The sequence below is a fragment of the Bombina bombina genome, chromosome 4 (assembly GCF_027579735.1).
Source record: "Bombina bombina isolate aBomBom1 chromosome 4, aBomBom1.pri, whole genome shotgun sequence".
NCBI lineage: Eukaryota > Metazoa > Chordata > Amphibia > Anura > Bombinatoridae > Bombina > Bombina bombina.
In genome coordinates this window covers 820,742,715-820,872,732 of record NC_069502.1, presented here as the reverse complement: position 1 = coordinate 820,872,732, position 130,018 = coordinate 820,742,715, and the positions used below count along the sequence as shown (strand labels likewise).

Sequence of the window (130,018 nt, the reverse complement as noted above, 5' to 3'; positions counted from 1 at the left end):
TACTAGGATAGGATTATTGAACAAAAGTATCAACGTTGGGACCCCGCCTCTTTTACTGGACGTGAAGCTGATGCATACAGCTTCCGCTGCACTGCATGCTGGGAGTATGTTCGTGGTTTCCTGCTTCCGTTTAATTCCTGCTGAAGATCACGCTGGTAGGAACGCTGGCAATTGTCCCCTTTGACTTACTTATAGTAATTCCCCGTGTTTGTTTCCTGGGATGTGCTGACTCTCAGCTGCCTAATAACCAAGTCAGTAATTTAGCTATAGACTGATGGGTGTCATATGTGTGCAATGTTGTTTTAGTATAACTGTATTAGTGTGTGACTGTGTTTATACTGTGTGTGTGATAAATGTGTAGCTTTCTACATGATATGTAGCATATAAGGTCTATAAACTATGTATTTTGTTCTTTATATTAGATTGCGGGGAAGTGCAATGCATATTAGGTAGAGGGAATATTATATACAGGTGGCCCTCGTTTTACAACGGTTCAATTTACACCGTTTCAGAATAACAACCTTTTTTTCCAGTCATGTGACTGCTATTGAAAAGCATTGAGAAGCAGTGCATTTATTAAAATAGCCAGTAGGTGGTGCTGTACGCTTGTGTTGCAGCAAAGCCAAGCAAGCTGAAATTAATCAGTTTAACCAGACCTGAGCTATTGAGCATATTTCAAAGGAACAAATATAAATCAGTCCAGCTTGGAATGCATAGAAAGAACTGTTTGCAGAAAAATGCAAGTGAAGTCTGTGTTGTGTGATTATTTTATTAGGTTTATAATGCTGTTTAGCAAATGTTTTTGTTCATTTAACTTAGTTTAATTATATATTCTGTGTTGTGTGATTATTTTATTAGGTTTATAATGCTGTTTAGCATTTAAAGTCTTAATGTCAAAGCTTTAAAAATAATGTATTAGGTGTTATGACAATTTTGAGAGGGGCCTGGAACCTAACTCCCTCACTTCCCATTGACTTACATTATAAACTGGGTTTCAATTTACAACGGTTTCGATTTACAACCATTCCTTCTGGAACCTAACCCCCGCGTAAACTGAGGGCTACCTGTATGTATATTAGGTACTGGGGAAGGGGGTTTGTGTGCGCTTGTGCAGAGGGAACCTCTCTATAGTATATATCTGTATATAAGGTACATGGAGTAGCAGTTTGTGATGCATAGTCAAAGGGCTATTATTATGTAAAATTACATAACGAGTCTAATGCTATTTCACCCCCACACATAGGTGGAACATCTCTACTAAGGTTTTGTAGAAGTTGGCTCTGTTTGAGTGAGAGGGAACCTGTGATAATATGTACTGTATATCTATAAGTTACTGGGGAGGGGTGTGTGTGAGAGGCAGAGGGAACATCTCCATAATATATATCTGTATAGAAGATATAGTGAGGGGTCTGTGTATATGTTAGGTAAAGGGAACTTTATATATATATATATTGTTACGGTACCAACTGTGTACCAAGGGTTAATACCAGATGAATAATGTCCTGCATAGGGAATCAGCAATTCACAACCCAGCCAGTTTCAGGTTTAAAACAGAATGACAACTTTATTTGAAGGCAGCACACAGATTTATACAGGTTTTTGACCCCCCCTCAGATGGGGGTTGAAAGAATGTTGTACATTAGATAAAAGGGAGAAGCGCCCTTGACATGATACAATAGAATTATTTTACTTAAATACTTTACTTAGGCAGATAACAACTTAAACACATTTGGCTTGTCTTATCACCTAGCGTCTGTTCTCTGAGGGTGATTAAACAATGGCCTGTTTATTACTTAAATGTAATTATAGCACACAATAGCTGAGGCCAGAAAACCTGTCTTTAGAAATTAGATTCTTAAAGCTAAACACAGTTAACTCTTTCAGTCCTGACAGAAGGGTCTGTCACATAGCTCCCCCCTTGTGGAACACTCCGGCAGACCCGGCTTGACCCTTTTGCGGGTCAACCTGGGGATGACCGGACTAAGGGGTGGTAGGCATGTCAGTTTGCTGGGACAATCCATCTGTATTCCCGTTATGAGAGAGAATCCCTGTCTGTATAAATAAGGGTTCAACCTCTTCAGTGCCCCGACTAGGGCTAAACAGTCCTTCAAAATATCATCGGCTTCTTTACGTGGTTTTTGTACCTGCTCTTTATAGGTATCCACAATCCCTTCATACTGACATAGGGTGCCCTTGAGTTGCTGCACCTCCCTATGAGCCAGCGTCAGCTTCTCCTCCAGTGTCACTAAGTTTGTCCTTAATGTTTCATGTTCCACTCTCAAGCTGGTGTTTTCTGCAGTCTGTCGGTGCAGCTTGTCTAGCAGAGATTCCTGTTCTAAACGTGCTTTTTCCTCTGCACTCCTCTTCTCTCCCGCTAGCACTGTTACATGATTATTTAACGTGACCATTTTATCCTCTACGTGACTCTTCTCCTTCATCAGCGCATTGTAACGTGACTCCCACATATCAATAGCGGATAGAGATTTACTGAGCTCAGCGTCCTGGGGCTTAGCAGCAGGGGGGTCAGTCTCTGCTGCACGGATCTGAGCACGGGTAGTCACAGGGTTAACATCAGCGGGACCCATGGGAGCATAGGCAGAAACAAGGGGGACCAAGGTATTTCCAAGGAGAACATCAGCTGGTAAATCCTTCATGACCCCCACATTCACAGGTCTAGCGCCCCCTCCCCAATCCAAATGCACCCTGGCAACAGGTAGGCGGAACACAGTGCCCCCTGCTACCCTCACAGCCACAGTGTCTCCTGTGTGCTGTTTCTCAGACACCAAGTTCTTTCGAAGCAAGGTCATGGTAGCACCAGTATCCCGTAGACCACTGACCTCCTTCCCATTCACTTTAACCAGTTGCCGGTTATTCCGGTGGGCAGCTTGCACAAGGTCTGCCTCATGTAGGATGCCCCAGCATTCTTGCGCCTCTACATAGCGGGCCGCAGGCTGAGGATTACGTGGGATTCCGCTAGCGGGTCTTCTCCAGGACTGTGCTTGGTTCGCTGCGTTTAGGGGACACTCTGGTCTTTTGTGCCCTAGTTGCTTACATCCAAAGCACCGAATAGGTTGTGAGTAGCCCCGCGAATTGAACCAGGCTCTCTGAGGGTAGTTCGTGGCCCGAGACCGTGTGGTATAGCGGTGCGCTGGGGGTTGGTAACTGGCAGGTGCTGGGGTGACTGGGGGTCTGTACTCCACTCTGGCAGGGGGCTTAGTGGTAGCAGTGTCCAGTTTGCGGGCATCCGTATACTCATCTGCCAAGCGAGCCGCTTCATGCAGGGTGGAGGGTTTACGGTCCCGAACCCACTCTTGAACTCCTGCGGGTAACTTGTCGAAGCAATGTTCCAACAGGAATAGCTGCAGCACCTCTTCCCCAGATACGGCTTGGCACCCCGCTATCCAGTGAGCTGCTGTGCGGTGCACCTTACATGCCCACTCAAGGTAGGAATCACCAGCCAATTTAACAGTGTCTCTGAACCGCCTCCGGTATGCCTCCGGTGTAACCGCATACCTGGAGAGCAGAGCCTCTTTTACAGTATTATAATCCCCGACTTCCTCATCTGGAATGGCCCGAAAAGCCTCACTGGCCCGGCCGGATAATTTTCCGGATAATATCGTGACCCAGTCCTCTGCGGGTACCTTGTGTAGTGCACATTGCCTCTCAAAATCCGCAAGGTACCCATCAATCTCTCCTTCTGTTTCCAGGAAGTTTTTAAAAGCTGCAAAATTTACTTTTCCCTTTTCCACTGGGGTTGCTGTGACTTGGGCTGCTGCAGCGCCGCTTTGGCGAAGTAGGTTGGCCTCCACAGCTGCTATGACCCGGTCGATAATTTCGGCAGATGGGTTGGGGCCATAATATGCCAGTCTTATTTTAACCGCCCGATCAAAGCTTGCTTCTTCAGGGGTTCTGTCTGATATGCTGGGCCCATTGGTTCCTTCTGTCCCTGGTACTCTTTCCATCTTAGTCAGTATTGTAAAAATCCCCCTCTTCCTGAGGTTACTGGCTTGTGTAGTTGCTCTTCTGGGCGATAAGGATTCTCCCGTCGCTTGCCACCAATGTTACGGTACCAACTGTGTACCAAGGGTTAATACCAGATGAATAATGTCCTGCATAGGGAATCAGCAATTCACAACCCAGCCAGTTTCAGGTTTAAAACAGAATGACAACTTTATTTGAAGGCAGCACACAGATTTATACAGGTTTTTGACCCCCCCTCAGATGGGGGTTGAAAGAATGTTGTACATTAGATAAAAGGGAGAAGCGCCCTTGACATGATACAATAGAATTATTTTACTTAAATACTTTACTTAGGCAGATAACAACTTAAACACATTTGGCTTGTCTTATCACCTAGCGTCTGTTCTCTGAGGGTGATTAAACAATGGCCTGTTTATTACTTAAATGTAATTATAGCACACAATAGCTGAGGCCAGAAAACCTGTCTTTAGAAATTAGATTCTTAAAGCTAAACACAGTTAACTCTTTCAGTCCTGACAGAAGGGTCTGTCACACATATATATATATATATATATATATATATATATATATATATATATATATATATATATATATATATATATATATATATATATAAAACATGGAAGGGAACTGCACTCCAAGACCGGATCAGTTACACATCCTGTGACTCGGTAACATCCAGCCCTGGGTGCTAAATAGCACTCCAAAAAAGCTGTGATGTCACCAGAGCCACAGGCAGTTAACCCCAGTCCGGAATGGGTGCAAGAAACAAGGGAGATTACAAATAAAAAGTAATACAACACATAGAAACACCCAGCACTCACCAGCTAGCTCACAGCTAAGATAAAATCACAACTGGAAAGGTTAGTCACCGCATCTGGCCAAATGGGAAAGCTCAGGCACCACGTCAAGGTCCTTTCCACCGCCTGAGTCCCTAACACAGGCACACCATCATGCGAGCTCACAAAGCCAAACAAACTGAGAACAAAGAAGGGGTGCACAGGTGGCTGTAATCACCCATAGAAAATACAAAATATGGAAGGGAACTGCACTCCAAGACCGGATCAGGTACACATCCTGTGACTCAGTAACATCCAGCCCTGGGTGCTAAATAGCACTCCAAAAAAGCTGTGATGTCACCAGAGCCACAGGCAGTTAACCCCAGTCCGGAATGGGTGCAAGAAACAAGGGAGATTACAAATAAAAAGTAATACAACACATAGAAACACCCAGCACTCACCAGCTAGCTCACAGCTAAGATAAAATCACAACTGGAAAGGTTAGTCACCGCATCTGGCCAAATGGGAAAGCTCAGGCACCACGTCAAGGGACTCAGGCGGTGGAAAGGACCTTGACGTGGTGCCTGAGCTTTCCCATTTGGCCAGATGCGGTGACTAACCTTTCCAGTTGTGATTTTATCTTAGCTGTGAGCTAGCTGGTGAGTGCTGGGTGTTTCTATGTGTTGTATTACTTTTTATTTGTAATCTCCCTTGTTTCTTGCACCCATTCCGGACTGGGGTTAACTGCCTGTGGCTCTGGTGACATCACAGCTTTTTTGGAGTGCTATTTAGCACCCAGGGCTGGATGTTACTGAGTCACAGGATGTGTACCTGATCCGGTCTTGGAGTGCAGTTCCCTTCCATGTTTTGTATTTTCTATGGGTGATTACAGCCACCTGTGCACCCCTTCTTTGTTCTCAGTTTGTTTGGCTTTGTGAGCTCGCATGATGGTGTGCCTGTGTTAGGGACTCAGGCGGTGGAAAGGACCTTGACGTGGTGCCTGAGCTTTCCCATTTGGCCAGATGCGGTGACTAACCTTTCCAGTTGTGATTTTATCTTAGCTGTGAGCTAGCTGGTGAGTGCTGGGTGTTTCTATGTGTTATATATATATATATATATATATATATATATATATTACACAGTAACCTCCATGAAGTTTAGTTTATTTAAAATATTTCGTTTTATGTAATGAAATAACTTTGCAATATATTTTCATTCTTTATTTTGACCTTTTTGTGTCACCTGGTTCATAAAATTAAGCAAATTCTAAGAACTTAGATGCACCCTGCTGACTTCTCAAGGCTAACTCAGCTACATATATGTCTCTAAGTGGCATTATCATATAACAACTGCACTTTATACTAACATTATCACTGTAGCTAACCTTGTTGTCTCTAAATAAAGAAAATGGTGGGTGGAGTTTGGCTATTGAAAGATAACTGTTGTAAAAAAAGGATGTTAAAGTGTTAGTAAACCTAAAAAATAATGTTATATAATTCTACACATAGTGCAGAATTATATAACATTATATTAGTGCTATCGTTATAAAAGCTTATATTCCCTTTTAATTTTTTAAAAACATGTCAGTTTTTCAGACCCGCTCTCTGCGCTTTTCTGAGCGGGTGTTTTTATTACACAGCGCATCTGGCCAGCTGTATAGTCACAGCCCGACCCGACCGTGCCATAACACTAAGTGCAGCTTGCTCCTGCTGTCAGACGCTGCAGGAATTCTACTTCCCTTCCCCCTCCCGGTTACCACAGCATTTAATTAGGTTGTGCAGAGACTGGAGGAGATCTGCGGTAACCGGGAGGGGGAAAGGGAAGTGGAATTCTGCAGCTTCTGAGTATATCTGCATTGTTTCTGCATTTGAACATAGTACTGCATAAAGCACATTACACAGACCGCTCCAGCAGGAGGGCTGTCTGTAAACACTATTTAGGAAGTGTGGAAAAAGTCTTGTTCTGTAGCTACTGGGTATTACAAACGTATTCTCATGAAGTCAGAGGACTTCAAACTTTAACATAATTTTAGGACCTTAACCCCTTAAGGACAAGGCCATTTTTCAATTTCTTTACCTTAAGGACCAGGGCTATTTTTACATTTCTGCGGTGTTTGTGTTTAGCTGTAATTTTCCTCTTACTCATTTACTGTACCCATACATATTATATATCGTTTTTCTCGCCATTAAATGGACTTTCTAGAGATACCATTATTTTCATCATATCTTATAATTTACTATAAAAAAATTATAAAATATGAGGAAAAAATGAAAAAAAACACACACTTTTTCTAACTTTGACCCCCAAAATCTGTTACAAATCTACAACCACCAAAAAACACCCATGCTAAATAGTTTCTAAATTTTGTCCTGAGTTTAGAAATACCCAATGTTCACATGTTCTTTGATTTTTTTGCAAGTTATAGGGCAATAAATACAAGTAGCACTTTGCTATTTCCAAACCACTTTTTTTCAAAATTAGCGCTAGTTACATTGGGACACTGATATCTTTCAGGAATTCCTGAATATCCCTTGACATGTATATATTTTTTTTTAGCAGACATCCCAAAGTATTGATCTAGACCCATTTTGGTATATTTCATGCCACCCTTTCACCGCCAAATGAGATTAAATAAAAAAAATTGTTCACTTTTTCACAAATTTTTTCACAAACTTTAGGTTTCTCACTGAAATTATTTACAAACAACTTGTGCAATTATGGCATAAATGGTTGTAAACACTTCTCTGGGATCCCCTTTGTTCAGAAATAGCAGACATATATGGCTTTGGCGTTGTTTGTTGGTAATTAGAAGGCCGCTAAATACCGCTGCGCACCACACGTGTATTATGCCCAGCAGTGAAGGGGTTAATTAGGGAGCTTCTAGGGTTAATTTTAGCTTTAGTGTAGTGTAGTAGACAACCCCAAGTATTGATCTAGGCCCATCTTGGTATATTTCATGCCACCATTTCACCGCCAAATGAGATCAAATGAAAGAGAAAAAAAAACGTTAAATTTTTCACAATTTTAGGTTTCTCACTGAAATTATTTACAAACAGCTTGTGCAATTATGGCACAAATGGTTGTAAAAGCTTCTCTGTGACCCCCTTTGTTCAGAAATAGCAGACATATATGGCTTTGGCGTTGCTTCTTGGTAATTAGAAGGCCGCTAAATGCAGCTGCGCACCACACGTGTATTATGCCCAGCAGTGAAGGGGTTAATTAGGGAGCTTGCAGGGTTAATTTTAGCTTTAATGTAGAGATCAGCCTCCCACCTGACATATCACACCCCCTGATCCCTCCCAAATAGCTCTCTTCCCTCCCCCACCCCACAATTGTCCCCGCCATCTTAAGTACTGGCAGAAAGTCTGCCAGTACTAAAATAAAAGGTATTTTTAAAAATATATATATTTTTTGCATATTTACATATGCTAATGTTTAGGAGCCCCCCTTAGCCCCCAACCTCCCTGATCCCCCCTCAAACAGCTCTCTAACCCTCCCCCTCTAACTTATTAGTAGCCATCTTGGGTACTGGCAGCTGTCTGCCAGTACCCAGTTTACAATAAAATATATTTTTTTATTATTTTTTTTTATAATTTTTCGTAGTGTAGCTTGCCTCCCACCTCCCTCCCTCCGAGATCCCTTAGATCATTTTTATTATTTATTTTTTGCCCACTTTCTGTTCACATTTTTTCCGCAGTGTAGCGGTTCCTACCCGTTCCCGGCTCCCATGCGCGTGCCCTGTGCACGCGCCCCGGCAATCCCGCCCACGATCCCGCCCTCCTCCACATCACACGGCCCATCGATGGCCGCCCACCCGCCTCCCTTTAATGTCCCTTTAAGTGATACTAGCTCAGGCAGACAAAGTGATAAAAGCTGATTCATCCCTGTGACACAGCTGAGACTTGAATCCTGGGAAGTCTGTTTAATTGATGGAACTGTCGGGGTATAAATAGCGCTTCTTATCAAACTCCAGGTGCCTTTTAAACAATTTTGATGATGTGGAAAAATAATAAATGCAGTATAGTGTAAAACTGTGCATGGGTACACAAGGGAATTCCAGAGAATTATCACCAATTTGGGCTTATATTTTCATTAATTAATGCAAACTAAAGTTTGTTTTCTAGAAGTGCTGGGTCTATTGAAAAGACAGCATACATTTTGCGTGGTTAACTCACAGAAGAAATAAACATAATGGAATTGATATTCAAAAATCATAAATGTAAATGGTTGTAAACAGCTTCAGCACAAGGTTGTCAAATGGCTCAAATTATAGGTTTGTTAATAGTAGCAAAATAAAAAAAAGCTATGTATTGTTAGAGAAGTTAAAGGGACGGTCTACTCCAGAATGTTTGTTTTAAAAAGATAGATAATCCCTTTATTACCCATTCTCCCTAACGGTGATGTGGGAAGCCAGATATGGACCCGTTGCTCAGTGTGCCTTGAGCTTTATTACCCATTCCTCAGTTTTGGATAACCAGCATGGTTGTATTAATACACTTTTTACCTCTGCGATTACCTTGTATCTAAGCCTCTGCAGAATGCCCTCTTATTCCAGTTGTTTTGACAGACATGCATTTTAGCCAATCGGTGCTTACCCCTAGGTAACTCCACGTGCATGTGCACAATGTTATCTATATGGCACAAATTAACTTACGCCCTCTAGCTTTGAAAAACTGTCAAAATGCGATAAGAGAGGGCCTTCAAGGGCTTAGAAATTAGCATGTGAGCTTATCTAGGATTAGCTTTCAACAAAGAATGCCAAAGGAACAAAGCAAAATTGATGATAAAAGTAAATTGGATGTCCTATCTGAATCATGAAAGTTTAATTTTGACTAGACTGCCCCTTTAATGTATACCCCTTATGACAACGAACTGTACATGAGTCTCTCTCTCTCTCTCTCTCTCTCTCTCTCTCTCTCTCTCTCTCTCTCTCTCTCTCTGTGTTTAGGCTCCTGTTACTGTTAAGATCACATGCAATAGACGTCACTGCGTTTGCCAGTAAAGGGGATAACATTATAACAATATCTGACAAATTCATTTCTGCTGAACAAGACAATGTCTGACAAGAACCAAACCTCAGACCTTCCTGATGCACACAGAGGTAAGCAGGATGTCACATGTATGTCACCTGGTTTTGTCATCACAATGGGATATTTACATTAACTAACCAGAAACCTCAGTGATCTGTTGGTCTTAAAGGGACATAGGGGTTGATAGTATATTGTCCCAAGGCAGAACATGCTGTGATCTGAGATGTCATCGTATAAAATGCAGCATGTCTGCAGAAAGAATGGGACACATGCAGGAACTGTTGGCTCTTTTGCTTTGCAGTGCTTCTCTGCATCAGGCTGTTGTCTTCAAACTGCACTGTGCTCTGGCTGCACTTAACAAAGTGCATCCAGAACAAAGTGCTGTTTGAAGAGAACAGTCAAATATGGAGCACTGCTGCAAAGCAGCAGCGCATTTATTGTTGACTGACTCAAGACATTATAAAAACAACACTTTTTTTCTCTGCAGCCATTGTGCAATGCACTATATTATAAAACTTAAGAAAATGCTTTATTCTCCAGTTACTCAACACATTGCAATTGAACTGGCGCTTTACTGTAACTGCTTAATTTAAAAATTCAAAATGATCTTCAGAAAATTTTTCACTTAAAAAAGCTCATTGCAGAAAGTGAAAAAAAAGTTCTGCCTCTGGTGTATATTAGTAATGTACAGACGTCTCTACTACGCAGTTTATAAAATCCTGCTTTACTCCTGTTGTTAATGACCAGATCAGCACTATGTGCTCATGGCCAGTCTCTGCGTAAAGAGCGCTTATTGGTAGGTAAGCTCCATGCATAGTGTACCAACCTATCAGCTATTGCACATGTTGCCAATTTCTTATATACAAAATGTCTAAACATGGTTTTGTTTGTTTTTTTAGGCACTTTGCATTGCACAATGTCTTACTCTGGTGTGCTTGCATTGTACAACACCAACTCATGAAATCTGAGTGCAATCTGTACATGACAGTAGTGCTTGTCATCAGAGTATACTGACATAGGCTCACAAGCGTGCTCTATAAATGGCAGCAGTGTTTGTCGTTGGAGCATTCAAAGGTAGATTGAGGAGCACGCTCTATATGTGCAGCAGTGCTTATCATGAGAGCATACTGAGGTAGGCTCAGAAGTGCACGCTATATATGGCAGTAGTGCTTATCATGAGAGCATACTGAGGTAGGTTTAGGAGCGCACTCTATACATGGCAGCAATGTTTGTTATGAGAGCATACTGAGGTAGAACAGGAGAGTGCTCTATATATAGCAGTAGTGCTTATCATGAGAGCATACTGAGGTAGGTTTAGGAGCACACTCTACATGGGAGCAGTGTTTGTTATGAAAGCATACTGAGGTAGAACAGGAGTGTGCTCTATATATGGCAGCAGTGCTTGTCGTGAAGCCATACAGAGGTAGGTTTTGGAGCGCTCTCTATATATGACAGCAGTTTTTGTCATGAGAGCATACTGAGGTAGAACAGGAGCACTCTCTATATATGACAGCAGTTTTTGTCATGAGAGCATACTGAGGTAGAACAGGAGCGCTCTCTGTATATGACAGCAGTGTTTGTTCTGAGTTCATACTGAGGAAGGCTCAGGAGCGCTCTCTATATATGACAGCAGTGTTTGTTCTGAGATCATACTGAGGTAGGCTCAGGAGTAAGGCTGCAACTAACGATTATTTTCATAATCTATTAATAGGCTGATTATTTTTTCAATTAATCGACTAATCGGGTAAAAAATAAATTATTTTTTCCTATATTTAAAATAAAATCCACATACTGAGTGTTATAAATATAAACTTTACATTAAAACAACTGTTGGTCCAATTTTGTAAGCAGCAGAACATTTTTTATTATTAAGCAAAACAAAACCACAAACTGTTTGAAAAGAGGTAGAAGTAGAATGAGGTAGATTACCACTGTTTATTACATTCTGTTATTCACTCTTTCAGAAACTTTGCATTAAAATACAAAAATAACAACATGTCCACATGCTCCTGGCTCTTTTTTTGCAAGTTATTTTGCCTTCAGCAGAGAAGAGGTACTCAGATGGTGTTGAGGTGCCTGAGATGCATTAGTAAGGTTTTGCCAATTTCACCAAGGTGTGCTATTTATCTTTGTTAGTTTTCCACCAATGCAAGGGCCTCTCAACAAAGTAAGCCTGGACTTCATTATAACATAAAAATATCTTGAATATCCATATGCAGTGGTAAATAACCATCTATAAGGTTAGGGGGGGGGATATCTAGTCCGCACTTAAAATAACAGATATATACTTACAGAGGTTGAATCTGGTACATTTTCCAATTAATTAAAAATAGAATTCATATAACAAATGCCATCAATCTAGGGCTAGGTGTAAATAACAAGCTCAGCACTATATATCATGCAAAGCATAGCCCCAAATCACCTGATTTTATATAAATAATACAAATTATGCCTCCTGTTTTATTTCTGGGTTGCACATAAGACAGGAGTAGTTGTAAACTTAATAAGAAACTTATAGTGTCCTAAAAAAGTGAAAAGTAAACGTCTGTAGAGGTCCTTTAGGCTGAGGACAAAACCATAAAACACAATACCCTGTGCAGGAGCTCATTGGAGTGAAGCAGCTGGTGCTGTGCACAGAACTAATTGCAATCCAATTAATCGATTATGAGATTCGTTGACAGCTATTTTCATAATAGATTATTATTGATTATATCTATTTGTCGTTGCAGCTCTACTCAGGAGTGCTCTCTATATTGCAGCAGTGTTTGTCAAGAGAGCATACTGAGGTAGGGTCAGGAGCGCACTCTGTATATGGCAGCAGTGTTTGACACAAGAACATACTGAGGTATGCTCAGGAGTGTGCTCTATATATAGCAGCAGTGCTTGTCAGGAGCGCACTCTGTATATGGCAGCAGTGTTTGACACAAGAACATACTGAGGTATGCTCAGGAGTGTGCTCTATATATAGCAGCAGTGCTTGTCATGAGAGCATACGAGGTAGGGTCAGGAGCGCACTCTGTATATGGCAGCAGTGTTTGACACAAGAACATACTGAGGTATGCTCAGGAGTGTGCTCTATATATAGCAGCAGTGCTTGTCATGAGAGCATACTGAGGTAGGGTCAGGAGCGCACTCTGTATATGGCAGCAGTGTTTGACACAAGAACATACTGAGGTAGGGTCAGGAGCGCACTCTGTATATGGCAGCAGTGTTTGACACAAGAACATACTGAGGTAGGGTCAGGAGCGCACTCTGTATATGGCAGCAGTGTTTGACACAAGAACATACTGAGGTAGGGTCAGGAGCGCACTCTGTATATGGCAGCAGTGTTTGACACAAGAACATACTGAGGTATGCTCAGGAGTGTGCTCTATATATAGCAGCAGTGCTTGTCAAGAGAGCATACTGAGGTAGGGTCAGGAGCACACTCTGTATATGGCAGCAGTGTTTGACACAAGAACATACTGAGGTATGCTCAGGAGCGTGTTCTATATAGGGAAATACACAAACTGTTTTATGATAAAGTTATAAACAAAACTAGATCATGTGATATAAAACTAACTTTGCTTTATTTGTACAGATGAAGATAACGCTGATATAGTGAAAGTTGAGATAACAGAAGATCTGTGGGTGAGGCATCAGCTGGAAGCACCAGATGAGGAAACCAGTGACAGCATCAGCCCAGGTGAGTGTGCATCTGAGGGACACAGGATACAGGCGAGTGTGCACGTGTGTTAAGTCTGAGGGATGCAGGTCACAGCTAAGTATGCACGTATGTTGTGTCTGCGGGACATGGGCTACGGTGAATGTGCATGAGTGTTACAGATAAGTGTGCATGTGTGTTCTGTGTCAGGGATACAGGTTACATGTGAGTGTGCATGTGTATTGTGTCTCCGGGACACAGGTTTACAGGTGAGTGTGCATGTATCTGAGGGATGAAGATAGAATGGATTGTGTGTGTGTTACAGGTGAGTGTACACAAGGTGGTTGTGCATGTATGTTGTGGGTTACAGGTGAGTGAGCACATATATTGTATGTGAGGTGTGTGAGTTACAGGTGAGTGTGTATAGTAAGTGTGATAGTCTACTAAATAATTCTCTTGTGTGCACATAGTAATTTCTTTCATGTAATTGGCAAGAGTCCATGAGCTAGTGACGTATGGGATATACAATCCTACCAGGAGGGGCAAAGTTTCCCAAGCCTCAAAATGCCTATAAATACACCCCCAACCACACCCACAATTCAGTTTTACAAACTTTGCCTCCTATGGAGTTGGTGAAGTAAGTTTGTGCTAAATTTCTACGTTGATATGCGCTTCTCAGCTTTTTTGAAGCCCGGTTCCTCTCAGAGTGCAGTGAATGACAGAGGGATGTGAGGGAGTATCACCTATTGAATACAATGGTCATCCTAACGGGGATCTATATCATAGGTTCTCTGTTATCGGTCGTAGAGATTCATCTCCTACCTCCCTTTTCAGATCGACGATATACTCTTATATACCATTACCTCTTCTGATTCTCGTTTCAGTACTGGTTTGGCTATCTACTTTATGTAGATGAGTGTCTTTTGGTAAGTTTGTTTTCCTTTATTTAAGACACTCAGCTATGGTTTGGCACTTTATATTATAAGTACAAACATATATTTAGAACTTTAATTTGCCATGATTCAGGTTTATCAGTATATTTCCTTTTTGCAGACTGTCAGTTTCATATTTGGGAAATGCATATTTAAAAAAAAAAATAAAAAAAAATTCTTACCTGAAGTTTTCAAATTGACTCTCTTTTCTAAATTGCGGGCTGTTAGGCTCGCGGGAGCGCAAAATGCTATAATTTATTGCGTCATTCTTGGCGTGAGACTTTTTTGGCGCGAGAATTACGTTTGTTGACGTAATTTCGTCATTTCCGGCGTCTTAGTTGGCGCTGAGTTTTTTCACGTGGTTGCGTCATCTATGACGCTGGTGTTTGTTGCAGACGTTTTTGGCGCCAAAAAATATTTTGTCAGTTGTGGGCGTCATACTTGGCGCCAAACTTTTGGCATTATTTAAGACTTCATAAGAATATTTTTCTGATTCTATTCAGAAGGCTTTGTCTGCCATTCCGCCTTCTAATAAAATATAAAGGTGTTTTTTAAACTTCTCATTTAGTTGATGAATTTTCAAATGACTGACAACATACTGAATTATCCTTCTCTGATGAGGATTTATCTGATTCAGAATGTCTTTCATCAGATATTGACACTAACAAATCTACTTTTTTATTTTTAAATGGAGTACATTCGTTCTTTGTTGATAAAGTGTTGATTGTATTGGATATTAAAGGGCCATTATACACTCATTTTTTCTTTGCATAAATGTTTTGTAGATTATCTATTTATAAAGCCCATAAAGTTTTTTTTTTTTTTTTTTAAATGTATAATTTTGCTTATTTTTAAAGAACATTGCTCTGATTTTCAGATTCCTAACCAAACCCCAAAGTTTTATTTGAATACCGTCAGCTACCTTCTCCAGCTTGCTCCTGTTTGTGTAAAGGGTCTTTTCATATGCAAAAGAAGGGGGAGGGGGGGGAGTGTCTTATTTCCCACTTGCAGTGGGCTTTCCAACTGCCTTTTCAACAGAGCTAAACTGAAAGCTTCTAAGTACGTTTTTAAACCATTTTATACTGGATTTTTATATCGGTATCTGTGCATCTCATTCTTTATAGTAGTGTCTATTACATGCAGTTATATGAAAATGAGTGTATACTGTCCCTTTAAGGAGACTAGTCCTCTTGATTTTAAGGCTAGCTAACATTTAAATTCTGTTTATTAACCTCCGGTGGTTACTTCAGAGGTTTTTTTCCAGTTCCTAATACTAGGGAATGGAATAGGCCTGGTACTTCTTTTATTCCTTCTTTAAGGTTTTAAAATTGTATCCTTTGCCAGCAGTTAGTTTGGAGTTTTGGGAAAAGATCCCCAAAGTTAATGGGGCTATCGCTACTCTTGCTAAATGTACTACTATTCCTATGGAAAATAGTATTTATTTTAAAGATCCTTCAGATGGGAAACTTGTATCTTATCTATGGAAAATTAATTTATTTTCAGGTCCTTTTCTTAGGACTGCAATTTCTTTGGCTGATGTTGCAGCTGTTTCGTCTTTTTTGGTTGGAAACTTTAGCGCAACAAGTATCGGATTATGATTTGTTTTAGCATTGTTAACTTGATTCAACATGCTAATAATTTCATTTGTGATGCCATTTTTTGATATTATCAAAATTGAGGTTAAATCTATGTCTTTAGCTATTTTAGCTAGAAGAACTTTGTGGCTTAAATCTTGGAATGCTGATTTGATTTCTAAATCCAGATTTCTATTTTCTTTCCTTCCAAGGTAATAATTTATTTGGTTCACAGTTGGAATCAATACTTTCAACTGTTACTGTGGAGAAGGGAGTTTTTTGCCTCAAGATTAAGTTCTAAGGGTAAATCTTAAGCTTATAACCGTTTTTGTTCTTAATAAGGAACAGAAACCTAATTCTTCCCCAAGTAATATGTTTCTAATTGGAAGCTTTCTTCATAATGGAATGAATTCAAGCCATTTAAGAGATCAAAGCCAGCCCCCAAATTCGCATGAAGGTGCGGCCCTTATTCCAGCTTAGCTGGTAGGTGGCAGGTTAAGATTTTTCTAAAGTTGTTTGGTTCAATTAGTTCCAAACTCCTTAGATTGGGGTACAGAATTGGATTCAGAGTAAGACCGCCTGTGAAGTCTTTTTCTCTCACATATTCCAGCAATCCCAGTAAAGGCTCAGACTTTCCTGAAGTGTGTTTCAGACCTGGAGTTATCTGGGGTATTCATACCAGTTCTGTTTCAGGAACGGGGTCTGGGGTTTTATTCAGAACTATTCATTGTCCCAAAGAGAGAAAATCTTTTGAATTGTCATGTAAGAGTACCATCTTTCAGAATGGTGATTATAAGGTCTATTCTGCCTTTTGTTCAGCAAGGGCATTATTTGCCCACAATAGACTTACAGGATGCATATCTTCATATTCTGTTTCATTCAGATTATTTTCATTTTCTGAGATTCTCTTTTTTTAGACTAGCATTACCAATTTGTTGCTCTTCCTTTCTGGCCTAGCGACAGATCTAGGAATCTTTTCAAAGGTTCTCAGTGTTTCCTTATTTGGACGATATCTTGGTACTTGCTCAGTCTTTTCGTTCTGCAGAATCTCATATGATTCACTTCTGTTGTTTCTTCACAGACATGGTTGGAGGATATTTTTACAAAAAAAGTTCCTTGATTACTCAGACAAGGGTCACCTTTTTTAGGTTTCCAGATAGATTGTGTCAATGTCTTTGTCTCTAACAGACAAGAGACAATTTATATTGGGTTCAGCTTGTCGGAACCTTCAGTCTCTATTATTTCCTTCAGTAGCTATATGGATGGAAGTTTTAGGTCTCATGACTGCAGCATCGGACTCTATTCCTTTTGCTCGTTTTCATATGAGACCTCTCCAGATTTTTTTATGCTGAATTAATGGTGCAGGGATTATACTAGGATATCACATTTAATATAATTGAATCCCAATATTCAACTATCTCTGACTTGGTGGTTAGATCACCATCGTATAGTTCTACGGGTCTCTTTGGTTCATCCAACCTGGACCGTGATCACAACAGATGCGAGTCTTTTAGGTTGGGAAGCTGTCTGGGGATCTCTGACAGCACAAGGGGTTTGGAAATCTCAAGAGTCGAGATTACCAATCAATATTTTGGAACTCAGTGCGATTCTCAGAGCTCTTCAGTTTTGGCTTCTATTGGAAAGAGACGTTTATTGGTTTTCAGACAGACAATGTCACAACTGTTGTGTATGTCAATCATCAGGGTGGGACTCACAGTCCTCAGGCTATGAAAGAAGTATCTCGGATACTTGTTTGGGCAGAATCCAGCTCCTGTCTAATTTCTGCGGTCCATATCCCAGGTATAGACAATTGGGAAGCAGATTATCTCAGTAGTCAAGCTTTACATCCGGGAGAGTGGTCTCTTCACCCAGATGTGTTTTTTCAAATTGTTCAGATGTGCGGGCTTCCAGAAATAGATCTGATGGCATCTCATCTGAACAAGAAACTTCCCAGGTACCTATCCTGGTCCAAGGATCCTCAGGCGGAAGCAGTGGATGCATGACACTTCCTTGGAGTTATCAACCTGCCTATATTTTTCCGCCTCTAGTTCTTCTTCCAAGAGTGATTTTCAAAATCATCATGGAGCAATAGTTTGTGCTGCTGGTGGCTCCAGCATGGCCGCACAGGTTTTGGTATGTGGATCTTGTTCGGATGTCCAGTTGCCAACCTTGGCCACTTCCATTAAGGCCAGACCTTATATCTCAAGGTTTGTTTTTCCATCAGGATCTCAAATCATTAAATTTGATGGTATGGAAATTGAACGCTTATTGCTTAGTCATAGAGGTTTCTCTGACTCAGTGATTAATACCATGTTGCAGGCTCGTAAATCTGTTTCTAGAAATATTTATTATCGAGTTTGGATGACTTGCATCTCATGGTGCTCTTCTCATAAATTCTCTTGGCATTCTTTTAGAATTCCTAGAATTTGACAGTTTCTTCAGGATGGTTTAGATAAGGGTTTGTCTGCAAGTTCCTTGAAAGGACAAATCTCTGCTCTTTCTGTTCTGTTCCACAGAAAAAATGCTAAACTTCCTGATATTCATTGTTTTGTACAGGCTTTGGTTCGTATCAAGCCTGTCATTAAATACATTTTTCCTCCTTGGAGTCTTAACCCCTTAATGACCACAATGTGCCCTGTATGTCACTGGTCATTAAGGGTTTTTTCAGGACATAATAGCACAAGTCTAGCAAGAACACACTATTAATGCCCTCCCTCTAGCAGGCTTTGTGGAATAGAGCAGTCTCAACGCTGGTGGCAAGACCGTGCTTTAAAACAATCAAGTCCCAAAAAAAGGCCAGTGACATACAGGGTACGTCGCTGGTCCTTAAGGGGTTAATTTGGTTTTGAAGGCTTTACAGGCTCCTCTGTTTGAGCCTATGCATTCTCTGGACATTAAATTACTTTTTTGGAAAGTGTTGTTCCTTTTGGCCATCTCTTCTGCTAGAAGAGTTTCTGATTTATCTGCTCTTTATTGTGAGTCTCCTTTTCTGATTTTTCATCAGGATAAGGCAGTTTGGCGGACTTCGTTCAAATTTTTACCTAAAGTTGTGAACTCCAACAACATTAGTAGAGAATTTGTTGTCTCTTCTTTGTGTCCTAATCCTAAGAATTCTCTGGAGAGATCCTTGCATTATTTGGATGTGGTAAGAGCGTTGAAATATGTTGAAGCTACTAAAGATTTCAGGAAGACTTCTAGTCTATTTGTTATCTTTTCTGGTTCTAGGAAAGGTCAGACGGCTTCTGCCATTTCTTTGGCATCTTGGTTAAAGCTTTTGATTCTTCATGCTTATTGGGAGTCGGGTAACTCCCCGCCTCAGAGGATTACAGCTCATTCTACTAGGTCAGTTTCCACTTCCTGGGCTTTTAAGAATGAAGCTTCTGTTGATCAGATTTGCAAAGAAGCAACTTGGTTCTTTGCATACTTTTACTAAATTCTACCATTTTGATGTTTTCTCTTCTTCAGAAGCAGTTTTTGGTAGAAAAGTACTTCAGGCAGCTGTTTCAGTTTGATTCTTCTGCTTATAATTTCAGTTTTTTTCATTATAAAGATTAAAACTTTTGATTTGCGTTGTGGATTAATTTTTCAGCGGAATTGGCTGTCTTTATTTTTATCCCTCCCTCTCTAGTGACTCTTGCGTGGAGTTCCACATCTTGGGTATTTGCTATCCCATACGTCACTAGCTCATGGACTCTTGCCAATTACATGAAAGAAAACATAATTTATGTAAGAATTTACCTGATAAATTAATTTCTTTCTTATTGGCAAGAGTCCATGAGACACACCCTTTTTATGGTGGTTATGATTTTTTTTGTATAAAGCACAATTATTCCAATTCCTTGTTGATGATTTTTGCTCCTTTTCCTATCACCCCACTTCTTGGCTATTTGTTAAACTGAATTGTGGGTGTCTTGAGGGGTGTATTTATAGGCATTTTGAGGTTTGGGAAACTTTGCCCCTCCTGGTAGGATTGTATATCTCATACGTCACTAGCTCATGGACTCTTGCCAATATGAAAGAAATGAATTTATCAGGTAAATTCTTACTTAAATTATGTTTTTTTGCGTTCTCACATGATTTTTCATTATATATAATGAGAGAGAAATTGATGCATCCCATGAGCACTACAAATAACTTACACATATGCATGTATATTCTTATTGTACAGGCCGTATGGATGTGATGCCTTCAGATGGCTCAGCAGTTGAGTACAGAGGAGAACCGTATGTGTGTGATCACGTGAAGACTGAGGAGGATGAAGTTCCTATCAATACGGGTACAGGTGATTTGCACTAATTAACACACTACCCTTAAACATCTGCTAGATATAGTGCTGGTCTTGCCTCCAGCGAAGCTGCGCTAGTTAAACCCAAAAAGACCACAGACGTACAGGGTACGTCTGTCATTAAGGGGTTAAGTAAAGGGAATATTCTGTGATGTGACATTTTGCCTCATGTAAATAACAGTTATATTTTCTCAGATGGTTACACAGCAGACACAGGTCAGTGAGCAGCTCATGTATGAATAACTAAGGGCTAGATTACACATGAAGCACAAAAATATAAGCACTGCTGAGTGCTAACTCCACTCAAGTTATATCTATAGTGCTCCTATTCTTGTACTCATATTACAAGTTGAAAGAAAAATGTTATCAGAAGAGCCAAAGTCTAAGGCGCTAACATCTGGAGGTCGTTTATTGTGACCTCGCTGAGTCCCTTTCTGCATAGACTTCTGTATATTTGTACACATATAAATAAAACACATACATATACACCTTTGTGCATCAGATCTTAGACCATATCCCTTTAAATCACTATTAGAACATTTATTTCTATGATAAACCTTGTTTTTGTATTAAATATGTATAACTATGACTGAAATACTTTACTCTAATATACTATACATGTGTTTTATTGCGCATATATTCAGGCGTTAATGGGACAGTAAAGTCAAAATTAAACTTTTGTGCTTCGGATAGAGGATACAGTTTTAAACAAATTTGCAATTTACTTCTATTATCTAATTTTCTGTATTTTCTTGGTATCCTTTGTTCAATAGCATACCTAGGTAGGCTCAGGGGGCAGCAATGCCCTGCTAGCTAGCTGATGTTTGTCTGCACATGTATGCCTCTTGTCATTGGCTCAGCAGATGTGTATAGTTAGCTCCCGGTAGTGCTTTGCTTCTCCTTTAACAAAAGATAACAACATTTGCTTCATTATCTTGATACCAGACGTACATTGAAAAGTTGTATAAAATAACTCTCTCTCTGAATCATGAAAGTTTTGTTTTTTACATTTTACTTCAGGTCTCTAAAAGCACTACGTTTCCAGTGCTATTTTGTAATGTGCTCGAGTGTAACACTTATGTCGCCAATGTAATATGAGCGTTAGTAGCAAATCCTGTGCTCTTCATTCAAAGTATAGGATGCGCTAAATAAATGTCAGCCTCGTTAAAGGGACATGATACCCTTAATTTTTTTTTCATGATTCAGAAATAGAATGAGGAGCAGAACCGTTAACCTTACCCTTAGTGTGACCTTGTGCGCAATCATTTTCACAGACATGACGTTTTCAGATAGATTCAGAGATAATACAATTTTAAAAAACTTTAGAATTTACTTTTATTAAACTAATTTTCTTCAATCTCTTGTTTTCAAAGGATACCAAGAGAACAAAACAAATTAGATAATAAAAGTAAATGGGAAAGTCATTTAACATTGTATTCTCTCTGAATCTATCTGAAAATGTCATGTCTCTGATGATGATTGTGCACAAGGTCACACTAAGGGTAACGTTAACGGTTTTGCTCCACTGGATACAGGGTACAGGTGAGTGTACGTGTGTGATGTGTCTGAGGGATACAGGGCACAGGTGAGTGTACGTGTGTGATGTGTCTGAGGGATACAGGGCACAGGTGAGTGTACATGTGTGATGTGTCTGAGGGATACAGGGCACAGGTGAGTGTACATGTGTGATGTGTCTGAGGGATACAGGGCACAGGTGAGTGTACGTGTGTGATGTGTCTGAGGGATACAGGGCACAGGTGAGTGTACGTGTGTGATGTGTCTGAGGGATACAGGGCACAGGTGAGTGTACGTGTGTGATGTGTGAGGGATACAGGGCACAGGCAAGTGTACATGTGCGATGTGTCTGAGGGATACAGGGCACAGGTGAGTGTACGTGTGTGATGTGTCTGAGGGATACAGGGCACAGGTGAGTGTACGTATGTGATGTGTCTGAGGGATACAGGGCACAGGTGAGTGTATGTGTGTGATGTGTCTGAGGGATACAGGGCACAGGTGAGTGTACATGTGCGATGTGTCTGAGGGATACAGGGCACAGGTGAGTGTACGTGTGTGATGTGTCTGAGGGATACAGGGCACAGGTGAGTGTACGTATGTGATGTGTCTGAGGGATACAGGGCACAGGTGAGTGTATGTGTGTGATGTGTCTGAGGGATACAGGGTACAGGTGAGTGTACGTGTGTGATGTGTCTGAGGGATACAGGGTACAGGTGAGTGTACGTGTGTGAGGGATACAGGGCACAGGCAAGTGTACATGTGCGATGTGTCTGATGGATACAGGGCACAGGTGAGTGTACGTATGTGATGTGTCTGAGGGATACAGGGCACAGGTGAGTGTACGTATGTGATGTGTCTGAGGGATACAGGGCACAGGTGAGTGTACGTATGTGATGTGTCTGAGGGATACAGGGCACAGGTGAGTGTACGTATGTGATGTGTCTGAGGGATACAGGGCACAGGTGAGTGTACGTATGTGATGTGTCTGAGGGATACAGGGCACAGGTGAGTGTACGTATGTGATGTGTCTGAGGGATACAGGGCACAGGTGAGTGTACATGTGTGATGTGCCTGAGAGATACAGGACACAGGTGAGTGTACGTATGTGATGTGTCTGAGGGATACAGGGCACAGGTGAGTGTACATGTGTGATGTGTCTGAGGGATACAGGGCACAGGTGAGTGTACATGTGTGATGTGTCTGAGGGATACAGGGTACAGGTGAGTGTACGTGCGTGTTTCTAATATTACAACTTCCTTGTGCAGTGCCAAAAAACTAAAATGTGACCATATTTATATGATCTATGCAGGTGATATTAAGACTGAAGTCACTCTTAATACTGAACAGACTAATGACCTGGATGCTTTGAAGCAGGAAATCTGTGACAATATCAGTACAGGTGAGTAATGTGTGATTTGTCTGAGGGACGCAGGGTGCAGGTGAGTGTATGTGTGTGATGTGCCTAAGGGACGCAGGGTGCATGTGAGTGTGCGTGTGTGATGTGTCTAAGGGACGCAGGGTGCAGGTGAGTGTACTTGTGTGATGTGTCTGAAGGATACAGGGCACAGGTGAGTGTACATGTGTGATGTGCCTGAGGGATATAGGGCACAGGTTAGTGTACGTGTCTGATGTGTCTGAGGGATACAGGGCACAGGTGAGTGTACGTGTGTGATGTGCCTGAGGGATACAGGGCACAGGTGAGTTTACATGTGTGATGTGTCTGAGGGATACAGGGCACAGGTGAGTGTACATGTGTGATGTGCCTGAGGGATACAGGGCACAGGTTAGTGTACGTGTCTGATGTGTCTGAGGGATACAGGGCACAGGTGAGTGTACGTGTGTGATGTGCCTGAGGGATACAGGGCACAGGTGAGTGTACGTGTGTGATGTTTCTGAGGGACGCAGGGCTGAGGTGAGTGTACATGTGTGATGTGCCTAAGGGACACAGGGCTCAGGTGAGTGTACATGTGGAGCATTGTAATATTACAACTTCGTTGTGCAGTGCTAAACTGTGACCATATTTATATGATCTATGAGTACAGGTGAGTGTATGTGTGTGATGTGTCTGAGGGTTACAGGGTACAGGTGAGTGTAATGTGTGATGTGTCTGAGGGATACAGGGCACAGGTGAGTGTACATGTGTGATGTGTCTGAGGGATACAGGGCTCAGGTGAGTGTACATGTGTGATGTGTCTGAGGGATACAGGGCACAGGTGAGTGTACGTGCGTGTGTCTAATATTACAACTTCCTTGTGCAGTGCCAAAAAACTAAAATGTGACCATATTTATATGATCTATGCAGGTGATATTAAGACTGAAGTCACTCTTAATACTGAACAGACTAATGACCTGGATGCTTTGAAGCAGGAAATCGGTGACAATATCAGTACAGGTGAGTAATGTGTGATTTGTCTGAGGGACGCAGGGCGCAGATGAGTGTATGTGTGTGATGTGCCTAAGGGACGCAGGGTGCATGTGAGTGTGCGTGTGTGATGTGTCTGAGGGATACAGGGTACAGGTGAGTGTACGTGTGTGATGTGCCTGAGGGATACAGGGTACAGGTGAGTGTACGTGTGTGATGTGCCTGAGGGATACAGGGTACAGGTGAGTGTACATGTGCGATGTGACTGAGGGATACAGGGCACAGGTGAGTGTATGTGTGTGATGTGTCTGAGGGATACAGGGCTCAGGTGAGTGTACGTGTGTGATGTGCCTGAGGGACGCAGGGCTGAGGTGAATGTACATGTGTGATGTGCCTAAGGGACGCAGGGCTCAGGTGAGTGTATATGTGGAGCATTGTAATATTACAACTTCGTTGTGCAGTGCTAAACTGTGACCATATTTATATGATCTATGAGTACAGGTGAGTGTATGTGTGTGATGTGTCTGATGGATACAGGGCACAGGTGAGTGTATGTGTGTGATGTGTCTGAGGGATACAGGGTACAGGTGAGTATGACAAACAGGGATAGGGTACAGCGCTAGACCAAAAACCTACTTATCCTCACTATGGTAATTGTCTCCTCCCCAGACAATTCAAAAAATACAAATCATAAAGTGGTGGATATAGGAGGCGCTATATAAGCTGTAGGATATATAGATATGAGTTTAAGTTAACAGTATCGTTATCAGCCCTAGAAAATCCTATTAAAACAAAGTGTCCGTTAATATATATATAAATACAATAATTAATATCAAAGTAAAATCAAAGTGAAATTTAATGAAGTTGTGATAATTCAATAAAATACAAACTATCGATGCTACATCAGAGTTACCGTTAAAAAATCAAATCAGCAGATAAAATTCATAAATTACATATAACACTCAAACATACATAAAACAAAACCGGTTAAATCATTCACACTTCATACCGCATATCAGATTCTTGATATCAAAGACACAATATAGCTGTTGGAGAACACCAAAATAGCTGGTGTTCTAATCTCACTGTCTATTATGGGGATCCCCCCAAAAAAATTTTTTCAGAATGACACTGTGGGTTAGAGTAAATACTCTAAATCTAAGACGTTTGGGTAAGTGCCCCCGAAAGAAGCCGTTAAACCTTCAGTCACTCTCTATTTGAAATAGAGCCCAAGGTGGTGTAAGTCCCTTCCTTGCCGTTCTCTCAGTAGTATAGGCAGTCAAATATACTGAACAGAGCCGGGAGGCTCTCTTACCTCCTTTCAAGTGTCTGCCAACGGTCTCCTTACCTGGCCCGACACTCCGGCTACTCCTTCGGATATCAGTCAGCGAAAGTCCCGTGAGTGACTTCACCCGGTTTCCGGATCCTAGGTGACCACTTGCGCAAGTGTTTGTTTCCACGGTTGTATCCACAAAATATCCTCTGCACTTCAGTACACCAGGGTACGCAGAGTTCGGTTCAGCTTTGCTTGTTAAATATCCACAAACGATAGCAGGTAAGTCCTCTACGCGTTTCAACCCCTTTCTGGGTCTTTCTCAAGATGCCACTTCCTGCAATCTCTGTCCTTAAATCCACTCTCTGCACAGGTGATTCGCTACCGCTTCTGCACCTTTCTTGCAGGTAAGTACTTCCTTCCTTGTAGATGTTATTTTTGTTCACAAAAGTATATACGGTTTGATGAAAAGGCTTTTTCATCAAATCGCATATACAGAGAGTGCAGAATTATTAGGCAAATGAGTATTTTGACCACATCATCCTCTTTATGCATGTTGTATTACTCCAAGCTGTATAGGCTCGAAAGCCTACTACCAATTAAGCATATTAGGTGATGTGCATCTCTGTAATGAGAAGGGGTGTGGTCTAATGACATCAACACCCTATATCAGGTGTGCATAATTATTAGGCAACTTCCTTTCCTTTGGCAAAATGGGTCAAAAGAAGGACTTGACAGGCTCAGAAAAGTCAAAAATAGTGAGATATCTTGCAGAGGGATGCAGCACTCTTAAAATTGCAAAGCTTCTGAAGCGTGATCATCGAACAATCAAGCGTTTCATTCAAAATAGTCAACAGGGTCGCAAGAAGCGTGTGGAAAAACCAAGGCGCAAAATAACTGCCCATGAACTGAGAAAAGTCAAGCGTGCAGCTGCCAAGATGCCACTTGCCACCAGTTTGGCCATATTTCAGAGCTGCAACATCACTGGAGTGCCCAAAAGCACAAGGTGTGCAATACTCAGAGACATGGCCAAGGTAAGAAAGGCTGAAAGACGACCACCACTGAACAAGACACACAAGCTGAAACGTCAAGACTGGGCCAAGAAATATCTCAAGACTGATTTTTCTAAGGTTTTATGGACTGATGAAATGAGAGTGAGTCTTGATGGGCCAGATGGATGGGCCCGTGGCTGGATTGGTAAAGGGCAGAGAGTTCCAGTCCGACTCAGACGCCAGCAAGGTGGAGGTGGAGTACTGGTTTGGGCTGGTATCATCAAAGATGAGCTTGTGGGGCCTTTTCGGGTTGAGGATGGAGTCAAGCTCAACTCCCAGTCCTACTGCCAGTTTCTGGAAGACACCTTCTTCAAGCAGTGGTACAGGACGAAGTCTGCATCCTTCAAGAAAAACATGATTTTCATGCAGGACAATGCTCCATCACACGCGTCCAAGTACTCCACAGCGTGGCTGGCAAGAAAGGGTATAAAAGAGGAAAATCTAATGACATGGCCTCCTTGTTCACCTGATCTGAACCCCATTGAGAACCTGTGGTCCATCATCAAATGTGAGATTTACAAGGAGGGAAAACAGTCCACCTCTCTGAACAGTGTCTGGGAGGCTGTGGTTGCTGCTGCACGCAATGTTGATGGTGAACAGATCAAAACACTGACAGAATCCATGGATGGCAGGCTTTTGAGTGTCCTTGCAAAGAAAGGTGGCTATATTGGTCACTGATTTGTTTTTGTTTTGTTTTTGAATGTCAGAAATGTATATTTGTGAATGTTGAGATGTTATATTGGTTTCACTGGTAAAAATAAATAATTGAAATGGGTATATATTTGTTTTTTGTTAAGTTGCCTAATAATTATGCACAGTAATAGTCACCTGCACACACAGATATCCCCCTAAAATAGCTAAAACTAAAAACAAACTAAAAACTACTTCCAAAAATATTCAGCTTTGATATTAATGAGTTTTTTTGGTTCATTGAGAACATGGTTGTTGTTCAATAATAAAATTAATCCTCAAAAATACAACTTGCCTAATAATTCTGCACTCCCTGTACTTTTGTGAACAAAAATAACATCTACAAGGAAGGAAGTACTTACCTGCAAGAAAGGTGCAGAAGAGGTAGCGAATCACCTGTGCAGAGAGTGGATTTAAGGACAGAGATTGCAGGAAGTGGCATCTTGAGAAAGACCCAGAAAGGGGTTGAAACGCGTAGAGGACTTACCTGCTATCGTTTGTGGATATTTAACAAGCAAAACTGAACCAAACTCTGCGTACCCTGGTGTACTGAAGTGCAGAGGATATTTTGTGGATACAACCGTGGAAACAAACACTTGCGCAAGTGGTCACCTAGGATCCGGAAACCTGGTGACGTCACTCACGGGACTTTCCCTGACTGATATCCGAAGGAGTAGCCGGAGTGTCGGGCCAGGTAAGGAGACCGTTGGCAGACACTTGAAAGGAGGTAAGAGAGCCTCCCGGCTCTGTTCAGTATATTTGACTGCCTATACTACTGAGAGAACGGCAAGGAAGGGACTTACACCACCTTGGGCTCTATTTCAAATAGTGACTGAAGGTTTAACGGCTTCTTTCGGGGGCACTTACCCAAACGTCTTAGATTTAGAGTATTTACTCTAACCCACAGTGTCATTCTGAAAAAAAAAATTTTTGGGGATCCCCATAAAAGACAGTGAGATTAGAACACCAGCTATTTTGGTGTTCTCCAACAGCTATATATTGTGTCTTTGATATCAAGAATCTGATATGCGGTATGAAGTGTGAATGATTTAACCGGTTTTGTTTTATGTATGTTTGAGTGTTATATGTAATTTATGAATTTTATCTGCTGATTTGATTTTTTTTTTTTTTTTTTTTTTTTTTTTTTTAGACTTTATTTATTCTCACTCAAAAATCATGTACAATAATCATCAAATAAGGAAGTCCACAGCATAATAACAGAAAAAAAAGAGACACATACATAACTTTTGGTGCATATCTTGCAACAATAACATGAAACATATTTGTCTGTATGTCAAAAATTATAACCTTATGATATAATTATGCATGCTACATGACCTTCCGCAATAGGAGTTGAGCTATTTTCTAATTAATAAAACAAATATAACAAAACAACATAGAACAAGACAAACATAACGAAACTAAACCAAACAAAAAAAAAAAAAAGGAAAAGGGGGGGGGGAATTCTTCCTCTTGCACAGCGGCCCCTCCCTCCCCCCCACCATCCCCTACCCTACCTCTCTAAAATTTGAAACCCACATCGGTGGGAATTCATTCAAGACTACCAAGTCCGCAAAATATTTGGAGCTAAGAAATGGATTAAGGATCTTTTTTTGTATAGCAAGCGGGTAAGATTTAATTATTGGTAACCATGTATAAATAAATTTTGCTATTTTTTTTTTCAGAAGCTAGCCTTTTGTAAAAAGATTCAAATATTATATGTGTCTGGATCTCTTTAAGAAATGCCCCCATAGAGGGCGCTTCTTGGGCCAGCCAATTTTTGATAATAAGAAATCTTGCTATTAATATAGAGATTTTAACCACATATTCACGATGCACTGCCAAATCCTTAGATAATTCTAAGAAAAATATCTGCTCTGGAGATATTTGCCATGGTTCTTTAAATATCTGGGTAAACCAATACTGGATTTTTTGCCATAACTGAAATATTTTAGGACAATGCCAGAAGACATGTAATGTATCCGCATTAGGATACCGGCAGCGATTGCAGACAAAGACCTGGTTGGGAAAAAAACGTGACATCTTAAAAGGTGTCAGATAATAATTATTAACAAGTTTAAAATGTGACTCTTTCCAACTTGTAGGGATAACACATTTGTCCAAGGAATCAAAACTCTGCTTAATGGTATCCGCCTCGCACCTAGGCAATATTTTTATCCAACTATTGCATAGATTCTCTAACACAGGCAAGCTTTGTGATTTGCTGATTTGATTTTTTAACGGTAACTCTGATGTAGCATCAATAGTTTGTATTTTATTGAATTATCACAACTTCATTAAATTTCACTTTGATTTTACTTTGATATTAATTATTGTATTTATATTTATATTAACGGACACTTTGTTTTAATAGGATTTTCTAGGGCTGATAACGATACTGTTAACTTAAACTCATATCTATATATCCTACAGCTTATATAGCGCCTCCTATATCCACCACTTTATGATAGGGTACAGGTGAGTGTAATGTGTGATGTGTCTGAGGGATACAGGGTACAAGTGAGTGTACATGTGTGATGTGTCTGAGGGATACAGGGTACAAGTGAGTGTACGTGTGTGTGATGTGTCTGAGGGATACAGGGTACAGGTGAGTGTACATGTGTGATGTATTTGAGGGATACAGGGCACAGGTGAGTGTACGTGTGTGTTGTGTCTGATGGATACAGGGCACAGGTGAGTGTACGTGTTTGATGTGTCTGAGGGTTACAGGGTACAGGTGAGTGTAATGTGTGATGTGTCTGAGGGATACAGGGCACAGGTGAGTGTACATGTGTGATGTATTTGAGGGATACAGGGCACAGGTGAGTGTACATGTGTGATGTGTCTGAGGGATACAGGGCACAGGTGAGTGTACATGTGTGGTGTGCTTGAGGGATACAGGGCACAGGTGAGTGTACATGTGTGATGTGTCTGAGGGATACAGGGCACAGGTGAGTGTACGTGTGTGATGTGACTGAGAGATACAGGGCACAGGTGAGTGTACGTGTGTGATGTGACTGAGAGATACAGGGCACAGGTGAGTGTACGTGTGTGATGTGACTGAGAGATACAGGGCACAGGTGAGTGTACATGTGTGATGTGACTGAGAGATACAGGGTACAGGTGAGTGTACATGTGTGATGTGTCTGAGGGATACAGGGTACAGGTGAGTGTACATGTGTGATGTGTCTGAGGGATACAGAGTACAGGTGAGTGTACGTGTTTTACATGTGTGGGGGATACAGGGCACAGGTGAGTGTACGTGTGTGACATGTCTGAGGGACGCAGAGTACAGGTGAGTGTACGTGCGTGTGTCTAATATTACAACTTCCTTGTGCAGTGCCAAAAAAATAAAATGTGACCATATTTATATGATCTATGCAGGTAATATTAAGACTGAAGTCACTCATAATACTGAACAGACTAATGACCTGGATGCTTTGAAGCAGGAAATCGGTGACAATATCAGTACAGGTGAGTAATGTGTGATTTGTCTGAGGGACGCAGGGCACAGGTGAGTATGTGTGTGATTTGTCTAAGGGACGCAGGGTGCAGGTGAGTGTACATGTGTGATGTGTCTAATAGGGCTCTCAAAAATAATCGTTTTGATGATGCATCGCGATGCGGCATGAAACGATTCTGCATCAATGCGGTGAGACGCGAGAATCTATTCACGTTACCCAGCCTAACAAAGTGCGCTGTACATCGTTTTGACGTCACGTCACCCAATTAAGCAACATGGGCGCTCCATGGGCGGTCTCTGGAAGTGCCGAAGTTAGTGGTTACGCAATACGCAGTTGCCTGAGATTGATGATGGTGAATGTGATGACGATTCCGACTCAGAGTATACACAACGCTATACAGTTACACGGGCTCATTTTTATTTTGTGGGAGACAGAGGAGGAGACCTATGGTGAGAATGAAACTAATAACTTTAATAGCTTAGTTACCAAAACGTTTGCCAATGCCATTGCCTACTTGCCTGCCTAGTACTGAAAGAGCACAATAAGGGGTAGAATTAAATTATTCATTATCTTATCAATATTATTTACTTAACGCTATGTATGTACTTACTACTGACTGAGGCTCAGGCAGCTGCATAATTGATTTGCATTTATAAAATTTATTATAAATAAATAGTATACTACTATATATTGTCTAATCTGTCATCTATCTACATGTTTTTCACATGGATGGTCAGCGCAGCGGCCCCTCTACAATACAAAATCAATAATCTTCTAGGTGTTTTTCACATGGATGCCTGGTCTGCAAATATTGTAAATAATATACACTTATATTATATATAATAGTATAATATAATAAATTTTATATATGCAATTAATATGCAATGCAATTGCAAATGCATGTGCTGAGTGCTCTCTTAAAAGATGCCAATCCGAAGAACCCAATCCCTGTTTTATAAGTTAACAAGGCTAAAAGCTGCATTTTTAAACATACTAAACTAAAGGCCATAAAACCCAATTTGTGATTCAAGAAAGTGCATGCAATTTTAAACAACTTTCCCTATTATATCATTTGCTTATCCTTTGTTGAAATGCATCGCCTCCTCCTTGTGTCGTGCATGCACTAATGTGTGCAATCATGCATTGCTATTTCATCAACAAACTATATCTGAGAAGTATGAGGGAAATTAAAAAATAAAAGAAGTTAGTTATGTTGTTTATTTAAAATTGTATTCTCTATCTGAATCATGAAGGTAAATTTTGGGTTTCATTGCACCTTTAAGTGTGTAATATATTACAGTAAGTGAGTGATGTCCCCTGCTGCAATGCAATTTGTTTTCAAATGTTGGCAAAATGGCAAGTAGTTGAAGTTACTAGTACTTGTTGATGTTACATTTGCGGCTTGACATTTTGACAACTTAGTGTTTTTTTTTTTTTTTTAACACTGACAGAGGTCGACGTTGACAACAACATCATCCGTCACATATGTACATTTCATGCTAAAATGACAGAGGGAGACACCTAGCACTTTAAAAGCAAGCATCTGGGCACATTTTGGATTTTATGAACATACTGGAAAGCACGAATTGGACAAGACACACGCGGTTTGTAAAGCCTGTCACACAAAAATTAAATACCTAGGGAATACTACTAACTTGAGAAATCACGTTAGCCGTTTTCACTCTGAGATGCTAACACCTGCCGCCAGTGCCACTGCCAAGGAAATAACAAGACTAGCTGAAGCTCATCAGCCAAGAATTGATGCAATGCTGTCAACTTTGCCGCCCAACTCTGAAAAAGGGAAGAGAATAACCAAAGCTGTGGCAAGTTTCATAGCGAAGGACCTACGGCCTTACTCTGTTGGGGAAAACCTTGGGTTTCGCAACCTGTTGAAGACGCTAGAGCCACGTTATAAGATCCCGTCACGCAATCACTTTACAGAAAACGTTATACCTGCACTCTACCACAAAACAAAAGCTCAGGTAATTGCATCAATGAGCTAAGCCAGTCGAGTCGCAATAACGTGTGATTCATGGACCTCAGTCACGACGGAGTCTTATGTAACAGTAACTGCACATTACGTTAGCAAGGACTGGCAGATCTTGTCGTATGTGCTGCAAACGATAGCAGTTTATGAGTCTCACACGGGTTCTCATCTGGCGGAGCTACTGTATCGTGTCATGGAAGAATGGCAACTGTCCGATAAATCTGTAGTGCTTGTGACCGACAATGTGTCGAACATGATTGTTGCTGCTCAAGTTGGAAAATTCCCTCATGTAAAATGCTTCGCCCATACACTGAATCTCGCATCCCAGCGGGCGCTGAAAGTGGCCACGCTCTCTAGGCTTTTAGGCAGAGTGCGACGAATATCAACATTTTTTCACCGCAGCACTACAGCAAACCACTGTCTGAAAGAAAAACAGAAATGCCTTGGCCTGAAGAATCATAAGCTGATAACTGATGTGACAACAAGGTGGAACAGCTCATATGACATGGTTGAGAGGTTCCTAGAACAGCAACCTGCAATCTGTGCCACATTGTTGTCTCCAGAAGTCAGAAAAAGTGAGTCAGATCTCTGCACTCTCAATGAAACAGATGTGTCAAATGCAGAGGATGCTGTGAGTGCATTAAAGCCAATGAAAGATGCAACCACACTGATGTCAGAAGAGCGCAATCCAACAGTGTCTCTCATTGCCCCTCTAAATGCACAACTGCTCCAGAACATGACAGACACCATGGGAGACACACCCATGATCCATGAGATCAAGAATGCCATCAAAACAGATCTCCTGAAGAGGTACAGCAGTGAGGCAGAGAAGAAGATACTTTATGCAGCCTCTGCCCTGGATCCTCGTTTTAAGGGGCTGCCTTTTATTCTCACAGAGGAGGAGAGATTGGAGATATACAGAGGAGTGACTGAGGAGGCTGCATCCTTGGAGGTAAATTTTAATTGCATCATGTTTCTTGAAAAATGTATAAATTGAAAACAAACATAAAACATACCATCCATAACAAAATAGGCTTAGCTAGCAGTAGCTTGCTTAGTAGCTAGTTTAATGAGTACAAGGTTTATTTATATAAGACAGTTCGAAAACGCCACAGTCAGTCAACTTTCCTCCTCCTCCGTCCACTCCTAGATGTGAGCTGTTGCATGCATTTATTTATGCATTACTGTCTCTCTGAGCACACACATAGCATTAGCTGGCTGGCTGCTCGAGGTAATAATGAATGCTATTTTTTCTATTCTATTGTTCAAACACAGATTGAGTGCACTAGTACAGTTACATCTAGGAGGACAAACGTGGATGAAGCGCCACTGCCTGAGGGAAAAGAAACTCTGGAAGAAGAATCACCCATCGAGGAGGATAACCCTTCTCCTCCCAAAAGAAAGTCCACATCGCTGCTCATGACTTTGCTGGGCCAGTCTTTCACTGACACTGAAGGTACAATAGAACCCAAGACCCCCTATGCCAAGGCTGAAGAGGAAATAGAGAAATATTGTAAAGCCCCATCTCTGCCTCTCACTGAAGACCCTTTGAACTGGTGGCATGTACATGAGGTCATATTTCCCCTCCTCTCTCATTTGTCAAAGCGATACTTGTGTATCCCAGGTACAAGCGTGTCTGCAGAGCGGGTTTTCTCCACTGCAGGAGATGTGGTAATGGCAAAAAGAAGCACCCTCAAACCAGAGCATGTGGATCAACTAGTGTTCTTACAGAAAAACCTACATATTCCATAATTCTGAGTAGTGATTCAGGTTTATATTAATATTTAATGTTTTTTGGCACATCCAGAGGAAAGTGCTGTGTGCCCCACTGCCCAGTGCAGACTACTGTTAAGTTATTTTATATTTGTTAATGTTATATAGCTTATAGCTTTTGGAAAAATGAAGCTTAAAACCTTGAGTAAATCTTTGTTGGATCACAAAATATACTACTACACTACACGACACGACCGACCACGTCACTCACTGTCACAGTCACACACACACAAACAATACAAAAGAAACAACACACAACTGTACACACCTCATGTGTGCGTGTCACCCTTCTTCACCATGATTCACTCTGTTTATGACGTGTGTTTTTTTGGTATTGTTTGACTATGTGTGTGTGTGTTGTGTAACAATATATTTGTGATCCCATAAAGATAATCAAAGTTAGTAAATCTAGTAGTTCAATGCTACTTGTTGTATAATGTCTATTACTACTTCTAGTGTTACTGTGATGTTTGCCAAATTGCCAGTCAGGAAGTGCTCTGTTTTGTAGATGTTGTGCTATTGTTTACAGCACACCTGTATTGTTTGCAATGCAGTGAGTGCATAGTGCATAAGGGATTATTCACACTAAAAATTGTCTATTTTAAATAGACCCTTTAAGAAAGATATCATATGTTTTTGTTTATGATCCCAAATGCCATCCCACTCCCAGGCAGATCTGTAGGGGTTAACCTAATATAACCAACCAGTTAACAATAACAATGTGTGTACTGTCTAACTGTCTTTATGAGTGTGACTGTGAGTGAGTGCCAGTTTGAATGTTGTTTGTATGTATCTATGAGTGTGTGTGAGACTGAGTGCCTTAACTGCCTTTGAATGTTTTTGTTTGTATGTGTGTCTGTCTATGAGTGTGAGTGTGACTGTGGCTGACTGGCTGTGGTGCCTTTGAATGTTTTTATTTGTGTGTGTCCCACTGTCTCTAGTGTCTGTCTAGTGACTGTCTAACTGTTTATGAGTGTGCAGAGAGTGAGACTGAAGCCAAACCACTATATTAGGGGAAGGAAAAGCCTTGAGTAAACCTTGAGTAAATCTTTATTGGATCACAAATATACTGTACAGACAGTACACAGCACACACACACACAACAGCACAATACAAAAATAAAGCACACACTCCTCAGGTGAGTGGCGTGCCACCCTTTCTTCACCATGATTTACTCCTTGATGTCTGTGTGCTTTTGTATGTATTGTTTGTGTGTGACTGTGACTGCTGTGTACTGTTCAGTGACAGACTCAGTCACTGTTCAGTTGTGTGTAGTACTGCTTTAACAGTAACTAATAACCAACTTATTATATTTGTGATAAAGATAATATAATCATCAAGAAGAAACTGTAGTTATAGTAGTTCAGTTCAATGCTACTTGTTTTAAATGTCTCTAGTACTACTGTAAGTCTGTAACTGTGTAAACTAATTGTATATGTCACAATCACATGTGTGTGCTGTGTGCACACTCTGTGCTGTGTGTTGTGTTCCAGATTCACATGATGTTTGTTTGCCACAAATTGACAGTCATGAAGGCACAGTGGAGTGCACCTGTAATTTTGTACCGTATATAACGGATTTATGTTTTGTTTTCTGAGGAGGACAATTTTCACACATATAAAAATAAGGTATTATGGTGGTAACTTAAGCTTAACCTATCTATGTTGGTTTTAATTTAATGTCTATTATTATTACTAAGTAAAGAAATTAAATTAAAACCAACATAGATAGGTTAGACATTTATTTGTTGTTCATGTTTCTTTACAAGTGTATAGTGTGTACTTACTATATATAAAAAAAAATATACATTTAAATATTTTCTTTTATTGAAGAAGTACACTGCGAGCACTGCACTTTTTACACTACGTACTCTGTAACTACAGTTTGATGCCATAATATTGTTTCCAAACCCATACAACAATTGCCATTTAGTATTTACTGTTCTATAAACTGTTGTTGTCTGCTGTGTTCAGACTTTTCCACAGGAAGAGTGTCCTTTTTTGAGCTAATAAAATAAAAAAAGAGTTTATTTCAATATTTTGACTGCTTGAATTTTTTTTTCTGAAAACTTTAAAAAATGGGCAGAAATAGTGCAGTAATCGTGATGCATCGCGATGCATCGTAGAATCGAATCATTACGATGATAATCGTAATCGAATCGTGAGACAAGTGAAGATGCGCAGCTCTAGTGTCTAAGGGACGCAGGGTGCAGGTGAGTGTACTTGTGTGATGTGTCTGAAGGATACAGGGCACAGGTGAGTGTACGTGTGTGATGTGTCTGAGGTATACAGGGCACAGGTGAGTGTACATGTGTGATGTGTCTGAGGGATACAGGGCACAGGTGAGTGTACATGTGTGATGTGTCTGAGGTATACAGGGCACAGGTGAGTGTACATGTGTGATGTGTCTGAGGGATACAGGGTACAGGTGAGTGTACATGTGTGATGTGTCTGAGGTATACAGGGCACAGGTGAGTGTACATGTGTGATGTGTCTGAGGGATACAGGGCACAGGTGAGTGTACGTGTGTGATGTGTCTGAGGGATACAGGGCACAGGTGAGTGTATGTGTGTGATGTGTCTGAGGGATACAGGGCACAGCTGAGTGTACGTGTGTGATGTGTCTGAGGGATACAGGGCACAGCTGAGTGTACGTGTGTGATGTGTCTGAGGGATACAGGGTACAGGTGAGTGTACGTGTGTGATGTGTCTGAGGGATACAGGGCACAGGTGAGTGTACATGTGTGATGTGTCTGAGGGATACAGGGCACAGGTGAGTGTACATGTGTGATGTGCCTGAGGGATACAGAGCACAGGTGAGTGTACGTGTGTGATGTGTCTGAGGGATACAGGGCTCCGGTGAGTGTACATGTGTGATGTGTCTGAGGGACGCAGGGCTCCGGTGAGTGTACATGTGTGATGTGTCTGAGGGACGCAGGGCTCAGGTGAGTGTACATGTGTGATGTGTCTGAGGGATACAGAGCACAGGTGAGTGTACGTGTGTGATGTGTCTGAGGGATACAGGGCTCCGGTGAGTGTACATGTGTGATGTGCCTAAGGGACGCAGGGCTCAGGTGAGTGTACATGAGGGATACAGGGCTCAGGTGAGTGTATATGTGGAGCATTGTAATATTACAACTTCGTTGTGCAGTGCTAAACTGTGACCATATTTATATGATCTATGAGTACAGGTGAGTGTATGTGTGTGACGTGTCTAATATTACAACTTTCTTGCGTAGTGCTAAAAAGCTAAAATGGGACTATATTTATATGATCTATGCAGGTGATGTTAAGACGGAAGTCACACTTAATGCTGAACAAACAAATGATCTGTATGTAAAGAGTCAGCAGGAAGCTGTGAAGCAGGAAATAAGTGACAATATCAGTACAGGTGAGTGCACGTGTGTGATGTGTCAGAGGGATACAGGGCACAGGTGAGTGTATGTGTGTGATGTGTCTGAGAGATACAGGGCACAGGTGAGTGTAGATGTGTGATGTGTCTGAGGGATACAGGGCACAGGTGAGTGTACGTGTGTGATGTGCCTGAGGGATACAGGGCACAGGTTAGTGTACGTGTGTGATGTGTCTGAGGGATACAGGGTGCAGGTGAGTGTACATGTGTGATGTGTCTGAGGGACGCAGGGCTCAGGTGAGTGTACGTGTGTGATGTGTCTGAGGGACGCAGGGCTCAGGTGAGTGTACGTGTGTGATGTGTCTGAGGGATACAGGGCACAGGTGTGTGTACGTGTGTGATGTGTCTGAGGGACGCAGGGCTCAGGTGAGTGTATATGTGGAGCATTGTAATATTACAACTTCGTTGTGCAGTGCTAAACTGTGACCATATTTATATGATCTATGAGTACAGGTGAGTGTATGTGTGTGATGTGTCTGAGGGTTATAGGGTACAGGTGAGTGTAATGTGTGATGTGTCTGAGGGATACAGGGCACAGGTGAGTGTACATGTGTGATGTATTTGAGGGATACAGGGCACAGGTGAGTGTACGTGTTTGATGTGTCTGAGGGATACAGGGCACAGGTGAGTGTACGTGTTTGATGTGTCTGAGGGATACAGGGCACAGGTGTGTGTACGTGTGTTACATGTGTGGGGGATGCAGAGTACAGGTGAGTGTACGTTTGATGTGTCTGAGGGATACAGGGCACAGGTGAGTGTACGTGCGTGTGTCTAATATTACAACTTCCTTGTGCAGTGCCAAAAAACTAAAATGTGACCATATTTATATGATCTATGCAGGTGATATTAAGACTGAAGTCACTCTTAATACTGAACAGACTAATGACCTGGATGATTTGAAGCAGGAAATCGGTGACAATATCGGTACAGGTGAGTAATGTGTGATTTGTCTGAGGGACGCAGGGCGCAGGTGAGTATGTGTGTGATGTGTCTAAGGGACGCAGGGTGCAGGTGAGTGTATGTGTGTGATTTGCCTAAGGGACGCAGGGTGCAGGTGAGTGTACGTGTGTGATGTGTCTAAGGGACGCAGGGTGCAGGTGACTGTACTTGTGTGATGTGTCTGAAGGATACAGGGCACAGGTGAGTGTACATGTGTGATGTGCCTGAGGGATACAGGGCACAGGTGAGTGTACGTGTGTGATATGTCTGAGGGATACAGGGCACAGGTGAGTGTACATGTGTGATATGTCTGAGGGATACAGGGCACATGTGAGTGTACATGTGTGATGTGCCTGATGGATACAGGGCACAGGTGAGTGTACGTGTGTGATGTGTCTGAGGGATACAGGGCACAGGTGAGTGTACGTGTGTGATGTGTCTGAGGGATACAGGGCACAGGTGAGTGTACATGTGTGATGTGTCTGAGGGATATAGGGCTCAGGTGAGTGTACATATGTGATGTGTCTGAGGGATACAGGGCTCAGGTGAGTGTATATGTGGAGCATTGTAATATTACAACTTCGTTGTGCAGTGCTAAACTGTGACCATATTTATATGATCTATGAGTACAGGTTAGTGTATGTGTGTGACGTGTCTAATATTACAACTTTCTTGCGTAGTGCTAAAAAGCTAAAATGGGACTATATTTATATGATCTATGCAGATGATGTTAAGACGGAAGTCACACTTAATGCTGAACAAACAAATGATCTGTATGTAAAGAGTCAACAGGAAGCTGTGAAGCAGGAAATAAGTGACAATATCAGTACAGGTGAGTGCACGTGTGTGATGTGTCTGAGGTATACAGGGCACAGGTGAGTGTACATGTGTGATGTGTCTGAGGGATACAGGGCACAGGTGAGTGTACATGTGTGATGTGTCTGAGGGATACAGGGCACAGGTGAGTGCACGTGTGTGATGTGTCTGAGGGATACAGGGCACAGGTGAGTGTACGTGTGTGATGTGTCTGAGGGATACAGGGCACAGGGGAGTGTACTTGTGTGATGTGTCTGAGGGATACAGTGCACAGGGGAGTGTACTTGTGTGATGTGTCTGAGGGATGCAGGGCGCAGGTGAGTGTACATGTGTGATGTGTCTGAGGGATACAGGGCACAGGTGAGTGTAAGTGTGTGATACGTCTGAGGAACGCAGGGTACAGGTGAGTGTACGTGTGTGCTGTGTCTGAGGGATACAGGGCACAGGTGAGTGTACATGTGTGATGTGTCTGAGGGATACAGGGCACCGGTGAGTGTACATGTGTCTGAGGGATACAGGGTACAGGTGAGTGTACATGTGTGATATGTCTGAGGGATACAGGGCACAGGTGAGTGTAAGTGTGTGATGTGTCTGAGGGACACAGGGCACAGGTGAGTGTACGTGTGTGATGTGCCTGAGGGATACAGGACACAGGTGAGTGTACATGTGTGATGTGTCTGAGGGATACAGGGCACAGGGGAGTGTACGTGTGTGATGTGTCTGAGGGATACAGGGCACAGGGGAGTGTACGTGTGTGATGTGTCTGAGAGATACAGGGCACAGGTGAGTGTACGTGTGTGATACGTCTGAGGAACGCAGGGTACAGGTGAGTGTACGTGTGTGCTGTGTCTGAGGGATACAGGGCACAGGTGAGTGTACGTGTGTGATGTGTCTGAGGGATACAGGGCACCGGTGAGTGTACATGTGTGATGTGTCTGAGGGATACAGGGTACAGGTGAGTGTACATGTGTGATATGTCTGAGGGATACAGGGCACAGGTGAGTGTACGTGTGTGATGTGTCTGAGGGATACAGGGCACAGGTGAGTGTACGTGTGTGATGTGTCTGAGGGATACAGGACACAGGTGAGTGTACATGTGTGATGTGTCTGAGGGATACAGGGCACAGGTGAGTGTACGTGTGTGATGTGTCTGAGGGATACAGGGCACAGGGGAGTGTACGTGTGTGATGTGTCTGAAGGATACAGGGCACAGGTGAGTGTAAATGTGTGATGTGTCTGAGGGATACAGGGCACAGGTGAGTGTACGTGTGTGATGCGTCTGAGGGGGATACAGGGCACAGGTGAGTGTACGTGTGTGATGTGTCTGAGGGATACAGGGCACAGGTGAGTGTACGTGTGTGATGTGTCTGAGGGATACAGGGCACAGGTGAGTGTACGTGTTTGATGTGTCTGAGGGATACAGGGCACAGGTGAGTGTACATGTGTGATGTGTCTGAGGGATACTGGGCACAGGTGAGTGCACGTGTGTGATGTGTCTGAGGGATACAGGGCACAGGTGAGTGTACGTGTGTGATGTGTCTGAGGGATACGGGGCACAGGTGAGGGTACGTGTGTGATGTGTCTGAGGGAAACAGATCATCTGCTCCACTAAGCACAGGGAGGTTTTTATTACAGAAAATACATTTTTAGAGCCTCATCTCTTTTCAGTAAAACACACAGATGAAAATGCCCCTTTTATTTGTAGGTGATTGTGATATCATTTATGTAGGACTGAAATCCAAGTCTAAATTATTAAATACAAATAATTATTTTTGTCTGAACTTCATTAAATCCCTTTTCTCCAACATAGGTGTGTCCGGTCCACGGCGTCATCCTTACTTGTGGGATATTCTCCTCCCCAACAGGAAATGGCAAAGAGCCCAGCAAAGCTGGTCACATGATCCCTCCTAGGCTCCGCCTACCCCAGTCATTCTCTTTGCCGTTGTACAGGCAACATCTCCACGGAGATGGCTTAGAGTTTTTTAGTGTTTAACTGTAGTTTTTATTATTCAATCAAGAGTTTGTTATTTTAAAATAGTGCTGGTATATACTATTTACTCTGAAACAGAAAAGAGATGAAGATTTCTGTTTGTAAGAGGAAAATGATTTTAGCAACCGTTACTAAAATCGATGGCTGTTCCACACAGGACTGTTGAGAGGAATTAACTTCAGTTGGGGGAACAGTGAGCAGACTTTTGCTGCTTGAGGTATGACACATTCTAACAAGACGATGTAATGCTGGAAGCTGTCATTTTCCCTATGGGATCCGGTAAGCCATTTTTATTACAGAGTAAATAAGGGCTTCACAAGGGCTTGTTAAGACTGTAGACATTTTCTGGGCTAAATCTATTCATATATAACATATTTAGCCTTGAGGAATCATTTAATATGGGTATTTTTGTAAAATAATATCGGCAGGCACTGTTTTAGACACCTTATTCTCTAGGGGCTTTCCCTAATCATAGGCAGAGCCTCATTTTCGCGCCGGTATTGTGCACTTGTTTTTGAGAAGCATGACATGCAGTCGCATGTGTGAGGAGCTCTGATACATAAAAAAGACTTTCTGAAGGCGTCATTTGGTATCGTATTCCCCTTTGGGCTTGGTTGGGTCTCAGCAAAGCAGATACCAGGGACTGTAAAGGGGTTAAAGATAAAAACGGCTCCGGTTCCGTTATTTTAAGGGTTAAAGCTTCCAAATTTGGTGTGCAATACTTTTAAGGCTTTAAGACACTGTGGTGAAATTTTGGTGAATTTTGAACAATTCCTTCATACTTTTTCGCAATTGCAGTAATAAAGTGTGTTCAGTTTAAAATTTAAAGTGACAGTAACGGTTTTATTTTAAAACGTTTTTTGTACTTTGTTATCAAGTTTATGCCTGTTTAACATGTCTGAACTACCAGATAGACTGTGTTCTGAATGTGGGGAAGCCAAGGTTCCTTCTCATTTAAATAGATGTGATTTATGTGACACTGAAAATTATGCCCAAGATGATTCCTCAAGTGAGGGGAGTAAGCATGGTACGGCATCATTCCCTCCTTCGTCTACACCAGTCTTGCCCACTCAGGAGGCCCCTAGTACATCTAGCGCGCCAATACTCCTTACTATGCAACAATTAACGGCTGTAATGGATAATTCTATCAAAAACATTTTAGCCAAAATGCCCACTTATCAGCGCAAGCGCGACTGCTCTGTTTTAGATACTGAAGAGCATGAGGACGCTGATGATAATGGTTCTGATATGCCCCTACACCAGTCTGAGGGGGCCAGGGAGGTTTTGTCTGAGGGAGAAATTTCAGATTCAGGGAAAATTTCTCAACAAGCTGAACCCGATGTGATTACATTTAAATTTAAGTTGGAACATCTCCGCGCTCTGCTTAAGGAGGTGTTATCCACTCTGGATGATTGTGAGAATTTGATCATCCCAGAGAAACTATGTAAAATGGACAAGTTCCTAGAGGTCCCGGGGCCCCCAGAAGCTTTTCCTAGACCCAAGCGGGTGGCGGACATTGTAAATAAAGAATGGGAAAGGCCCGGTATACCTTTCGTCCCTCCCCCCATATTTAAAAAATTGTTTCCCATGGTCGACCCCAGAAAGGACTTATGGCAGACAGTCCCCAAGGTCGAGGGGGCGGTTTCTACTTTAAACAAACGCACCACTATACCCATAGAAGATAGTTGTGCTTTCAAAGATCCTATGGATAAAAAATTAGAAGGTTTGCTTAAAAAGATGTTTGTTCAGCAAGGTTACCTTCTACAACCAATTTCATGCATTGTCCCTGTCACTACAGCCGCGTGTTTCTGGTTCGATGAGCTAGAAAAGGCGATCGATAGTGATTCTCCTCCTTATGAGGAGATTATGGACAGAATCCGTGCTCTCAAATTGGCTAATTCTTTCACCCTAGACGCCACTTTGCAATTGGCTAGGTTAGCGGCGAAAAATTCTGGGTTTGCTATTGTGGCGCGCAGAGCGCTTTGGTTGAAATCTTGGTCAGCGGATGCGTCTTCCAAGAACAAATTGCTTAACATTCCTTTCAAGGGGAAAACGCTGTTTGGCCCTGACTTGAAAGAGATTGTCTCTGATATCACTGGGGGTAAGGGCCACGCCCTTCCTCAGGATAGGTCTTTCAAGGCCAAAAATAAACCTAATTTTCGTCCCTTCCGTAGAAACGGACCAGCCCCAAGTGCTACGTCCTCTAAGCAAGAGGGTAATACTTCTCAAGCCAAGCCAGCCTGGAGACCAATGCAAGGCTGGAACAAGGGAAAGCAGGCCAAGAAGCCTGCCACTGCTACCAAGACAGCATGAAATGTTGGCCCCCGATCCGGGACCGGATCTGGTGGGGGGCAGACTCTCTCTCTTCGCTCAGGCTTGGGCAAGAGATGTTCTGGATCCTTGGGCACTAGAAATAGTCTCCCAAGGTTATCTTCTGGAATTCAAGGGGCCTCCCCCAAGGGGGAGGTTCCACAGGTCTCAATTGTCTTCAGACCACATAAAGAGACAGGCATTCTTACATTGTGTAGAAGACCTGTTAAAAATGGGAGTGATTCATCCTGTTCCATTAGGAGAACAAGGGATGGGGTTCTACTCCAATCTGTTCGTAGTTCCCAAAAAAGAGGGAACGTTCAGACCAATCTTGGATCTCAAGATCCTAAACAAGTTTCTCAAGGTTCCATCGTTCAAAATGGAAACTATTCGAACAATTCTTCCTTCCATCCAGGAAGGTCAATTCATGACCACGGTGGATTTAAAGGATGCGTATCTACATATTCCTATCCACAAGGAACATCATCGGTTCCTAAGGTTCGCATTCCTGGACAAGCATTACCAGTTCGTGGCACTTCCTTTCGGATGTGTGTGATGTGTCTAAGGGACGCAGGGTGCAGGTGAGTGTATGTGTGTGATTTGCCTAAGGGACGCAGGGTGCAGGTGAGTGTACGTGTGTGATGTGTCTAAGGGACGCAGGGTGCAGGTGACTGTACTTGTGTGATGTGTCTGAAGGATACAGGGCACAGGTGAGTGTACATGTGTGATGTGCCTGAGGGATACAGGGCACAGGTGAGTGTACGTGTGTGATATGTCTGAGGGATACAGGGCACAGGTGAGTGTACATGTGTGATATGTCTGAGGGATACAGGGCACATGTGAGTGTACATGTGTGATGTGCCTGATGGATACAGGGCACAGGTGAGTGTACGTGTGTGATGTGTCTGAGGGATACAGGGCACAGGTGAGTGTACGTGTGTGATGTGTCTGAGGGATACAGGGCACAGGTGAGTGTACATGTGTGATGTGTCTGAGGGATATAGGGCTCAGGTGAGTGTACATATGTGATGTGTCTGAGGGATACAGGGCTCAGGTGAGTGTATATGTGGAGCATTGTAATATTACAACTTCGTTGTGCAGTGCTAAACTGTGACCATATTTATATGATCTATGAGTACAGGTTAGTGTATGTGTGTGACGTGTCTAATATTACAACTTTCTTGCGTAGTGCTAAAAAGCTAAAATGGGACTATATTTATATGATCTATGCAGATGATGTTAAGACGGAAGTCACACTTAATGCTGAACAAACAAATGATCTGTATGTAAAGAGTCAACAGGAAGCTGTGAAGCAGGAAATAAGTGACAATATCAGTACAGGTGAGTGCACGTGTGTGATGTGTCTGAGGTATACAGGGCACAGGTGAGTGTACATGTGTGATGTGTCTGAGGGATACAGGGCACAGGTGAGTGTACATGTGTGATGTGTCTGAGGGATACAGGGCACAGGTGAGTGCACGTGTGTGATGTGTCTGAGGGATACAGGGCACAGGTGAGTGTACGTGTGTGATGTGTCTGAGGGATACAGGGCACAGGGGAGTGTACTTGTGTGATGTGTCTGAGGGATACAGTGCACAGGGGAGTGTACTTGTGTGATGTGTCTGAGGGATGCAGGGCGCAGGTGAGTGTACATGTGTGATGTGTCTGAGGGATACAGGGCACAGGTGAGTGTAAGTGTGTGATACGTCTGAGGAACGCAGGGTACAGGTGAGTGTACGTGTGTGCTGTGTCTGAGGGATACAGGGCACAGGTGAGTGTACATGTGTGATGTGTCTGAGGGATACAGGGCACCGGTGAGTGTACATGTGTCTGAGGGATACAGGGTACAGGTGAGTGTACATGTGTGATATGTCTGAGGGATACAGGGCACAGGTGAGTGTAAGTGTGTGATGTGTCTGAGGGACACAGGGCACAGGTGAGTGTACGTGTGTGATGTGCCTGAGGGATACAGGACACAGGTGAGTGTACATGTGTGATGTGTCTGAGGGATACAGGGCACAGGGGAGTGTACGTGTGTGATGTGTCTGAGGGATACAGGGCACAGGGGAGTGTACGTGTGTGATGTGTCTGAGAGATACAGGGCACAGGTGAGTGTACGTGTGTGATACGTCTGAGGAACGCAGGGTACAGGTGAGTGTACGTGTGTGCTGTGTCTGAGGGATACAGGGCACAGGTGAGTGTACGTGTGTGATGTGTCTGAGGGATACAGGGCACCGGTGAGTGTACATGTGTGATGTGTCTGAGGGATACAGGGTACAGGTGAGTGTACATGTGTGATATGTCTGAGGGATACAGGGCACAGGTGAGTGTACGTGTGTGATGTGTCTGAGGGATACAGGGCACAGGTGAGTGTACGTGTGTGATGTGCCTGAGGGATACAGGACACAGGTGAGTGTACATGTGTGATGTGTCTGAGGGATACAGGGCACAGGGGAGTGTACGTGTGTGATGTGTCTGAGGGATACAGGGCACAGGGGAGTGTACGTGTGTGATGTGTCTGAAGGATACAGGGCACAGGTGAGTGTAAATGTGTGATGTGTCTGAGGGATACAGGGCACAGGTGAGTGTACGTGTGTGATGCGTCTGAGGGGGATACAGGGCACAGGTGAGTGTACGTGTGTGATGTGTCTGAGGGATACAGGGCACAGGTGAGTGTACGTGTGTGATGTGTCTGAGGGATACAGGGCACAGGTGAGTGTACGTGTTTGATGTGTCTGAGGGATACAGGGCACAGGTGAGTGTACATGTGTGATGTGTCTGAGGGATACTGGGCACAGGTGAGTGCACGTGTGTGATGTGTCTGAGGGATACAGGGCACAGGTGAGTGTACGTGTGTGATGTGTCTGAGGGATACGGGGCACAGGTGAGGGTACGTGTGTGATGTGTCTGAGGGAAACAGATCATCTGCTCCACTAAGCACAGGGAGGTTTTTATTACAGAAAATACATTTTTAGAGCCTCATCTCTTTTCAGTAAAACACACAGATGAAAATGCCCCTTTTATTTGTAGGTGATTGTGATATCATTTATGTAGGACTGAAATCCAAGTCTAAATTATTAAATACAAATAATTATTTTTGTCTGAACTTCATTAAATCCCTTTTCTCCAACATAGGTGTGTCCGGTCCACGGCGTCATCCTTACTTGTGGGATATTCTCCTCCCCAACAGGAAATGGCAAAGAGCCCAGCAAAGCTGGTCACATGATCCCTCCTAGGCTCCGCCTACCCCAGTCATTCTCTTTGCCGTTGTACAGGCAACATCTCCACGGAGATGGCTTAGAGTTTTTTAGTGTTTAACTGTAGTTTTTATTATTCAATCAAGAGTTTGTTATTTTAAAATAGTGCTGGTATATACTATTTACTCTGAAACAGAAAAGAGATGAAGATTTCTGTTTGTAAGAGGAAAATGATTTTAGCAACCGTTACTAAAATCGATGGCTGTTCCACACAGGACTGTTGAGAGGAATTAACTTCAGTTGGGGGAACAGTGAGCAGACTTTTGCTGCTTGAGGTATGACACATTCTAACAAGACGATGTAATGCTGGAAGCTGTCATTTTCCCTATGGGATCCGGTAAGCCATTTTTATTACAGAGTAAATAAGGGCTTCACAAGGGCTTGTTAAGACTGTAGACATTTTCTGGGCTAAATCTATTCATATATAACATATTTAGCCTTGAGGAATCATTTAATATGGGTATTTTTGTAAAATAATATCGGCAGGCACTGTTTTAGACACCTTATTCTCTAGGGGCTTTCCCTAATCATAGGCAGAGCCTCATTTTCGCGCCGGTATTGTGCACTTGTTTTTGAGAAGCATGACATGCAGTCGCATGTGTGAGGAGCTCTGATACATAAAAAAGACTTTCTGAAGGCGTCATTTGGTATCGTATTCCCCTTTGGGCTTGGTTGGGTCTCAGCAAAGCAGATACCAGGGACTGTAAAGGGGTTAAAGATAAAAACGGCTCCGGTTCCGTTATTTTAAGGGTTAAAGCTTCCAAATTTGGTGTGCAATACTTTTAAGGCTTTAAGACACTGTGGTGAAATTTTGGTGAATTTTGAACAATTCCTTCATACTTTTTCGCAATTGCAGTAATAAAGTGTGTTCAGTTTAAAATTTAAAGTGACAGTAACGGTTTTATTTTAAAACGTTTTTTGTACTTTGTTATCAAGTTTATGCCTGTTTAACATGTCTGAACTACCAGATAGACTGTGTTCTGAATGTGGGGAAGCCAAGGTTCCTTCTCATTTAAATAGATGTGATTTATGTGACACTGAAAATGATGCCCAAGATGATTCCTCAAGTGAGGGGAGTAAGCATGGTACGGCATCATTCCCTCCTTCGTCTACACCAGTCTTGCCCACTCAGGAGGCCCCTAGTACATCTAGCGCGCCAATACTCCTTACTATGCAACAATTAACGGCTGTAATGGATAATTCTATCAAAAACATTTTAGCCAAAATGCCCACTTATCAGCGCAAGCGCGACTGCTCTGTTTTAGATACTGAAGAGCATGAGGACGCTGATGATAATGGTTCTGATATGCCCCTACACCAGTCTGAGGGGGCCAGGGAGGTTTTGTCTGAGGGAGAAATTTCAGATTCAGGGAAAATTTCTCAACAAGCTGAACCCGATGTGATTACATTTAAATTTAAGTTGGAACATCTCCGCGCTCTGCTTAAGGAGGTGTTATCCACTCTGGATGATTGTGAGAATTTGATCATCCCAGAGAAACTATGTAAAATGGACAAGTTCCTAGAGGTCCCGGGGCCCCCAGAAGCTTTTCCTATACCCAAGCGGGTGGCGGACATTGTAAATAAAGAATGGGAAAGGCCCGGTATACCTTTCGTCCCTCCCCCCATATTTAAAAAATTGTTTCCCATGGTCGACCCCAGAAAGGACTTATGGCAGACAGTCCCCAAGGTCGAGGGGGCGGTTTCTACTTTAAACAAACGCACCACTATACCCATAGAAGATAGTTGTGCTTTCAAAGATCCTATGGATAAAAAATTAGAAGGTTTGCTTAAAAAGATGTTTGTTCAGCAAGGTTACCTTCTACAACCAATTTCATGCATTGTCCCTGTCACTACAGCCGCGTGTTTCTGGTTCGATGAGCTAGAAAAGGCGATCGATAGTGATTCTCCTCCTTATGAGGAGATTATGGACAGAATCCGTGCTCTCAAATTGGCTAATTCTTTCACCCTAGACGCCACTTTGCAATTGGCTAGGTTAGCGGCGAAAAATTCTGGGTTTGCTATTGTGGCGCGCAGAGCGCTTTGGTTGAAATCTTGGTCAGCGGATGCGTCTTCCAAGAACAAATTGCTTAACATTCCTTTCAAGGGGAAAACGCTGTTTGGCCCTGACTTGAAAGAGATTGTCTCTGATATCACTGGGGGTAAGGGCCACGCCCTTCCTCAGGATAGGTCTTTCAAGGCCAAAAATAAACCTAATTTTCGTCCCTTCCGTAGAAACGGACCAGCCCCAAGTGCTACGTCCTCTAAGCAAGAGGGTAATACTTCTCAAGCCAAGCCAGCCTGGAGACCAATGCAAGGCTGGAACAAGGGAAAGCAGGCCAAGAAGCCTGCCACTGCTACCAAGACAGCATGAAATGTTGGCCCCCGATCCGGGACCGGATCTGGTGGGGGGCAGACTCTCTCTCTTCGCTCAGGCTTGGGCAAGAGATGTTCTGGATCCTTGGGCACTAGAAATAGTCTCCCAAGGTTATCTTCTGGAATTCAAGGGGCCTCCCCCAAGGGGGAGGTTCCACAGGTCTCAATTGTCTTCAGACCACATAAAGAGACAGGCATTCTTACATTGTGTAGAAGACCTGTTAAAAATGGGAGTGATTCATCCTGTTCCATTAGGAGAACAAGGGATGGGGTTCTACTCCAATCTGTTCGTAGTTCCCAAAAAAGAGGGAACGTTCAGACCAATCTTGGATCTCAAGATCCTAAACAAGTTTCTCAAGGTTCCATCGTTCAAAATGGAAACTATTCGAACAATTCTTCCTTCCATCCAGGAAGGTCAATTCATGACCACGGTGGATTTAAAGGATGCGTATCTACATATTCCTATCCACAAGGAACATCATCGGTTCCTAAGGTTCGCATTCCTGGACAAGCATTACCAGTTCGTGGCACTTCCTTTCGGATTAGCCACTGCTCCAAGGATTTTCACAAAGGTACTAGGGTCCCTTCTAGCGGTACTAAGACCAAGGGGCATTGCAGTAGTACCTTACTTGGACGACATTCTGATTCAAGCGTCGTCCCTTCCTCAAGCAAAGGCTCACACGGACATAGTCCTGGCCTTTCTCAGATCTCACGGATGGAAAGTGAACGTAGAAAAGAGTTCTCTATCTCCGTCAACAAGGGTTCCCTTCTTGGGAACAATAATAGACTCCTTAGAAATGAGGATTTTTCTGACAGAGGCCAGAAAAACAAAACTTCTAAACTCTTGTCAAACACTTCATTCCGTTCCTCTTCCTTCCATAGCGCAGTGCATGGAAGTAATAGGTTTGATGGTAGCGGCAATGGACATAGTTCCTTTTGCGCGCATTCATCTAAGACCATTACAACTGTGCATGCTCAGTCAGTGGAATGGGGACTATACAGACTTGTCTCCGACGATTCAAGTAAATCAGAGGACCAGAGACTCACTCCGTTGGTGGCTGTCCCTGGACAACCTGTTACAAGGGATGACCTTCCGCAGACCAGAGTGGGTCATTGTCACGACCGACGCCAGTCTGATGGGCTGGGGCGCGGTCTGGGGACCCCTGAAAGCTCAGGGTCTTTGGTCTCGGGAAGAATCTCTTCTACCGATAAATATTCTGGAATTGAGAGCGATATTCAATGCTCTCAAGGCTTGGCCTCAGCTAGCAAAGGCCAAGTTCATACGGTTTCAATCAGACAACATGACGACTGTTGCGTACATCAACCATCAGGGGGGAACAAGGAGTTCCCTGGCGATGGAAGAAGTGACCAAAATCATTCAATGGGCGGAGACTCACTCCTGCCACCTGTCTGCAATCCACATTCCAGGAGTGGAAAATTGGGAAGCGGATTTTCTGAGTCGTCAGACATTACATCCGGGGGAGTGGGAACTCCATCCGGAAATCTTTGCCCAAATTACTCAATTGTGGGGCATTCCAGACATGGATCTGATGGCCTCTCGTCAGAACTGCAAGGTTCCTTGCTACGGGTCCAGATCCAGGGATCCCAAGGCGACTCTAGTAGATGCACTAGTAGCACCTTGGACCTTCAAACTAGCTTATGTATTCCCGCCGTTTCCTCTCATCCCCAGGCTGGTAGCCAGGATCAATCAGGAGAGGGCGTCGGTGATCTTGATAGCTCCTGCGTTGCCACGCAGGACTTGGTATGCAGATCTGGTGAATATGTCATCGGCTCCACCATGGAAGCTACCTTTGAGACGAGACCTTCTTGTTCAAGGTCCGTTCGAACATCCGAATCTGGTCTCACTCCAGCTGACTGCTTGGAGATTGAACGCTTGATCTTATCAAAACGAGGGTTCTCAGATTCTGTTATTGATACTCTTGTTCAGGCCAGAAAGCCTGTAACTAGAAAAATTTACCACAAAATATGGAAAAAATATATCTGTTGGTGTGAATCTAAAGGATTCCCTTGGAACAAGGTAAAGATTCCTAAGATTCTATCCTTTCTTCAAGAAGGATTGGAGAAAGGATTATCGGCAAGTTCCTTGAAGGGACAGATTTCTGCCTTGTCTGTGTTACTTCACAAAAAGCTGGCAGCTGTGCCAGATGTTCAAGCCTTTGTTCAGGCTCTGGTTAGAATCAAGCCTGTTTACAAACCTTTGACTCCTCCTTGGAGTCTCAACTTAGTTCTTTCAGTTCTTCAGGGGGTTCCGTTTGAACCCTTGCATTCCGTTGATATTAAGTTATTAGCTTGGAAAGTTTTGTTTTTGGTTGCAATTTCTTCTGCTAGAAGAGTTTCAGAATTATCTGCTCTGCAGTGTTCTCCTCCTTATCTGGTTTTCCATGCAGATAAGGTGGTTTTACGTACTAAACCTGGTTTTCTTCCGAAAGTTGTTTCTAACAAAAACATTAACCAGGAGATAGTCGTGCCTTCTTTGTGTCCGAATCCAGTTTCAAAGAAGGAACGTTTGTTGCACAATTTGGATGTTGTTCGCGCTCTAAAATTCTATTTAGATGCTACAAAGGATTTTAGACAAACATCTTCCTTGTTTGTTGTTTATTCTGGTAAAAGGAGAGGTCAAAAAGCAACTTCTACCTCTCTCTCTTTTTGGATTAAAAGCATCATCAGATTGGCTTATGAGACTGCCGGACGGCAGCCTCCTGAAAGAATCACAGCTCATTCCACTAGGGCTGTGGCTTCCACATGGGCCTTCAAGAACGAGGCTTCTGTTGATTAGATATGTAGGGCAGCGACTTGGTCTTCACTGCACACTTTTACCAAATTTTACAAGTTTGATACTTTTGCTTCTTCTGAGGCTATTTTTGGGAGAAAGGTTTTGCAAACCGTGGTGCCTTCCATTTAGGTGACCTGATTTGCTCCCTCCCTTCATCCGTGTCCTAAAGCTTTGGTATTGGTTCCCACAAGTAAGGATGACGCCGTGGACCGGACACACCTATGTTGGAGAAAACAGAATTTATGTTTACCTGATAAATTACTTTCTCCAACGGTGTGTCCGGTCCACGGCCCGCCCTGGTTTTTTAATCAGGCCTGATAATTTATTTTCTTTAACTACAGTCACCACGGTATCATATGGTTTCTCCTATGCAAATATTCCTCCTTTACGTCGGTCGAATGACTGGGGTAGGCGGAGCCTAGGAGGGATCATGTGACCAGCTTTGCTGGGCTCTTTGCCATTTCCTGTTGGGGAGGAGAATATCCCACAAGTAAGGATGACGCCGTGGACCGGACACACCGTTGGAGAAAGTAATTTATCAGGTAAACATAAATTCTGTTATTATATCTGACTTGTTCTGTAATATTACTGTGTTTAGCTACACTTGTTAACATAACTGAACCCTTTTTATTTTTTATTTAAATAATAAATTATGATTTAGAAACTTTTATGTTTTAGAAGCTTCTATTAAAGGGACATAAAACCTAAACTTTTTTTCATGATTTAGATTTAACATACACTTTTAAAAAGGTTTCCAATTTACTTCTATTATCACAATTGCTTTAGTCATCATTCTTTGTTGAAGAGATATTTAGGTAGGTAGCGTCCACATTTATGGAGCGCTACATGGTTAAAAAAAGAAAATGGGCTACCATTTTGTGCTCTTGCTGTAATATTCTTTCTAAGCTGCTGCTATAAAGTTCTGCAGACACGTGCACCCTCCTAAGCTTACCTCCATGCTTTTCAACAAAGGATACCAAGCGAACAAAGACAATTTGATAATAGAAGTAAATTGGAAGGTTTTTTAAAAATGGATGGTTTGTCTGAATCATGAAAGAGAAAACAAAATAGAGTTTTAATGTCCTTTTATAATATGTTTAATACAATAAATACCATCAAAAATATATTTACATTTTTCTTTGGTCCAATACTCATGTTAGCATACTGTAGTAGGCTTATCACTATGCAGGGAAAAAAAGGAAAAATAACAATTATCAAATCGTCCAAATACTAATAAATATCAGTAGACTCTTCTCAAACTCCCCGTAGCTCTTGGTTCACCCTGATGCACGTTTCGCCAGTCAGAGCTTTCTCAAAACGGCTTTTGAGAATCCTAGGTTTACTGGGTTTCGAAGAATCACTGTGCTAATGGAGTTGGGAATGTCCTCAGTAGAATGTTTGTGCAGAAAACTTGAGTTTGATATGTGATTAAAAAGTAGACCGGACAACTTTCCCTTTGATTGTCAATAGACTCGCTCACCTCACGTGGCTCAGGAATTAGTTTGGTTACTTTAATTATTGTATTTTAAAATGTTATAGTTTTTATAGATGTATTAATTAAAGTTAAAGGGACATGAAACCCAAATGTTTTCTTTTGTGATTCAGATCGAGCATACAGTTTTAAACAACTTTCCAATTTACTTATTTTTTCCATCTAAAGGGGAGGAGAGTCCACGCCTTCATTCGTTACTATTGGGAATTAAGAACCTGGCCACCAGGAGGAGGCAAAGACAACCCAGCAAAAGGCTTAAATACCACTCCCCTCATCCCCCAGTCATTCTTTGCTTTTCGTCACAGGAGGTGGCAGAGAGGTGCCGGATATTCGGAGGTCTCTTATGAGGGGTGCTACTCTTTGCTATGGGACAGGAGTTTAAATAGCCCTTCAAGCTTCTTAGTTGAGGGCCTGGGTGAAAGTTAGAGTCCAGAGATGCAGGGAGAGCTCTCCTTGCAACACCATCCTGACTCATATTAACTGCTCCTACAGCAATCGGCGTTGACGAGTTTCGCAGACTGCTTTCTTCTCTCAAGTCCATGTCAGGAGCGATGCTACCACCTGTCACACTTGAAGGGCCGTGTTCCTGTTCCACGGCGTAGATTCTGGTAAGATCGTTTCATTTTTTATTTATGATGATAACGCAGAAGACAGGGTCACAGTGTGGCACCTTTATCTTTATAGAATCAAGGGTTAATATTCCTGGTAAGGGGATTATTAAACAGGGGGGGGGGGGTGTACATAATAATGTTTATTGTGTTATTGCTGTGTTTTGTGCGGGACGAGGCTCTGGCATTTTGGTGGAACTGTCAGGTTAATTTCTGGGAGTTTTTGCGCAGACTTTTTTTGGCGCGTTTTCTCTTTCAGCAGGGGTGGTCCTGCAAAACATCCTTGTACCGAATGGGGCTTTTCTTTACTTCCGGTCTGATCTGAGACAGAGGAGACAAAATGGTTTCTAGAGTCTGGGTCATAGGAGGTGGTGAGTGCCCCGGCCATTGGCGGTTATAAAGGAGCGTCTCTTATCATTAATTAAAAGCTATGGAGGATTCTGATGTGTTGGAGGGCAAACCCTCTTTAACTAAGTCTTATTCCTGTGTTTTTTGTGAGGTTTTGGTAGACCAGCCTGCGCAATTGTGTTCCACATGCCTAGATAAAGCTACGACTTCTAAACATAAAGGAATGTCTAGCACTACTGGGCCGCCCACCTCTGAGGGTTCTCCGTCCCGTGCAGTGCGTTCCCTAATGGCGTCCCCTATTCCACATGCAGCGCCCTAGGGTCCAACTATTACCCCTTTGGGGGAGATTGCTTGGCCGCCTGATTTCACGGACCAGCTGGAAACGGCAGTCTGTAAAGTGACCCATGCCATACCGCGTTATGCTAAACGCAAGCGTAGGGTTTTCCTGAGCGACTTGACCCAGGAGGTGTCTATGACGGACACTCCGGAGGGGTGGTACAATGACGAGGCCCATTCCGACGCTTCGGAAAGGAGGGGCCCCTTCTGGGTCGGAGTCCGTGTCATCTAAACCTCCAGCAGCGGAGGAGCCTGGCTATAGGTTTAAGATGGAGAACTTGCGTTTCTTGCTTAAGCAAGTACTTGCTACTCTGGAGGTTCCGGAACCGAAGCTTCCAGAAGAGCCTTCCATCCCCAAGCTGTATAAGGTTTATGAGGATAAGGTAGTGCCCCAAACTTTCCATCTTCCTGTAAAGATGGCGAATGTTCTCAAGAATGAATGGGAGGGATTTGCTTCTTCCTTTTCACCTTCTCATTTTAAGAAACTTTTCCCTGTTCCGGAGGCCCAACTAGCGTTGTGGGGGACCATTCCCAAGGTGTATGGCGCCATTTCCACGTTAGCTAAGCGCACAACGATTCCTTTAGAGGATAGTTCATCGTTTAAGGAGCCCATGGATAAAAATTTGGAAAGCATGTTATGAAAAATGTTTCAGCACACAGAGTTTGTTTTCCAACCGACAGCAGCTATCGTTGCAGTTGCCAGAGCAGCGTCATATTGGTGCCATGCCTTATGTGAAATGATCAAGGGGGAACCCACTTTCGAGGAGGTGCAGGAAAAGATCAGGGCCCTGAAAGTGGCAAATTCTTTCATTTGTGACGCTAAATATGCAAGTTATACGCCTGAATGCAAAAGTGTCAGGTTTTTCTGTTTTAGCACGCAGGGCTCTGCGGCTAAAATCATGGTTGGTGGACATGACTTCCAAAACGAGGTTGCTGTCCTTGCCTTTTCAGGGTAAGATCCTGTTCAGTTCAGGACTGGACGCGATTATATCCACGGTTATGGGAGGCAAGGGTGCCTTCCTTCCACAGGATAAAAAGGTCAAGCCTAAGGGCTCTAATTTTTGTCCCTTTCAAATGGACAAGGCGCAGTACCAGCAGCCCGCTGCAAAACCAAGGGAGCCTGGAAGCCTGTAATAAGTCCAAGCAGACCAAGAAGCCCGCCGAGACTAAATCCGCATGAAGGGGCGGCCCCCGACCGGTCTGCGGGCCGAGTAGGGGGCAGGGTGTCTCTGTTCTCTGACGCCTGGTTGCAGGATGTTCAGGACCCCTGGGTCCTGGAAGGGATAAAATACAGAGAAAAAATACAGGCTGAGACACTGTAGCAATAAAGTATCAACTTACTGAACTCTAATAGAAAAAATGAAAGTTACAATGAGACTGATTAAAAAAACTTCAGGCTGAGTTAAGTTGAGCATACATACTGCAGGTAGTGATTGATTATAATATGATAGCTGCGAGTATATGTTTAGTTTGGACAGCCGAAGTAAAAGAGAGGGAGAGAGGTACCTTATCAGAGCCGGATGGCAAGTATAGATTTTGAGAGGTAGCTTCAATGCCGGCTTAGAGTTCCGATGTGGATGTGAGCAGCGGCAATTGCCTGGTTGATCGATCCCGTTGGCGTGTGACGTCACCGCGGATTGATCTTGTAGATCCGGCCGGAATGTCTGATGTTATCGTAGCAGCAGGAGAATCTTGAATAGTAACACAATAGCTGAGTGAACAGCGCAGGAGGTTTCAAGTAAGCTGAATCACTAAAAGGGTAATCTGTAGATTTTCAGGAGAGCATAGGATCGAGGTTGACTCAATACCAAGCAATGAACTAAAGGAGTGGCAATCTTTTATAGGAAACAGGAAGTGAAGCAGAATGTTGTTAAAGGTACAGCAGCCCTAATTCTTGTTAACAAGTGATACTTAAGGATAATCCTGACAGGACCCCCTCCTCAAGGAGCAACCCCGGGGCTCAAGGACTGGGACGGTCAGGATTCCTACGATGGAACAGTGCAACCAGTCTAGGAGCGGAGATGTTAACAGCAGGCTCCCACGAATCATCATCCGGGGTGTAACCCTTCCAACGGATGAGATATTGAAGAACACCACGATGGATACGGGAGTCCAGGATAGAAAGCACCTCGTATTCAGTGTTAGGGTCCACAACAACCTCAGGATGGACGGTACCAGAAGTGGAGTTCCTGAGAGCCTTGTAGGGTTTTAGCAGGGATACATGAAAGGTGGGGTGCACCTTCATTGAATCAGGCAGCTTGAGACGAACAGCATTGGAATTGACGATGTGAGTCACAGGGTACGGTCCAATAAAAAGCGGAGCGAATTTTTTACAAGGAATGTTAAGTTTGAGGTTTTTGGTTGATAACCAAACTAAGTCACCAATCGAGTATAACGGAGATGGTATTCTTTTCCTGTCATAATAGTATTTTTGGGTCTTCTTTGCATCTTCTATAGCAGCCTTAACAGCGGAAAAATTGGACGAAATAAGAATGGAAAGATCCGAGATGTTGGGTGAAAAACTCTGGTTGTCGGGCAGTAGTTGAAATCTGGGATGAAATCCGTAGTTAGTATAAAATGGAGTTTGTTTAGTTGTGGAGTGAGTGGTGTTATTGAAGCAGAACTCTGCGTAGGGAAGATGCTTCGACCATTGCAGTGGTTGAGACGAGCAGTAAGTCCTAAGGAACTGTTCAAGCCACTGATTCGACCTCTCAGTCTGGCCGTTGGTCTGGGGATGGTAAGCCGTACTCAGCCGTTTGTCAATTGAAAAAACCTTACAGAATTCACTCCAGAGTTTGCTAGAAAATTGAGTTCCTCTGTCAGTAAGCATAGTATCGGGGATACCGTGATGCTTAAAAACATGATGAATAAGTAGTTGAATGGTTTCATATGCAGAGGGAAGTTTATGGTAAGGAATGAAGTGTGACATTTTGCTGAACAGATCGACAACAACTAAAATGGTAGTGTTGTTGTCTGATTTTGGAAGATCAACTATGAAATCTAGAGCGATCTCTAGCCAAGGTCTACTAGGCGTAGGTATTGGAATCAAGAGTCCATAGGGAGGATGTTTAGCTCTTTTGGAAACTGTACATTCTGTACAGGTGAGGACGTGCTTTTTTATGTCTTGACTGATTCCTGGCCACCAATAGGAACGTGTGATAAGTTCCTGTGTCTTTTTAATGCCGGGATGCCCAGCTAGTAAAGATTCATGTGAGGACTGCAAAACAATCTGTCTTAATTTAGGAGGGATGTACAATTTATCCTTGAAGTAGTATAAACCATCAGCCTTCTTCTGCAAGTGGGAGATCGGTTTACTGTAGTCCAAAGATTGCTCATGGGAGAGACTTGGGTTGGAGTCTATGACAAAAGAGACAAAGTTTTCTGATGGGATGATAGTATCTTTTGGATAATCGAAACGAGTGTGGGTAGGTAACCTTGATAAGGCATCTGCTTTATGGTTTTTCTTCGCTGGCCGGTAGACAATTTGAAAATCGGACCTGTCTAGCGGAAAGTGTCCTTGTAGTTTTAAGGTATTGGAGATTCCTATGGTCCGTATATATGACAGTGGGAACTGAGGTGCCCTCTAGTAGGTGACGCCAGTGTTCGAGTGACAACTTAATGGCAAGGAGCTCCTTATCTCCAATAGGGTAGTTTTGTTCCGAGCTGGACAAACAGCGAGAAAAGTAAGCTACAGGATGGAGAGGTTGGTTTATACCAGAACGTTGAGATAAGACTGCTCCTACGGCTACATCTGAAGCGTCTACCTCCAGGGTATAAGGTAAGTCAGGGTTAGGAAATCTCAGGATTGGTGCGGTAGTGAAGCGATGTTTTAATATATCAAATGCTGATTGAGCTTCAGTATTCCATTTAAAAGGTGAATTGGATTTAGTTAGGAAAGTTAGAGGCTTTGTTATGTTCGAGAAGTTCTTTATGAACTTCCGATAAAAGTTCGCAAAACCAAGGAACCTTTGTACCTCTTTCCTGGTTTTAGGCGGGGGCCAGTCGATAATGGCCTGAATCTTGGCTTGTTCCATGTGAATTCCATTGGATGTTATTACATAGCCTAGAAAGGTTATACTCTGTGTGTTGAAAATACACTTCTCGGGTTTTGCATAAAGGAAATTACTCCTCAACCTAGAGAGTACCTGTCTTACGTGTAGAATATGTTCAGAGAAGGTCTTTGAGTAAATGAGTATGTCATCCAAATATATGACAAGGAAAACATCTAGAAAATCTCTAAAGAGATCGTTGATTAGGTGTTGAAATGTGGCCGGGGCATTACATAAGCCGAATGGCATCACGGTGTACTCATACAGGCTGTATCGAGTACGGAACGCCGTGAGCCATTCGTCACCACTTCTTACACGTATTAAGTTATAAGCCCCTCTGAGGTCTAATTTGGTGAAGTATTTAGCCCCTTCTAATCTTTCGATCAATTCAGGGATAAGTGGTAAGGGGTACCGGTTTTTTATTGTGATCTTGTTAAGTTGTCTGTAATCTACAATAGGCCGTAGAGAGCCATCTTTATTTTTCACGAAGAATATGCCCGCTCCAGCTGGAGAGGTGGAGGGGCGAATGAATCCCTTTCTTAAATTTTCCTCAAGATAGGTTTTTAGATGTGAAAGTTCGGGTTTGGATAAAGGAAAAATATGGCCATAGGGTATCTGTGCCCCTGGGACTAGCTCAATAGGGCAGTCATACTTCCTGTGTGGGGGAAGATTTTCTGACTGAGTTTTACTAAATACATCTGCAAAATCCCTGTACTGTTCAGGTAAATGTATATCATCTTGTACAGGGGTGATGTGCATGATGTTTAATGGGAAACATGTGGTACTGCAGTATTTAGAGGAAAAAGTAAGCGTCAAAGTTGTCCAGTTTATGTCAGGGTTGTGTAATGTTAGCCAATTTAACCCTATTATGACTGGAGATGCAGGGGAAGCAATGACATCAAACGTAAGATATTCCCTATGTTGTTCAGGGGTAGAGACTAGTATGGGTATTGTTTGAAACTCTACAAGACCTGAGGAAATAGGCCTTCCATCAATACCCTTTAATAAAACAGGAGACTTTTTGTGGATAAGCGGAATTTTATTGATAAATGTATAATCTTTATCAATGTAACAAGCTGTTGCTCCAGAGTCAATTATTGCGGGCACGTTGAGCCGGTGTTGATCCCACTGAAAAGAGAGTGAGAGTTTACAGTATGTTGTTCTTAATTCAGAGGTATTACAACAATTACTAGAAATAACGGACTCACCCTTGTTAGATCTCTGCAGGGCTGGACAATCCTTAACTGAGTGTTCGTCTGAAGCGCAATAGAGGCACAGATTGTTTTCCCTGCGCCTGATTTTTTTCTTGGGGGCTTAAAGGGCCTTTTAGAAAGCCAATGTCCATTGGTTCTATATTGGACTTGTGAGAGGAAGTGACAGGTGTACTACTAGTATTCTTCTTAGTGTATGCCTCTGGGTATGTTCTTTCATGCTGTCTTTCCCTTAATCTCCTATCAATAGTGATACTGAGCTTCATTAACTCTTCTAATGTGGGAGGAATATCCGTGCGGGAGAGTTCATCTTTAACAGAGTCTGCTAGACCCAGGTGGAACTGATTCCTTAAGGAGAGATTATTCCATTCGGAATCTTTTGCCCACCTCTTGAAATCTGTAATGTAGTCTTCGACTACCCTTTTTCTTTGTTTCAGAGCCCTGAGTGCTGTCTCTGCAGTCTGTTGTTTGAAAGGGTCCTCATACAATTGACCCATGGCTAAGAGAAACTGATCCAATGAATTGAGTATATTTTCATTGGTCTCAAAAAAACTATTGGCCCAACTGCGTGGTTCCCCTCTAAGGAACGAGATAATAGTCAAGACTCTGATTCTATCATTAGGGTATGACTGTGGTTTTAAAGTGAACAGGAGGAGGCATGCATTTTTGAAATCTCTGTAGTGTGCCCTGTCTCCATAGAATTTTTCAGGAAGACTAACTTGTGGTTCAGGTGTATGTACTTTAGTCTCTAGGTAATCCTTTATGTAAGCTTTAAGTGCTACATTCTCTGCTTTTAATGTGTTAAGGCCATCAGCCAGTAAATCTACTTTTTGATTAAGAGATTGTATTTGTGCGGTCATCTCAGCTGGGTCCATGTTAAAAAAAAGGCTTGGTATTCTGTCACAGTCTGTTTGGAAAACAGAGTTATCTAGAGAACAAAGAAGAAACTTCAATTAGACCACAGCTGCTGAGATAAAAGTTTAGGATTGTGGATTAGAATTATATGAAAAACACATAGGTTACCATAATGACAACGTGAGTCTCAAGTATAATTCTAAGCAGTTGATATAAGTTTCAAATAAAAATAAACAAGAACTTAGAACTGCCACCTGCGAGTTACTACAGTGAAATGCAGTTAAGTTTAATGAATGAAACTTGTGTGGAATAATGACAGAAGTTATAGAAAAAATACAGGCTGAGACACTGTAGCAATAAAGTATCAACTTACTGAACTCTAATAGAAAAAATGAAAGTTACAATGAGACTGATTAAAAAAACTTCAGGCTGAGTTAAGTTGAGCATACATACTGCAGGTAGTGATTGATTATAATATGATAGCTGCGAGTATATGTTTAGTTTGGACAGCCGAAGTAAAAGAGAGGGAGAGAGGTACCTTATCAGAGCCGGATGGCAAGTATAGATTTTGAGAGGTAGCTTCAATGCCAACTTAGAGTTCCGATGTGGATGTGAGCAGCGGCAATTGCCTGGTTGATCGATCCCGTTGGCGTGTGACGTCACCGCGGATTGATCTTGTAGATCCGGCCGGAATGTCTGATGTTATCGTAGCAGCAGGAGAATCTTGAATAGTAACACAGTAGCTGAGTGAACAGCGCAGGAGGTTTCAAGTAAGCTGAATCACTAAAAGGGTAATCTGTAGATTTTCAGGAGAGCATAGGATCGAGGTTGACTCAATACCAAGCAATGAACTAAATGAGTGGCAATCTTTTATAGGAAACAGGAAGTGAAGCAGAATGTTGTTAAAGGTACAGCAGCCCTAATTCTTGTTAACAAGTGATACTTAAGGAGAATCCTGACACCCATGCAGGGATCTAGGGTACTACTCAAATTTGTTTGTGGTTCCAAAGAAAGAGGGCACATTCCGCCCGATTCTAGACCTCAAATGTCTAAACAAGTTCCTGTCCGTTCCACCGTTCAAAATGGAAACAATCAGATCCATTCTGCCCTAGTTCAAGAGGGGCAACTGATGACCACTATAGACTTTAAGGATGCTTACCTTCACGTTCCGATTCACAGGGACCACATCAGGTTCTTCAGGTTTGCTTTTCTGGACCAACACTTCCAGTTTGTGGCCCTCCAATTCGAGCTGGCGACGGCCCCGAGATTCTTCACAAAGGTTCTGGGGACCCTTCTAGCAGTAGCCAGATCCCGGGGCATTGTGGTGGCGCCTACCTGGACGACATCCTGGTTTAGGCTCCGTCCTTCCATCTGGCAGAGGCCCATACCAGGACCCTGCTTCAGTTACTCCAATCCCACAGTTGGAAGATCAATTTCGAAAAGAGTTCCCTGGTTCCCAGCACCAGGGTGGAGTTCTCGGGCACGGACAAGAGACGCGCAAAGATGGCGTCCACCTGTCGCGCCCTTCAGTCTACAGCGAAGCCCTCTGTGGCTCAGGGCATGGAAATGTTTGGGCTCATGATGTCCAGCATGGACATCGTTCCATTCGCCAGGTTTCATCTCAGACCTCTTCAGTTGTGCATGTTGAGACAGTGGAACGGCGATCACTCCGATCTGTCACAGCTATCCATGGATGCGCAGACTCTGATTTCCCTCTCCTGGTGGATCCGCCCAAATCATCTGTCCATGGGGACATCTTTCCTGAGACCATCCTGGGAGATTGTGACCACGGACGCGAGTCTGGCGGGATGGAGAGCTGTTTGGGGTGCCAGGATGGCACAGGGGAAGTGGTCTTGGCTGGAGTCTCTTCCAATAAATATTTTGGAGCTTTGAGCGATCTACAATGCAATGAAGGCGTGGCCCTGTCTGGGGGATTTCAACTTTATCAGGTTCCAGACGGACAACATTACATCGGTGGCCTACATCAACCACCAGGGGAGTATGTGGAGCTCCCTTGCAATGAGGGAGGTGTGTCAGATTCTAAAATGGGCGGAGGCCCACAGCTGCTCGCTCTCAGCGATCCACATCCCCGGAGTGGACAACTGGGAAGCGGATTTTCTCAGCAGGCAAACATTTCGTCCGGGGGAATGGTCTCTTCACCCCTATGTGTTTGCAGATATCTGTCTTAGATGGGGGACACCAGAGATCGATCTCATGGCATCCCGTCTGAATTGCAAACTCCCCAGATACAGATCGAGGTCGAGGGACCCCCAAGCGGAGCTGATAGATGCATTGGCGGTGCCTTGGGGGTTCAGACTAGTGTACATTTTTCCTCCGTTACCACTTCTACCTCGTTTAGTGGCACGCATAAAACAGGAGAGAGCATAGTCTATTCTGATTGCTCCTTCGTGGCCACTGAGGACGTGGTTTGCGGATCTGGTTGGGATGTCTTCCTCTTCGCCATGGAGCGTGCCCTGTTGCAGGGATCTGCTGGAACAGGGTCCTTTTCTACATCAAAATCTGGATTCTCTGAGACTTACTGCGAGGAGATTGAACTCTTAGTCTTGGCCAAGAGAGTTTTTTCTGAAAGTGTGATTGACCCTTTAGTTCAGGCAAGGAAGCCAGTCACTCGATGCCTCTACCATAAGGTGTGGAGCGCTTACTTGTCTTGGTGTGAGAGTCATGGATATCCTTGGCACAAGGTAAAGGTATCCAGGATTCTATCTTTTCTCCAAGAGGGTTTAGAGAAGGGCCTTGCAGCTAGTTCCTTGAAGGGACAGATTTTGGCCCTATCATTATTGTTGCATTAGAAGCTTGCTTAGCTTCCCGACATTCAATCCTTTATTCAGGCTCTGTCTAGAATCAGGCCTGTCTTTAGGCAGTCTGCTTCCCCGTGGAGCTTAAATTTGGTTCTCAAAGTTTTACAGAACGCTCCGTTTGAGCCTATGCATTTTCTTGAGATAAAGATTCTTTCTTGGAAAGTTCTCTTCCTGTTGGCCATTGCTTCGGCCCGCAGAGTTTCCGAACTGGCGGACTTGCAACACGAGCCTCCTTATCTGGTGTTTCACACGGATAAGGCTGTTCTTCGCACAGGCTTGAGATTCCTTCCCAAGGTGGTGTCTGATCGTAACATCATTCAGGAGATAATTGTCACTTCTTTGTGTCCTAATCCCTCTTCTTCTAAGGAGAGGCTACTTCATAATTTGGATGTGGTTTGTGCTCTAAAGTTCTATCTTCAGGCGATGAAGGATTTCAGACAGTCTAACTCTCTATTTGTGGTGTACTCAGGGAAGCGTAGAGGTCAGAGGCCTTCTTCTACTTCTTTGTCCTTTTGGCTGAGGAGCTTGATCCGCCTGGCCTATGAGACAGCGGGACATAAGCCTCCTCAGAGGATTACGGCTCATTCCACTAGAGCGGTGGCTTTGTCTTGGGCCTTCAAAAATGAGGCCTCTATGGAGCAGATTGGTAAGGCGGCTAACTGGTCCTCCTTGCATACTTTCACAAAATTTTACAAATTTGACGTTTTTGCCTCTGCGGAAGCTGATTTGGGGAGAAAGATTCTACAGGCTGTGGTGCCTTTTACCCTCCCAGTTTCATTCAGTGTCCTCTAAAGCTTGGGTATATGTTCCCAACAGTAATGAATGAAGCCGTGGACTCTCCTCCCCTTTAGATGGAAAACATAAATTATGCTTACCTGATAATTTTATTTTCATCGTGGGGAGGAGAGTCCACGGCTCCCGCCCGTATCTCAGGTGGGCGGCCCTAAATTTATTATATTCTTCTGGCACCATTTATACCCTTATGCTTCCCCTACTGTTCCTTGTTCCCTCGGCAGAATGACTGAGGAATGAGGGAATTGGAGGAGGTATTTAAGCCTTTGGCTGGGGTGTCTTTGCCTCCTCCTGGTGGCCAAGTTCTTAATTCCCTACAGTAATGAATGAAACCGTGGACTATCCTCCCCACGATGGAAATAAAATTATCAGGTAAGCATAATTTTTTTGTTGTTGTTGTAATTTAGTAAATTGTATTTTAGTAATTTAATTTATTTTATTGTAATGTTAGGTTTTCGTGTAAGGCAGGTTAGGTTTTATTTCACAGGTAAGTTTGTATTTATTTTAACTAGGTAGCTAGTAAATAGTTAATACATATTTACTAACTAGTCTACCTAGTTAAAATAAATACAAACTTACCTGTGAAATAAAATTAAAACCTAAGATAGCTACAATATAACTATTAGTTATATGGTAGCTAGCTTAGGTTTTATTTTACAGGTAAGTATGTATTTAGTTTTAAACAGGTATTATTTAGTTAATAATTGTAAGTTTAATTTAGCTCTATTTAAATTATGTTAAAGTTAGGGGGTGTTAGGGTTAGACTTAGGCTTGTGTTAGGGTTATGCTTAGGGTTACGTTTGGGGTAGTTTTAGGGGTTAATATATTTATGTAGTGTTAGTGATGTGGGAGGCCAGAGCTTTAGGGGTTAATAGTTTATGTTAGTATATTTCGTTGTGGGGGCTTGCGGTTTAGGGGTTAATAGGTTTATTATACCGGCGGTGTGGGCAGACGGCAGATTAGAGGTTTATAATATTTATCTACTGTTTGTGATGCGGGGGGGTGGTGGTTTAGGGGTTAATAGGTTTATTAATAAATTATAATAATGGCAGCGATGTCCGGAGCGGCAGATTAGAGGTTAATAATTTTATTATAGTGTTTGCTATGCAGGAGGGCCTCGGTTTAGGGGTTAATAGGTAGTTTATGGGTGTTAGTGTACTTTTTAACACTTTAGTTATGAGTTTTATGTTACAGCTTTGTAACGTAAAACTCAAAACTACTGACTCAGTTTTTAGCCTCCCAGGCAAACTCGTAATACCGGCGCTATGGAAGTCCCATTGAAAAAGGACATTTTTTTTTAAAGTGCATTACTAACGTTGCGTGACAGGCTAAAAGGTGTGCGGTACACCAATAGCTTCAAGACTCGTAATACCAGCGCTAGTATTGATTTACTTCAGATGTATTCATTTAATTATGTTTACTATATCTATTATTATGATTTCAAATATATTTTATTATCTCTATCTTGTTAGGATAATAATTTGTGTTTCTCCAACATTGGTGTGTCCGGTCCACGGCGTCATCCATAACTTGTGGGAATATTCTCTTCCCCAACAGGAAATGGCAAAGAGCACAGCAAAAGCTGTCCATATAGTCCCTCCTAGGCTCCGCCCACCCCAGTCATTCTCTTTGCCGCTGAACAAGCAGCATCTCCACGGAGATGGTGAAGAGTATGTGGTGATTAGTTGTAGTTTTTTATTCTACTATCAAGAGTTTGTTATTTTAAAATAGTGCTGGTATGTACTATTTACTCTGAAACAGAATAAGATGAAGAGTTCTGTTTGTGAGAGGAATATGATTTTAGCAGCAGTAACTAAAATCGTTTGCTGTTTCCACATAGGACTGTTGAGATGAGATAACTTCAGTTGGGGGAAACAGTTGGCAGACTTTTCTGCTTAAGGTATGACTAGCCATATTTCTAACAAGACTGTGTAATGCTGGAAGGCTGTCATTTTCCCCATCATGGGGACTGGTAAGCCATTTTCTTAGTCTCAAATAGAATAAAGGGCTTAATAGGGGCTATAAAACTGGTAGACACTTTTATGGGCTAGATCGATTGCTTTATTTAGGCATTTTATACAGCTTGATGTTGAAATTCACACTTTATAACTTTGGGGAACGTTTTTTTTTTACGTCAGGCACTGGTTTAGACTCCTTCCCAGTCAGGAAGGGCCTTCTATGTAGTAGGCAAAGCCTCATTTTCGCGCCATTACTGCACAGTTACTTTTGAGAGCAGGACATGCAGCTGCATGTGTATGGGTCTGGAAATAGTTGAAAAGGTTCCTGAAAGGCTTCATTTGGTATCGTATACCCCCCTGGGTTTGGTAAAGTCGCAGCAAAGGCTGTAGCTGGGACTGTGGAGGGCTTAAAACTGTAAACGGCTCCGGTTTCGTCATTTTAAGGGTTACAAGTCTGAAAATTGGGGTGCAATACTTTAAATGCTTTAAGACACTGTGGTGAAAATTTGGTTAAAATTGAGCAATTCCTTCATAGTTTTTCACATATTCAGTAAAAAAGTGTGCCCTGTTTAAAATTTAAAGAGACAGTAACGGTTTTGTTTTAAAACGGTTTTTGTATTTTATTGACAAGTTTAAGCCTGTTTAACATGTCTGTGCCTTCAGATAAACTATGTTCTGTATGTATGGAAGCCAATGTGTCTCCCCCTTCAAAAATGTGTGATAATTGTGCCATAGCGTCCAAACAAAGTAAGGACAGTACTGCCACAGATAGTAAAGTTGCCCAAGATGATTCATCAGATGAAGGGAGTAGACATAGTTCTACATCATCTCCTTCTGTGTCTTCACCAGTTTTGCCCACGCAGGAGACCCCTAGTACTTCTAGCGCGCCAATGCTTGTTACTATGCAACAATTGACGGCAGTAATGGATAACTCCATAGCAAATATTTTATCCAAAATGCCTGCATTTCAGAGAAAGCGCGATTGCTCTGTTTTAAACACTGTAGAGCAGGAGGGCGCTGATGATAATTGCTCTGTTATACCCTCACACCAATCTGAAGGGGCCATGAGGGAGGTTTTGGGGAAATTTCTGATTCAGGTAGAATTTCTCAACAGGCAGAACCTGATGTTGTGACATTTAAATTTAAGTTAGAGCATCTCCGCGCACTGCTTAAGGAGGTGCTATCTACTCTGGATGATTGTGACAACCTGGTCATTCCAGAAAAATTGTGCAAGATGGACAAGTTCCTAGAGGTTCCGGTGCACCCGACGCTTTTCCTATACCCAAGCGGGTGGCGGACATAGTGAATAAGGAGTGGGAGAAGCCCGGCATACCTTTTGTCCCCCCTCCTATATTTAAGAAATTATTTCCTATGGTCGACCCCAGAAAGGACTTATGGCAGACAGTCCCTAAGGTCGAGGGGGCAGTTTCTACACTAGCCAAGTGCACTACTATTCCTATCGAGGATAACTGTGCTTTTAAAGATCCTATGGATAAAAAATTGGAGGGTTTGCTTAAAAAGATTTTTGTACAGCAAGGTTACCTCATGCAACCTATTTCGTGCATTATTCCTGTCACTACAGCAGTGTGGTTCTGGTTCGAGGAACTAGAAAAGTCGCTCAGTAGAGAAACTCCGTATGAGGAGGTTATGGACAGAATTCACGCACTTAAGTTAGCTAATTCCTTTATTTTAGATGCCGCTTTGCAGTTAGCTAGATTAGCGGCGAAAAATTCAGGGTTTGCAATCATGGCGCGCAGAGCGCTCTGGCTAAAGTCTTGGTCTGCGGATGTATCTTCCAAGACAAAATTGCTTAATATCCCTTTCAAGGGTAAAACCCTTTTTGGGCCAGAATTGAAAGAGATTATCTCAGACATCACTGGGGGTAAGGGCCACGCCCTCCCACATGATAGGCCTTTCAAGGCCAAGAACAAGTCTAATTTTCGTTCCTTTCGCAATTTCAGGAACGGGCCGGCCTCCAATTCTGCAGCCTCTAGACAAGAGGGTAATGCTTCGCAAACCAAACCAGCTTGGAAACCGATGCAAGGCTGGAACAAGGGTAAGCAGGCCAAGAAGCCTGCTGCTGCTACCAAAACAGTATGAAGGAATAGCCCCCGATCCGGGACCGGATCTAGTAGGGGGCAGACTCTCTCTCTTTGCTCAGGCTTGGGCAAGAGATGTTCAGGATCCCTGGGCACTAGAAATAGTCGCTCAGGGTTATCTTCTGGAATTCAAGGAACTACCCCCAAGGGGAAGGTTCCACATGTCTCACTTATCTTCAAACCAAATAAAGAGAAAGGCATTCTTACATTGTGTAGAAGACCTGTTAAAAATGGGAGTGATACACCCAGTTCCAACTATGGAACAAGGACTGGGGTTTTACTCAAATCTGTTTGTAGTTCCCAAAAAAGAGGGAACTTTCAGGCCAATTCTGGATTTAAAGATTCTAAACAAATTTCTCAGAGTACCATCGTTCAAAATGGAAACTATTCGAACGATTTTGCCTACAATGCAGGAGGGTCAATTTATGACTACCGTGGATTTAAAGGATGCGTATCTACATATTCCTATTCACAAAGATCATCATCAGTTCCTAAGGTTCGCCTTTCTGGACAAACATTACCAGTTTGTGGCTCTCCCATTCGGGCTAGCCACTGCTCCAAGGATTTTCACAAAGGTACTCAGGTCCCTTCTAGCGGTTCTAAGACCAAGGGGCATTGCAGTGGCACCTTACTTGGACGACATTCTGATACAAGCGTTGTCGCTTTCAAAGGCAAAGGCTCATACAGACATCGTTCTGGCCTTTCTCAGATCTCACGGATGGAAGGTGAACATAGAAAAAAGTTCCCTGTCTCCGTCGACAAGAGTTCCCTTCTTGGGGACAATAATAGATTCTTTAGAAATGAAGATTTTCCTGACAGATGTCAGAAAGTCAAAACTTCTAAACGCTTGTCAAGTTCTTCACTCTGTTCCACGACCTTCCATAGCTCAGTGCATGGAAGTAGTAGGGTTGATGGTTGCAGCAATGGACATAGTTCCTTTTGCGCGAATTCATCTAAGACCATTACAACTGTGCATGCTGAAACAGTGGAATGGGGACTATACAGACTTGTCTCCAATGATTCAAGTAGATCAGAAGACCAGAGACTCACTCCGTTGGTGGCTAACCCAGGATCACCTGTCCCAGGGAATGAGCTTCCGCAGACCAGAGTGGGTCATCGTCACGACCGACGCCAGTCTAGTGGGCTGGGGCGTGGTCTGGGACTCCCTGAAAGCTCAGGGTCTATGGTCTCGGGAAGAGTCTCTTCTCCCGATAAACATTCTGGAACTGAGAGCGCTATTCAATACTCTCAGGGCTTGGCCTCAACTAGCAAAGGCCAGATTCATAAGATTCCAATCAGACAACATGACGACTGTTGCTTACATCAACCATCAGGGGGGAACAAGGAGTTCCCTGGCGATGAAAGAAGTGACTAAAATCATCAAATGGGCGGAGGATCACTCCTGCCACCTATCTGCGATCCACATCCCAGGAGTGGAAAATTGGGAGGCGGATTATCTGAGTCGTCAGACATTCCATCCGGGGGAGTGGGAACTCCACCCGGAGATATTTACCCAGTTGACTCAATTATGGGGCATTCCAGACATGGATCTGATGGCGTCTCGTCAGAACTTCAAGGTTCCTTGCTACGGGTCCAGATCCAGGCATCCCAAGGCGACTCTAGTGGATGCATTAGTAGCGCCTTGGGCCTTCAACCTAGCTTATGTGTTTCCACCGTTTCCTCTCATTCCCAGGCTGGTAGCCAGGATCAAACAGGAGAGGGCCTCGGTGATCTTGATAGCTCCTGCGTGGCCACGCAGGACTTGGTATGCAGACCTGGTGAATATGTCATCGGCTCCACCATGGAAGCTACCTTTGAGGCAGGATCTTCTTGTACAGGGTCCATTCGAACATCCAAATCTAGTTTCCCTCCAGCTGACGGCTTGGAAATTGAACGCTTGATTTTATCTAAGCGTGGGTTTTCGGATTCTGTGATAGATACTCTGGTACAAGCCAGAAAACCTGTAACTATAAAAATTTACCATAAAATATGGAAAAGATATATCTGTTGGTGTGAATCCAAGGGATTCTCATGGAGTAAGATCAAAATTCCTAGGATCCTTTCTTTTCTTCAAGAAGGTTTGGATAAGGGATTATCAGCGAGTTCTCTAAAGGGACAGATTTCTGCTTTATCTGTCTTGTTACACAAACGACTGCCAGCTGTGCCAGATGTTCAAGCTTTTGTTCAGGCTTTGGTCAGGATCAAGCCTGTTTACAGACCTCTGACTCCTCCATGGAGTCTGAATCTGGTTCTTTCAGTTCTTCAAGGGGTTCCGTTTGAACCTCTACATTCCATAGATATCAAGATGTTATCTTGGAAAGTTCTGTTTTTGGTTGCTATTTCTTCTGCTAGAAGAGTTTCTGAGTTATCTGCTTTGCAGTGTAATCCGCCCTATCTGGTGTTCCATTCAGATAAGGTTGTTCTCCGTACTAAACCTGGTTTCCTTCCAAAGGTTGTTTCCAACAAGAATATTAACCAGGAAATAGTTGTGCCTTCTTTGTGTCCGAATCCAGTTTCAAAGAAGGAACGTTTGTTACACAATTTAGATGTAGTTCGTGCTCTAAAGTTCTATTTAGAAGCAACAAAGGATTTCAGACAAACGTCTTCTCTGTTTGTCGTTTATTCTGGCAAGAGGAGAGGTCAAAAAGCTACTGCTACCTCTCTTTCCTTTTGGCTGAAAAGCATCATCCGATTGGCTTATGAGACTGCCGGACGGCAGCCTCCTGAACACATCACAGCTCACTCTACTAGGGCTGTGGCTTCTACATGGGCCTTCAAGAACGAGGCTTCTGTTGATCAGATATGTAAGGCAGCGACTTGGTCCTCCCTGCACACTTTTGCCAAATGTTACAAATTTGATACTTTTGCTTCTTCGGGGGCTATTTTTGGGAGAAAGGTTTTGCAAGCCGTGGTGCCTTCCGTTTAGGTAACCTGATTGGCTCCCTCCCTTCATCCGTGTCCTAAAGCTTTGGTATTGGTTCCCACAAGTTATGGATGACACCGTGGACCGGACACACCAATGTTGGAGAAAACAGAATTTATGCTTACCTGATAAATTACTTTCTCCAACGGTGTGTCCGGTCCACGGCCCGCCCTGGTTTTTTAATCAGGTTGGATGAATTTCTTTCTTTAACTACAGTCACCACGGCACCCTATGGTTTCTCCTGTTTTTCTCCTGTCCGTCGGTCGAATGACTGGGGTGGGCGGAGCCTAGGAGGGACTATATGGACAGCTTTTGCTGTGCTCTTTGCCATTTCCTGTTGGGGAAGAGAATATTCCCACAAGTTATGGATGACGCCGTGGACCGGACACACCGTTGGAGAAAGTAATTTATCAGGTAAGCATAAATTCTGTTTTTTATCCTACCTTGTGGCGGTGCTCCTTTTCTTCTTGCTGTTGATCATAGTATTTTTAAGAGACACATCTTTGCTCTTTCTGTTTCTTTTCATAAGAAAGATTACTATTCTTCCTGACATTTACTGTTTTGTTCAGACTTTGGTTCGTATCAAGTCTGTTATTTAATCAATTTCTCCTCCTTGGAGTCTTAAATAGTTTTTTTAAAGGCTTTGCAGCCTCCTCTGGTTGAGCCTATGCATAGTTTGAATATTAGACTACTTTATTGGAAAGTGTTGTTCATTTTAGGCTATCTTTTCAGCTAGAAGAGTTTTCCGAATTATCTGCTCTCTCTTCTGAGTCTCCTTTTCTGATTTTTCATCAGGATAAAGCTGTTTTGCGGACTTCGTTTAAATTTCTTCTTAAGGTTATGAATTCTGACATTAGTAGGGAAATTGCTGTTTCTTCCTAATCCTAAGAATTCTTTTAGAAATCTTACATTCTTTGGATTTCGTAAGAGCTTTGAAATATAATGTCAAAGCTACTATAGATTTCAGGAAGTCTTCTAGTCTATTTGTTGTTTCTTTTACAAGATATGACGAGTCCACGGATTTCATCCTTACTTATGGGATTACGCCTTCTGTTTAGCAGGAAGTGGCAAAGAGCACCACAGCAGAGCTGTATATATAGCTCCTCCCTTCCCTCCCCCCAGTCATTCTCTTTGCCTGTGTTAGTGATAGGAAGAGGTAAAGTGAGGTGTTAGTTTAGATTCTTCAATCAAGAAGTTTTTTATTTTAAAAAATGGTGCCAGTGAGTACTATTTTTCTCAGGGAGAAATCGTCAGTCTATAACTTCCCAAGAGGAGTGGAGACATTTTATTTTTCTGCCCTGATGTTGATGATCTTAGCAAACGTTATCTAAGATCCATGCTGGTTCCCACAGAGCAGCTGAAGGTAGTGTAAAGAAAAATCTTCAGTGTGGAGAACGGTGTCATGCTACAAGCAGCATTGAGGTATGTTCAGTCCTTTGTTTCTGGGGAGACTTGATACATCAGAACAGGCTGACATTTTTCCCTAACTGGGGAGGGGTAATCAGTATGCACTGTAGGAGAAACGGTGTAAAGGAATTCCCTTTTATTTATTTTTATTTAATAGTGTGTTTCACTTTAAATTTATTGTATGGGCTGACGCTGGGAGATGTGGTTGCTGGAGGTTATAACTGGCTTGGCAGGAGACAATATTCACTGAGATGCGCTTTATTGCGTTGAGTGTATATAAGAGGGGCACATCGCTTTAGTATAGTTGGAGGACCGACATGTTTTTATCTACCCATGCGGGTCTTGGTAAGGCTAAGAGTTCCGCCCACGGTGGGCGGGGCCTATTTTCGCGCGCTCAGCCGCACAATGTGTTTTCCGGATCGGCAGCGAGGTTCTGAGGATCCGGTGTGGCCTAGCTCAGTTTTGTACTCGTAGGGTACAGAGAGACTTGAGAACATTTCTTCAGTGTGTTCTGGGGGCAGGTAGGCACCGCAGCAGTGCTGTGGCGAGGTGCAGGGGCCTAAATTGATATAAATTAATAAAACTGATAAAATTGATATAACTTGATATATAACGTAACCTAACAAGTGGTGCGATCTTGTTAAGCTATTTTGGTCACATAAGGACACTTTTAATTGCAGTAAATGTTGTTTTGACTAATAACAGAAAAATTGTTGCGCTTTTATTATTTAAAGGCGCAGTACGCTTTTAGTCAAAGTTTTTTGATTATATGTTTTGACTTCAGAGCTCAATATATCAAGTAAAGAACGACTATTATTGCTATTGCTAGTCTGTTTAACATGTCTGAACTTGAGGAAACTACTTGCTCTATGTGTTTAGATGCCATTGTGGAACCCCCTCTTCTTTTTGTCCCTCATGTACTGAAAGGGCCTTACAATGTAAAGAGCAGATTTTCTTTAAGAAAAGTGTGTCTAAGGATGATTCTCAGTCTGATGAGAATCAGGATATGCCGCTACTTTCTCCCCAAGCGTCACAACCTTTAACTCCCACCCAAGCGACGCCGGGTTCTTCAACCGCGTCTACTTCATTTACTCTGCAGGATATGGCTGCAGTTATGTCAACTACCCTTACAGAGGTTTTATCTAAGTTGCCAGTGTTACAGGGCAAATGCAGCAGGACAGAAGTCAATTTGAATACTGCGATCTCTGATGCTTTGTTGGCTATTTCCGATGTACCCTCACAGGGATCTGAATTGGGGGTCAGGGAACTTCTGTCTGAGGGGGAACTTTCCGATTCGGGAAGTGTGTTACCTCAGACGGACTCGGACGTCATGTCCTTTAGATTTAAGCTTGAACACCTCCGCCTGTTACTTCGGGAGGTTTTAGCGACTCTGGATGACTGTGACACTATTGTGGTACCACCAGAGAAATTGTGTAAGATGGACAAATACTTAGAGGTGCCTGCTTACTCTGATGATTTTCCGGTTCCTAAGAGAATCTCGGAGATTATTAAGCGGGAATGGGAAAGACCGGGTATCCCGTTCTCACCTTTTCCTAATTTTAAGAAAATGTATCCCATATCTGACACTGTTTGGGACTCTTGGCAAACAGTCCCTAAGGTGGAGGGAGCTATATCTACCCTGGCTAAGCGTACAACTATTCCTATTGAGGACAGTTGTGCTTTCAAAGACCCTATGGATAAGAAGTTGGAGGGTCTTCTAAAAAAGTTATTTATTCATCAGGGTTTCCTTTTACAACCGACGGCCTGCATTGTACCAGTTACCACTGCAGCAGCCTTCTGGTTTGACACCTTAGAGTCTCTTAGATAGAATTAAGGCTCTTAAGCTGGCTATTTCTTTTATTACGGATGCCGCCTTTCAGATTGCCAAGTTGGTTGCTAAGAATGCCGGATTTGCCATTTTAGCGCGTAGAGCATTATGGTTAAAATCTTGGTCTGCTGATGTGTCATCTAAGTCAAAGCTTTTGGCTATTCCTTTCAAAGGAAAAACCCTATTCGGGCCTGACTTGAAAGAAATCATTTCTGACATTACGGGAGGTAAGTGTCATCTCCTACCTCAGGATAGAACAGCTAAACTGAGGGGTAAACAAAATAATTTTCGTTCCTTTCGGAACTTAAAAGGAGTCCCCTCTTCTTCGTCTGCTTCCGCTAAACAGGAAGGGAATTTTGCTCAGGCCAAGTCTATCTGCAGACCCAACCAGACTTGGAACAAGGGTAAACAACCCAAGAAGCCCGCTGCTGCTACCAATACAGCATGAAGGGGCAGCCCCCGATCCGGGACCGGATCTAGTAGGGGGCAGACTTTCTCTCTTTGCCCAGGCTTGGGTAAGAGATGTTCAGGACCCCTGGACACTGGAAATCGTGTCCCAAGGGTATCAAACTGGAATTCAAAAATTCTCTCCCAAGGGGGAGGTTTCTTCTTTCACGATTGTCTGTAGACCAGATAAAAAGAGAGGCGTTCTTACGTTGTGTAAAAGACCTCTGTACTATGGGAGTAATTTGTCCCATTTAAATACTGGAACAGGGGCAGGGGTTTACTCAAATCTTTTCGTGGTCCCCAAAAAAGAGGGCACGTTTCAACCTATTTTAGATCTAAAAAGTCTAAACAAGTTTCTCGGTGTCCCATCCTTCAAGATGGAGACTATTCGAACGATTCTGCCATTGATCCAGGAGGGTCAATATATGACTACCGTGGACTTGAAGGATGCATATCTTCATATTCCTATCCACAAGGATCATCACCAGTTCCTAAGGTTTGCCTTCCTGGACACACTTTTTCAGTTTGTGGCTCTTCCCTTCGGGTTGGCCACAGCACCCAGGATCTTCACGAAGGTTCTAGAGTCCCTTCTAGCGGTTCTCAGGCCGCGGGGCATTGCAGTTGCGCCTTATCTGGACGATATTCTGATCCAGGCGTCATCTTACCATCTGACAAAATCTCATACAGACATGGTTCTGTCCTTTCTGAGGACTCACGGGTGGAAGGTGAATCTAGAAAAGAGTTAACTAATTCCACAGACAAGGGTTCCCTTCATGGGAACTCTAATAGATTCTATATCCATGAAAATTTTCCTTACAGAGGTCAGAAAGTCAAAGATTCTGAATACATGCCAAACCCTTCAGTCCAATCCTCTGCCATCAGTGACTCAGTGCATGGAGGTGATTGGATTGATGGTGGCAGCAATGGACATCATTCAGTTTTCTCGCTTTCATCTCAGACCACTACAACTGTGCATGCTCGGGCAGTGGAATGGAGATTATGCAAATTTATCTCCTCAGATAAATCTGGACCAGGAGACAAGAGACTCTCTTCTTTGGTGGTTGTCGCCGGATCATCTGTCCCAAGGGACGTGCTTCTGCAGACCCTCTTGGGTGATAGTGACAACGGACGCCAGTCTACTTGGCTGGGGTGCGGTCTGGAATTCCCTGAAGACTCAGGAGGTGTGGACTCGATCGGAGTCTCTACTTCCAATCAATATTCTGGAATTGAGAGCAATATTCAATGCGCTTCAGGCTTGGCCTCAGTTGGCTTTGGCCAAATTTATCCGATTTCAGTCGGACAACATCACGACTGTGGCTTACATCAATCATCAGGGAGGAACAAGGAGTTCCTTAGCGATGACAGAAGTATCCAAGATAATTTGGTGGGCGGAGACTCACTTGTTATCTGTCAGCAATCTACATCCCAGGAGTGGACAACTGGGAAGTGGACTTTTTAAGCAGACAGGCGTTTCATCCTGGGGAGTGGGAACTCCATCCGGAGGTCTTTGCCACCCTGATTCTCAGATGGGGCAGACCGAAATTGGATCTGATGGCGTCTCGTCAGAATGCCAAGCTCCCAAGATACGGATCCAGGTCAAGGGATCCTCAGGCCGAACTGATAGATGCCTTGGCAGTGCCTTGGTCGTTCAACCTAGCTTATGTGTTTCCACCGTTTGCTCTCCTTCCCCTGGTGATTGCACGGATCAAACAGGAGAGGGCTTCGGTAATTCTAATCATGCCTGCGTGGCCTCGCAGGACTTGGTATGCCAATCTGGTGGACATGTCCTCTCTGCCGCCGTGGAAGCTTCCATTGAGGCAGGATCTTCTCATTCAGGGACCCTTCCATCATCCGAATCTAGTTTCTCTGCAGCTGACTGCTTGGAGATTGAACGCTTGATTTTATCTAAGCGGGGGTTCTCTGATTCGGTCATTGATACTTTGATTCAGGCGCGTAAGCCTGTCACTAGAAAGATCTACCATAAGATATGGCGTAAATATCTTTATTGGTGCCAATCCAAGGGCTACTCATGGAGTAGAGTTACGATTCCCAGGATTTTATCTTTTCTCCAAGAAGGATTATAGAAAGGGTTATCAGCAAGTTCCTTAAAGGGACAAATTTCTGCTTTGTCGATTTTACTACACAAGCGTTTGGCAGATGTTCCAGACGTTCAGTCTTTTTGTCAGGCTCTGACTAGAATCAAGCCTGTGTTTAGACCAATTGCTCCACCCTGGAGTTTGAATTTAGTTCTTAATGTTCTTCAAGGGGTTCCGTTTGAACCCATGCATTCCATAGATATTAAGTTGTTATCTTGGAAGGTTTTATTTTTGGTTGCTATTTCTTCTGCTCGTAGAGTTTCTGAGCTTTCAGCGTTACAATGTGACTCTCCTTATCTTATTTTCCATTCTGATAAGGTGGTTTTACGTACCAAATTCTCCCTAAGGTTGTTTCTAATAAGAATATTAATCAGGAAATTGTTGTTCCTTCATTGTGTCCTAATCCTTCTTCTAAGAAGGAGCGTTTGTTGCATAACTTGGACGTGGTCCGTGCCCTAAAGTTTTACATACAGGCGACTAAAGAATTTCGTCCATCATCTTCTTTATTGTTTATGCTGGAAAGCGTAGGGGCCAAAAAGCTACGGCTACCTCTCTTTCTTTTTGGCTGAAGAGTATCATCCGTCTGGCATATGAGACTGCTGGACAGCAGCCTCCTGAAAGAATTACGGCTCATTCCACTAGGGCTGTGGCTTCTTCATGGACATATAAAAATGATGCTTCTGTTGAAACAGATTTGCAAGGTTGCAACTTGGTCGTCTCTTCACACTTTTTCCAAATTTTCCAAATTTGATACGTTTGCTTCATCTGAGGCTGTTTTTGGGAGAAAGGTTCTTCAAGCAGTGGTGCCTTCCATTTAGGTTCCTGTCTTGTCCCTCCCTTCCATCCGTGTCCTATAGCTTTGGTATTGTATCCCATAAGTAAGGATGAAATCTGTGGACTCGTCATATCTTGTAAAAGAAAAGGAAATTTATGCTTACCTGATAAATTTGTTTCTTTTACGATATGACGAGTCCACGGCCCACCCTGTCATTTCTAAGACAGGTAATTAATTTGTTAAACTTCAGTCACCTCTGCACCTTTGGCATTTCCTTTCTCTTCCTAACTTCGGTCGAATGACTGGAGTGGGAGGGAAGGGAGGAGCTATATATACAGCTCTGCTGTGATGCTCTTTGTCACTTCCTGCTAAACGGGAGGCGTAATCCCATAAGTAAGGATGAAATCCGTGGACTCGTCATATCGTAAAAGAAACAAATTTATCAGGTAAGCATAAATTTCCTTTTTTTCTGGTCCTAGGAAGGTCAGAAAACCTCTACCATTTCTTGCCATCTTGGTTACAGCTTTTTGAATCATAAAACTTATTTGGAGGCGTGACAGTCTTCGCCTCAGAGCATTTAAGCTCATTCTACTAGTTCAGTCGCAACTTCTTGGGCTTTTAAGAATTAAGCTTTGGTTGATCAGTTTTGCAGAGCAACAACTTGGTTTTCTTTGCATACATTTACTAAATTTTACCATTTTTATGTATTTGCTTCTGAAGCAGTTTTTGGTAGACAAGTTCTTCAGGCAGCTGTTTCAGTTTGATTCTTCTGCTTATGTTTTAAGTTTTTTTTTAAATTTATGAGAAAAACTTTATTTTTTGTGTGGATTTATTTTTTTCAGCGGTAATGGCTGTTTTTATTTTATCCCTCCCTTTCTAGTGACTCTTCTGTGGTCTTCCACATCTTGGGCATTTACATCCCATATGTCACTAGCTCATGGACTCATGTCAGTGACATGAAAGAAAACATAATTTATGTATGAACTTACCTGATAAATTCATTTTTTTCATATTGGCAAGAGTCCATGGTTATGATTTTTGTATAAAAGCACAATTTTATTTCTAGTTCCTCTTTTTGTATGCTTTCCAAATTCCTTTGTTGATGCTTTCACCCCACTTCTTGGCTATTCATTAAACTGAATTGTGGGTGTGGTGAGGGGGTGTATTTATAGGTATTTGAGGTTTGGGAAACTTTGCCCCCTCCTAGTAGAAATGTAAATCCCATACGTCACTAGCTCATGGACTCTTGCCAATATGAAATAAATACATTTATCAGGTAAGTTCTTACATAAATTATGTTTTTTATTTTATTTTTAAGTAATATTTATTTATTTATTTTTTATTAAAGGTAAGATTAGGTTTTTATTTAATTTTACAGGTAAGGTTGTTTTTTTAATTTTTTTTAAGGTAGTTAGGATTTTTTTTGTTAATTTAGGGGTATTTTAATTTGGGTTAAGTTAGGGGGTTTAGATATTAGTTTATAACTTTGCAACATGGGGATGGCGGTTTAGGGGTTAACAGTTTATTTAAGTATGTTGTGATGTGGGAGTATGAAGTATTAGAGGTTAATAGTTTATTTAAGTATGTTGCGATGTGGGGGGTTGGCGGTTTAGGGGTTAATACTTTTATTTACTGTTTTCGATGTGGAGGGATGGCAGTTAGGGGTCTTAAGGCTATGGGCTTAGGGTAGGGTGTTTTTTTCTCCATTGGCTCTATGGGGAATGCGAAAATGTGAGGACGTTTGTGCGAGGGTGTTTCTTTTTTCACTTTTTTGTCTCCATTGATACATGCACGCAAAAACACTGCTTAGGATTTTTGTGCTCGTTTCGCGTTACTGCTGGCGCAAAAAAAAAAATATTTCAACTTGTTATACCAGCGGGAACAGAGAAGCACAAAAAAAACCTAACGCTATCGATATTTCTGAAAGCGAAAAATATAATTTTACAGCTGCACTAGCCCTATGTATTTAACTATTCTTTCTAAACCTGAAAAGCAGCTTTGCTTCTCCACCTAAGATTGATGCGTCAATTACTAGATTATCAAAAAAGATGATTTTTCCAATTGATGATGCCGATTATTTTATAGATTTAGGGCTAGATTACAAGTGTAGCGCTAAATATTGCTTACGTTCAAGCGATATTAGTGCTCCACTGAGCAATTCCAACGCATCCTAATGTGCACTGGTATTACAAGTAAAGCGCAATGCGTTTGTGAGCTTGCGTTCACATTGCTGGGAAGAGAGCACGCTTCCACAGGTTCCTATGGGAGCTTCGTTCTTGTGCCGTGAGATACGGCATGAGAACCTTGCGCAGTGAAGGGGGTAAGTAGCACAGAGATCGCAGCAAAGTGTAAATATATATCTATACGACTATACTATATATTTATGTGTTAATATGTGTATCATAAAATCCCAGTTTATGAGGGTCATACACAATAATTCTGAATTTGACCAGAGGATGGCACAGCTTGAAGAGATGAGTAAAGTTCTTAAATAGGGGATAAAACCCAAATATGCTCTCTGATATCTTAAGGGAAATGATACAGTATGATCGTAATGTTCACATACAAAGGAAGCAGAAAAGAGGAGTGAGATGGGGGAACCCCCGATCCATTTCATCACCAGCTATACTCCTGCCACCACTAAAGTAAGAGAAGTCATTAAATGAAATTTGGCCCCTAATCAGTGGCGATGGATCGCTACCCTTCAAGGATAAGCCACCTCCAAGGTTGCTTCACAAGAGTGGTCGCAGCTTGAAATCATTGTTAATAAAGACGAACCCCTGGAAGAGGTAAAAGATATGGCTCCAAAAAATGGCTGCTACAAGTGTGGCAGCTGCGTGACCTGCAGTAGTCTTCTCACTGATGAGAAGTTTCATCGTCTGGGATCTACTAAATCTTACTGGATCAGACAGCTCACCTGCACTTTGGACTTTGTAGTGTATTAACTGTCCTGTCCATATAGACGCTGCTATGTGGGCAAGACCAGTACCACTTTCCGAGAGAGACTTGCTAATCATAAGAGTGCTATTAGAACTGCCCTCAAAAACAGTCAATCTGATCAGCCTGTGGCAAGGCACTTTCTCAAACAGCAACACCCCATTTCCTCACTCAGGGCCATGCTAATAGAGTGGCCCCTCTCAAACGTGGTGGTGATAGGAACAGAGAATTAATAAAATGTGAAGCACTCTGTAACACACGCTTAACACTTTGAGGCCTATTTATTAAAGGTCTTGCCGACCTGATCAGACAGTGCGGATCGGGTCCGCAAGACCTCGCTTAATGCGGAGAGCAATACGCTTGTGAGCTGCTGGTGCAACGCCGCCCCCTGCAGAGTCGCGGCCAATGGGCCGCCAGCAGGGAGGTGTCAACCAACCTGATCGTACTCAATCGGGTTGAATTGTGGACATTCCTGTCCGCCTGCTCAGAGCAGGAGGACAGGGTTATGTAGCAGCAGTCTTTAGACCGCTGCTTCATAACTGCTGTTTCTGATGAGTCTGAAGACTCGCCAGAAACACGGGCCCTCAAGCTCCATACAGAGCTTGATAAATGGGCCTTTCTGTTTCCAATTGGCCTGAATGCCAGTATAGATTATGCTCTGTTCTACTGAAGTGTGCCTTTAAAGCTTGGGCTGTGGGACGCAGAGCCCAGCCTTTAGCATTCAATATATGGTCATTGATATGTAATATGTCACTGTTTTCGCTTGGGTGTTTCTCTTTGTCTCTTTTGTTTCTATTTTTCTTTCTTATGGGCTGGCACCCAGGATGGTTTATTGTGGTTTCTTATGGTTCAGGATCGTTACCCGGTGTGTGGTGGTTTAATACTGCACTTCACTGGGTGTGATGTGCTAGATTGGCAGCTGTGGGGCAGCTGTGTTTCACATCTCCTATGTTAGTGTGGCCATTTCACAGCCTATGTGTGCTGCTGGAATTAATCACCTGTCTTGAGTCCTTGAGTCTTCATTTGACTATAGAAGTGTCCGGTCTATAGTAAATATAGTATCCATTCTGTGGATCCTGATGGCGAATTAAGTGGTGTAGGATATGGTAATATATATGATAGCACTATAACGTGCTTAGTAGGGTTAATTGTCCTTCTTGTTATCTGCCAGCCATGGTTATAGGTTGGCACTGCCTGACTGAGTGGTCGTCGTGTTGACGGGTTGGTGTTGGTATGGTGACATGTTATGTGTAGTAATTTATTCTAGTAGATGGGGAGTCCGGTCCACATTCGGAATTGTATGAGCCTGGTGCAATCTTCTGTCTGGCCCGTTGTTAGCAGCTGAGAGTAGGTTGTGTGCGGTGCCTTGGTTATTTTTAGTTGAGGCATTTTATGGAGGTGTCTCATTGACGGTGTGCTAGGGCCAACTAGCTATACAGTGTTTGAAGTCCTGTCTATGTGGGGCTCATTTTGTGGTTTGCATTGCTCAGTTTCTGGGGCCTTTGTTGGAGTTTCCATCTCCGGTACTGCTCGTCGGTTTGTGGTTTGTTAATCATCCGCTCGGTTATCCTGGTATTATGGCATGTTGTACTTTTTACAGCACGTTATTGGTGGTAGGGTGGATGAGTATTGTCAGATCGGGCTGCCTGATTATCATAATGTTGGTGTGTTGTTAGGTGGGTGCTGGTAGTTTGCTGCGGCACCGAGCATATGTGGAGGGGTTGATGTTTGTCATGCTCACATTGGACGCTTTTTTGTATCTTGTTGCCTGGATGCGTGGTTGGGGTTCGGTGGAGGTTGCCCCGGACACTGGCTTTTTCATTTGGTATTGGAATGTAATAAAGTATAAGGGGGTGTGTGCGGGTTAGGTCCGCGATTGGTTCACAAAATTGTGGGTGTGTAGCCGTGCGGCCTGTTGATTGGATGCCACGTATGCTGTTGGGTCCGGTTATAGGCTAAGTAGGTTGCTCTTCCGGTATCACTGATATCATTGTATTGCTGGGAGTTCGGCTAGGACGTGGTCGTGTGTGGATGAATGCTGCATCGCAATAGTAAGTCCTTACTTTGCCGTTCATGCTGAGTTTAATGTTTGAATTGTTATACTACATTTATGTTAGAGGATTAGTAGACTACCTCAGTGGCAATGGTGGGTCCCAGATTTAGTTTAGGTTGGTATGTGAGACTCTTTTGGTGGTTCCTGGGAGAGTGTGTTCTGTGACTTCATAGCTTGTGTGTTTTAGCATGATGCACGTTGTGCCCCTCTAGTTGCTATGTGATACTAGTCCTAGTATATGTTGTATATGCCAGATGGCTCCTTCCACTATGTGGGGTAGTATAAGGATGTAGCGGTCACTTGACACGAGTGTATTATGTGATAGCTAGTCAAATGTATTATTAGACATATGTTACTGTGTTTCATGTCAACACTTGTGTACCACTGCATGTTTACACAGATGTACTGCCAGGGTTAGTCATCATGATCATTCTCATTGGTCCTATGTATGTGTGGCACCTGTGTAGTCATTATGGGGTACTATTATCTGGTTGCTATCGTCCATTGATAATGTTGTATACTGATAGTGTTGTCTTGTGCACCCATACTTTGGTTCACATTGGTTTGTATATTGGGGGCCAATTTATAAGTGAATTGTATCCTTTTTCCTTTTCTTTTGGCTTTTTATTTACGGTGTGCTCAGGTTTGAGCCTCTATGTTTAATTTCTTGTGTGGTGGAGGGGTGTCACCAATGTAAATAATATTGTAATAAATGTTTATTTGTCTTGAAGAATAATGGGGTCAAAATGTAAACATTCAATTTAATGTTGTAACGCATTTGGAAAATAAATTTGCACTGTTTTCTGGAAAAAAGTCCTGTGAGTGCCCTCCTTCATCAACACAGTACTATATTAACACATAAATATATATTTATATAAGCATATACATATATACAGGCTCTGGAATCAAGGGGCCGCTGAGCCATCCGCCTCTGGGGGTTCTGTCCTCCGAGAGGCAAGTTCCCTACCGCTCCCTGCTATAACCCAGATTATGTTTATCCCTCCTTGGAGGGCGGCTTGTTACCCCCGAGGTTGCAGCACATTTTCGCTTTCACATATTGTTGGCGATTATGCGTCTGCAAAGTCCAGACGATTATTTGCGATTGTGCTTATGCCCTATTGTCCCGGGTCTCCCGGCCTTGGGAGGGCCTATGCAGTTCCCTTCGGGTGTAGCTGTCCCTGAGTGTTGTGCCTTTCATTACAGAATAGCACGCCTTCACGTTTTACTCAGACACGTTTTTGAGTTATTGGAGGATCCTATCCTTAATGGATACAGAAAACTGCAGTCTTCTACTTCGAATGGCTAACCTCATTAGACATTAGGGGATGACATAATCTCCTGATTGTCTGTTTATGAGATCCTTGCCAGTTTTTTTTTTCTTTTTGAAGATCAGGGTTCCTCTTGGCTGGTCCTGCGGGTATACCTGTTTCTTCTTGGGAGTTAACCTACGGGTTGCCTTATATTTTCTTTTATCCGGTTAGGATGTCTTTTATTTTTGATTATATGTTTCCTTCTGGAACTTTCTCTGGGATCAATTCTCGCTGTTTACTTCTACGGAAGTTTAAGGGACATGTTGGTACTATGTTTGTCTGTTATCCCTTCCCCTCTGAGGGAGGATTTGGGCAACTTGACAGTTAGGACCCTGTCTGCAGGCTGGTCCTGCTTGGGTTCAGATCTTCTGTCTCGTGGCTTGTTCAGACATGTGGCGCCTGTTCTGCCTGGCTGGTCCAGTTGAGGCACCGAGCATTCACTTTATTTTTATGTTTTCTTGTTTTAATTTTACAAGTTTCAGCTAAGCATTCTAAGAGGACTTGTGGGTCTGTGAAGCAGGAAGGGTTGTTTCAGTCATTTTTTTAACCTTCAAGCTGGTTGACTGGGTCAGTGGAGTTCCGCTGTGTCACTCTCTTTTGCTTCCGATACTCTTGGGACCAAGAGTTTTTCTTCCTCACGTGAGAGGATTGGGGAGCTTAGCGCGTCCTTACCGTCAGTTTGGGCGGTTTGACCTTTCTGGGGCTCTGGGAATTGTCCTTTTGGACTTGTTCCTTCAGTGGTTCTCTTCTTCATTGAGACCATTTGGACTTTGTCTGTTTCTTCATGTGGGTTGGGTCACCTTATGGGGACCTGGATTTCCCTTCGGGAGATAGATGTTGTTCCCTTTTAGGGACTTTTGGCAGTGTGGTCTCATAAGGTTCTTCCCTGGAGCTGGGGATGCTCAGCATCTTTTTCTCATATGATCCTCTGATTCGTATTGGAGGTGAGGTGGAGAATTGCCTTTGCTCGAGTGACTTTGTCCTCGAGGTATCCCCTTGTCCTTGGACCTCCTGTGTCTGTTTGTTCGCCTATGGGTTCTAGTGTCTTGCTCGGCTTTTGATACCTTGGCTCCTTTGGAATGTGGGACTTCGGTAAGGGGTGGTCTGTTCCTTAGCTTGGGACTTGCGAGGTGTTCTCATTATCCGGGTTAATCTGGATAGTTCATTGTTATCTCCCTGTGGGTCTGTTTTTTATATCAGACGGGGTGTTTAAGTTTCTGGGATATTGTTTGTTTTAAACAATTGAGGGCTCAGTCCTATCATCGGGCTACTTTTGTACCTATGCATGAGGTTGTCATTAAGTTGTTATCTTGGAAGATTCCTTTCAGTCTAAATATTGCTTCTGCCTGCAGATGTTTCGACCCTCCTTATCTGGTGTTCCACGATAATAGGGCTGTTCTACGAACCTAGTTAGGATTTCCTACTAAGGTTGTGTCAAATCACAACTTCAATTAAGAAATTGTGGTTCCTTTCTTATGTCCTATTCCTTCTTCTCAAAGGAAAGTTTACTACATAATATGGAGTCATGCCTTGAAGTTCTATTTTCAGGCTATTTAGGAATATACAGATTTTTTTTTCTCTGTTTGTTATCTATCTGGGAATCGTAAGGGTCAGAAGGCATCTTCGACTTCCTTATCTTTTAGTTGAGGAGTATCATCCGCTTGGCTTATGAGACAGCGGGACACAAGCCTCATCAGAGGATTATGGCTCATTCTACAAGAGCAGTGACGTCCTTTTGGGTCTTCGAAAATGAGGCCTCTATGGATCAGATTTGTAGGGCGGCTACCTAGTCCTCCTTACATTCTTTCTCCTAAATTTTTAACATGTTTTTGCATCTGTTGAAGCAGCTTTTGGGAGAAAGGGTTTTGCAGGCTGTGGTACCCTCAGATGGGGGCTGCCTCTCCTTTTTGCCTTCCCATTAGCATTCAGTGTCCTCTGGAGCTTGGGTATAATTTCCCACCAGTAAGGAATGCAGCTGTGGACTCTCCCTGTACAGAAGGAAAGGACATTTTCTGGTAAGCATAATTTATGTTATTCCTATCTAACTCGCTTTATTGCTTGACACCTGTATTTACTGTTGTGCTAATGTCATTATATGGAATGTTTCTTACTGATGTGACTGCTAGTGATGAAGGCTGAGGCATATTTAACTTATATTACACAATTTTTCATATTTTGTTTTAAACATTTTTTTTTAAACAGAAATATATTTATTTATTTGTTTTATTTTTTTCCAGGTGAAAATGATGCTAAGATTTCATGTAACACGGAAAAAACAGAAGATCAGTGGCTAAGAAATACGCCAGAACCATCAAAGCAGGAAATATGTGACAATATAGGTATAGGTGAGTGTATGTGTGACATGTCTGACGGATGCAGGGTGCAGGGGAGTGTACGTGTGTGACGTGTCTAAGGTTTGAGTATACATGGAGATTTGTTACAGATTGATATTTCGTTTAGCTGTATTGGGGACTTTAAGCATTTTCAGCTAAATAATCCTCATCTATATGATATAATAGAATTGCCTAATTGAGTAATACAGTTGGCTGGGAAGCTGCTAATTATCCCAGAAGGTGTAGTTGATACGTGAGTGAGATTCTTCTCTCAGATGAAGATTTTATATATTGCTTAGATATACTACACCACCTGGGGCTATTTTCTTTGTTTTTTGTTGTTCTAGAGTCATCTTTGTTTTAAAAACAAGCAGTAGTTATGAAGATTAGTTTATGGACTGAATTAATTGTATTACTAAAAGACTCTGTGACACAATTTTTAAATGGACATGATACATTAGGTAGAAAAACAACATTATTTTAAAAACATTCATTTCTTTCATGTAATTAACAAGAGTCCATGAGCTAGTGACGTATGGGATATACATTCCTACCAGGAGGGGCAAAGTTTCCCAAACCTTAAAATGCCTATAAATACACCCCTCACCACACCCACAAATCAGTTTTACAAACTTTGCCTCCAAGGGAGGTGGTGAAGTAAGTTTGTGCTAGATTCTACGTTGATATGCGCTCCGCAGCAAGTTGGAGCCCGGTTTTCCTCTCAGCGTGCAGTGAATGTCAGAGGGATGTGAAGAGAGTATTGCCTATTGAATGCAGTGATCTCCTTCTACGGGGTCTATTTCATAAGGTTCTCTGTTATCGGTCGTAGAGATTCATCTCTTACCTCCCTTTTCAGATCGACGATATACTCTTATATTTACCATTACCTCTACTGATTCTCGTTTCAGTACTGGTTTGGCTTTCTACAAACATGTAGATGAGTGTCCTGGGGTAAGTAAGTCTTATTTTCTGTGACACTCTAAGCTATGGTTGGGCACTTTATTTATAAAGTTCTAAATATATGTATTCAAACATTTATTTGCCTTGACTCAGAATGTTCAACTTTCCTTATTTTCAGACAGTCAGTTTCATATTTGGGATTATGCATTGAATTATCATATTTTTCTTACCTCAAAAATTTGACTTTTTTCCCTGTGGGCTGTTAGGCTCGCGGGGGCTGAAAATGCTTCATTTTATTGCGTCATTCTTGGCGCGGACTTTTTTTGGCGCAAAAATTCTTTTCCGTTTCCGGCGTCATACGTGTCGCCGGAAGTTGCGTCATTTTTTGACGTTATTTTGCGCCAAAAATGTCGGCGTTCCGGATGTGGCGTCATTTTTGGCGCCAAAAGCATTTAGGCGCCAAATAATGTGGGCGTCTTATTTGGCGCTAAAAAATATGGGCGTCGCTTTTGTCTCCACATTATTTCAGTCTCATTTTTCATTTGCTTCTGGTTGCTAGAAGCTTGATATTTGGCATTCTTTCCCATTCCTGAAACTGTCTTATAAGGAATTTGATCTATTTTGCTTTATATGTTGTTTTTTCTCTTACATATTGCAAGATGTCTCACGTTGCATCTGAGCCAGAAGATACTACAGGAAAATCACTGCCTGCTGGATCTACCAAAGCTAAGTGTATCTGCTGTAAACTTTTGGTAGCTATTCCTCCAGCTGTTGTTTGTAATAATTGTCATGACAAACTTGTTAAAGCAGATAATATTTCCTTTAGTAATGTACCATTGCCTGTTGCAGTTCCCTCAACATCTAAGGTGCAGAATGTTCCTGATAACATAAGAGATTTTGTTTCTGAATCTATAAAGAAGGCTTTGTCTGTTATTTCTCCTTCTAGTAAACGTAAAAAGTCTTTTAAATCTTCTCTCTCTACAGATGAATTTTTAAATGAACACCATCATTCTGATTCTTTGGACTCTTCTGGTTCAGAGGATTCTATCTCAGAGATTGATGCTGATAAATCTTCATATTTATTTAAGATGGAATTTATTCGCTCTTTACTTAAAGAAGTACTAATTGCTTTAGAAATAGAGGATTCTAGTCCTCTTGATACTAATTCTATACGTTTGGATAAGGTTTTTAAAGCTCCTGCGGTTATTCCAGAAGTTTTTCCTGTTCCTAATGCTATTTCTGCAGTAATTTCCAAAGAATGGGATAAATTGGGTAATTCATTTACTCCTTCTAAACGTTTTAAGCAATTATATCCTGTTCCGCCTGACAGGTTAGAATTTTGGGACAAAATCCCTAAAGTTGATGGGGCTATTTCTACCCTTGCTAAACGTACTACCATTCCTACGTCAGATGGTACCTCGTTTAAGGATCCTTTAGATAGAAAAATTGAATCTTTTCTAAGAAAAGCTTATCTGTGTTCAGGTAATCTTCTTAGACCTGCTATATCATTGGCTGATGTTGCTGCAGCTTCAACTTTTTGGTTGGAAACTCTAGCGCAACAAGTAACAAATCGTGATTCTCATGATATTATTATTCTTCTCCAGCATGCTAATAATTTTATCTGTGATGCCATTTTTGATATTATTAGAGTTGATGTTAGGTTTATGTCTCTGGCTATCTTAGCCAGAAGAGCTTTATGGCTTAAGACTTGGAATGCTGATATGGCTTCTAAATCAACTCTACTTTCCATTTCTTTCCAGGGAAACAAATTATTTGGTTCTCAGTTGGATTCTATTATTTCAACTGTTACTGGTGGGAAAGGAACTTTTTTACCACAGGATAAAAAATCTAAAGGTAAAAACAGGGCTAACAATCGTTTTCGTTCCTTTCGTTTCAACAAAGAACAAAAGCCTGATCCTTCGTCCTCAGGAGCAGTTTCAGTTTGGAAACCATCTCCAGTCTGGAATAAATCCAAGCCTGCTAGAAAGGCAAAGCCTGCTTCTAAGTTCACATGAAGGTACGGCCCTCATTCCAGTTCAGCTGGTAGGGGGCAGGTTACGTTTTTTCAAAGAAATTTGGATCAATTCTGTTCACAATCTTTGGATTCAGAACATTGTTTCAGAAGGGTACAGAATTGGTTTCAAGATGAGACCTCCTGCAACGAGATTTTTTCTTTCCCGTGTCCCAGTAAATCCAGTGAAAGCTCAAGCATTTCTGAATTGTGTTTCAGATCTAGAGTTGGCTGGAGTAATTATGCCAGTTCCAGTTCCGGAACAGGGGATGGGGTTTTATTCAAATCTCTTCATTGTACCAAAGAAGGAGAATTCCTTCAGACCAGTTCTGGATCTAAAATTATTGAATCGTTATGTAAGGATACCAACATTCAAGATGGTAACTGTAAGGACTATATTGCCTTTTGTTCAGCAAGGAAATTATATGTCCACAATAGATTTACAGGATGCATATCTGCATATTCCGATTCATCCAGATCATTATCAGTTCCTGAGATTCTCTTTTCTAGACAAGCATTACCAATTTGTGGCTCTACCGTTTGGCCTTGCTACAGCTCCAAGAATTTTCACAAAGATTCTCGGTGCCCTTCTGTCTGTAATCAGAGAACAGGGTATTGTGGTATTTCCTTATTTGGACGATATCTTGGTACTTGCTCAGTCTTTACATTTAGCAGAGTCTCATACGAATCGACTTGTGTTGTTTCTTCAAGATCATGGTTGGAGGATCAATTTACCAAAAAGTTCTTTGATTCCTCAAACAAGGGTAACCTTTCTGGGTTTCCAGATAGATTCAGTGTCCATGACTCTGTCTTTAACAGACAAGAGACGTCTAAAATTGATTACAGCTTGTCGAAACCTTCAGTCTCAATCATTCCCTTCGGTAGCCTTATGCATGTAAATTCTAGGTCTTATGACTGCTGCATCGGACGCGATCCCCTTTGCTCGTTTTCACATGCGACCTCTTCAGCTCTGTATGCTGAACCAATGGTGCAGGGATTACACGAAGATATATCAATTAATATCTTTAAAACCGATTGTTCGACACTCTCTAACGTGGTGGACAGATCACCATCGTTTAATTCAGGGGGCTTCTTTTGTTCTTCCGACCTGGACTGTAATTTCAACAGATGCAAGTCTCACAGGTTGGGGAGCTGTGTGGGGATCTCTGACGGCACAAGGAGTTTGGGAATCTCAGGAGGTGAGATTACCGATCAATATTTTGGAACTCCGTGCAATTTTCAGAGCTCTTCAGTTTTGGCCTCTTCTGAAGAGAGAATCGTTCATTTGTTTTCAGACAGACAATGTCACAACTGTGGCATACATCAATCATCAAGGAGGGACTCACAGTCCTCTGGCTATGAAAGAAGTATCTCGAATTTTGGTTTGGGCGGAATCCAGCTCCTGTCTAATCTCTGCGGTTCATATCCCAGGTGTAGACAATTGGGAAGCGGATTATCTCAGTCGCCAAACGTTGCATCCGGGCGAATGGTCTCTTCACCCAGAGGTATTTCTTCAGATTGTTCAAATGTGGGGGCTCCCAGAGATAGATCTGATGGCCTCTCATCTAAACAAGAAACTTCCCAGGTATCTGTCCAGATCCCGGGATCCTCAGGCGGAGGCAGTGGATGCATTATCACTTCCTTGGAAGTATCATCCTGCCTATATCTTTCCGCCTCTAGTTCTTCTTCCAAGAGTAATCTCCAAGATTCTGAGGGAATGCTCGTTTGTTCTGCTAATAGCTCCGGCATGGCCTCACAGGTTTTGGTATGCGGATCTTGTCCGGATGGCATCTTGCCAACCATTGACTCTTCCGTTAAGACCAGACCTTCTGTCGCAAGGTCCTTTTTTCCATCCGGATCTGAAATCCTTAAATTTAAAGGTATGGAGATTGAACGCTTGATTCTTGGTCAAAGAGGTTTCTCTGACTCCGTGATTAATACTATGTTACAGGCTCGTAAATCTGTATCTCGAGAGATATATTATAGAGTCTGGAAGACTTATATTTCTTGTTGTCTTTCTCATCATTTTTCTTGGCATTCTTTTAGAATACCGAGAATTTTACAGTTTCTTCAGGATGGTTTAGATAAGGGTTTGTCCGCAAGTTCTTTGAAAGGACAAATCTCCGCTCTTTCTGTTCTTTTTCACAGAAAGATTGCTATTCTTCCTGATATTCATTGTTTTGTACAAGCTTTGGTTCGTATAAAACCTGTCATTAAGTCAATTTCTCCTCCATGGAGTTTGAATTTGGTTCTGGGAGCTCTTCAAGCTCCTCCGTTTGAACCTATGCATTCATTGGACATTAAATTACTTTCTTGGAAAGTTTTGTTCCTTTTGGCCATCTCTTCTGCTAGAAGAGTTTCTGAATTATCTGCTCTTTCTTGTGAGTCTCCTTTTCTGATTTTTCATCAGGATAAGGCGGTGTTGCGAACTTCTTTTGAATTTTTACCTAAAGTTGTGAATTCCAACAACATTAGTAGAGAAATTGTGGTTCCTTCATTATGTCCTAATCCTAAGAATTCTAAGGAGAAATCGTTGCATTCTTTGGATGTTGTTAGAGCTTTGAAATATTATGTTGAAGCTACGAAATCTTTCCGTAAGACTTCTAGTCTATTTGTTATCTTTTCCGGTTCTAGGAAAGGCCAGAAAGCTTCTGCCATTTCTTTGGCATCTTGGTTGAAATCTTTAATTCATCTTGCCTATGTTGAGTCGGGTAAAATTCCGCCTCAGAGAATTACAGCTCATTCTACTAGGTCAGTATCTACTTCCTGGGCGTTTAGGAATGAAGCTTCGGTTGACCAGATCTGCAAAGCAGCAACTTGGTCCTCTTTGCATACTTTTACTAAATTCTACCATTTTGATGTTTTTTCTTCTTCTGAAGCAGTTTTTGGTAGAAAAGTTCTTCAGGCAGCGGTTTCAGTTTGAATCTTCTGCTTATGTTTTTCGTTAAACTTTATTTTGGGTGTGGATTATTTTCAGCAGGAATTGGCTGTCTTTATTTTATCCCTCCCTCTCTAGTGACTCTTGTGTGGAAAGATCCACATCTTGGGTAGTCATTATCCCATACGTCACTAGCTCATGGACTCTTGTTAATTACATGAAAGAAAACATAATTTATGTAAGAACTTACCTGATAAATTCATTTCTTTCATATTAACAAGAGTCCATGAGGCCCACCCTTTTTTGTGGTGGTTATGATTTTTTTGTATAAAGCACAATTATTCCAATTCCTTATTTTATATGCTTCGCACTTTTTTTCTTATCACCCCACTTCTTGGCTATTCGTTAAACTGATTTGTGGGTGTGGTGAGGGGTGTATTTATAGGCATTTTAAGGTTTGGGAAACTTTGCCCCTCCTGGTAGGAATGTATATCCCATACGTCACTAGCTCATGGACTCTTGTTAATATGAAAGAAATGAATTTATCAGGTAAGTTCTTACATAAATTATGTTTTTAATTTAGTTCGGTTTTTGACTAAGTGTGAATTCTTATAAATGGTCCGTAATGTCCAGTAAACTGTCCTTAAAGTGATGATAAATCCTAGCGTTTGTAAAACGCTAGGATTTACCATTGGAACAAATAAAGGGGACTTTCAGTCATGAAGTAAAACAAACTTCACCTCTCAGCCAAATAGGGGAAATAGCGTTCTGACGGTAGGCTGCCTTTAGCAGCTGAGAATGGCGAACACTTGGAACAAATAAAGGAGCTTTCATCATGAAGTATTTCATACTTCATAAATGGAAGTCCCCTTTATTTGTTCCAATGGTACCTAGCGTTTCACAAATGCTAGGATTTGCCATCACTTTAAGCCTTAGCATGAAAGCTGTGAAAGGTCTAGTTGTCATAGCGTCTTCTACAAGTGTAGGGCACTGACTAAATCAGAACAGTTTATATGTTCTCATGATAAAATAATTATGTAATTAATAACATTACTCCCATTGTGTTTCTTATTGACAGGTGAATTCACAAACTGCAATAATCCTAGTCATGATCAGAGTGCAGATTTTGGGAAATGTTTTCTTAAGAAATCACATCTAAAAATTTATACAGGAGGAAAAGGATTTTCATGTTCTGGCTGTGGGAAATCTTTTACTAAGAAATCAAATCTTTTTACGCATCAGAAAATTCATACAGGAGAAAAAGAGTTTTCGTGTTCTGGCTGTGGGAAATGTTTTACTAACAAATCAAATCTTATTATGCATCAGAAAATTCATACAGGGGAGAAAGCATTTTCATGTTCTTACTGTGAGAAATGTTTTACTCAGAAATCAAATCTTATTATGCATCAGAAAATTCATACAGGAGAGAAAGGGTTTCCGTGTTCTGGCTGTGGGAAATGTTTTACTAAGAAATCAAATCTTATTATGCATCAGAAAATTCACACAGGGGAGAAAGCATTTTCATGTTCTGACTGCGGGAAATGTTTTACTCTGAAATCAACTCTTCTTACGCATCATAAAACTCATACTGGAGAGAAAAGATTTTCATGTTCTGACTGTGGGAAATGTTTTACTCAGAAATCAACTCTTATTACGCATCAGACAATTCATACAGGGGGGAAAGGATTTTCATGTTCTGACTGTGGAAAATATTTTACTTGGAAATCAACTTTTTTTAGGCATCAGAAAACTCATATTAAAATAAATCAGAGCTTAACCTCCTAAGTGCAGAGGGTGGCATGTAGTTGTCAATCACACAATACCAAGTGCTCATGATGACTGCATGTGACCCCCTGGGGCGTGCAGTTTTGGAGCTGTTTGAGGCCCCTTCTGCACCTCAAGTGTTTATGAGGTGACTCCATTTGATTTAAATCAAATTGATTTAACTCATGATTTAAATCACTAGGCAGTAAGACTGATTTAAATAATGGTTTTAATTTTTATACTAGTACGTTTTCAGATTATTTTTTTAGTTATATCAGACCATTGCTGTTTTGGTTATATATCATTAGCTGTGCATAGATAGATAAATCATTGAAATGAATGAAATTATTTGGAGGTGAACTATCTCCGGTTTAATTGGTTAATCATTAATATTTGATCAACTTTTCACCTGTATTTTTTTTTTTTTGAAAGGAGAAAAATTATAACATTAATAATAAAAATAGAAATAACTTTATTTAACTAAAACAATAACATTATTTATTTTTTATGACACGATGAGTCCACGGATCATCTTAATTAATAATGGGATATTCACCTGCTGGTCAGCAGGAGGTGGCAAAGAGCACCACAGCAGAGCTGTTAAATAGCTCCTCCCTTCCCTCCCACGCCAGTCATTCTCTTTGCCTACGTTAGTGATAGGAAGTGGTAAAGTGAGGTGTTAGATTAGATTCTTCAATCAAGAGCTTATTATTTTTAAAGTAGTGCAAGATTGTGCTGTTTTGTTCTAAGGTGTAGTCGTAGTCCATATCAGTCTCTTCAGTAGAGCTTTAGTGGCTTTAGAGCAATGGGAACTTGTGGGGCATAATTCTCACTGCACCTCTTAATTATGATGCTGCCCTATCTTCTATAGCCTGAGGTAAATTTACTCAGACTTTTATTTCTCCACAGGTTGATGTGAGGGATAGGACCCCTCAAGCCTGTGAGCTGCCTTTGCTGTCAGGCAGATGTAAGGTAAGTGCTGCTTTTTTTTTCTGGGGCCAAAGATCAAAAGACTCAAAGGAAAAGTGGGCAGTTTTATTTACACTATAAGAAACATATAAGGCTCATTTAACAGGGGCACTTTATGTTTGGGACATCAAGCTCTCCTTGTATGGAGAGTAATTTGACAGCCATAACTGCAGGCTCTGGGGCTGGGAGTTAAGCTTTACTTTATAATCGCTATGGTGGTTATTTTTCCCAACGGCTTAAGCAAGCAAATAAGCCGGTCAGGAGATGAATGTACAGTAATGCCCACGATGGGCAGGCCTATCTGGTTTGCTCGCTTTTCTATAACTGCGTAGTACTCAGAGACACGTCTTCCGTTGCAGAGACTGCTGAATAGCGTGTCACTAAAAAAGCATGTTTATACAATTAAGCAGGCGATTCTAGTCTTATTAGTTTATGTGTTTTGTTGCTGAAGTCCCGTATTGTTCCAGCTCCACAAGAGAGAGAGAGTAAAATTCTGGTTGCCGGTCAGGTAGGCGCCTCAACAGGGTTACTGATATGTAATGGTGTCTGATTGAAATTAATTGGCATTATTTTTCTATGCGACATAGCAGAGTAAAAAAGTTACCTGTTTAAATTTAAAGGCGCAGTAACGTTTTTTTCTGTACAAAGTTTTTTATTCGTTTGGAGTTATTAATTCATACATAGTGAACAGCATGAACCAAGAAGCCTTGCAAGATGTCACTTGCTCCTTATGTTTGGATGTTAATGTGGAACCACCTGTCCCTTTCTGTCCCTCATGTATTGAGAGGACTTTAGCTTATAGGGAAAAGATTTTTTCTGAGCAAAACTTTTCAAGAGCGGATGCTGTCCAAGAGTCTAATGACGAGGGTGAAGTTATGCCACAGCTTTCTCCCCAAGCATCCCAAATTTTACCGCCCACACAAACAGTGCCCTGCACTTCTACTCTAGCACCCGCTGGAGTTACTTTAAAAGACATAGCTTCGCTCATGTCTTTACAATTTCTGATGCATTGTCTGCTTTACCATTGTTACAGGGCAAACGTAAGAGGAAAACCAGACATTCAGTAAGTTCTGATGCAATTGTTTAAATTTCGGCGGTACCCTCCCAAGGAAAATGAGGAGGGTACTACTGTAGCATCTGAGAGTGAGCTCTCAGATTCAGAAAGTTTATTGCCTCTGATGGACACAGAGGTTGTAACTTTTAGGTTTAAACTAGAACACCTCCGCCTGTTGCTTAGGGAGGTTTTGGTTACTCTGGACGACTGTGACTCCACGGTAGTGGTTGTCCCTCAGAAGTCTAGTAAATTGACCAGATATTTTGAGGTTCCTTCTTACTCAGACGTATTTCCAGTCCTAAAGCGAGCTTCGGAGATCATTACTAAGGAATGGGAGAGAACAGACACACTCTTTTCTCCCTCTCCTATTTTTAAGAAGATGTTTCCCATAGCTGACTCTTTCAAGGAGACAAACAGTTCCTAAGGTGGAAGGGGCTGTTTCCACCTTAGACAAGAGAACTACTATTCCCATAGAGGATAGTTGTGCTTTCAAAGATCCTATGGACAAGAAGTTAGAGGGTCTACTTAAAAAGAATTATGTTCACCAGGATCTGCAATGGCAGCCAGCTGCGTGAATTGCTACTGTCACTAGTGCAGCAGCATATTGATTTAATGCACTGTCTGAGTCTCTCTCAGGACTGAGACTTCCTTGGCGGAGATCCAAGAAAGGATAAAGGCTCTGAAGCTAGCTATTGCCTTTATTACGGACACTTCCCTTCAGATTATTAAGCTGGGAGCTAAGATTTCGGGTTTCTCTATTCTAGCCCGAAGAGCCTTATGGTTAAAGCCTTGGTCTGCGGACGTTTCCTCTAAGTCTAAGCTTCTGGCTATTCCTTACAAGGGGAAGACCTTGTTTGGACCTGGCCTATCGGAAATTATCTCTGATATCCCGGGAGGTAAGGGTCATCTCCCTCAGGATAAGAGAAACAAACAGAAAGGACGACAGAGTAATTTTCGTTCCTTTTGAAATTTTAAAGGATATTCTTCCTCTTCCTCCTCTAAGCAGGAACAGTCCAAACCTGCATGGATACCTAACCAGTCTTGGACTAAGGGAATGCAATCCAAGAAGCCTGCTATTGAATCCAAGACAGCATGAAGGGCATGCCCCCAATCCGAGATCGGATCTTGTAGGTGGCAGACTTTCCTTCTTCGCTCAGGTTTGGGTTTAGGATGTTCAGGATCCCTGGGCAATAGAAATTGTGTCCCAGGGATACAAAATAGAGTTACAACTTTCAATATTACCTGCAAACCAGACAGAGAAAGGCGTTTTTACACTGCATAAGAGACCTCTCCGCCCTGGAGTAATTGTCCCCGTTCCAGTATTGGAACAGGGTCAGGGTTTTTATTCTAATCTGTTCGTGGTTCCCAAATAGTACCTTCAGAACGATTTTAGACCTCAAGAGTCAAAACAAATTTCCCAGGGTTCAGTCCTTCAAGATGGAAACTATTCGTTCCATTCTTCCCTTGATCCAGGAGGGTCAATTTATGACAACAGTGGTTTTAAAGGATGCGTATCTACATGTTCCTATTCACAGGGATCATCACAAGTTCCTAAGGTTTTCCTTCCAGGACAAACACTTCCAGTTCATGGCTCTTCCTTTTGGTCTTGCCACTGCTCCCAGAATTTTCACAAAGGTTCTGGGGTCTCTGTTGGCAGTGCTTCAGTCACGAGGCATTGGGGTGGCGCCTTATTTGGACGACATTCTAGTCCAGGCGCCATCCTTTGAACAAGCAAGATCCCACACCAACATGGTGTTAACTTTCCTGAGAACTCACAGGTGGAAGGTAAATTTGGAAAAGAGTTCCTTAGTTCCAGACACAAGGATAATCTTCTTGGGAACCATAATAGACTCCCCGTCTATGAAGATTTTTCTGACAGAAGTCAGGAAATCAAAGATTATCGATACTTGCTTAGTCCTTCAGTCTACTCCCCGGCCGTCAGTGGCTCAGTGTATGGAGGTAATCGGGCTGATGGTAGCAGCAATGGACATCATCCCGTTTGCTCGGTTGGGGTCAGCCGGAATTAGATCTCATGTCATCACAACAGAATGCCAATCTCCTGAGATACGGGTCGAGGTCCAGGGACCACCAGGCGGAACTGATACATGCGGTTCCTTGGAACGTCAGTCTAGCATACCTATTCCCTCTGTTTGCTCTTCTTCCTCGGGTAATTGCTCAAGTCAAACAGGAGAGAGCCTCTGTGATCCTCATAGCACCTGCCTGGCCTCACAGGATTTGGTATGCAAATCTGGTGGAGATGGCTTCTCTGCCACCCTGGAGACTTCCGTTGAGGAAGGACCTTCTGATTCAGGGGCCCTTCCTTCACCCAAATCTAGTTTCTCTGAAGCTGACTGCTTGGAGATTGAACGCTTAATTTTATCCAAGCGGGGGTTTTCTGACTGGGAGATAGAGACCATGATTCAGGCTCGTAAACCTGTGACTAGAAGGATTTACCATAAGATTTGGCCTAAATATATCTATTGGTGTGAATCCAAGGGTTACTCATGGAGTAGAGTAAGGATTCCTAGAGATTTGTCTTTTCTTCAAGAGGGTTTGGAGAAGGGTTTATCGACGAGTTTCCTAAAGGGTCAAATCTCGGCTTTATCTATTTTGTTACACAAACGTCTGGTGGATGTCCCAGATGTACAATCATTTTGTCAGGCCTTGGTCAGGACCAGGCCAGTGTTCAAACCAGTTACTCCTCCCTGGAGTCTTAATTTAGTTCTCAAAGTTCTTCAAGGGGCTCAGTTTGAGCCTATGCATTCCTTAGATATTAAATTGTTATCTTGGAAAGTTTTATTTCTTGTTGCTATTTTATCTGCTCGTAGAGTGTCAGAGCTCTCGGCATTGCAGTACGAGTCTCCTTACCTTATTTTCCATTGAGATAAGGTAGTTTTACGTACTAAATTAGGATTTCTTCCTAAGTTTGTTTCTGATCGGAACATTAATCAGGAGATTGTTGTTCCTTCTTTGTGTCCTAATCCTTCTTCTCTAAAAGAACAACTTCTGCACAATTTGGACGTGGTCCATGCTTTAAAGTTTTACCTGCAGGCGACTAAGGACTTTCGTCAGTCTTCTTCTTTGTGATTTTCTCAGGAAAACGTAAGGGACAGAAGGCTATGGCTACTCCTCTTTTTGGCTGAGGAGTATCATACGTTTTGCTTATGAGACTGCTGGACAGCAGCCTCCCGAGTGGGTTACGGCTCATTCCACGAGGGCTGTTGTTTCCTCATGGGCATTCAAAAATGAAGCTTCTGTGGAACAGATTTGCAAGGCTGCAACTTGGTCCTCTCTTCACACTTTTTCAAAGTTTTACAAATTTGACACTTTTGCCTCTGCTGAGGCCGCTTTTGGGATAAAGGTTCCTCAAGCAGTGGTGCCTTCCGTATAGGTTCCCTGTCTTTTCCCTCCCGTATCATCTTTGTACTCTAGCTTGGGTATTGAATCCCGTTAGTAATTAGGATGATCCGTGGACTCATCGTGTCATAAAAAAGAAAAGAAAATTTATGCTTACCTGATAAATGTATTTATTTTTTTAAACGATGAGTCCACGGCCGCCCTGTTCTTGTAAACAGGTTGTTGGGTATTATAAACTTCAGACACCTTTGCACCTTGGCTTTTCCTTTCTTTCTTTAACTTCGGTCGAATGACTGGAGTGGGAGGGAAGGGAGGAGCTATGTATCAGCTCTGCTGTGGTGTTCTTTGCCGCCTCCTGCTGACCAGGAGGTGAATATCCCATTAGTTATTAAGATGATCCGTGGACTCATCGTGTCAAAAAAGAAATAAATTTATCAGGTAAGCATAAATTTTCTTTTTTCATTTTTAATGCTTGCCCCTCCCTCCTCACACTTAGGTCCTTGTACAGATCTATTCCACTCCAAACAATCTTCTATTCAGTGAGCTTTTAAAACTTTATATGGTTTGATTCTGTGTACATAGATTTGCAGGGGACCAATGGCATTAAAGGTAAGGAAAGTCAAAATTAAACTTTTATGATTCAGAAAGAACATGCAAATTTTAACAATTTTCTAATTGACTTCACTTCTCTAATTTGCTTTGTTCCTTTGGTATCCATTGTTGAAAAGCCTGCATAGGTACGCTCACTCAGATGCAATGCACTACTGTGAGCTAGCTGCTTATCACTGTCTCACTCATTGTATTCAGATAGGCCCAGTAGAGCATTGCTCTGCTTCAACAAAGCATTCCAAGAAAATGAATTAAATCTGAAAATTGTATGTTCACTCTGAAACCTAAAAGTTATCTTTCCTGATTATATCCCTTTAAGGTCTATTTATCAACTCTGTATGTTAATTTTATAACATTTTGCTGTGAAGAAGGGGCATGTTATTTCTGCAGACACAAATACATGGTTTAGAGAACTACAAAACCAATAATATGTGATAATATCTTCAATATTGAAAAATTGTCCAAAATGGATGTCCATGTGAATTGATTAATGGAATTAATTACCAAAAACAAAACATTACAGCCATGAATATTCAGCATCTTGCTATATAATTAAAAACTAATCTATATTTCTTTCATGTAATTGACAGGAGTCCATGAGCTAGTGACGTATGGGATATACAATCCTACCAGGAGGGGCAAAGTTTCCCAAACCTCAAAATGCCTATAAGTACACCCCCTCACCACACCCACAATTCAGTTTTACAAACTTTGCCTCCTATGGAGGTGGTGAAATAAGTTTGTGCTTGATTTTCTACGTTTATGCGCTTCTTAGCATTTTGAAGCCCGATTCCTCTCAGAGTACAGCGAATGTCAGAGGGATGTGAAGGGAGTATCACCTATTGAATTTTATGGTTTGCCTTGCGGGAAATCTTTTTCATAGGTTCTCTGTTATCGGTCATAGAGATTCATCTCCTACCTCCCTTTTCAGATCGACAATATACTCTTATATTCCATTACCTCTACTGATAACCGTTTCAGTATTGGTTTGGCTATCTGCTATATGTGGATGGGTGTCTTTTGGTAAGTATGTTTTCATTACTTAAGACACTCTCAGCTATGGTTTGGCACTTTATGTATTAATATAAAGTTCTAAATATATGTATTGTACTTATATTTGCCATGAGTCAGGTTTATGTGTATTTCCTTTTGCAGACTATCAGTTTCATATTTGGTAAAAAACATATTTAGGAAATATTTTTCTTACCTGGGGTTTAGTCTTTTTTTTCAAAATTGACTGCTTTTTCTTTAAATTTTCACAACCAAAATTAGGCTTGCGAGGTCGGAAAATGTTGGTTTATTGCGTCATTCTTGGCGTGAGAATTTTTGGCGCGAAGGTACGTTCGATGACGCAAATTCGTCATTTCTGGCGTCTTAGTTTACGCCGAGTTTCCTTGCACAAGGTTGCGTCTGCAATGACGCGAGTGTCTCATTTCCGGATGTTGTTAGCGCCAAAAAATTTCTGTTTTCTTTGTGCATCATACTTGGGGCCAAATAATTTAATTATTAAAACCCCATTCTTATATGCCTTCTGACTTTTTCTATGTCAGAGGGCTATGCTGTTTGAATTTTTTTTCCATTCCTGAAACTGCCATATAAGGAAATTGATAATTTTGCTTTATATGTTGTTTTTTTCTCTTACATTTGCAAGATGTCTCAATATGATCCTGTCTCAGAAATCACTGTTGGATTCTTGATGCCTGATAACAGTTCTACCAAAGATAAGTGTATCTGTTGTAAATTAGTAGAGATAAATTGATGTTCCTTCTTTGTGTCCTAATCCTAAAAATTCTTTGGAGAGATCCTTACATTCTTTGGATGTGGTAAGAGCTTTGAAATATTATTTTGAAGTTACTAAAGATTTCAGGAAGACTTCTAGTCTATTTGTTATCTGTTCTGGTTCTAGGAAATGTCAGAAGGCTTCTGTCATTTCCCTGGCATCTTGGTTAAAGATTTTGATTCATCAGGCTTATTTGGAGTCGGGTCAGGCCCCGCCTCAGAGAATTACAGCTCATTCTACTAGATCAGTCTCCACTTCGTGGGCTTTTAAGAATGAAGCTTCAGTTGATCAGATTTGCAAAGCAGCAACTTGGTCTTCTTTGCATACATTTACTAAATTCTACTGTTTTGATGCATTTGCTTCTTCTGAAGCAGTTTTTGGAGAAAAGTTTTTTAGGCAGCTGTTTCAGTTTGATTACTCTGCTTATGTTTAAGTTTTTTCTTTTCATTATGAAAATAAACTTATATTTTGGGTTGTGGATTAATTTTTTTCAGTGGAAAATTGCTGTTATTATTTTATTCCTCCCTCTCTAGTGACTCTTCTGTGGAGTTCCACATCTTGGGTATTGCTATCCCATACGTCACTAGCTCATGAACTCTTGCGAATTACATGAAAGAAAACATAATTTATGTAAGAACTTACCTGATAAATTCATTTCTTTCATATTGGCAAGAGTCCATGAGATCCACCCTTTTTATGGTGGTTATGATTTTTTGTATAAAGCACAATTATTTCCAAATTCCTTTGTTGATGTTTTTACTCCTTTCTTTTTCACCTCACTACTTGGCTATTCGTTAAACTGAATTGTGTGGTGAGGGGTGTATTTATAGGCATTTTGAGGTTTGGAAAACTTTGCCCCTCCTGGTAGGATTGTGTATCCCATACGTCACTAGCTCATGGACTCTTGCCAATATGAAAAAAATGAATTTATCAGGTAAGTTCTTACATAAATTATGCTTTTTTCACCTTTTATTGCAGATTTCTCACCCATGATATAAATAAAATAATGGTATAGTTTGAATCTGCTGGGTCTGCTAAAATAAAATAAAAAAGCAATAAAACCATAAATTAGGCTTACCAGATAATTTTCTTTCCTTCTGTACAAGGAGAGTCCACAGCTGCATTCCTTACTTTTGGGAATATTAAACCTGGCCACCAGGAGGAGGGAAAGACACCCTAGCCAAAAACTTAAATACTTCCCCCTCTTCCCTCATCCCCCAGTCATTCTGCCTAGGAACAAGGAACAGTAGGAGAAATATCAGGGTGAAAAAGGTGCCAGTAGAATAAATTAAAATTTAGGGCCACCAATTGGAGAATACGGGCGGGAGCTGTGGACTCTCCCTGTACAGAAGGAAAGGAAATTATCTGGTAAGCATAATTTATGTTTTCCTTCTTAATACAGGGAGAGTCCACAGCTGCATTCCTTAATTGTGGGAAATTATACCCATGCTCCAGAGGACACTGAATGCTAACGGGAGGGTAAAAAAGAGAGAAAAGAAAGAATCCTGGCAACCTTTACTTTGTGCCAGGACAAACCACGCTCTTCACACCAGAATAAGTAGGTCCTCCACACCTTATGATAGATGTGACGAGTAACCGGCTTACGAGCTTAAATGGAGTATCAATAACACTCTCAAAAAACCCTCTCTTGGCTAAGACTACTCCAACTTGATCATTTTCGCGGAGGAGACGCACCAAAATATAGCCGCTCCAGCGACAAGCGCCGCAAGTAAAAGCAAATATCTCAGGTTGAAACATCCTCTTTAACAGAGTTTTGATCCTTATATCCGGCGGCTCTAAGAATGACCAACTATCCTCACACGGGCTAGTGTTACGCGTGGCAAGCATAAAATTGAGCCAACCAAGTAGGGATGGGGAAAAGAAAACCCATCCTCATAGAGAGCCCGGAACCGGCATCCTTAAAAGGCAGACAACGGGAAGGGGATCTAATCCTGTCCCACTCGTCCTTAATAATGATTGCCATCAAATTTAGGATCCAGAGGTTCGTCTGGCAGCTCGGCCTTTGGAACCTCTAATGTAGTCAAAACCTCCTTTAGTAGAAAGCATAAACATTCTGTCCTAAATAAAATAAAAAACTCCACAAGCTGAGGATTATAGGCAGCAGACTCCAACCCTGAAAGTTCATACTCTGAAGTTTCAGAGAGAAACTCATCCTCGCATAACTGATCAGATATATCCGACAAATTACATAATGCTACCTTGGCAGGAGTGCAAGATTTAACCTTGCGCTTAGCAGTGCGAGGGAACGCACTAATGGCTGCAGACACCGCTGTATAAAACTGAGCAGTAACGTCTGGTGAAAAAAAGGGCCCCCTCCAGATGGAGGATTAGCAGTGCAATGGGAAGCTGCATGTGTATAAAAAGATGCATGTAGGGTGTGCACCTCACTGGGCGAGGACTCCTCAGAGGTGGGCGGCTTAGTGTTATCAACCATGTCAACCTTATTTGATATAATCCCCTTATCAAGGCATATGGAACATAATTTAGAAGGCAGATATTCCAGGGCTCCCTCACAATATAAAGAGGCATTACTCTTTGATGATCAGATAGATGGGGATAGAGAACTACACCTCAGACGAAGGGAAACCTTCTGGATACATACCCTACATTCACAAATTCCTTTTGGCTTGAACAAAGATATTGATTTGGCAGCCTTTTTAGTGGAGAAATAGAACAAATAGAGAATAGTATACATACATACTAATACATCTGTATATAACCATATGCTTCCACCAACCACCCTCGATATGTATGAAAATATTCTAAGGGAATGTATTTTTGACCATCAATATACATACTAGGATATAGATACCTACTTAATATCATTTGTAAACAATCTTCATTTTTACAAGAACACTGTAGACAATTTTACAGATCTCTAATGAAATTACTTATTAAATTCTCTAATTACCATGTGATATATTTATCCAAACTGTTATCCACCCTTTCTGGGAGGCGGACTTGGTCTCTAAAAAGAATATAGATTTTTATAATACTCTTTGCCCTAAAAACGGTTTTACAAATAGTGGTATCTTAAATATATTTATTGTGTTCGTTTCTTTATGTATATAAGAACTGTTTTTTATGTATGGAAGAACTGTTTTTATATGTAATATTTTATATCTCATAGTTTTAAATATGTTTAGAATCTCGTTCAAAGCATATGATGTTTTAATTCTTTTCATGTATACACAATGCCCTAATCAACTAAAATGAGGTAACAATGTATACACCATTTGGAATGAGCTGTAACATTGAGAAGGTTCAAATCATTCCCTATCGAAAATCACACTACCCTTATTAAAGTGTATTTATTAAAAAACCGGCACTCCATCATAGGTTGATATATCAGATCAACCAATTCACCTAGCCCAGTGTTTGAAAAGATTGAAAACACTAAAAATATAATGCTTATACAATGGAGCATTGACGTAAGCCCTAATAGATCTGTCAAAAAGCAGATAGGCAAATATACGCATGCGCTATAAGTAGTTACATGTTAGGGCATACGTATTAACATCCTATATATTTGTTTATACAAACTGGCGCCCAGTAGCATGTTGTAAAAAATCCCCCCAAAATAATCACTTATATGTCATCTAAGGAGCAGAAATGCTCAGTGATCGGGGAGTTTTAAAGCAATCTATTTCCGATTCTCTAATCGGATTGGCCCATCCTGAACACACCCCCGCCGCGTTTACTAACACATTGAATCGGCAGTATTACGCATGCGCTAAAACTTCTCATATGCGCTTCTAAATACTTTCTTATACTACAGACAAATTAACCAGATTGGCTCACCCGAACACACCCCTGCCGCATTTACTAACACATTGAATCGGCAGCATTACGCATGCACTAAAACTTCTCATATGCGCTTCTAAATACATCCTTATACTACAGACAAATTAACCAACGAAGTGAACTAAATACACAATTTAGATAAACTTTGAAGAGATAGTTCTAGTTTTTTTACTCCTTCACTTAAAAATATCCTAAAAAACAAAAGAAATACTATCTAACAGGCCAGTGATAGGCAGATTTGCCCACACACCTTTTATATCATATGACCACTAAGAGCCAATCAGAGCTCTGGAAAATCGTAATTACTCAGGTAAACCCTATTTAAAGTCCCTAATGAATCACCAGCAATCACACTCAAAAATTTCCTCTGATGAAGAAGGTAACCCATTTTTTGAAACCTTTGAAACGCGTAAGGAGAGATTTGAACAAAGATATACTGAACTGTATCTCACTAACTGCTTGTATGCCGTTTTTCCTGCATTTTTGATTATTCACTTTTTGGATTTGTGCAACTGTTTTAATGCACTATTATGTCTAACTGATACCTCATATTGGATTGAGGTGGAAGAATGTAAGCATTTTTTACATATGAAATAAATATATGTTTTAAACTTGTACAACAGTGTTGCACTATCCTTTCCATATTTGTGTTCCCCCATTTATGTATTCCACATCACGGACTACTGGGAGCTGAGTGAATATCTAAGCCAATTAAAAAGAGGGAGAAAGAAATCTCTACCATACTAAGGAAGCAGGAAAGCAGTGTTTCTAACCACACCAAAGAGGCAGAGAAGCAGTGTTTCAAGATTGCTGGGGGACAACTGTATCTACCAAAGACGCTTCCCACTTACCTCATAGGATTGAGGTTTTATATAGTAAGTGGGCATTTACTTACAATATAAGGATTAGACAGAGAATTTTACTTACTATTATTATTATTAATTTTTATTCATCAACTCTACATATATCTACTGAACTTTTGGGACTAAAGAACACCTGTGAACTTTATGAACTTTATTATGTTATACTAAATGTTTATCCATATTTTTGAACTGTGAAGGAAGGTATTTTTTAGGATGTCATACTGACCTGGCAGGTACCCCATCCTATACCTATACATTATACAATTAGCTAACTTTTTTGGGTATTACTCATCCAGACGTCGCTGGTACAAATATTTGCACTATATATACCATATAGAACAATCTATATCAAAATATTCTGATTGTTGCACTATACCCATTACTCTGATACCACTATCAATAATTTATTGGTTATTATTCCTATGAACAGTGCGCCCTAATACCGCTCTTTCTACCAATATATATATATATATATATATATATATATATATATATATATATATATATATATATATAGGCAAAATGAGTCAGTTGCACTCTCACAAACAGTTTCCCAAGGGCCAGGGTGCTAGAATAGGTGAAATGTAGTCAGGTAGAAAACAGCACTCTCTGGACTTAAGTTTTAAACAAATAGTTTAATTAGTAACGTTTCGGGGAATGCTCCCCTTCATCAGACCAACAACATACAAGTGAATCAAACATTTATGTACACATAGACCCCTCCCCCTAGTGCAAAAACCGCCAAAAACTGGTTGTCATGGCAACCAAACCCACAGTGCAAAGTAAATACAAATAATACAGCATATAATCCAGCAAGCAATAAATAAAGCAGTCAATAACGCAATAATCACACCTGTGAACCCACAGATGCATGATCCTGGTAAATGGGCAGATATACACTGGGATATAAAATGTGAACTAGAGGATACAGACATATGCCAAATGATGCAGTACAGAGTATGAGGAGGAATCCTAGATAACAAACCAGCATCGAGCTGTATAAATTCTTCCTATTCAATACAATTTATAGAACAGTAACACCTTCATTTAGAGCATAATAGCATATCTGTATTAGCCATCTGTAACTAGATCCGTTCTACATTACACATAATACATTCGCAGTGACACTTAATGACTACCACTGATAAGGCATAAGTAACCCTACTTTAGGGATCAGACATTAACCTCAGTCCTAATGCAATGTGTTAATAGTAAAGAGAAAGCATTGACCGTAGTATCAGAGCGTAACCCAGAGGGATCATTCCGTGTAGCCGTGTCAGATGCAGGCCCATGTTAGTGCTTACAGTCTGCACCGCGCATCGCACAGCTAAGTAGTGCGCATGCGTATCGCCCAGGGGCGATCCGCCCCCAATGCTCCCCAGAAGCGTTACCATAGGCTCGATGTGACAAGCCCCTACTTAAGTGCATGTAAACAAATAACACATTTATACTCGCTGTCCAGCTATTGGGCAGAGTAAAATACTAAACTAAACTAAAATAAGTCATTATGACTCGGCGTCCGTGAATAAAAATATTCAAATGGGGTATAGGCAAGGGTATACTACGTGTGAGATGTCAGTGACAGGCAACCCAGCCCGCAGTCCACTAGACATAAGACATCTAATCAAAACGGCAGCTTTCAACCCACAGAATACTTAGTGACTCGGCCCGTATAGTGCAGGAGCCCCCATATAGGATGGGTGTAGCTTGATTATAGTAACTATGGTCATAACTCTCAGTACTTGGATCTACATATTAATTGGCCATAATGGGACAAAGCCCACCATGACGTCATAATATGTCTGGGAGTCACAAGCTAGCGCACACCTTTACACAGAAACTGGGTAGCAGATACCAGTAGGTTAGGGCAAATCCCGCCTAGAGCATACGGGAGGGAAACTTAGGTTATCTATCATGTGAGGCAATATTATAATGCACAAATACAATACCCAACCTAATCAGGGTATTAACATACTTCCAGGACAAATCAGCATAATAAAACGTATCACATAAAAAGCATAGTGTGTTAACCCACCGGGAACAGTGGTTAGAAAACCAGAGAAGGATGCATATAAGCGGCCTGACCAATCTAAGTCAATATTAAGTGACAAATCCCTGATGGCAGCATGGGGTGTGCTCAGACAAACACTCATAAAGAATGTTTTGGTAACCAGGGGAACGACACATACCTATGAAGAAGATAGGTGTGCTACGTGCAGCCACATCTACTTTACAAGGTGGAAAACACAAAGCATCAATACACATGTAGCAGACAAAAATTAACCAAACACACAGTAATAAAGAATACAAATAAGAATGAACAATCAAAAATCATAGAAAACAGTGCCAGTCTATTTCCATATTCAAACCTCTGGGATGTATGGTGTCCAGTTTAAAGATCCACTCCGCTTCTTTTTGTAGGAGACGTGTGTCCCTATCCCCGCCCCTCGGGAGTGGGGGTACGTGGTCAATAAGCTTAAATCTAAGGTCTGCAACAGAGTGACCCTTTTCCATGAAATGTCTGGCCACTGGCTGGTCACTCTTGCCTTTTTCAATTGCTGTCCGAATAGCGCTCCTGTGATTGGCCATCCTTTTCTTGATGTCGTCTGAGGTTTTACCAATGTAAAAAAGGCCACAGCTACAATTCAACATATATACCACAAACTTCGTGGTGCACGTAAGATAGTGCTTGATCCTATAGCTTGTATTGTTGTGTGGATGTCTGAACTGCTTACATTGCAACATAGAGTTGCACGTCACGCAACTAGGGCATTTGTAGGAACCTTTTTTGGTGATTGGTGTCACTTTATTGTAGCTGTCAGTAGGGTCTGTATTCATCAGAATATCTTTTAGGTTCCTTCCCCTTTTGTACCCAATCCTGGGTGGTCCATAGTGCTGGTAAGGTAGTGATGGGTCTGTCTGGATGATGTCCCACTTCTCTTTTAGCGTAACCCCCAGTGTCCTTGTGTTGGGGGTGTAGGCTGTGACGAAATTCATTCTCTTCTGGTGATCACTCTTAGTAACCTCCAAATCCACCTGGGACCTTGCTTCTTTTACAATGTTGCATTTGTATCCTCTGTTGTAGAATCTTGCTTCCATTTCATTTAATTGTAACTCCTTTTTCTCATCAGATGTATTATTGCGACAAACTCTCAGCATTTGTGCCCTGGGGATCGCCTTTATGAGTGATCTGGGATGGTAGCTGGAAGCGTGTAGCAATGTATTTCTGTCAGTAGACTTTTTAAATAGGGTAGTTCCAAGTTTGTTGTCAACCTTATAGATTCTCAGATCCAGGAAATCAACTTCGTTGTAGCTGGAAACCTCTTTAAGTTGAACCTGTCCCCCTCTTTCATTCAGGGATATGACCCATTCACCAAAGGACTCGATTGTTCCTCGCCAGATGATCACGATATCATCAATGTACCGCTTGTAAAAATATACCTGTTGGTTGTCATACACCTTGAATATATTCTCTTCAACATACTCCATAAAGAGATTTGCAAATGCAGGTGCCATATTCGAGCCCATGGCTGTTCCCATGAGCTGCAAATAGAATCTTCTCTCAAACTTAAAGTAGTTCAATTTGAGGCATAAGGATAAGAGTTCAACAATAAAACCTGTTGGTGGTCCCACATAGGGGCACCTCTCAAGGCAGTTGGTGATTATCTCCATCCCCATTTCATGCGGTATAATGGTGTACAAGCTTGTGACGTCAAGACTAGCAAGCACATCACCTGGTTGTATATCAGTCAGTTTGGTAAGATACGTGATAAGAGCCGAGGAGTCCCGTAGGTAGGATCGCATATTAACAACTAGAGGTTGTAGCAAAGAATCAACAAATTTAGCCAAGGGCTGTAATAATGACCCCCGTGCTGAAACTATGGGGCGTCCAGGTGGGTTTACCAACTGCTTGTGTATCTTTGGTAATGTATACAGTATTGGTCTCACCGGGTTGACAGTTGTCAGCCAGTCTTTAGTAGTTGAGTCTATCCAATTCATTCGAGGTGCATGCTCAATAACAGAATCAATCTGTGTTTTATAAGAAATGGTCGGATCACAGGGTAGAGCCCTATAGGTAGAATTATCCGCCAATTGTCTGTCTATTTCAGCTTTGTAATCCTGGTAGTCCTGCAGGACAACCGCACCACCCTTATCCGCTGGGCGTATGACTATTGTAGAGTCATTCCTAAGGGATTGTACAGCTTCCCAATCACTTGTTGTCATGTTGTTTCTAGTCAGGTCATGTTCCCCCTGTCTTATTCTTTGTTGTACCATGCGAGTAAAAGTTTTAATACTTGGGTTAGTTGTGGGGGGTTCAAATGTGCTGGGTTTTTTGAAAGGGTGTCTGTTGTCTTCCATCACCTTTCCCTGGAAAAAATCTCCCAATTTTAGTTGTCTCTGGAAACGCATAGAGTCGATATATGTGGCAAAATCGTCAGATTTGGTTGTCGGTACAAAGGAGAGGCCCTTCATGAGTACTCGCCTTTCATTCTCAGTCAGAACATGTTGGCTAAGGTTGACCGTCACATCCTCCTCCTTCTGCGAGGTAGCGGGGGTCTTCTTCCAAAATCCGCCCCTGCGTGTGTGCGGTCTTCGCCCCTTCCCCTGGAGCGGGTGGTAATGCCTAAAAAAGGCTGTGTATTGTGCTGATTCTCTGTCTCCTGTAGCCGGTCATTCGAATAATCAGTGTCTGATCCAGAGCTGGAGTCCACAGTATTCAGTTGCCGGTGTGCATACGTTCTGAACCTCCTTGGTCTTCTTGGTTGATATTGGGCTCTTTCAGTAGGCCCAAGTGTCCACCGGTACACTTTTTTGTCTTTATAATCCTCCATAACATATCCAAGCTTCTTATTTTTAAAGGCAATTAAGGCATTGTTGTATTCACGTAATTGGGTATTAATTTTCTCCATCCAATTATCTGACTTGTCCTGTGTTAAGATATGCCCTTTCACTTCCTCCAGATTGCTGATATCCTCTTTTGCTTTCTGCATCTGAGTTCTGACTTCCTCAACCACTAGCAGGATAAGGTCCAAGGAGCATTTGTTCAATATTGCCACCCATTTCCTGCAAAAGTCAGAATTTTGTCTGCCTATGGTGGGCACATTGTTGATTCTAAAACCCCTAGGTATCAGTCTTTTTCTGTGATATTCTGAGAGGTAGATACCATGTAGTTTAAGATCTACCTCTCTTTTCTTTAATTTGATCAGTTGGTTGTACACGGTCACTGCATTCTCAGCTGGATCTTCAGGTAGAATGGTGTCAAACAGTATCCTTGCTGCATCCAAGTCACTCATGGATAGTGTCTCAGCACCCTCCACATCTGCTGGGATTGTTGCTGTGGCCTGCGTGGCTTCAATGTGCTCCATTGTTGCTTTCGTGGTGACCCAGTAATCCCCAGTGAATGTCCACACCGTGGTGATGATATGAATTTAGAACACAAGTCCGGTAATACAACAGAGTGAGGGATCTGATGTTGAACTCGCTGGTGGGTGCATCAGAGTGGTTAATAGGCAAAATGAGTCAGTTGCACTCTCACAAACAGTTTCCCAAGGGCCAGGGTGCTAGAATAGGTGAAATGTAGTCAGGTAGAAAACAGCACTCTCTGGACTTAAGTTTTAAACAAATAGTTTAATTAGTAACGTTTAGGGGAATGCTCCCCTTCATCAGACCAACAACATACAAGTGAATCAAACATTTATGTACACATAGACCCCTCCCCCTAGTGCAAAAACCGCCAAAAACTGGTTGTCATGGCAACCAAACCCACAGTGCAAAGTAAATACAAATAATACAGCATATAATCCAGCAAGCAATAAATAAAGCAGTCAATAACGCAATAATCACACCTGTGAACCCACAGATGCATGATCCTGGTAAATGGGCAGATATACACTGGGATATAAAATGTGAACTAGAGGATACAGACATATGCCAAATGATGCAGTACAGAGTATGAGGAGGAATCCTAGATAACAAACCAGCATCGAGCTGTATAAATTCTTCCTATTCAATACAATTTATAGAACAGTAACACCTTCATTTAGAGCATAATAGCATATCTGTATTAGCCATCTGTAACTAGATCCGTTCTACATTACACATAATACATTCGCAGTGACACTTAATGACTACCACTGATAAGGCATAAGTAACCCTACTTTAGGGATCAGACATTAACCTCAGTCCTAATGCAATGTGTTAATAGTAAAGAGAAAGCATTGACCGTAGTATCAGAGCGTAACCCAGAGGGATCATTCCGTGTAGCCGTGTCAGATGCAGGCCCATGTTAGTGCTTACAGTCTGCACCGCGCATCGCACAGCTAAGTAGTGCGCATGCGTATCGCCCAGGGGCGATCCGCCCCCAATGCTCCCCAGAAGCGTTACCATAGGCTCGATGTGACAAGCCCCTACTTAAGTGCATGTAAACAAATAACACATTTATACTCACTGTCCAGCTATTGGGCAGAGTAAAATACTAAACTAAACTAAAATAAGTCATTATGACTCGGCGTCCGTGAATAAAAATATTCAAATGGGGTATAGGTATAATCAAGCTACACCCATCCTATATGGGGGCTCCTGCACTATACGGGCCGAGTCACTAAGTATTCTGTGGGTTGAAAGCTGCCGTTTTGATTAGATGTCTTATGTCTAGTGGACTGCGGGCTGGGTTGCCTGTCACTGACATCTCACACGTAGTATACCCTTGCCTATACCCCATTTGAATATTTTTATTCACGGACGCCGAGTCATAATGACTTATTTTAGTTTAGTTTAGTATTTTACTCTGCCCAATAGCTGGACAGCGAGTATAAATGTGTTATTTGTTTACATGCACTTAAGTAGGGGCTTGTCACATCGAGCCTATGGTAACGCTTCTGGGGAGCATTGGGGGCGGATCGCCCCTGGGCGATACGCATGCGCACTACTTAGCTGTGCGATGCGCGGTGCAGACTGTAAGCACTAACATGGGCCTGCATCTGACACGGCTACACGGAATGATCCCTCTGGGTTACGCTCTGATACTACGGTCAATGCTTTCTCTTTACTATTAACACATTGCATTAGGACTGAGGTTAATGTCTGATCCCTAAAGTAGGGTTACTTATGCCTTATCAGTGGTAGTCATTAAGTGTCACTGCGAATGTATTATGTGTAATGTAGAACGGATCTAGTTACAGATGGCTAATACAGATATGCTATTATGCTCTAAATGAAGGTGTTACTGTTCTATAAATTGTATTGAATAGGAAGAATTTATACAGCTCGATGCTGGTTTGTTATCTAGGATTCCTCCTCATACTCTGTACTGCATCATTTGGCATATGTCTGTATCCTCTAGTTCACATTTTATATCCCAGTGTATATCTGCCCATTTACCAGGATCATGCATCTGTGGGTTCACAGGTGTGATTATTGCGTTATTGACTGCTTTATTTATTGCTTGCTGGATTATATGCTGTATTATTTGTATTTACTTTGCACTGTGGGTTTGGTTGCCATGACAACCAGTTTTTGGCGGTTTTTGCACTAGGGGGAGGGGTCTATGTGTACATAAATGTTTGATTCACTTGTATGTTGTTGGTCTGATGAAGGGGAGCATTCCCCGAAACGTTACTAATTAAACTATTTGTTTAAAACTTAAGTCCAGAGAGTGCTGTTTTCTACCTGACTATATATATATATATATATATATATATATATATATATATATATATATATATATATATATATATATATATATATATATATATATATATATATACACACACACATGTAAATATTAACATATATTGATTCCAAATAAACTGTTTGGAAACAATGGAGACCCTCTCATAGAGTTTTTTTCACAACTTACTTGTATTGGTTTAGTGGTTTACCATAGAGATTTAGTACCAAATTAGAATTATATTTAGTATAAAGTAAAAATATTTTAAACTAATTAATAACCACATGCCTTATATCAGAATCCAACCTATAGCAGGATCCCCATAGGGATTAAGCATTCATCCTCCCGCTGCAGGAATGGAGGAACCAGTCATTACATTGCAATTTCTCTTCCAGGATTCTGGAACGCAAGAAGGGAAAAGACCCTTACAAGGCAAGACCCACAGGTCGCTCCAGATACTAAGGTAACTCCGAACCCGGAGAACCCTACCCCCACTCTAAAAGAGAAGGGAATAAATGATGGAAACCTATCCTAACATAGAGGCAAGACCCCCTCTGCCATATCGCGAACCCAGGTGAGGATATCTGGAGTCTGCAGGAACAGCCTAAATGCACCAGAAGACCAGTAGGGAACCATCAGAAGGACCTAAAGCTTAAGCCACAAAATGAGGCATCTCTCACAGAGCCCCAGCCTCTATGGAGGGAGGCCCACAGGACCAAAGACATCTAGTGTGAGATAGAACCGTCCACACCCCTTCAAGGAGAGACACGAACCTAGGTCAGGGTCCTTGAAAAAGGAATCTAACAAAGATCCAACTTCAAGAGGAACCCTAAGCTGCCTTCTACAAGGAGGAAAGAACCTCTAAGGTCCGTAGACTTGGCGATCTAGCAATAGCCTCAAACCCAAGAGTCACAAAGGACTTCCTTAACTGTCTAAGATTCAGCACCCAGGGCACTTGGATCACACAGAAATCTTGTAGGGAAGCGTTAATACGTGCTAAACACAGGCAAGGGAGCAACCAACACCCGAAGGTGAATGAGAACCCTGTACCCTGCTCACGATCCGAACTTAAGGCACTGCCCACAAAGCCCCCAACGGAGCAACGAGGATAAATGGTCAACTAACTGACCCCAGAAGGGCAGCTCTCCGCAACCGACCTCGCCCCTTCATTGACAAGCCCCAAGGCTAGAGTTGCAACGAGGACGGAAATACAATGGAACGTTGAGACCATGGTCAGTCCAAGGGTAATAGAAGAAACAACAGCCAGAGATCCTAGAAGGATCTATCTTCCAAAATCTTCTTTAAGCAGGCAACAGCTGGAGCTTTGCAGCTCCCCACAGAGGCAGGGAACCCCTGCACACCAACTGTTAGGGTAAAACACAACTCTGAGGAGAAAAGGAATATGCCCGCACATCCCGACCATATGATCCATTAAAGCACCTGGATCTGAACTAGGCACCTCTTGATCTGTAGTCCAATGCCCTACCACTGAGCTATATCACCTAACTTCCCAAGGTGGAAAGGAAAGTAACTCCACCACCGCAAGAAAATGCTTAATAGGCTAAAGAGTAAGCATCCGGAAGACTTTGAGTGAAAATGCAAATTATTAATCACTCAGCACACCAGACCACATAGGTCAGACACATCTCCTACTCCAAGAATGGAATAACGGTTCCCCGGGGACCTGAAGAACCATGATGATGTCTGCAAAAACAGATCCGCATCCCAGACGAGAGGCCCAAACAGCCAATCTAGATTGGTACTCATAACCCTCCGTTCGGAGGGGTTGTATTTAAACAACAGGCCTCATACTTCAGTAGGATCTGAGCCTGGAGTCCATAGAATAGGCCAAGAGACATTCAAAATCCAGCAGGATTAATCAGCACCACGAGGGTGACATGAACCCTGGTAACAGCCGAAAAAGTATCCGACCAGTACCTGCCTGGTATAAGGACACTCTAGAACTGCCCAAGGTCCAAGAAAATTTGTCCCGAGGGATCGATAAATTAACTAGAAAAACATAATTCTATTATTCAATAAGTGCGCAACTTCTGAGAAAGTGCCTACGCGACCTAAGTCGCAAGTATCGGTTCCAGAGAAGAACGTTCACAAAAAAACAAAAAACAGACATGAGCTTAAGAAAAAACAAATTAAACTCATCCATCTGGATCAAAAATAAAATGAAGGCAGCACCCATCGGGTGAATGAGGACGACAACGGAACCAGACGATTAAAGCCCCATTCACCCAAGCAGAGAACTGGAACCGAAAAACATAAAGCAAAAGAAAAATGGCGATGTTAAGGAGATTGGTTTCATCCCCAAACATGCTATCCATTTTGCCATCCAGCTTCTAAGGCCTCGGAACCCACGGCCCGCTAGGACTGGGATCCTCTAACATTGCCAAAACATGTCTTAAAAGAACATGAAGGGGAGCCAGCCTATAATGGAAGGCAAAATCATCTCTCACCGGATCAACTGAAGACCCTGGCTCAGATATAGGGGCCCCTGAAGCCTCAGGGGCCAACGCTTCCCCAGAAGGTCGAACTGAATTGGACAATCCCACGCCCGACGGGCCCTGGTTAACAGAACACGGACAGTATCTTGGAAATACTTCCCTTGGGAGATATAAATGATTCCGCACCATAGAAATGGCCATGCGGAATCATGCTGTAACCTGTGGAGGAAACAAGCCACCCTCCGGAGGAGTAAAGGCCATAGGGACACCTGCTTGCTTAGCCGGGAAATGGATGGGACACTCGCTTCACGGGTCATGGAAACTTCGGAGGCAGATGGCTCAACTTACTCTAAAGCTCCCTGCTTCAGGAGAAGAGAGTACTCTAGAACGGCAATCGGCACATAACTGTTGGGCATTGATTACCCGGGCCATTTCATATTCATCACAAGACACATCCTCTGTATCGGAGGCATCAGTGTCGCGCATATCAAAATCCTCCATAATCTCGGGATTACAAAAACTAACTGGCATCCTTTAACACCCCCAATGGCTGGGGCACTCACCACCTCCTGTGACCCAGACAACCCACAATCAAGACTCACTTGGTCGCACACAGTCAGCATACGGAAGTGAGAAACAATGTAACTGCACCCGTCACGAGGTGCACCGTGCCAGTCACGAAAAGGGCGAGCAATCTGGAAAAATTGCGTCATTAAAAGAAGGCCGTTATGTTCCGTAAAGGCCATGAGCCTAAGTATAGCTACACATTTGCAGATAGAACCATATAACGAATATGATTAAAAGTCCCCCCTGTTTAATAATCCTTCTCAGAAGATATTTACCAATGATTCCTTATTAAGATAAAAGGACTCCCACTGGGACCCTACCTTGTTTTGTTAACATTACATTCACATATCGAAATAAAGTGAAACGATCTTACCGGAATCTACACCGTGGAACAGGAACATGGCCCTTCAAGTGTGATAGTGTGATGAACTTTCCAGAACTCCTATGGAATCAACAGAAAACATAATTTATGTAAGAACTTACCTGATAAATTCATTTCTTTCATATTGGCAAGAGTCCATGAGCTAGTATGGGATATACAATCCTACCAGGAGGGGCAAAGTTTCCCAAACCTCAAAATGCCTATAAATACACCCCTCACCACACCCACAATTCAGTTTAACGAATAGCCAAGTAGTGGGGTGATAAAGAAAGGAGTAAAAAGCATCAACAAAGAAATTTGGAATAATTGTGCTTTATACAAAAAAATCATAACACCATAAAAAAGGGTGGGCCTCATGGACTCTTGCCAATGTGAAAGAAATTAATTTATCAGGTAAGTTCTTACATAAATTATGTTTTCTTTCATGTAATTGGCAAGAGTCCATGAGCTAGTGACGCATGGGATATCAAATACCCAAGATGTGGAACTCCACGCAAGAGTCACTAGAGAGGAGGGATAAAAATAAACAACAACCATATGTTGAAATATTAATCCACAACCCAAAATAGTTATTCTCATGAAGAAAAGAAAAACTTAAAACATCAGCAGAAGAATCAAACTGAAACATCTGCCTGAAGAATGTTTCTACCAAAAACTGCTTCAGAAGAAGAAACTACATCAAAACGGTAGAATTTAGTAAATGTATGCAAAGAGGACCAAGTCGCTGCTTTGCAAATCTGATTAACTGAAGCTTCATTCTTAAAAGCCCACGAAGTGGAGACTGATCTAGTAGAATGAGCTGTAATTCTCTGAGGCGGGGCTTGACCCGACTCCAAATAAGCTTGATGAATCAAAAGCTTTAACCAAGAAGCCAAGGAAATAGCAGAGGCCTTCTGACCTTTCCTAGGACCAGAAAATATAACAAATAGACTAGAAGTCTTCCTGAAATCTTTAGTAGCTTCAACCTCTTGATATTTCCAAACTCCTTGTGCTGTCAGAGATCCCCAGACAGCTCCCCAACCTGAAAGACTCGCATCTGTTGTGATCACAGTCCAGGTTGGCCAAACAAAAGAGGCCCCTTGATCTAAACGCTGGTGATTTAACCACCACGTCAGAGAGTGTCGAGCATTGGGATTTAAGGATATTAATTGTGATATCTTTGTATAATCCCGGCACCAATGATTCAGCATGCAAAGCTGGAGAGGTCTCATATGAAAACGAGCAAAAGGAATTGCGTCCGATGCTGCAGTCATGAGGCCTAAAACTTCCATGCACATAGCCACTGAAGGGAATGACTGAGACTGAAGGTGCCGACATGCTGCAACCAATTTCAAACATCTCTTGTCTGTTAGAGACAGAGTCATGGACACTGAATCTATCTGGAAACCTAAAAAGGTGACCCTTGTCTGAGGAATCAAAAAACTTTTAGGTAAATTGATCCTCCAACCATGTTTTCGAAGAAACAACACAAGTTGATTCGTGTGAGATTCTGCAGAACGTAAAGACTGAACTAGTACCAAGATATTGTCCAAATAAGGAAACATTACAGAGAGTAGGGCACCCAGAACCTTTGAAAAGATACTTGGAGCTGTTGCTAGGCCAAATGGAAGAGCAACAAATTGGTAATGCTTGTCTAGAAAAGAGAATCTCAGGAACTGATAATTTTCTGGATGAATCGGAATATGAAGGTAAGCATCCTGCAAGTCTATTGTAGACATATAATGTCCTTGCTGAACAAAAGGCAGAATAGTCCTTATAGTTACCATCTTGAAAGTTGGTACTCTTACATAACGATTAAAAATTTTCAGATCCAGAACTGGTCTGAATGAATTTTCTTTCTTTGGGACAATGAATAAATTTGAATAAAACCCCAGGCCTTGTTCCTGAAAAAGAACCGGCATGATTACCCCTGAAAACTCCAGATCTGAAACACACTTCAGAAAAGCCTGAGCTTTTACTGGATTCACTGGGATGCTTCAGAGAAAAAATCTCCTCACAGGAGGTCTTACTCTGCATCCAATTTGGTACCCCTGAGAGACAATGATCTGAATCCATTGATTTTGGACAGAATTTATCCAAACATCCTTGAAAAACCTTAATCTGCCCCCTACCAGCTGTGCTGGAATGAGGGCCGCACCTTCATGCGGACTTAGGGGCTGACTTTTGTTTCTTAAAAGGCTTGGATTTATCCCAATTTGAGGAAGGCTTCCAATTGGAAACAGATTCCTTGGGGGAAGGATTAGGTTTTTGTTCCTTATTTTGATGAAAGGAACAAAAACGATTAGAAGCCTTAGATTTTCCCTTAGGTTTTTTATGCTGAGGCAAAAAATCTCCTTTCCCCCCAGTAACAGTTGAAATAATAGAATCCAACTGAGAACCAAATAAATTATTACCTTGGAAAGAAAGAGATAATAATCTAGACTTAGATGTCATATCAGCATTCCAAGATTTAAGCCACAAAGCTCTTCTAGCTAAAATAGCTAAAGACATGAATCTAACATCAATTTTGATAATATCAAAAATGGCATCACAAATAAAATGATTAGCCTGTTGCAGTAAGCGAACAATGCTAGATATGTCAGAATCCAATTCTTGTTGCGCTAAATTCTCCAACCAAAAAGTTGAAGCAGCTGCAACATCAGCCAAAGTAATTGCAGGCCTAAGAAGATGACCTGAATATAAATAGGCTTTCCTTAGATAAGATTCAAGCTTCTTATCTAAAGGATTTTTAAAGGAAGTACTATCTTCCATAGGAATAGTGGTTCATTTAGCAAGAGTAGAAATAGCCCCATCAACTTTGGGGATCTTTTCCCAAAACTCTATGCAACCGCTGGTAAAGGATACAATTTTTTAAACCTTGCAGAAGGATTAAAAGGAGTACCTGGCTTATTCCATTCCTTAGAAATCATGTCAGAAATAGCATCAGGAATAGGAAAAACCTCTGGAGTAACCACAGTAGGTTTAAAAACAGCATTTAAACGGTTACTGGTTTTAATATCAAGAGGACTAGCTTCCTCAATATCCAAAGTAATTAACACTTCTTTTAACAAAGAACGCATATACTCTATTTTAAATTAATAAGTAGATTTGTCAGTGTCAATGTCTGAGGAAGGATCTTCTAAATCAGATAGATCCTCATCAGAAGTGGATAATTCGTTATGTTGTCGGTTATTTGAAATTTCATCAACTTTATGAGACGTTTTAAAAGACCTCTTACGCTTATTAGAAGGTGGAAATGCAGACAAAGCCTTCTGAATAGAATCAGTAACGAATTCTTTAACATTCACAGGTATATCATGTACATTAGAAGTTGAAGAAACTGCAACCAGTAATGTACTATTACATATGGACACTCTATCTGCATGTAAAAGTTTATCATGACAACTAATACAAATGACATTAGGAGATATAATCTCCACAATTTTACAACAAATGCACTTAGCTTTGGTAGAACCGATGTCAGGCAGCAAAGTTCCAGCAGATACTTCTGAGGCAGGATCAGGTTGAGACATCTTGCAGAATGTAAAAGATAAAACAACATATAAAGCAAAATGATCAATTTCCTTATGTGACAGTTTCAGGAATGGGAAAAAAATGGAAATAGCATAGCCCTCTGACTTAGAAAAAAGCAAGAGGCAAAAGCAATGGGGCAAAAAATAATGAAAAAGTTTGGCGCCAAGTATGACGCACAACGTAACTAGAAAATTTATTAAGAGAATTAACCGTGAGCAACCCTTTTTACTATGTAAAGTTTGTAGCTGTTTGTAACCTCCCAACATTCATTCTTTGTAATATGGAAGATTAGATTTAGCATTTGATTTACTGAATGGTGAGTGATTACACTTATGGTAAAGTGAAAAAGTACTCCCCATTAAGATTATATACAAATAATAAATAATACAGAATAAGATTGAGATCTCTGAAATTAAATTTGCACAATTACTGCAGTATTGTTTAAGAAGCTACTTGTCAGAGAAATGTTTATAGGAGAGAGGTAGAACGAGTTCCTCTTTGAATAAGAGCCTCATGTTATAGAGGATAGGATACATTGTTGCAGACTTGAGTTCTTAAGTACTAAATTGGAAGTCCAGTAATAAAAAGAAACAAATGAAAATAATACCTGAAATACTTTGGTAGCAAGTTCTGTCAGGAGAGGAAGAGTGTAACACTGTGAGGAGTGTAACAAGACTGCTGTAAGGCCTGTTGCAGACACTGGAAAACAGTTCAGCTGGAAAACACAGAGGAAAGCAGGCTCTTTGCAAACGCTGGAAATCAGTTCAGCTGGAAAGCACACAGAAAAGCAGGCTATGGTTCTGTTGAAACAATGGGAGGAGACTCCACGATGTTGATGGCAGCAGCTGTGAGAGACTTCCAGCGAGTAAAGGCTAAAGTAACTTGCAAAGTTAAAAATATGCTGAAAAATTATGCCAAACAATGAAGGTAAATAAGCAGCAATCCAAAAACTAGGAAAGTATTTATTTATACAAGTTAGAGAAAAAAAACTCTGGGACCAGGCTAAAGTTCCTTAAGACAGTGTAAGGCTTGTGGGATACTCCTCTATCAGACCGAACTTGGCCAGTAGTCTTGTTTTCCCGGCATCGAGCCGGAAAGATAGGGAATATCCCAGAGCAGAGAGTATCAGGCAAATGAGGAGAGTGGCACTAACCACACATGACAGTGCGGTTGAGGAGGTCACGGAAGACGTAGTTGACAAATGCCTGGAAGACTGCAGGGGCGTTACACAACCCAAAGGGCATTACAAGGTATCCGTAATGCCCCGATCTTGTGTTGAAGGCGGTCTTCCATTCGTGGCCTGGAGAAATACAAATCAAATTGTATACCCCACGTAAGTCCAATTTAGTGAAGAAGCGAGCATTCTGGAGTGAGTCATACAATTCAGTTATCAGTGGTATGGGATAGTGATTCTTGATGGTTATGTTGTTCAAGGCCCTGTAGTCTATGCAGGGTCTGAGCCCACCATCCTTCTTACTTACTCCAGCAGGAGAGGAAGAAGGGCGAATGAAACCTTTAGCTAGGTTTTCTTGGATGTACTCCTCCATGGATTTGGTTTCAGCCTTGGAGAGTGGATATGTCCTGCCTTTAGGAAGTGGGGCTCCAGGAAGGAGGTCGATCTTACAGTCATAGGGACAGTGGGGTGGCAGCACGTCGGCTGCTTTTTTCTCAAACACATTTCAAGTCTGCATATACCGGAGGAAGGATGGAGGGAGTCTGGATGCTGGCTATGGGAATGCGGAGCAGAGGAGTAACTTAAGCAATGCAGGAGTGGAAATAGGAGGCACCCCAAGAAGTTGTCCCTCAGCCCAGTCGAACTGTGGATTGTGTAAGCAAAGCCAAGGGAGACCAAGGATGACAGGCTGAGCTGGGGAATAAATGACCTCAAACTGGAGCTGTTCGGTATGAAGAACACTGACGGTCAGGGTCAGGGGTGCGGACTCAAAATTGATCAAACCAGAACCAAGGGGGGTAAGTAGTTATCTTGAGACAATGTCTTTTCTGTAGAAGAGGTAGACAAGCTTGAATCATAAAACGGTGATCCAGGAAGTTGCCAGCTGCCCCTGAATCAATGAAGGCTTGAGTGTGTACAGTATTCTGAAGGAAGGTAAGGGTAACCGGTACCAGGATCCGAGAGGAGTAAGGGGATTTGGTAGAGATCATGCTTAGAGGTACCCCTGTGTTATCCTCTAAGCATTGGCTTTTCTCGGCCGAATGTCACATTTAGTTGGTGGGAGTTAGAGCCAAAATAAAAGCATAGTCTCAGTCTCTTTCGGACTCTGAAGGTTTGAAGGAGGAGAGATCCATGGGTTCCTCCACTGAGGTACCTGGAGCTGCTGAATGGGTAGAGGATGCCGCCGGAACTGGACAAACAGGGGGACAAGAAGGGAGGACTTTCCTAGTTCGGTATCTCTCGGCTTGTCTCTCCTGAAAGCGAGAGTCCAGGCTGATACAAAGTGCTATAAAGTCATCCAAAGAAGAAGGAATATCACGATAGGTGAGTTCATCTTTGATGCGTTCATGCAGACCCCTCCTAAAGGCTGCCTTGAGAGCACTGCCATCCCAAGTGGTTTCAAGTGCCAAGGTGCGAGACTCAACAGCAAACTGAGCCACGGTTCTGTTGCCCTGGCGAAGATCCAGGAGGGAATATTCTGCAGCAGAGGTACGGCCAGAAGCCCCAAACACAGCAGAAAAAGCAGAAATGAAATCATCAGCATCATGCAGGAGTGGAGCGTCTTGTTCCAGAAGAGGAGAGACCCAGGCTAGGACCTTGTCTTTCAGCAAGGAAATGATAAAGGTGACCCTTGACTGGGGAGACTGAAAGGTGTGGGGATCATTATGGAAGTGCAGCCTGCATTGGTTAAGGAAACCCCTGCAATCCGTAGTACCTTCATACTTGTTAGGCAAATGTATCCGGGGTATGCTTCCAGAAGCAGAGGGAGAAGCCACAGTACTGGGAGCAGGGACTGGCGGTGAAACAACAGGAGTAGTACTCCTCAATGTGACTAGTATGGAGAGTTGAGCGGTAATAGCCTCCAGCTTGGAATCCATATTCTGCAATTGTGTAGTATGGGTTCCCAACATCTGACCTTGGAGATAAACAGCTCGTGCCACCTCATCTGGTTCCATGGCCCAAGTATAATGTAAGGCTCGTGGGATACTCCTCTATCAGACCGAACTCGGCCAGTAGTCTTGTTATCCCGTCGTTGAGCCGAAAAGATAGGGAATATCCCAGAGCAGAGAGTATCAGGCAAATGAGGAGAGCGGCACTAACCACAGGCTGGACAGCACAAGGCAAATTAGGCATACTGGATACGGCAACAGAAAATCAGGCCAGCAATTCAGGGGTTAACCAGGAAGCGTAGTGAGACAGGCAGGGTTCAGCAACAAGAAGTCAGTCCAGCAATTTAGGGGTTAACCAGGTAGAGTAGTGAGAAAGGCAGGGATCAGCAACAAGAAGACAGTCCAGCAATTTAGGGGTAACCAGGTAGTGTAGTGAGACAGACAGGGTTCAGTAACAAGAATCAGTCCAGCAGATTAGGGGTTAACCAGGTAGTGTAGTGAGACAGGCAGGGTTCAGTAACAAGAATCAGTCCAGCAGATTAGGGGTTAACCAGGTAGCGTAGTGAGACAGGCAGGGTTCAGTAACAAGAATCAGTCCAGCAGATTAGGGGTTAGCCAGGTAGCGTAGTAAGGCAGGCAAGATATCAACAATAAAATAGCAGTCCAGCAGATGATCTGTCACTCCCAGGAGCACACAAATTAGCACCTATACTTGGGCAGTGACAGATTGCTTGCTGCCCACTAAAGTATCTGGTGAATTGGCGCCAAGAGACCAGCCGGCATCAGGAGCGTGAGGCGATGATGGCAGAGCAGCACGCATCCTAATCATGGGGAAGACGTTAGCGACGGCGCGGCGTGACAGAGAGTGAAACTCAATGCTAAAGATAATCAAATTACCAAGCAATGTGGTATTAAAGGAGGAGCCTTTTATACCTGTTCCTGTTAGATGATATGAGTGATTTAAAGGAATAGTACTATAGAATAAATAAAAGGAAAAATTACATGGCAGAAAGATAGTAGCCTCTCTTCTGACTCGTCAATGCTGATTACCAAGGAGCTGTTAATATGAGTCGAGATGGGTTCGCAGGAAAACTCTCCCTGAATCTCCGGACTCTAACTTTCATCCATGCTCTCACTGAGAGGCTGACAGGATTACTTAAAACTCCAGTCCCATTGTGAAAAGTACTACCCTCCATGAGAGACTATCTCGAACTTCTGACACTTCTCTGCCAACCTCCTGTGACAAAAGGTAAAGAATGACTGGGTGATGAGGGAAGTGGGGGGGTATTTAAGCCTTTGGCTGGGGTATCTTTGCATCCTCCTGGTGGCCAGGTTCTGTATTTCCCAAAAGTAATGAATGCAGCTGTGGACTCTTCCCTTTTAAGAAGAAAATGTTATTATTGATTGGGTTTCAAACATCTTCAGCCGTATAAAAAACAAAACAGGCTCTGTGGCGCAATGGATAGTGCATTGGACTTCTAGTTGATTGTATACATTCAAAGGCTCTGGGATTGTGTCCCACTAAACTAGACTTTTGAAAGTAGATAAATGCCTTTAATATATTTATAGTTGTAATAGTCTTAGTAAAAGCCTTAAATGTATTGTCATTAAAAACTGAGGAGCAAGAATACAAATATTGCACTATGCAAGCCTTCCTTAATTTACTCAATAGAAAAAAAAAAATCAAAGTATCAAAATGCAATTATTATAAAAAATGTTTATTGTTTTATTTTTATTTATACAATTCAGATGTAAACAAATAAGTAAAGATTGAAATCACATGATCGCATGATTTAAAGGGACAGTCTAGTCAAAATTAAACTTTCATGATTAAGATAGGGCATGTCATTTTAAACATCTTTCCAATTCACTTTTATCATCAAATTTGCTTTGTTATTTTGGTATTCTTTGTTAAAAGCTAAACCTAGGTAGGCGTATAAGCTAATTTCTAAAACCTTGAAGGCCGCCCCTTATTTCAATGCATTTGGCAGGTTTTTCACAGCTAGATGGCGTAAGTTTAGGTGGGACATACAGATAACATTGTAACCACTCCCGTGGATTTACAAGTGAGAGGGCACTGATTGGCTAAATGCATGTCTATCAAAAGAACTGAAATAAGGGGCAGTCTGCAAAGGCTTAAATACAAGGTAATCACAGAGATAAAAAGTATATTAATATAACGTTTTGGTTATGCAAAACTGGGGAATGGGTAATAAAGAGATTAGCTATCTTTTTAAACATTAACAATTCTGGAGTAGACTGACCCTTTAAATGATGGGATCAAGTCAGAGGGGGTGCTTTTGACGCTAGGCACGCCCTTCAGCCCACAATCCCATTTAAGAAGCTGCATTGGCTTCAGGACAGTCAAATGGCTAGGATGTTCCATGCCATGCTAAGGCCCAGTGCAGTTAGGACGGCATGGAACATCCTATCAGCGGGTAGGAATTAAGTTGTACGTCTATAGAAATGTTACTTTATCCTTTTTACTAAGAGTCTGTATATATCTGCTATATTAGTGCTAGTAAAAACAAAAAGTTGTAGAAGAACAGATTTGCTGATGGACGCTAATACTTGGTAACTGATTATGTCATAAATGCATCTTTATTTTACACAAAAAGTTATAACTTGTAAAAAAAGATCATTTAATGTACAATATTGAAAAGTTGTTCAGCTACATCAACATCAGGCTCTGTGGCACAATGGAAAGAACATGGGACCTCTAATTGATTATAGACATTCAAAGGTTGTGGGTTCAAGTCCCATTGGAGTTGGCTGTTAATATGCAAAAATGCTTTTAACATATTCATAATGAATAGTCTTAGTAAAAACATTGAATTAAAACTGAGGTGCAAATATTTAATTATGCGAACTTTTCTTAATTTACTCAATAGAAAAAAAAAACACTTTGCATTTTTCTATAAAATTTATGGTATTCAAAAATATTTTTAGGGATATTCAAATATAATGCTTATGAAAACTAGAATTTTTCACCTAAAATATAGTAATTTCTATATCTTGGCCCATATCCCAGGGTGATATCTACCAGTGAGAACCCCTCCCCGAAGGGGCGAGGACAGAACTGCCCACTCCCTCAGTTACCTGTATATAGGTAACTCCCAGACTGTATAACCCCCTCCTCCTAGAGATGTCCAGCCAATAGGTGGTCTTAGAAAAATTTGGGAGGGAGCCTGATAGGTATTACCCAGAGATATGGGCCAAGATATAGAAATTACTATCTTGGCCCCTTCTGGTAGTAATACCTACCAGTGAGACGAATACCAAAGTTGTGTAATACATAAGGGTGGGGAAGAAAAACACAAATGCAAGAAACTACTGCAGAAAATAACCAAAGTTTAAAGAGACAAAACTGAAGATAGAATCCTGCAATCAAACTTTGCAGAAGCCGATTAGATAGGGTGACCATATTGCCGCTTTAAAAAGGGACACATATGAAAAATACATATGTCAGGGTTCTTATACAAAACATTTCTTTAAATAGCCCTGACATATGTATTTTTCATATGTGTCCCTTTTTAAAGCGGCAATATGGTCAGCCTTTGATTAGACTAATTTCCAGGTTATGAGGCTAGCACTACAACCAAACCCAGCAGAAGCTGACTGGTGTACACCAAGCATGAAATAAAGATATAATCCAATCTCCAAACAGTAGCCTGACAAAGTTCATCTGGCTTGGCATTTACTTTGAAACCCATAATGCCAAAAACCCTAGTTTAGTATACAATGAGCCCATTTGGGACCTGCTCATTCTATTATTTGTATGATCTAAAAATAACTAAAACGATGTTAAATTTTGTGAATGCCTATCTAAGATAGAAGAATTATGAAGAATTTGAGCTCTTTTAGCAGAAATCAGAAAGCAACATGCCACAAAACAGAAAAAATGGTTTCCTTCGACTCTCCTGCTTAGCAGGACTGAAGGAAGGTAAACTATTATCTTGACTGCAATAAAAGTCGGGGACACTTTGGCAACAGCTTTCAAGATTATTTCATCCTGATGAAAGAATAAAGGTATGACTGCTGCATATAAAGTGCCTGAAATTCTGAACATTTCCTGCTGCTGTAAAAGTCACTAGAAAAAATAGTTTTAAATGTAAGAAACCAGATAGAAATTTCACAAAGAAGGATACAAAAATGGGTATCCATTAATTTTAAAGACCAAAAGAAAGTTCCCAGGATGAAATTGTAGGTCGTTAACAGTTGGATATGGACCAAGACGTCTTAAACCTCTTGTGTTGGAACACAAACACATTCCAAAAACCAAAATTTTAATCAATAAAGATGTTGTAATTATAAGTTATTTGTAGAGTGCCAACATATAGTAGTGAATCTGTTGTGAATACATTAAATTGCATTATCCAAGAGAAAAAACTAAACCAGTATCAGTAATAAAACAGAAGTTGTAGGTTTACAAGGCTGAAAATTTAACAACAGACAATTTCAGCAACCATATAATTTTCCTTCTAAGACATAATTAGATTTAAAATACGTAAGCCTTAAGGCCCTACTTACCAGATCTGTGGAAACCATAGTTTCAGCATTAAAGTAAAACAATAACTAGTACATAACTGTCAGAGAAAAGTGATTGTTTTCTTAAAATCTGCAAGAAAAGGCAGAAATAATTTGTCTGGATTGTTAATCTTAGATTGCAAATACTTGTTTTTTTTTTATATGCTCTTCTCTTGGTTTCAGTATATAATGGTATTTGAGCATGCTCCTCAACAAATATTTAAAACTGTAGGCTATTTTTTTTTTTATTTAACGGCAGCTTGGATTTTAAAAATCATGACTTCTTTTAGTGAAGAACATGCACATTAAGGTTCACGGGACAACATTTCCCTAAAACCTCCAGCAAGGTAGTGCGTCAGTCTCATAATCTGAAAACCGTGAGTTCAAGCCTCATACAAGGCACTTGTTCTTTCAAAATACTCTTCATACACAATGGCGGGAACCCACACAAACGCCACATCATCAGATGGCATCGTTACATAGATGACATACTGATGGTGTGGCAGGGTTCAGTAAGAGATCTGGAATTGTTCGTGGAATATGTAAACAAAAACACTATGAACCTAAAATTCACTATGGAGCATAACACGGAAAGGATTATGTTTTTAGATTTATTACTAGTACAGGAAGGTGCAAATATATACACTTGCTTATACAGGAAGCCCACCGATACAAATGGGTATCTACATGCCCAGAGTGGACATCATGAGAAATGGAAGAAAAACATCCCTTTTGAACAGTTTCAAAGGGCTAGACGAAACTGTTCAAGAGAGGTGGACTTCCTACGAGAGGCGAAATTAATTAAAAATAGATTCCTGGCTAAGGGTTATTCTGAAACCATGTTAGCGGCCACTCAGGGAAAAGTAGAAAAGATGGATAGAGATACACTTTTAAAAGGGAAAGTGGAGAAAAAAGAGACTGTCCCC

The 130,018-nt window shown here is 41.9% G+C and overlaps 1 protein-coding gene across 1 annotated transcript; it reads left to right on the top strand.

The window, feature by feature from the left end:
* Nucleotides 1-37,408: 37,408 nt before the first annotated feature.
* On the top strand, nt 37,409-94,695 carry LOC128657110 (gastrula zinc finger protein XlCGF17.1-like). The gene is made up of 3 exons (XM_053711357.1): nt 37,409-37,729; nt 86,810-86,917; nt 93,773-94,695. Exons 1-3 carry the CDS (start codon nt 37,609-37,611, stop codon nt 94,477-94,479), a joined length of 936 nt encoding a protein of 311 aa, XP_053567332.1. The 5' UTR covers nt 37,409-37,608; the 3' UTR covers nt 94,480-94,695.
* Nucleotides 94,696-130,018: the final 35,323 nt, after the last annotated feature.

Excerpts from the sequence above, each read along its gene's own strand:
- LOC128657110 (XM_053711357.1), top strand. The coding sequence starts at position 37,609 with ATGATCTATGCAGGTGATGTTAAGACGGAAGTCACACTTAATGCTGAA. Across the intron at positions 37,730-86,809 it reads AAGTGACAATATCAGTACAG|GTGAAAATGATGCTAAGATT; the intron begins GTGAGTGCACGT and ends ATTTTTTTCCAG. Across the intron at positions 86,918-93,772 it reads ATGTGACAATATAGGTATAG|GTGAATTCACAAACTGCAAT; the intron begins GTGAGTGTATGT and ends TCTTATTGACAG.